The sequence below is a fragment of the Microtus pennsylvanicus genome, chromosome 9 (genome assembly GCF_037038515.1).
Source record: "Microtus pennsylvanicus isolate mMicPen1 chromosome 9, mMicPen1.hap1, whole genome shotgun sequence".
Lineage (NCBI taxonomy): Eukaryota > Metazoa > Chordata > Mammalia > Rodentia > Cricetidae > Microtus > Microtus pennsylvanicus.
This window is the reverse complement of record NC_134587.1, coordinates 44,845,997-44,986,576: the sequence shown is the minus strand read 5'-3', so window position 1 is coordinate 44,986,576 and position 140,580 is coordinate 44,845,997. Positions and strand designations below refer to the sequence as shown.

The 140,580-nt window shown below is 51.6% G+C and overlaps 5 protein-coding genes across 10 annotated transcripts; 2 read left to right on the top strand and 3 right to left on the bottom strand.

Annotated features, from left to right (window-relative positions):
* Window positions 1-21,490: 21,490 nt before the first annotated feature.
* On the top strand, window positions 21,491-24,163 carry Ier5l (immediate early response 5 like). The gene has a single exon (XM_075985718.1). The coding sequence runs from the start codon at window positions 21,681-21,683 to the stop codon at window positions 22,902-22,904; it is 1,224 nt and encodes a 407-aa protein (XP_075841833.1). The 5' UTR covers window positions 21,491-21,680; the 3' UTR covers window positions 22,905-24,163.
* Window positions 24,164-46,580: 22,417 nt separating this feature from the next.
* Ptpa (protein phosphatase 2 phosphatase activator) lies at window positions 46,581-78,640 on the bottom strand. Of its 2 annotated transcripts, XM_075985737.1 has the most exons (10): window positions 77,976-78,640; window positions 71,567-71,664; window positions 69,548-69,634; window positions 63,801-63,926; window positions 60,846-60,963; window positions 58,742-58,841; window positions 57,583-57,707; window positions 55,655-55,755; window positions 51,749-51,856; window positions 46,581-47,951 (listed from the first exon to the last, which is right to left on the bottom strand). In XM_075985737.1, the coding sequence occupies exons 1-10, from the start codon at window positions 78,004-78,006 to the stop codon at window positions 47,874-47,876; spliced, it is 972 nt and encodes a 323-aa protein (XP_075841852.1). In that variant the 5' UTR covers window positions 78,007-78,640; the 3' UTR covers window positions 46,581-47,873. The 2 variants fall into 2 exon arrangements, with proteins under 2 accessions (XP_075841852.1, XP_075841853.1); XM_075985738.1 differs by lacking the exon at window positions 55,655-55,755 and having other exon boundaries at window positions 77,976-78,178.
* Window positions 78,641-78,740: 100 nt separating this feature from the next.
* On the top strand, window positions 78,741-92,953 carry Crat (carnitine O-acetyltransferase). Of its 3 annotated transcripts, XM_075985728.1 has the most exons (15): window positions 78,748-78,955; window positions 80,352-80,489; window positions 81,146-81,409; window positions 84,661-84,779; window positions 85,804-85,857; window positions 86,339-86,504; window positions 86,650-86,824; window positions 87,332-87,510; window positions 87,914-88,014; window positions 89,289-89,408; window positions 89,501-89,623; window positions 89,719-89,854; window positions 90,227-90,289; window positions 91,336-91,473; window positions 92,189-92,953. In XM_075985728.1, exons 2-15 carry the CDS (start codon window positions 80,463-80,465, stop codon window positions 92,402-92,404), a joined length of 1,881 nt encoding a protein of 626 aa, XP_075841843.1. In that variant the 5' UTR covers window positions 78,748-78,955; window positions 80,352-80,462; the 3' UTR covers window positions 92,405-92,953. The 3 variants fall into 3 exon arrangements, with proteins under 3 accessions (XP_075841844.1, XP_075841842.1, XP_075841843.1); XM_075985729.1 differs by lacking the exon at window positions 80,352-80,489 and having other exon boundaries at window positions 78,741-78,955; window positions 81,206-81,409; XM_075985727.1 differs by lacking the exon at window positions 80,352-80,489 and having other exon boundaries at window positions 78,743-78,955.
* A 1,289-nt stretch (window positions 92,954-94,242) lies between these two features.
* On the bottom strand, window positions 94,243-102,249 carry Dolpp1 (dolichyldiphosphatase 1). The gene is made up of 8 exons (XM_075985739.1): window positions 101,916-102,249; window positions 98,721-98,821; window positions 98,450-98,534; window positions 98,254-98,353; window positions 98,058-98,156; window positions 97,508-97,636; window positions 97,064-97,153; window positions 94,243-95,647 (listed from the first exon to the last, which is right to left on the bottom strand). Exons 1-8 carry the CDS (start codon window positions 101,989-101,991, stop codon window positions 95,611-95,613), a joined length of 717 nt encoding a protein of 238 aa, XP_075841854.1. The 5' UTR covers window positions 101,992-102,249; the 3' UTR covers window positions 94,243-95,610.
* Window positions 102,250-110,649: 8,400 nt separating this feature from the next.
* Window positions 110,650-140,188, bottom strand: Miga2 (mitoguardin 2). Of its 3 annotated transcripts, none has more exons than XM_075985733.1 (16): window positions 140,020-140,139; window positions 135,887-136,119; window positions 134,629-134,839; window positions 132,190-132,302; window positions 131,359-131,476; window positions 131,026-131,162; window positions 122,382-122,495; window positions 121,052-121,152; window positions 120,286-120,401; window positions 118,462-118,534; window positions 118,262-118,348; window positions 114,994-115,092; window positions 114,650-114,784; window positions 113,100-113,153; window positions 112,424-112,540; window positions 110,650-112,202 (listed from the first exon to the last, which is right to left on the bottom strand). In XM_075985733.1, the coding sequence occupies exons 6-16, from the start codon at window positions 131,129-131,131 to the stop codon at window positions 111,996-111,998; spliced, it is 1,209 nt and encodes a 402-aa protein (XP_075841848.1). In that variant the 5' UTR covers window positions 131,132-131,162; window positions 131,359-131,476; window positions 132,190-132,302; window positions 134,629-134,839; window positions 135,887-136,119; window positions 140,020-140,139; the 3' UTR covers window positions 110,650-111,995. The 3 variants fall into 3 exon arrangements, with proteins under 3 accessions (XP_075841848.1, XP_075841846.1, XP_075841845.1); XM_075985731.1 differs by having other exon boundaries at window positions 110,652-112,252; window positions 122,382-122,499; window positions 140,020-140,188; XM_075985730.1 differs by having other exon boundaries at window positions 110,652-112,202; window positions 122,382-122,499; window positions 140,020-140,188.
* Window positions 140,189-140,580: the final 392 nt, after the last annotated feature.

Sequence of the window (140,580 nt, the reverse complement as noted above, 5' to 3'; positions counted from 1 at the left end):
GCCCACAAATATTCTTTTCTCCACAGCACTTCACAGATTGGACCCCTTGCCAGCAGCAGGGAGTTGACCTCAGGGGTCACTCTCCAAGGTGTTTTGAGTCACTGTGACAGAGCTGACCACAGAGAGTGTTGGCCAAGCTCTCTGTTTCACAGAAAAAGAAGCAAGGGGTCCAGACTGCTCTGACAGGGTCCCATGCCGGGACAGGCAGGCTTCAAGCACCAGAGGAATCAGGGACCTCGGGGGTCCAGGCAGTATCACAATGACTCAGGGCTGAGCCAGGCTGCAGTCTTCTGCCTGCTAAAGATGCCGTGTGCCACCCGACACTGGCTACCAACTCCTGCCCTCTCCCCAGCCAGTCTGCCTCTGTGTCTCTGAGTTCTCCAGGTTTCAACACGGCCATTAGCCCAGTGAGTGACTGACCACTAACCTGTAAAGGAAAAGCGGTATGCACTGGCCTGAGCAGTGGTCATTATTATGGAAATGGACGAGCAAAGGTTCAAGTCCCACATCTGCCACGTGAAATCTCTGGGTCCATGGGCAAATGATGCAGACTGTGTGCCTGTTGACTGTGGGTTGGACCAACTGTCCCTGGGGCTGCCATGCAGACTATGAGCAGCCAGGTCATGGACAGGATGCACAGGGCACTGGAGAGCAGCCAGGTCCTCAGCGAGGCGCAATCAGCATCTCTGCAGAGGCAACAAGGGACTGGGAATGCATGGAGGGACGAAGCCGTGTGCATCTATGAACCTCTGCAAGACAGAAAGAGGCTGGTAACCCCGAAGGAGGAACTAGTCGGCACGGTCACCCAAACCCAGCTACTGCTGAGAGTCCTGGGTAAGCCACCAGAAGTCCCATGGTTTCTGGTAAGTGCCTGGGAGATGCTAGGACTTGGAGACACCTCCCAAGTCCCCACAGATACTGAGCCCCCTGTGTATCCCAGGTGCTGTACGGTGTACAGACACTGACTCTAAGCCTTGGCAAACGGCACGGCACTGACCAGGGTCTTCCCACGTTATATCCCAGCTAGAAGACCCCAAGGCAGCCAGCCAAGGAAAATGACAGAGGTAGAAAACCCAGCCTGTCACTGGGTTGTCATTCCGTCCCCAACTCCCTTCCCCAGATAATGTGTCCAGATAAAAACATTCACCTCCCAGACTCCTTTGCAGCTAGTCAGACCTCCGGATGAAATTCTGACTATGAGATGAAATCACTGTTGTGAATGGCCAATCAAATGTCTTTCTGATTAAAAAAAAAAAAAGACTTGCCTCACTGGGTGGTGATGGTACATGCCTTTAATTCCTACACTTGGGAGACAAAGGCAGGTAGAACTCTATAAGATCAAGGCCAGCCTGGTCTACAGAGCAAGTTCCAGGACAGCCAGAGCTACATGGTGAAACCATGTCTTCAAAAACAAACAAAAAAAAAAAAAAAGACCAAAAAAACAACAAAAAATTAACTTGCCTAGAAAGCTGTGTCCCTCCCCCACCCCCCAGACACACACACAGTTTTTTTGGTCTGGTGGAGGTGAAGTAGCCAGCCACTTTGTGCCATAGAGTGAGAGCCACATACGTGCTAGAGAAGCCAGAAGGGCATCTTGAGAGGCCGCCCAGCTCCGCCGGCCTCCTGCGAGGCTTTGTGTCTCCTCTTTCAGCCATCATGCTTGGGTTTCTGCTGGTTTGCGACTTGCTGCCGATCCTGACTCATCACCAGGCCATCTTGGGGACCTTCAGAATGCTCAGCAGCACTTCAGCCAGGACAGCTGTCGTGGGCGAGAGAGAAAGAGCACAGCTGGATGAGTCAGTCCTGAGGCCCTGGGGCCTGAGCAGCAGACTGGCCCTGAAAGGGAAGTGCCGAACGCTTCTTTGGGGGCCTGGGGTCCCTGCAGGCCCACACTGTGTGGCCTCCAACAATTTCCTTTCCCTCTCTGGGCTTCAGTTTCCCTTACAGTGTGGACTTGGTGGCTTTGGTGGAGTCTGGTAGGAAATGGGTGTTCCTTTTGCCCTCATATTCAGTGAGGAAGTAGCTGTTTGGTGGGAAAGGGTCTAGGAAGGGCTGGCATTGGTTTAGCTTAGGTGCTAAGAGTCATTCGTCAGGAGGATGAAGAGATGGCTAGGGTCAAAGGCTGGCATTGGTTTAGCTTAGGTGCTAAGAGTCATTTGTCAGGAGGATGAAGAGATGGCTAGGGTCAAAGGCTGGCATTGGTTTAGCTTAGATGCTAAGAGTCATTCGTCAAGAGGATGAAGAGATGGCTAGGGTCAATGCACTTGCTGTGCAAGCCTGAAGCCTGGCATTCAGATCCTTCCTGTCCATGGAAATGCCAGGTGGGCGTGACAGAGACAAGGGTCCTTAGAGCAAGTTGGCTGCTAGATGAGCCAGTCCTGGGCACCGTGTTCACGTGAGACCCTTCTGAAATGAATAAGCTGGACAGTGCCCAAAGAAGACTTCTAATGTCAGCATTGAACCTCCACATGCACATGAACACATACGCACACACGTATGCAGCCACCCACATTCCAACATGGATACCCGTACCACACACACACACACACACACATACATACACACACGCACAGTGGGAAGGGCCAACAAGATGGTTTAGTGGATGAAGGCTTGCAACAGGAGCCTAACAATCTGAGTTCAGTCCCCAGAACCTACAGTGGCTGGAGAAGGCCAAATTCTGAATGTTGCTCTTGGCCCTTCACATCATGCATGTGCATCCAAATTCACGTTAACATACAATAACAGTCTATGAAATAAAATAGTAGTAGTAGTAGTCAACAAGGAAATGGTTTGTATAGGCTGAGCCCATGCAGAACTCTAGATCTGAGGTTCGGGAACAGGCTTCGCTGTCTTTCCAGTTATGGAGAGACCCACGTGAGGTGAAGCTGCTGCCCCCAAGTCCTAGGGAAAACACAAAAGCAGGTCCAGGCTAAGACTCAAGTCTTCCTACCAACAAAGTGGCACTCCAAAAACAACATTGCCCCATCACCGACCACTGAGGGGACAACGTCTGCAAGGGTGGACAGATGCCAGTGCGGAGCCAGCCCCGGGAGTGTTTAGAATGGCCACCAGAGCACAGCAGGACATGGTTCTAGTGGGGACGTTGGGGAGACTTCTTGGAGGAGGTGGCACTGGCAGAGGACATTAGGAAGAAGTGGGAACAGGGTGACTGGCTTCCTGACACATGGAGCCCTCAGGAAGGCTGCGTCCTCCTGGATGGGGATGACAAAGGCAGCTTGCTCTTAACTGCCTCCCCCACCAGACCGAGCACTCCCCTGAAGTCTTCTGTGCTTGGCAAATATAGAGGGGAGAGGGAGCTGGGGTACCCAGGACACACTAGCTGTGACTCTAGACGTCACATGGATGCTGAGAGGCCAAGAAACAGGAAGTGGCAGGCTGGGTGCTGGTGGTGGCGCACCTTTAATTCCATTACTCCGGAGGCAGAGGCAGGTGGAGCTCTGTGAGTTCCAGGTCAGTCTGGTCTACAAGAGCTAGTTCCAAGACAGACTCCAAAACTACAGAGTTTCAAAATAAAACCAAAAAAGAAAAAGAAAGAAAGAAAGGAAGGAAGGAAGGAAGGAAGGAAGGAAGGAAGGAAGGAAAGAAAAAGAAAGAAATGGGAGGTGACTAGGGCCAGAGACAAGGCAGACAGCTCCTCCCTCTCCCTTCTTCTTTCTCTAGTAGCCTGTATGGTCTCTCATGGTGGGTCCTTCCCAAAATTCCCCCCTTTCCCTCTCCTCTCTCTCTCTCTCTCTCTCTCTCTCTCTCTCTCTCTCTCTCTCTCTCTCTCACACACACACACACACACACACAAAACCTCTGTAATCTGAGTCATTTTGTAGAAAATGGGGGAGTGTAAGCTTCACCCCTAGATGTGGCTATGGACAGGGAAGGGGGACCTTCTTGTTCGTTCAGGTGTGGACTATCGAGTCCACCAATGCTGGCAGGGCTGGGATTCAATCAGGAGTCCTCAGTCGCCGAACTGTGACAGTGGATTTGATCTCCACAGAGACCAGGGAAAGATCTGGATGCATAGGAACCAGGGGATGGCTTTGTTCCTGAGCCATTCCTCCTGACCAAGAAGGTTCAGTATTCCCTAGATCGATTCTAAAATGCGAAATTTCAGGCTGAGAAGATGGCTCAGTGGCTAAGAACCCAGAGGACCTGAGTTCTATTCCCAGCTCCCACAACTATCTGAACTCTAGTCCCAAGGGATCTGATATCCTTTTCTGGTCTTTACGTGCATGTAAATGATGCACAGACAGACAGATATGCAAACAAAACATCTATAAACATAAGAAATAAATGTGCCAGGTGGTAGTGGCACATACCTTTAATCCCAGCACTTGGGAGGCAAAGACAGGCGGATCTCAGCAGTTCTAGGCCAGTCTCATCTACAAGGAGAGTCCCAGGGCAGCCAAGGCTACACAGAGAAACCCTGTCTCAAAATGAAAGAAAGGAAGGAAGGGAGGGAGGGAGGGAGGAAAAGAAAGAAAGGAAGGAAGAAAGAAGGAAGGAAGGAAGGAAGGAAGGAAGGAAGGAAGGAAGGAAGAAAGAAAAAAAGAAAGAAAGAAAAACATTTGCACATTTTCTCAACAAAGAAGAGAGGGCAAAAAGCAAATAAACTCCAAACTCGTCCTCATATACTCACCCCCAAAAAGGTTCAGCTGGGGTTTCCTTTCGGAGACTGTATACGGAATCTACTCATGTTAATTGTAACAGGGGCTTAGATCTTCACAAGAGCCCAAAGCCACCAGTGGAAACAGATTCAGGAAGAGTTAGACTTTTCTCTTCAAATAAATGCAGCCCGATTTTCAGCCCTTTGTATTATATGTGTTTTAGGGTTTCTATTGCTGTGAAGAGACACCATGGCCACAACAATTCTTATAAAGGAAAACATTTCAAGGCAGGAGACATGGCAGTGTGCAGGCAGACACGGTGCTGGAAAAGGAGCCAAGAGTTCCACATCTGGATCCACAGGCAGCAGGAAGAGACTGAGACACACTGGCCAGGCTTGAGCATCTGAGACCTCAGATCTCCCCCCAGTAACACACTGCCTCCAACAAGGCCACACCTCCTGATAGTGCTGCTCCCCACAGGCCTATGGGAGCCATTTTTATTCAAACCATCCCAGTATGTGATACAGTAACAGGGACCAGATTGGAGCAGCTCCACTGACTTTGAATGAAAGTGTTTACAGCTACTTGAAGGTGTCAAAATCTTGCCCAGCCTGGCAACATAGGCTTCTTCTAATCCCAACTACTCAGCCTGCCAAGGCAGAGGTTCAAGGTCAATACCCAAAGGTGTTAATGTAGGCTTCTGGGGGAGAAATGTCATCAGCAGTTTTAGCTTGACCTTGAACCCTGACAACCACAGCACCAACCTGTCAGGCAAGATGTGCCCCTTGGTTCAAAACTGGCATAACCGTTGTATCCACGAACTGCTTTCTGATAGGGATCTGAGGCCTACTACATAGGAGAGAACCCATGCCCAGTACTGTAAATATGGTCAAAAAGCCCACGACTGGGGCACGCAGAGGCCCTGGGGGAAACCTATGCCTGCTGTTTTGCTAAATGAACATAGTCTCAAGCCACCTTCTGAGTATTACTGCTTGCATCCATGTGTCTTTGCTGCCCTCGGCCTTGGATAGAGAAGCATCCGCTTGCAGAGGGTGGTGATTAAGGCAGAGGCTTGGAACTGGTCAAAATGCTGAGCATAAGTGATTTCAAGTACTCAGTTCTAAACAGGATGCCTAAATCACCCTCTCCAAGATTTAAGAAATGGGGCATCTATTTCATCCCTTCCAAGACTCAGGGAACGCTGTAGAAGAAAGAACGGCCCGATTGTCAAAGTCAGAGGGCAGGGAGGAGAGCTAGGAAATGCTCTCTTCTGGACATGGGTGTCGCCCCCATGAGCTCACAGCTGTGGTTGCCCAGCAGGAGCTGCACAAGGTGCCCCATGAAAACATGCATACAAGTCTGTGTGTGTGTGTGTGTGTGTGTGTGTGTGTGTGTGTGTGTGTGTGTGCACGTGCATGCGCACGCTTGTGTGGAAGTGCACAGACACACATGTGCGCACTAGGGCTGGAGGCAGAAGTCAATGTAAGGAATTTTACAGCCACTGTCCACTTTATATATCAAGATGATCTCTCCTTGAATCTGGAGCTCATCAATTAACCCTGCTGGCTGGGAACCCTAGGGGCCCACCTGTCTGTGCCCTTCCTCCACTGGGGTTACACGTCTGACTACACCTGCCCTTCCCATGGGTGCCAGGGTTCTGAATTGTACCAGGGCCATGATACTGGTGCAGCAATCACCTCACTGAAAGATCCATCTACCCAGTCACCAAAGTGTTTACAACAAGGATTATATCCCTTCCTAGCCCCATTCCCTGGTGTGTGCAAGGCTGGTACAGTGAGTTTGATCAGCTACCTTATGGGTTAGCTCTGTAAGCTTCAGAAGCTATCTGGCCCAGAATTCACAGGGGGAGTGTACTCAACCAGAACCCAAGGTGGCTGGTCTTGCAATAAGAGCCTCCATGCCAGTCCATCTGTGAGGCACCCGGACAGCCCTAGCCCTGGCACTTCCTGACAACATCAGAAACAGAACAGGGACGCTCTGTGCATTTCAGTCTTGTCTGAGAAACGAGCTAATGCCGCACCTGTTGGGGAGGCAGCATGGATTTGTGGGGTATGGACTATGGAGCAGGGTAACCCTGGTGATGGGGGAGAGTCTTCTGTTTTGTGTTAATGTCATTGGTTAAATAAAGAGACTGCCTTAGCCCTTTGATAGGACAGAAAATTAGGTAGGCAGAGTAAACAGAACAGAATGTTGGGAGAAAGAAGCCGAGTAGGCAGTCGCCATGATTCTCTTACCCAACACAGCCTCAGGTTAAGATCTTCCCTGGTAAGCCACCTTGTGGGCTACACAGATTATTAGAAATGGGTTAGATCAATATGTAAGAACTAGCCAATAAGAGGCTGGGACTAATGGGCCAGGCAGTGTTTAAAAGAATACAGTTTCTGTGTAATTATTTCGGGGCATAAGCTAGCCATGCAGGCAGCCGGGTGCCGGGTAAGCAGCCCCGCCGCTCCTATCTCAACACCCTGGTTTGGAATGCAAGCACCTCCCACGAGGGACTTATTGAAGGTTTTTCTCTTCGTCTTTAAAATGGATACGAATGATAATGATATCAATACTTGGTTTGAGAGTGAGCATGGGTGCCCCGCCGGGTAAATAATCAGATCTCAGCAAGATCTGCCCTTCCCTTCTGAGTGGGCTTCCTTAAGAGCCTGAAACGGAACTTGTTCCTAAAGGGGCAGTGACAGAGCCATGTCATAGGACGTGGACGTGGCTGCCTTGCTAATGCTAACCGTCCCAGGAGGGACATGTCAGCCTATCTCAAGTCCAAGGTGTCACTGATAGGAAAACACTTTGTTTTCAGATGCTAGACGTTAGGGACCTGCTGTCTTAGAATAAATGGCACTCTGTACACGGTGTCACAGGGCAGAAACCATGCTGGGCACACACAGCTGCCAACCCGGATTTTGGTGCCTTAGAAAAGCCTCAGCTGAGTCATAAGGCACCGTCCTTTCTCTTTCTTTTGTGTCCTGGGGATTCTGGAATAGAGGAGATAACTCAGCAAATACCTGACCAATGGCTCACCCATCCCTCCATTCACTGAAGAATCAATAAATAAATCAACCAAAGTGGTGCCTGTTGATAAAAACCATGTTCTAGGCCAGGAGAAGTGACATATGCCTTTAATCCCAGCACTCAGGAGGCAGAGGCAGGTGGATCTCTGAGTTCAAGGCCAGCCTGATTTACAGAGAGAGTCCCAAGATGGCCAAGGGTACACAGAGAAACCCTATCTCAAAAAACAAAAACAGAGAGAGAGAGAGAGAGAGAGAGAGAGAGAGAGAGAGAGAGAGAGAGAGAGAGAGAGAGAAAGCCAGCCAGGTATGGTAGTACATGCCTATAATTCCAACACTTGGAAGGCTGTGGCAAGAGGGTTACTGCATGCTGGAAACCAGCCTGAGCTACACATGGAAACCCTATTTGAACAAGCAAAATTATCCAGACATGGAGGCACAGCTATAATCCTAGAACTTGGGAGATAGAGACAGACAGATATCTGTGAGCTTGAACCAACCTATTCTACGCAGTGAGCTCTAGACCAATTAAGACTAAGACTACATAGCGAGATGCTGGTATGTGTGTGTGTGTGTGTAAAATGTTGGTCTAGCATGTGACGACCTGGGTTCCACCCCCAGACAAGCCATCTATAGTGACTCAATGCCTATAATACCCAGCAGTTGGAAGATGGAGGCCATCCTGGGAGAACTGTCTCAGAGAGCTAGAGGGGTGGTCAATAATGTGCTTGCCTTACAAACACAAAGCCCTGGTTTAACTCTAGGACTCGTGTTAAAATGGCAGTTATGGTTCTGTACTTACAATCCCAGCACCAGGGAGACAGAGACAGGAGGATCCTGGGGGCTCACTGGCCTGTCAGTCTAGAGAACTAATGATCTCCAGGCCAGAGACTCTGTCTCAAAGGGGGTAGACAGTGTTCCTGAGGATGACATCTGAGGCTGTTCTCTGACCTCTGCACCCAACACACACACATGGGCACACACACATGGGCATACACATGTGGGCACACACGTGGGCACACAAGCACATGGGCAAACATGTACATAGGCACACACACATTTTTAAGGTATTTAATTTAAGGTAATTAATTAAAGAGGAACTTCAATGCTCAACTAATGCTAAAATAAATTTTTGTACACATCTCATGTATGCAAAGCCAAAACAGTTGTTCATCCAAAACCTGTCACCCAGACAACTTTGTGGAGCAGGCGCTAATTGGCTATCTATTCTTTGTCATGGACTAAGGAAGCTGCAAGCACGGAGATTTATGGCCTTGACTTCAGAGAATGTCTAGGCTAGTAAAGAAAAAAACAGTAAAACAAAAACAAAATCCTACAGTCACATAGTAAATATCACACACACACACACACACACCCTCAGGAAACATTGCCAAAGAGAATGGAAGACCCAGAGGGTGGGGAGGTCTTCTGAACATGGCAGGGCGACTGCACTCAGGAACTCCCAATAGCTTTGGTTGTCTGAACAAGACCTGCACGAAAACCAAGCCCATTAGCATGGGGACACTCTCCACTGCACCTGCAGTTACCATGGAGACACTCTCCACTGCACCTGCAGTTACCATGGGGACACTCTCCACTGCACCTGCAGTTAGCATGGGGGGATATTCTCCACTGCACCTGCAGTTACCATGGGGACACTCTCCACTGCACCTGCAGTTAGCATGGGGACACTCTCCACTGCACCTGCAGTTAGCATGGGGACACTCTCCACTGCACCTGCAGTTACCATGGAGACACTCTCCACTGCACCTGCAGTTAGCATGGGGACACTCTCCACTGCACCTGCAGTTACCATGGGGGGATATTCTCCACTGCATCTGCAGTTACCATGGGGGGATATTCTCCACTGCACCTGCAGTTAGCATGGGGGGATATTCTCCACTGCACCTGCAGTTACCATGGGGGGATATTCTCCACTGCACCTGCAGTTAGCATGGGACACTCTCCACTGCACCTGCAGTTACCATGGGGGGATATTCTCCACTGCACCTGCAGTTACCATGGGGACACTCTCCACTGCCCCTGCAGTTACCATGGGGGGATATTCTCCACTGCACCTGCAGTTACCATGGGGACACTCTCCACTGCACCTGCAGTTAGCATGGGGACACTCTCCACTGCACCTGCAGTTACCATGGGGACACTCTCCACTGCACCTGCAGTTACCATGGGGACACTCTCCACTGCACCTGCAGTTAGCATGGGGATACTCTCCACTGCACCTGCAGTTAGCATGGGGACACTCTCCACTGCACCTGCAGTTACCATGGGGGGATATTCTCCACTGCACCTGCAGTTACCATGGAGACACTCTCCACTGCACCTGCAGTTAGCATGGGGACACTCTCCACTGCCCCTGCAGTTACCATGGGGACACTCTCCACTGCACCTGCAGTTAGCATGGGGACACTCTCCACTGCACCTGCAGTTACCATGGGGGGATATTCTCCACTGCACCTGCAGTTAGCATGGGGGGATATTCTCCACTGCACCTGCAGTTACCATGGGGGGATATTCTCCACTGCACCTGCAGTTAGCATGGGGACACTCTCCACTGCCCCTGCAGTTACCATGGGGACACTCTCCACTGCACCTGCAGTTACCATGGGGACACTCTCCACTGCACCTGCAGTTACCATGGGGACACTCTCCACTGCACCTGCGTTAGCATGGGGACACTCTCCACTGCACCTGCAGTTAGCATGGGGACACTCTCCACTGCACCTGCAGTTAGCATGGGGACACTCTCCACTGCACCTGCAGTTAGCATGGGGACACTCTCCACTGCACCTGCAGTTAGCATGGGGACACTCTCCACTGCATCTGCAGTTACCATGGGGGGATATTCTCCACTGCACCTGCAGTTAGCACGGAGACACTCTCCACTGCACCTGCAGTTAGCATGGGGACACTCTCCACTGCACCTGCAGTTACCATGGGACACTCTCCACTGCATCTGCAGTTACCATGGGGGGATATTCTCCACTGCACCTGCAGTTAGCATGGGGACACTCTCCACTGCACCTGCAGTTAGCATGGGGACACTCTCCACTGCACCTGCAGTTAGCATGGGGACACTCTCCACTGCATCTGCAGTTACCATGGGGGGATATTCTCCACTGCACCTGCAGTTACCATGGGGACATTCTCCACTGCACCTGCAGTTACCATGGGGACACTCTCCACTGCATATGCAGTTACCATGGGGGGATATTCTCCACTGCACCTGCAGTTACCATGGGGGGATATTCTCCACTGCACCTGCAGTTACCATGGGGACACTCTCCACTGCACCTGCAGTTAGCATGGGGACACTCTCCACTGCACCTGCAGTTACCATGGGGACACTCTCCACTGCACCTGCAGTTAGCATGGGGGGATACTCTCCACTGCACCTGCAGCAGAGGAGTTTTCTTTATGGGTGTGGCTTCTGGTCGTTCAGACACGCCCGTGGATGGTCCTACACCCATGCATATATGGACAGCACAAATTGGACTCAGTGGATTATATTTATTATTTTTTAGAAGCAGACATGAAGTTGGGGTAGTATGAATATGATAAAATATGAAAAAATGATAAAAATACATCATATACATGTATGAAATTCTCAGAGAATTAACAAAAATATATTTAAACAAACAACAATAACAAAGCAGTTGAAGAGATGGCTCAGGGAAAGGGCACTTGTTCCTCTTGCAGAAGACCCAAGTTCAGTTTTTAGCACCCATTCCGTTCTCAGCATTCACAACTGCCTGTAACTCCAGAGGATCCAACGCCCTCTACTGGCCTCTACAGAAACTTGAAGGCATGTGGCAGCTACTCACACAGACACATAATAAATGATAAAATAAAACTTAACAGAAAACTATCCTGACTCCATTATCTACCCACACACGTACACACACATGCACACACACACACATGCACGCACACACACACACACACATGCACACACACACTGCTCTACAGCTAAACCTTGGATGGTAGGATTGCTGGGCCTGAGGACGTCATGGCCTGGAGGACACTGATCTGGCCTACATTAGATGTGGCTGAAATAAAAACACATGTTTCAGAAGTCTCTGCCATCCAGGTCATTGTTGCTGCTGCAGAGCACAGCCTGAGTCACAAGTGCCCTTTTTAAAGTCATCCCCACCTTCCTACGAAGGAGGCAGGCTGGAAAGCTGGGAACTGAAGGAAGACCCTGCAAAGAAGCACAGGAGGGCCCAAGGCTCCAGGCTGGACCGTTGCAGCTGCCCCTAGAGGGACAGTCACAAGGCAGGGCACTGGATGCAATGGAATCAGGTTGAGGAGATGAAACAGAGCTGAGAGAGGGCCACCCTCATACCACACTCAAGCCCCAGCTCTCAGGGTCCCAGAGGCCACCTACACTCAGCAAGAGCCTCCCTAGGGTCAGGATTAAGAAGGGTCTCTTCTGGAGTCGTAGCCACCTTACCTGTGAAATGGGTATGACAGTGAAAATACTCAGCTAGGTCCCTGAGGGATTCCATGAACTACTCACAGGTAGAGCTCAGTGACGTGCAGGGATCCCTCCCTGAATAAGCTAAGAGGAGGACACTAGAGTCACCACAGCAGGCTCAAGGCTACACCCTGGTCAGGTCTAGGGAAAGAAGCCTTGGATTCTGCAGGCCCATCTATCCGTGTCTCCCTTTCTCTTCCCTGCTTCTCAGGCCCTCTGAGGTCACAGGTAAGTTCCCCTCTTTTACATTCTTCCTGGGGCAGAATTGCAGCTTTGAGAAGCACACCTGAGAGGAGGGACCAGGGACAGAAACTAGGAGACAACAGCAGAACCTGACTTCTCGCCTACTCCACCACTGGCTAGAGGGAGGGTGAACAGCCTAAACCAATTCCTGTCTCTGTGCCCCATCTGCACGGCAACGGTACTGAATCCCACAGAGCCAGGGAGCTCAATGAGGGCGTGGATTCGGGGCTCTTGGTTCCCTCTCCCAGTACCAGGACCAGAACTGAAAACAGAGGGTCCTCAGTTTTGGTTTCTTCATTTTGTTATGATTTTCTCTGTTTTATTTGTTTTGAGACAAGATCAGATAGCCCATGCTGGCTTGGTAATCAAAAGCGTTATGCAGCCAAGGCTGGCTTTGAACTCCAGATCCTCTTGTCTGCATCTCCTAAGTGCTAGGATTACAGGTGTGCGCCTGGGGCAAGCATTCTACCAACTGAGCCACACCCCCAGCTCCTTTCTGGTTTTGCTTTGTTCTGTTTTTTCAGCAGTGTGGATTGAATTTAGGGCTTGGCACACGCTAGACCAGCATTGTTATAGAGCTATATCCCCCCACCTTTTTTTTTTAAACAGGGTCTTACTAAGTTCCCCACACTTGCCTTAAATTCTCTGTGCAGCTCAGGCTGGCCTTGCACTTATGATCCTCCTGTCTCAGCTCTGGTGTAGCTGGGATCCCCCGCCTGCACCATCAGGTTTTGTTTTTGGTTTTTCACTGAGAATAGAAAGGAGTTTGGAAGATGAATTGAGGACAAAGGTGCTAGAAACACTGTCACCGTGCTCCCTCGCACACACTTTCCTCATACATGCAGAGGTGTGAGCACACACGTGTGCATGCGCACACACACATGCACACTTCCTCATACGTGCAGAGCTGTAAACACACACATGCACACATGCACACCTCATACATGCAGACACGCGCACACACGCGCACACTCACACACACACACGAGAAATGGGTTCTTAGGAAATGCTCTCAAAACAGAAACTCCTCTTTGTTTCATGGAACCAGCATAAAAATTCACCAGTCTGGGGGAGCAGAAGGGAGGGAGAGAGGAGCAGCCTCAGCTTCAGGCCCTGAAAAGTGAGAGGTAGGGTTACTACCCACCCATGAAGGAGACCTGCCCCTCTGCCTGGTGGCCTGGGAGGATGGGCACTGTGCTTCCCTCCTGCCCCCTTGCTCCCTGCATTCTTCAAGGCAGTCCTGCTCTAGCTGTGGAAGCCAAGCTGGCCTCCTGTGCCCCTCCCCGGCTCCCCAAGCCCAGTTCACAGGCACTGACCACCACACTCAGCGCCCTCCAGTTCATTTCTCTGTTCGCGGACTCCTCGTTTGTTTCATCTGAAATGTAAGGAAAGTTCCTGACAGCAGGAATCCTCTGGCTCTGGGAGCTGAGCAAGAGCCCAGTAAACAGCAGGCATTTAAAGTACAGGAAAGAACCAACCGGTGTAAGCCAGACCAAGGCGGAAGGGCGGCAGGTGAGGGGTGGGAGACGGCCACCTCTCCCCAGCTCAGGCAGAAGTTGGCTGGGCACATGTGCCACAGTGCACATGCGGAGGTCAGAGAACAGCTCTGTGCACTGTTCACTCCTTCGACCTGTATGTGAGCTCTGGATTGATCTCGGATCATCAAGTACCTTTACTCAAAAAGTCCTGTCAGGGTAGATGTCCACCCATCTATGTCCACCATCTGTGTCCACCATCTATGTCCACCAATCTATGTCCACCCATCTATGTCCACCCATCTATGTCCACCCATCTATGTCCACCCATCTATGTCCACTCATCTATGTCCACTCATCTATGTCCACTCATCTATGTCCACTCATCTATGTCCACCATCTATGTCCACCATCTATGTCCACTCATCTATGTCCACCATCTATGTCCACCCATCTATGTCCACCATCTATGTCCACTCATCTATGTCCACCATCTATGTCCACCCATCTATGTCCACCAATCTATGTCCACCATCTATGTCCACTCATCTATGCCCACTCATCTATGTCCACCATCTATGTCCACTCATCTATGTCCACCATCTATGTCCACTCATCTATGTCCACCCATCTATGTCCACCGTCTATGTCCACCGTCTATGTCCACCCATCTATTTCCACCATCTATGTCCACCCATCTATGTCCACCCATCTATGTCCACCATCTATGTCCACCGTCTATGTCCACCCATCTATTTCCACCATCTATGTCCACCCATCTATGTCCACCCATCTATGTCCACCCATCTATGTCCACCCATCTATGTCCACCCATCTATGTCCACTCATCTATGTCCACTCATCTATGTCCACTCATCTATGTCCACCATCTATGTCCACCATCTATGTCCACTCATCTATGTCCACCATCTATGTCCACCCATCTATGTCCACCAATCTATGTCCACCATCTATGTCCACTCATCTATGCCCACTCATCTATGTCCACCATCTATGTCCACTCATCTATGTCCACCATCTATGTCCACTCATCTATGTCCACCCATCTATGTCCACCATCTATGTCCACCGTCTATGTCCACCATCTATGTCCACTCATCTATGTCCACTCATCTATGTCCACCATCTATGTCCACTCATCTATGCCCACTCATCTACGTCCACCGTCTACGTCCACTCATCTACATCCACCCATCTATTTCCACCATCTATGTCCACCATCTACGTCCACCCATCTATTTCCACCATCTATGTCCACTCATCTATGTCCACCATCTATGTCCACCATCTATGTCCACCAATCTATGTCCACCGTCTATGTCCACCGTCTACGTCCACCATCTACGTCCACTCATCTACGTCCAATCATCTACGTCCACCATCTATGTCCACTCATCTATGTCCACCATCTATGTCCACCATCTATGTCCACTCACCTATGCCCACCATCTATGTCCACCATCTATGTCCACTCATCTATGTCCACTCACCTATGCCCACCATCTATGTCCACCATCTATGTCCACTCATCTATGTCCACCATCTATGTCCACCATCTATGTCCACTCATCTATGTCCACTCATCTATGTCCACTCATCTATGTCCACCATCTATGTCCACCATCTATGTCCACTCATCTATGTCCACCATCTATGTCCACCATCTATGTCCACCAATCTATGTCCACCGTCTATGTCCACTCATCTATGTCCACTCATCTATGTCCACCATCTATGTCCACCATCTATGTCCACCATCTATGTCCACCATCTATGTCCACCCATCTATGTCCACTCATCTATGTCCACCATCTATGTCCACCATCTATGTCCACCATCTATGTCCACTCATCTATGTCCACCATCTATGTCCACCCATCTATTTCCACCATCTATGTCCACCCATCTATGTCCACTCATCTATGTCCACCATCTATGTCCACCATCTATGTCCACTCATCTATGTCCACCATCTATGTCCACCATCTATGTCCACTCATCTATGTCCACTCATCTATGTCCACTCATCTATGTCCACCATCTATGTCCACTCATCTATGTCCACTCATCTATGTCCACTCATCTATGTCCACCATCTATGTCCACCATCATCTATTTACCCGGCCCCATTCCTGCTGGTTTGTTTTGCTTTTGGTTTTTTGTTTTGTTTTTTGAGACAGGGTTTCTCTGTGTAGCCTGGCTGTCCTAGAACTCACTCTGTAGACCAGGCTGGCCTCGAACTCACAGAGATCCGCCTGCCTCTGCCTCTGGAGTGCTGAGATTCAAGGTGTGCACCACATGCCACCACCTCCTGGCCCATTCCTGATTTTTGATCTAAGGCCCTGCTATGTCACCCCAGCTGACCTGGTACTCATTATGTAGCACAGGCTAGCCTCAAATTCAAGATCCTTCCTCTCAGCCTCCCGAGGCACCAGGATTTATAGCAGGAGCCACCCTGCCCAGTACCACTTTGGGTCTTTTTGTTTGATTTGGTTTTGTTTACGGATGCTGGCCTTGAAATCACCCTGCAGCCCAGACTGATCGTGAACTTCAGAATCCTCTTGTCTTCCCCTCTCAAGTGTTGGGGTGGCAGGCTTGTATCACCAGCTTGGGGCTCTGCTTCCCTGGGCCTCAATCTACTTGGCTCTCAAATGGACCTGCAGCAGCACTGCCCACTTCGTCCAATTGTCATGAGAATTACTGAAAAGTAGCTCCTGCCAAACATAACCCTGGCACAATAGGGTCTGGAGTCATTACTGAATTACTTCTGTGGGGGCAGACCCCCCCCACCCAAATACAAATAAAATTCCAGATTCTGTTCTAAGAGCTTAGAAACACCCAGCAGAGCTATGCAGGAAAAAGTCTGTACTGAGCTCTAAAAAAAAAAAACCTCCCAATCAGGAAGGTTTAGCAGCTGTCACTCACCCACCCAATCTTCCAGCCCAGGCAAACTAGGGTTAACCCTGGCCTACACGGAGCACAGTATCCAGCAGGACCCTGGGAAAGAAGAGAAGAAAAACTGGCAGCTCTGTCCTCCCCTCCCCCAGCTTCTCAAAGCACTTTCCTGCCATTTGATGCTGGACCCGCAACCCCCACCTCAATCTGTTGAAATACCCAAGTGTCCAAACTGCCTAGCACACTGGTCTTGAAGGCTCCAGCTGAGCCCTTGGCAGACATCACTAATCAAGTGAGGCATATACCAAATCCCTTCTCACCCAGAGCTCCAGGCAGACATTACCAATCAATCAGATGGCTGGGGGAGGGGGTGAAAAGGATACTTCAAATCGGCCTTCAGGCAGTGAGACCTGTTGTGTATTCTTCCTATAGCCTATTTGAGCCTGTACCATAACCCAGCCTGCAGCCTGAATGAATGAGTTAATGGATAAACAAGTGCACACCAGGCTCGCCCAAGGACTCAGAACCCAAGATACAACAGATAACATTCTGTCCACCTGGAGGACCATGGTGAGAGTGGGGGACTGTATCCCCTTCACCGCCCATAGAACGGTGCCCATCTCCTCCAGATCCCCACCACATCTCTTCCTGGCTGTATGACCTCGAGAAGGGCACCTGCTCTCTGTGCCCCTTGCCTCCTCCATAGGATGTGGAGTATAAGGGGCCCTGCCTTAAAGACCGGTGCTTGGTTCAGCCTTGACCTGGTGAATGAGAGAACAATTGTTCAAAACTGAAGAAACGCCAGTCTTTCTTACTACCTGGCAGGTCCGTGAAGTTCCTGAAGCTGAGCTCCGGGTCTTGCTAGGTGCTTTGCCCTTGGCTAGGACCATGTGAGGCAGCCAGACACTGCTGGGTGCAGTCCTTTAGGGTTGAGAATGGCGGCTGTCAGGGTTGCAGGACTCCAGCCTTGCTCCCCAGCACTTGAGGTTACACAGTAACCTTCCTGGAGTACAGCTCCGATCTCCTGCATCTGAGAATCACAAGCCTCTTGGATTCAGACAGGCCCCAGCCGTAACTCCTGCACTGCCTTGCCCTGCTGCCACATGAGGCCCAGGGTCTCTGACCCCCTGGAGAAGGCTGCATATCAAACTAGAGAAGGTTGCTGAGAAAAACATCTGCCTCCCTCCTCCCCGCGTTACCAGAGGCTGGAGCACAGGGAAAGAGGCTGGTGTCGAAGGGGTATCTGGGCCAATCCCCAGAATATACATCCCCGCTTCCTGGACCTCAGTTTACCCGTGTGGAAATGGGGAGAAGGGGTGTTTTGCCTTGGTCGTCATTCCTTCTGCACATCACATTCATTGATTTACTTAGCTTACAGATGTTTAGTGAGCACCAACTGTATACCAGGCCCTCACTGGACGCCCTTCCTAATCTATACCGGAAAGTCCCTCAACCTCTTTGGTCTAAGGTCTTAGTGTTAGCATGGGAGCTTCTGGGCCTCCCCTGTCTGCTCTGTGAGACACCATCTACTTTCTCTACCTGCAGGGCAAAGCTCTATCTTGTTCTTCTATAGACTTCCATGGCCTCCAGATCACAGTTCTGAAAACTGAGAGGCCAAACTGAAGAAGTCGAACTCTTCCTTCTGCCTCCTAGCATACTGTCTCTAAGGTGCCTTTGCCTGGGCACTCTTTCCTTCAACTACCCTAAGCGCCCCCAAGGGTGAGTCCCATCACTGGCCAGACACCCCTAAGTCTGGTGTATGCAGCTTCCCGTGTGCTTACAAGACGTAAGGGCTCTGATGCAGGACTGGTATCACCAGGTCCCCAGTGATCCGTGCCCTGTTCAGAGCCTCCATCCCAGCAGACACTTGGTAAATATTGAGGTATTAATTAACTTCCTCTAGGGATTGGTGACTCAGACCAGATGTAATCTCCCCAACTCAGGGAAGAAAAGCTCGTGCCCTAACCTCACTCAGGTGAACTCTAGAACCCTTACCTTGTGCACTGTTCCCCTCCACAAGGTGACTGCGAGGGCATGCACGGGCACACACTGTCTCTCACACACACTTGTGTGCCCATTGCGTGCCCAAGCCGAGGTCTGCATGCAACTCACCCACTCTGTCCACATTTAAAGTCCCCGCAGTGCGAGGCCACCAGTCACAGTCGCACCTGTCCCAGGACACACACACACACACCCGCACAGTTCAGCTGACCTTTCGCCTACTTCAGTAGGAGTTTTCTGATGACATTTGTGGCAATTCCCCTGCCCAGGGTCATCCCCCCCCCAAAAAAAATCAGGGAATTTTATGAAGTCAGACAACTGCTCAGCTTGCTGACCCCAGAGCCCACTCATCCACCCTTGAGAAGGAAGACTGAGGACGGGTGGCAGAAAGAAGTCCCCACACCCCCTAGAGACTTGGACCACACAGGAGGCACTGAAAAGAGCTTTACCTGTAGCAGTGGCTGGGAAAGGGGGAGGGACACCAAGCCCAAGAGAGGGGCCTGACTCCTTGCCCACCACCCCCTTCTGCTTCCACTATGATTCTCAAGCAGGTCCCTGGAGCTATCCTTTGTGTCGCGCTCTGAGAATGACTGAGTGTATGGAACTCAGAATGATCTTTGCCTTCCTAGGGGCTCTGAAGACTTCTGGTCTTGAGGAACTTGGCAAAAATATATATAAACTATAGATATATCTATAAATGTATCATTTATCAGGAGCTGGACCCAAAGAACTGGACTTGGCTCCACCGGCATTATTTCTAGGCACCCACAGAATGGGGTTCGAATCCTGCCATCATCCCTTTCTGACTCTGTGACCTCATGTCTCAAGTTTCCTCAGTAACTACTGGGAATGGATAGCGCACATTGTGGGCCACAGACTCCCTCGATCCAGCTCAGTCTCCCCAGCTGTGGGATGAGATAAAGCATTCCACCCCCTCCCCAGCCTGTATGCCTTTGAGGTAGGTATGGCTCTCTTCTTCCCAGGATTCACCAGGGCACATTGGGAAGCATGTTCCATTACCACATGGCCAATAGGATGCCAGTCAAGCATGCTTGTTCTGAGAACAACCCCCTCCTCAAATGCAGTCCTGGCTGCTTTGAGTCAATGGGAGAGGTGCGCTGACTACCCAGAGGCTGTGCCTGGAGTCCTGTGGTTCTGGACAAAGTCTCTTTATTGCTAGTGTCTAAACTTCCTCACACGGAAACCTGAGAAAACTGTTCCCAGCTCTTTTGATACTTGACCTTGAGAAAATGCAAAAACATGAAGAAACAGTTGCTGGGTCCTCTCCTAAAAAGTGGGCAGCAGGGTGGGGTGTCTGAACTCCAGTCAAGAGACAGAGGTACTGAAGGGTCTGAAGACAGGGAGCGTCAGAGAAGAGACTCCATGTCCCCAGCCCCACAAGGTCCCATCTGTCACCAGTCATCTCCATGGACGCTGCTTGTCCTTCAAGAGTCCAGCTCTGGATCCTTCCCCTCCCCACGGCAGCCCTCTTCCTCTGTAAGTTTCTCAGTACAGCCTCCCAGGAATCCTTATCCTATAGCCTGTCCCACTGGTCCGTGGATAACTCAGAATAAGGACATAAAAGGCGATGAGTCCTTGGCTTGGGTACTCCTGGGGCTCAGGGTTCTCACCAACCTTTGTTTGTTTTTCGAGATAGGGTTTCTCTAAAGCTTTGGACCAGGCTGGCCTCAAACTCACAGAGATCCGCCTGCCTCTGCCTCTGCCTCCTGAGTGCTGGGATTAAAGGCCAGCACCACCATCAAGGGCCACCACCACCGGGCTCTGACAAAATCTTAACAGGTTACCCCAAGGAAACTTAGAGAGGGGGAGGGATTCAGACCTTCTGCTCAGGGCCCCAAGCTAGGCACACAGTAAGTGCTTCTATTGTCATTGATATTAGTGAGGCAGCAAAGTAGAGGTTACCCAAAGGTGAGGAGGAAGCTGGGGAGGGTTCCTATCTCCCTATCTCCAACCTCCCACCCCTCCGGGCTGGCTCACAACGACAAAGTTTCTCTACTATAGATCAAAATTCACTGGGTTTTGCAGTCAAACAGAGGGGAGGCCCTTCCCCGACCAATCCCAGAGGCCCTTAGGCTAAAACATCAGGGAATCAAGCCCCAAACTCTATTTTCCATGAGGATACCCTAGTGCCCAGATGCGCCCCCGGACACACACACACCAGCTTTTCTCAAGAGAAGGCTCAGATTCCCCAGGTTACCCCCGGCCTTGGCAGGTGAGAAAGAAGAGGCACCGCGTGGCCCAGAGCGGGGAACCGCGCGCACCTGCTGCAGGTGAGGCCCAACTGTGCGGAAGGGGGCGGAGCCATCTCCACAGCTCTCAGGTGAGCCGACCCCCAACTCGTGGGAGCCAGGTCCAGGGTAGCCGCGGCCTTCAACATAGCTCCCGAGAGACGACCCACGCTACGGGCCGCTACCGAGGAGGCTCCGAGTCCCACGCAGTGCCGCGGTCCCAAGAGAACATTCGAGGCAGCGGCGGCGTTGGAGGCCCGGGGTCCGTTCGGTATTTGAATAGCACAAAGGAACCGCCTTGGTCTGATTGGTCAGTCAAGTGGCCCCGGGGCGGGAAGCGGCTGTCATTCGGGAGGCTCCGCACGATTCTATTGGGTAATCTGCAGTGGGGCGGGGCGCCGCTACCCGGCTAAATAGCTGGGGCCGGGGCCGGCCGAGGCTCATTGCTTTGGCGCCGTCTGGGGAGCGTGAGCCTGCGGGTGGCGCGGAGCGCATGGTGGCGGCTTCTCTCGGAGCGCCACAGACCCGCTGACCCGGGCTCGGTTCCCTGTGTCCGGTGCGCCCCAGCGACCTGCTGGAGATACACGCAACAGCAGCATTAGCAGCAGCAAAGGCGGCTGCTCCGCCGCCCGCATCTCCGCGGGAGCATGGAGTGCGCCCTGGACGCCCAGAGCCTGATCAGCATCTCCCTGCGCAAGATCCACAGCTCCCGGACCCAGCGCGGCGGCATCAAGCTGCACAAGAACCTCCTAGTGTCCTACGTGCTCCGCAACGCGCGCCAGCTCTACCTGAGCGAGCGTTACGCCGAGCTCTACCGGCGCCAACAGCAGCAGCAGCAACAGCAACAGCAGCCGCCCCACCACCAGCACCAGCACCTCGCGTACGCGGCGCCGGGGATGCCGGCCAACGCGGCGGACTTCGGCCCGCTCCAACTTGGCGGCGGCGGGGACGCGGAGGCGCGCGAGCCGGTCGCCCGGCACCAGCTGCACCAGCTCCACCAGCTCCACCAGCTGCACCTCCAGCAGCAGCTGCACCAGCACCAACACCCGGCGCCCAGGAGCTGCGCGGCGGCGGTGGCGGTGGCCGGGGCGCCCGCGGGCTGCGCGGGGGCGCTCTCAGAGCTGCCCGGGTGCGCCGCGCTCCAGCCGCCGCACGGCGCGCCCCACCGCGGGCAGCACTTGGAGCCGCTGCAGCCGGGTCCTGCGCCGCTGCCGCCGCCCGCGCCCGCCGCGCTCTGCCCGCGGGACCCTCGCGTCCCGGCCGCCTGCTCTGCGCCCTCGGCGCCCCCGGGGGCTACCCCACCGACCGTCGCCGCTTCCTCTCCGCCCGCCTCTCCAGCCCCTTCCTCGTCCCCTGGCTTCTACCGGGGCGCGTACCCGGCCCCCTCGGACTTCGGTGTGCACTGCAGCAGCCAGACCACCGTGCTGGACCTGGACACTCACGTGGTGACCACGGTGGAAAACGGCTACTTGCACCAGGACTGCTGCGCCTCCGCCCACTGCCCCTGCTGTGGACAGGGCGCTCCGGGACCCGGCCTGGCGTCCGCCGCTGGTTGCAAACGCAAGTATTACCCTGGCCAGGAGGAAGAGGACGACGACGAGGAGGACGCGGGTGACCTGGGAGCCGAGCCCCCCGGGGGCGCCCCGTTCGCCCCCTGTAAGCGCGCCCGCTTCGAGGACTTCTGCCCGGACTCGTCCCCGGACGCGTCCAACATCTCAAACTTGATCTCCATCTTTGGCTCGGGCTTCTCGGGGCTGGTGAGCCGACAGCCGGACTCCTCGGAGCAGCCGCCGCCGCTCAACGGGCAGCTGTGCGCCAAGCAGGCGCTCGCCAGCCTCGGCGCCTGGACTCGAGCCATTGTCGCCTTCTAGGGACCCCCGAGGACATGGGGACCCTGGGCCCCGCGGGGCTGGGGCCAGACAAAGACTCGGCCAAAGGACGATAGGGAGCGAGCGGGTCCTGGCCACTCGGTGCGAGCTGGGGGCAAGCAGAGGCTGATGTTTTATAAATTGTAAAATAAAAAAAAATCTAAAAAATCTTGGACTTTATTTTTGCAGAGAGAAAAAGCGCCTATTTAAGTATGCTTTGTGTTTCTCTTACTCTTTTTTTTTCTTTTTATTGTACTGATTGCAGTGGTTTAGCGAGGAGCCTGCCACGTGAGGCAGGCTGCTGCCCGGAGGAGGTGCCGGGCAGCCGGGGGCGAGGCTGGGTGCCGGGGCACGCCGGGGGCTCAACGCAGGAGGGCGCGAGCCCCGGGACGCCGACTCCAATCAGTTGTCTGAGCCTGGAAGCCCGACGTTCCGCTCTCCTGAGTTCCTCTCCGGGGTGAGGAATGGGTCTTATGAAATTCTGAGCAAAAAAACAAAAGCAAACTCTATCTCCAAAAGGGACGTTTCGGTCACATTTCCTCTCTGGGGGCGGCCTCCAAAGTTCTCAAAATGAGAAGGCAGAAATGAAAACACTTCAACTTTTTTTTTCTTTTCTTGCCGGGGCGGGCGTCTAGAACCCCTCCTCTCCCCGCCCCTCTGGCTCCGTCCTCCTCCCCTCCTCCACCCGCCTCCCGGACCAGGGGGAAGGTGGCGCCCGACACTCAGCACAGTTGGGGAAGGGGTGGGGGGCGAACAGGGCGAACTACATTTCCCATCATGCCCAGCACTGCGGTCCTCACTAAACAAAAAAGGAAGTCGATTCCTTCACCTGGATCCCCGGCGGCCCCGGGGGAGGGAGGGGCCCGGACCGCCGGCTGCGCAGGAGACTTTTCGCTTTGCTTCACTTAGCTCCTGGTCAGCTGTGGTGTTTGTGTGCGCACTTCTAAGTTACCTTGTCCTGCTTCAGTCTTCGGTTCCATCTCATGAAACCAGCATTGTTCCAGCCTGTGAGAACCCTGTCTGCGTCCTCAGCTCGATAGATTTTGTTTAATTTAAAAGCCTTTTGTTGTGAGAAGGTGAGGTTCGCCTAGACCCCCTCTGGATCTTTGCCATCACCATCCCAGGGACTCCAAAACAAGTTGCCAACCTTACCTTCCCGGCCCTTCTTCCTGTATTTTTGTGCATACTAAATTGAATCTCACCGGGTAAAACTGTTCAGATTATTTGTTTAAATTTATAATCTTAATAAAAAGTCGACTGTAGAGTGTATGGTAGTGCTTTGCTTTCACGTGGGCCTAGAGGTGGGAGAACCTGCACACACACACACACAGACACACACGCGCGCGCGCGCAAACCCCAGCTCTTCAGAGCTGCGGACGGGTGGGATCTGCCCACGTCGCAGGGTCAGGGTTGGGGAGTCCCGGGTGTGTGTGTGATATGGGTTCTAGGGATGGAGCCCTGTGCTACGCGTCTCCCAGTCTTCCCCGCCACTCCACACCCCTCTCCAGCGGGTCCTGGTCCCATGGGAACCGGTTGCCCCGGGGTCTCCAGCAGGAAGCTGAGCCAGCCTCCAACACATCTCTCTATGCAACCAGGATTGCAAGGGCCTACTTGGCTCCTAGTCTGAGCTCTCTGCAGCCTGGAGACTTCTGGGCCACCCACCCACACTCCCCGCCCTGCGCCTCTGACCGCACGTCCGCACGTCTCAGGCTGCAACTTGGGGAAGTTTTTTTCCTTTTCTTTTTCTTTTTTCTTTTTCTTTTTTTTTTTTTAAAGTTGAGTTTGTTATCACTGCTCAGTGCCACTTGGTGGTGTGCTGGCGGCGTCTCCCTCCCTCCTCGCGCCCCTCCCCTCTCCCTTTCTGCTCCCTCGCGCCCGCCTCTCCTTCCTCTCCAGTGGATGGAGGCGAGGCAGGAAGGCTCTAGGCGCGCGCTCCACTCTGACCACCTACGGAATGACCTCAGAGTGGGAGAATGTGCCAAGGCCCGGAGGAAGCTCGCGTTCTTCCCCACTGGAACCAAATTCACATCTGGAGCCGGGGTTCTGGCCCCAGGGCACACGGGTGGTTCCAGCCTTGCTAAAGGGATAGGAAAGAACAAACCCGGGTGGCATGGGGCGCGGGGGGGGGGGCCTAAAACGGCGGTCTCTTGTTGTTTGGGGGTGGTAGCCTCTCTCTGTCTCAGGCTGTCTCCCCAAAGATCTCCCGCTCTCATTGGCTCGCCCCCGCGCTCCCCTTCCCTGAGCAAAAAAGCTCCTAGCCACCCGCCGGACTGCTCACGCCGCCCCACCCAATACACCTCGTTGGGCGACAGGAGGCGCTGTCGCCCAGGGCCCCTAGCCCAGACTCCCAGAGGTGAAAGCTATCCATCCTCAGGGGGTTGCGTGGCTCTAGATACCGTTGTCGCGCGTGGCGAAGTTCTTGGGGACACTCTAAAACGCGGGGGGGGGGCTGCGAAGGTCAGCAATTTGGGTTGGGGAAAAGGGATGCTCTAGAGGTGTGAGTTACCGAGAGGAAAGACACCTTCATTCCACCCCCACCCCTGTGTCATCGGCCTCCCATGGGAAGCGCCTGGAGCTGCCTAAGGGGGGGTGCATCTTAACCCCCTCCCATTTCTCCTGCAAGTCGAAGGAAATAGCTGTTGGATGTACAGTTTTGTCAGTTCAAGTCAGTTGCCACGGCTCCCCCTAGCGCCAATTGAAGGGCGCTGCAACGTGTGCGGATGGGAGTGGGCGAGGCGCAGCCGGGGGCAGCCGGGCTTCTAGGACGGGCTCCACGCGCACCCGCGACCTAGCATCACATCCCCACCCAGCCCGGGCCTGAGCAGGGACCGTGAGCATAGAACTTCCCCACTCCAGGTCCGCGTGGAGGAGGGCACGTGGTTGGGCGCCTTTGTTGGGATTGTGGAGCTGGGTACAGCAAGACTCCCGCTGAGGAGCTTGGGATCTTTTCATCTGTCCTTGGGACCCGTGTGGTGAAGACGTGTGGGTGTTTGCGTGCAAAATAAAAGCCCTGAGGTTAGCAAAACCACAGACTAAGGGTCTCCCCTCCCCACCCGCGCAGGTTTTCTCAGCTCAGGAAATATTAGATACATTGGGATAGAGTGAAATTGGGAGTTGGGGGAAGAATTCAGGGAGCCACAACAGAGAGGACCCTCAGCCACACTTGTCTTTGCAGGGCCCAAGTACCTCGAACAATGACACAAAAGGTTAATGCCCTGCTCTACACATTTTCCCCCAGAAACAGCAGCCACAGTACCACACTGAGGGCCACGGCCGCCCTACAACTGCCTCCAACACGTGAATCTCCCAGCATCCTTCTCACCCCACTCAAAATCCCTGGAGACTTCTGCGCTGTGGCAGCCCAGAACTCCCCTGGAGAGACCGATGCACCACGGAAACACTGGAGGAAGGGGTGGGAGCTGCCAGGTTCATAGACCCTCTCCCTCCACCAAGACCAAGGTAGAAGGGCAATTGGAAGACTGAAGCTCCTCGTGGTGTCAAAAGACAGCGCCCAGAGAACGGAATTTCAGCCCCTGGTCGTCCCAGCTAATTGGCTCCCCCTAACATAAAACACATCCCAAGGCTGCCTCTGATGCTGAGGAAGGGCTGAGCCAGGGTCTATGTTTGGAGCTGGATGCCAGGAGAACAGCTGAGCCACCCTCCAGAGAAGTCTGGGGCTGGGGATGTTCGAAGCTCCCGGGAGAGCCACTGAGAAGGAGGGTGGACACCAAGCGCTGCTGCGTCTTACCGACTCTGTCCACAGGGGCACATCCACGAAGTGTGCGTGCGTTAGGTGCTTAGCCCCTGGAAAGCTCTCTCCACTCACCACCACCAAAGTCATAAATAGCCAGAACAGCAAGCGCCTCTGTGGATTACTAATTTCAAACTCCCAGCCATCCTCGGAGGTGGAAGCAGCCTTTCAGAAAGGAGAACGTACCTCCAAGGTCGCACCACTGGGTAGCCAGCCTCCACCTGTTGGAGCTCACGGTCTGGTAGGGAAAGGCTCTGGCAGTTGATCTGGACATGGCTTAAATGACCAGGTTGAGAATTCACAACTGAGTCTACTCTAGGCTACAGAAGCTAGTCATGGCTGAGCTGGCACATGTCCATCCTTCAGTGTGTCATTCTGCAGGGTCCAGGACGAAGGCAGAGGAGACACAGAAGAGGGTCTGTGTTCCACCTGCCCAGGACTGTCCTATTCTTTTAAGACTTTCAGTTGGGGCTGGAGTGATGGCTCAGAGGTTAAGACACTAACTGCTCTTCTGGAGGTCCTGAGTTCGGATCCTAACAACCACATGGTGACTCACAACCATCTGTAAATGAGATCTGGTGCCCTCTTCTACCATGCAGGCAGAACACTGTACACATAATAAATATTTTAAAAAAGAAAAAGACTTTTGGTAAGGCACAATGGAGTGATTTGGGCAAAAGGTGAGACTTCTGGAATCGCAGCACCAAACTGAGCAGCAGGCAGGGGTGCTACTGGCTTCAGGTACAGCTGGATACAGTCAGTGATTTCCAAAATGCTCTCCCAGTGTCTGGAGCTCCCCAGTTTCTTAGCGCAGAACTCTGGCCTCCCAGTTCACACCCAAAAAGGACCACCTTTTTTGCTAACCCGGAAAATTCAAGGGAAAGACTGGTGGGTTCCCAAAGCTGTGGCCAAGCCCGAGAACATGCTGGCTGTCACTGGAAGCTCAGGAGCAGAGAAGTCTTTTCTCAGAAAAGGGTGGTACCTGGTGAGTACTGTAGATATGGCCTCCAGAGACTGGGCGGGAGGAGGTGGAGGTGGGGGGGAAGAACTGAGGGGGGAGGGGGGAAGTGTGGGGGGTGGCTGCACTCTGGGCTGAAGAGAAATTTTCTGATTGGCTTGGGCAGGGCCACTTGGAGACCTGGGTGATGAGAAATACTCAGAGCAGCTCTGGAGAAGATGTCTGCTCTCCGTATGGGACATCTGGTACTTCCCTGATTTGCTACTCAGGGATGACCAAGAGCAGGGAAGATGCACACCCCAGGCAGAGGCTGGGTTCTCCCGATAGGCTCTGTGGACCACTCCCCGAGGACTGAGGACAAGGACATAACTTGCAAGAATTCCTTGTGTGGGTCCTCCTGGAATTTGGGTAGAACTGAAAAGGGTTTCAACAGGTAGCCAAGAGGGTCAGCCAGCAAGCCAAAAGGAAGAGGGACCACGTGAGGCCAACATGGTCACCTGGAGGAACCCGGGGACATCTGGGATAGAGGCAGCGTGATCTAGTCACCTGTTCAGATAAGCCGAATAGGCCCTTAAGGAGTTGAGGTGGTCACAGTAGGCAGGGAGCCACAGATGACCTTGATCCTACGCATCCTGAATTTCTACAACAAGCATGTTTTGTATTTAGAAGAAGAAAAAGATGAAGCCTGTGGGTAGCAGGCGTTGTCATTAATGTAAATGAGCTGCCCAGGAGAGAGGAGGCAGCCGGCACTTCCAGCCTCTCTGGGGCAAGCACCATCCAGAAACACCTGACCAAGCAGAGCTTGGACTCTGAGCATTAGCTGCTCTCGCAGGGGACCTGGGTTTGGGCTCCATCATGATGATTCACAACTGTCTTTAACTCCAGTTCCAGATCTGAGGCCCACTGTGGGTACCAGGCATGCACACAGTGCACATACATACATATATGATGTCACACAACCATACAAAAAATAAAAATAAACAAATTGAGTTGGGCCAAGTAACCTTTAATTCCAGCACTCAGGAGACTAAGGCAGGTTTTAGACAGCTTGGTCTACATAGCAAACTCCAGGCCAGCCCATCTGAGGCCCTATCCCAGGAGAAAAGAAAAACAAAACAACTTTTAAAAAGTTATTTATGGGGCTGGAGAGATGGCTCAGAGGTTAAGAGCACTGCCTGCTCTTCCAAAGGTCCTGAGTTCAATTCCCAGCAACCACATGGTGGCTCACAACCATCTGTAATGAGGTCTGGTGCCCTCTTCTGGCCTGCAGGCATACACGCAAAACAGAATATTGTATACTAAATAAATAAATAAATAAAAAGTTATTTATTTCTAGCCAGGCATAGAAACTTTTAATCCCAGGACTTGGGGGTCAGGGCCAGAAAGGCGGGATTTTTTTTTCTTTCTAGACAAGGTTTCTCTGTGTAGCTTTGGTGCCTGTCCTGGAACTAGCTCTGTAGACCCGGCTGGCCTTGAACTCACAGAGATCCTCCTGCCACTGCCTCCTAAGTGCTGGGATTAAAGGCATGTACCACTACTACCCAGCTGGCAGTAGGACCTTTGTGTATTTGAGGCCATCATGGTCTACCTAAAAAGTTCCCAGGCCAGCCAGGGTTGCACATGAGATCTTTTTTGGGGCTGGAGAAATGGCTCAGCAGTTAAGAGCACTTAGGGCTCTTGCAGAGAACCTGGGCTCAGTTCCCAGCACCCACATGGTGACTCACAACCCTCTGTAACTCCAGTTCCAGAGGACCTGATCTCCTGGCTTCCACTGGCACTGCACACTCACGGTACACACATACACTCAGATACACACATACACAAACCCATGAAATAAAACATTTTTGTGCACAGAAGTGCTTTGCCTGCATGTATATCTGTGTACCAAATATGTGGCTGATGCCCATGGAGGTCAGAAGGGGGCATTGTACAACTGCCCCCAATGAAGAAACAAGCCAGCCCACACACTTATCTTACAGGCCCACCTCTGTGTGTCTCTGGGTGGTATATGTGTGTGTACGCGTGCGTGTGCAGCTTGCCATGAGAAAGACACTAAGTGTCCTCATCCATTATTCTCCACCTTATCTCTGAAGACAGCGTATCCCTCACTGGAGCTGGCCTCACCCACTGATTTAGGCTGACTTGCTAGTGAGTTACAGAAATCCACCTGTCTACCCCATCCCACTCCCAGTGGTTGGGTGACAGGCTGAGCATCCAAAGTACTTATGGGTGCTGGGATCCATGGGTGTTCACAGCAGGCACCTCCCTAATGGAACCATCCCCCAAGCCCCATCTCTGACCCTACGCTAGTCCCAGCTGCCAATACTGTTACCTGGTGCAATGAGTCAGATGTTGGGGAGGGGCATTTTTTAGGAAGATGGCAGAAGCTACAGAGGAAACCACTAAGCTGAGTAAGAGGAGCAATGGACAAGGTGTCTAGAGACCTCGGGGCAGGTCTGGCAAAGTCACATCTATCTAGAATCTATCAACCTTGATGCTAGGAGGCACTTCCTTTTCCTAACAGGTCCACCATTGCCTCATCTGTAGAGCTCTGAAGAGAGGAGAAAGGTCCCAGCCAGCTTTGACTCGGATGCTCCAGACGTCAGAAAAATAACCACAGCGTCTAACTTTCCGATGACCTCAGGATCCGTGTTAGGATCGCACAGGCAGCGATAGTAAATCACAGTGACACATGGGGGCACGGTCACCTGACTGTCGCACTCACACATTTAATGAACATTCATGCATTCAAGTGTTTCTTGGGCACGACAGTAGGAACCCGGCATGAGGCAGGCAGTGGCGGGCTCTGCCTCAGAGAACCTGCAATCTAGTGGGGGGGGAGACCGAAGACAAGCAAACAAGGAAACGGTTAAGCACGCATTACAGGAAAGCGAAATCGGAGCTTTTGGCTGTTTGGGGGTGGGGGAGCACTTGAGGTCTGGCGACCTGAGATGGTGTTTGAAACCTGAGCAGACCAGCATTAGTCAGAATTGGACAGGCTATGCTGCCCTAACAAATGAGTCCCCAACCTGAGAGAGCTGACAAGATGACAAAGGGTTGTTTCTTAATCATTTTATTTATTTACGTGTTTGTGTACACATTGGTGCATATGCTGTGGCACACGTGCAGCAGTCAGAGGGCAACCTGAAAGAGTAGGTTCTCTCCTTCCACCACGCGCATCCTGGCATCCTGGAGATCGGCAGGGACAGGAGCCTTTACCCGATGAGTCGCTGCAACCGGACTAAGGTTTATTTGTTGACTGCAAAGTCCAGCTACATCAGACCACGTTTCATGGCTGCAGCTCTGTCTCAGCCCCGCTGCTGCCACAGAAACGGGCAGTGAGAGCTGGAGTCCTGTGAAGACCTTGTACACCTCCGCTGGACAGTGACCGACCTCGCCTACACTCCCAGCCACTGGTCAGCATTAAGCTCGTGTCTCTGCCTCACCCTGATAGGAATGGTCAGAGAGAGGCAGTCTGTGGTGAGCGCTGGCAATCTACCACACCAGCAGACAGTGAAGGACATGCAAGGCAGAAGGACGGATGGACAGCAAGGGAAAAGATGACCCTCAGAGCTGCACTGGCCCAGGTAGAGGGAGGAGATAGTGGCAGGTGGAAGGTGATGTCAGGGATGGGTCTAGCTGGAGGTGTCAACTATCAAACCGTGGAAGCCTAGCTGGGGGGTGGGGGAAGGACCAGTGCTCTGACACTGGTCTCTTTAGAGAGAATCAACTCACTGGAGGGACGACTCAGCAGAGCCTGGCGTCTAGCTAGCACTCAAAAACATCCACAATTCTTGGTGTTACAGGAGCCTCTTTCCTTCCCCTAGGCCAGTGGAAGGGAGGGGCTAGGGTTGGGTGAGGAGCCAGTAGTCTGGGCAGCTGCCCCAACCAGTTTTCCTGGTTGTACCTGGCAGGCTAAGGTTCCAGAGCAATCCTGTCTGTTGCCTTTCCTGTTGGACTGAGCCTAGACACCCCCATCCCAGGGATCCTTAACGCGCATGCGCACGGGGAGGTGGTGGGGGGAGGTTCTGGCTATGCGCTGCGTGACTGCTACAGAAAGCCACACTCAAGTATGTTCAATGGCAGACAGCTAACTGTGGATCACCAGCCCCACCCTCTGAAGTGTGGGCCCCAAATCCAGGCAGGTGGTTCCAGGTCAACCTTGAGCCACACTGGGTACCCGCCAGGCTCTGCAGCACATTAAGTGATCTCCCTTCCCAGACTCCAGTCCTTCAACCGCAAAATCGGGTTGTATGTGCAGGGCCTTACACATCGCTGGGTGACCAGTCAAGGAGACTACCATTTGGGTGGCCAGCTCTTCCCAGGCTGTAACTCTCCTGAAAAGCCAAGAGTTTCCCTTGAGGCTGCTCTGTTAAAAGCCTAAGTAAGAATCAGGAATCTTTTCTCCAGGCCCCAATCCTGCCCTCTCCCCCTGGATTGACACTAGACTGCCAGTCAGTTTTCACTGTCACAGTTTGACTGATTGGTTTTTTGTTTTTTTTCGAGACAGGGTTTCTCTGTGGTTTTAGAGCCTGTCCTGGAACTAGCTCTTGTAAACCAGGCTGGTCTTGAACTCACAGAGATCCGCCTGCCTCTGCCTCCCGAGTGCTGGGATTAAAGGCATGAACCACCACTGCCCGGTGGTTATTTGTAGTTTGCTTTGGGAGAGTTGTCACCATGTAACCCAGACTAGTCTCAAACCCATGATCTTTCTGCCTCCACCTCCAAGTCCTAGGATTGTAGGTATGCACCACCATATCTGGCCTGGGACTCATATTTAAAATAGGTTAAGGTTGGGGTGTTTGTTGTGCTTTCCTGTCACTTTAAGGGACAAGCCACGCCCACTCCATTACCTCTGACCTGCCCGCTGCCAGCTTGCCCCCTTCCCTTTCTGCTTCCTTGACGTGCGCACGCGTTCTCTCCATCTCTCTCTCTCTCCTTTTATCTCTTTCTCCTTTTCTCTCTCCTCCTCCCTCTCCCTCTCCCTCTCTGTAATAAATATTTTACCTTTATGCCTATTTTTGTGTCTGTTACCCGCCGCCACCGCCCGCGCGGTGCGGGCTCCGCCAGCCCACCTGGGGATCGTTTTAGGAATAAGAGTGTTCAAGTAAAAAACCCTGTGACTCCAACACCAAATAAAGTCATTTTCAGATTATAATTTAAAGATGAGAAGACTAACACCCAACAAGGGATCTAGGAGTTCTGGGAGCGTGTCCATACTAACAGTCAGCATTCATTGTCTCAGTGAGTGGAGATGTAGCTTAGTGGTTAGTGTGTTTGCTTAGCATGCACAAGACCCTAGGTTCGGATCCCCAGTACTGCACAAACTGGGTGTGGTGAGGCACACCTGTAATCCCAGAATTTGGGTGTTGGAGACAGAAGTGATGTGGAAGTCCCATCTGTATGCTGTGAATATCATTGGTTAATAAAGGAACTGCTTTGGGCCTATAGCAGAGTTATAGGGGAACAGAGCTGAGGGGACTAAACCCAATGCTGGGAGAAAGGAGGCAGAGTCAGAGAGAAGTCATGTAGCCCCACCTGAGACAGACGCCAGAACTTTGCAGGTAAGCCACAGCCATGTGGCAATATACAGTTTACTAGAAATGGGTTAAGATTAAACTAGCCAATAAGAAGGTAGAGCTAATGGGCCAAGCAGTGATTTAATTAATACAGTTTCTGTGTGATTATTTCGGAGTTGAGCAGCCAGGAATAAAGCAGCCTCCCTCCCCTTACACAGAAGGTTAGAAGTTCAAGGCCATCACCAGTTACACAGCAAGCCGAGTTGCTTTTGTTTTTGTTGGTTGTTTTGTTTTTGGAGACAGTGTTTCTCTGTGTAACTTTGGAGTCTGCCTTGGCTTTGAAGACCAGGTTCACCTCAAACTCACAGAGATCCACCTGCCTCTGCCTCCAGAGTGCTGGGATTAAAGGCCTGTGCCACCACCTCCTTTTTTTAAAGACAGAATTAATAACTAAAGAGATGATTCAGTGGTTAAGAGCACTGGCTGCTGCTCTTTCAGAGGACACAGATTCAATTTCCAGCATCCACATTGGGAGCTCACAACTGCCAGCTGGGGAGGGGGTTGACACACCCTCTTTTGGCCTCTGTGGGCACTGCACTTATGTGCAGGGCACCCCACCCCTAGTCCCCACCACCACCACCAAAAAGGAAAGAACTCAGCTTCTCAACTACCCCAGACTAGCTAGCTGGTCTCCATAGTGAATTCCAGGCCTGTCAGGGAGAGGTAGGTTGGATTTCAGGGTTTATGTGAAGGCCTAACAGTGCTTGACATCAACAGGATGACTTGAGTTCAATCCCCAGGTCCTAAAGAGTGAAGGGAGACCTGAGAATTTTTTCAGACTTCCATACAGGCCCTGAAAGGCATGTGCTCACAAGCACACACCAAATAAAAAATTCCATGTGTAAAAAGTTTAAAAGGGAGCTGGGCTTAAAGCATCTATAGTTCTCGCAAAGGACCTAAGTTTGGTTCTTAGCCCCAGTGCAGGGCATAGCATAAGGGCCTCTAACTTCAGATCCAGGGGACCCCAATGCCTCTGGCTTCCTCGGGTGCAAACATGTGCCGGCATGTGTATGCACATACAACACAAAACAAACTCTGTAGTATTTTTGTAGACCTTTTTGTCTCAAATTGCTTTGTTTAGGCATTTTTAATTTTTATTTTGTCTGATGGACTTTGTAGATTTTGATTTTTAGACGGTTTGTTGTTTTTCAAGACAGGGCTTCTCTGTATAAAAGCCCAGGCTATCCTGGAACTGACTCTGTAGACCAGGCTGGCCTCAAATTCAGAGATGCATCTGCCTCTGCCTCCCGAGTGTTGGGATTAAAGGCGTGTGCCACCACTGGCCAACCCTGATTTTTAGAAGTTTTGTGTATTTCTTGGTCGGTCGGTCTGTCTTCTCTCTCTCGTTTGGTTTTGGTTTTTTGAGACAGAGTTTCTCTACACAGCACTCAGAGGAAGAAGGATTTCTGTGAGCCCAAGACAGCCAAGGGCTCTGTAGAGAAACTCTGCTTTCTGTAGACAGAAAGATGCTCCCACTGTTCCCTATGCAAACCCTCCCACCCAAGGCCTGCCTTTCCTGGTGCTTGGCCTGGAGGCTGAGCTCAGCCTGAACATGATAGGCAACCATCTTACCTCTGGGCTTCTCCTTAGTCCTGCTGTTCTCAGTACTCTATAAATTTTTATTATGTGAATGCGTGTTTTGGCTACATATATGTCTGTGCAATGTGTGCATGCAGTGTGGGCTTCTGCCAGAAGTGGGTGTCAGATCCTCTGGAATTGGAGTTAATTTTGAACTGCCAGGCGAGTGCTGGGAATTGAACCTGGTCCTCTGGAAGAGCAGCCGGCACACTTGCCACCGAGCTGTCTCTCCAGCTCTCGAAGCGGTTTTCATATCCCAGGCTGACCTTGAATTCACAACACTCCTCCTGCCTCTGCCTCTCACATATCAAGGATTACAGCCCTGTGCTACAAGGATCACTATCTGATGTTTCTTGAATACTCCCTGCCTTGCTCCTGTCCTTTAGTCCTAAGTACCCTCCAGGGTCACACACAGGGACACACACAGATAGATGCACACATCCCTCCACCGACACATCAGACAGCCTGGGGAACGAGAGGGAAATGAGCTTTCCTTTGTTCTAGAAATAAACCTGGCCTAAGATAGATGATGCATGAGACCTGAGGACAGGCAGAGCTGTGGGAAGTGAACTCTCAGTGACCTCTGGCAGAGGTGATGGACGGCTCTAAGATTCCTTATGCCAAGAAAGGAACCCAGAGTCAGGTATATACACCCCAGCACTCAGGAGGCCAAGGCAGGAGGATCATGAGTTTCTGGCTGGCTTGAGAGGCTGAGTCAGGCTGGGTATCTCCTCTGTGGCCCATTTTGGTCTGGTGCTGGCCAGGGAGGAAAAATCAGCCTCATGGCAGGGAAATAAGGTCCACAGGTGTTTCAGCCGAGTGTAGCTGGGCACATGTGACCAAGCTCATGGCTCTCTTAGCATGTCAGTCTCTCTTCAGCCTTTTCTAAGTTTTCCCACCAGAGGCAATACAGTTGCACAGTCTACAGTCATCGAGCCAAGCTTTGAACTTGTATTTCGCTCATGAAGTCTAGGACGGGTTGGAGAAGTTGCTCAGCCAGTACAGTACTGGCCTAAAGTGCATGAAGCCCTGGGTCTCGTTCCCAGCACCACATAAAAAGAGGTTTGATGGGCATACCTGTGATCCCAGCACTCAGGAGGTGATGGCAGGAAGTCTTGGAAGTCTTGGAAGTCTTGGCTACATTGTGACTTTCAGGTCAGCCTGGGCTACATAAAACCCTATCTCAAGCCTGGTGGTGGCGGCAACACCTTTAATCCCAGTACTCAGAAGGCAGAGGCAGGTGGAACTCTGTGAGTTCGAAGCCAGCCTGGTCTACAGAGTGAGTTCCAGGACAGCTAGAGCTACAGAGAAACCCTGACTCGAAAAAAAACCCAAACAAACAAAAAGGGGGGCTATCTTTGACACTGGTCACTGCCCTGAGGTACCCACAGAGCCCATCTGGTAGCCAGTCAGGGCTCTGTCTAGATGTGAGATGAACCTTCCCACTCCCCTCCTGCTCCACCCTGGAGACTGAGGTCCTTGGTGGCAGCACTTCCCTGTGATAAGCTGGTAGAGTATATATAAGAAGAGATGCCAGGACTTAGAACATCAGCCTAGGGGTGCTCTTCTGTGACCTGGCTGGTGTTTTTGGTCAGCTGAAGGTGCCCTTTAGGGAAAGCCACAAAGAAAGAATGCACCATTTCTGTGTCTCCATGTGGACATTCATGTGGACTGGATACCTAATCTTTAGAGGTGAAGCTGGTCTGCACATAACAGGTAGTAAACTGCATAGTGCTTGCTCGAGATGTTCCTTTTTCCCTTATGTAAAGTGATATTGAATGAAACACCAAAGAATTTTTTGTCTTCCGGAATCACCCCTCTGCTTTGCAGAGGCTTTTTTCCTGTGTCTGCAGCATGTGTGTGTTTCCTTGTCCCCAGTAAATGCCTTCTTAACAAGAAAAGCGTCATTGCAAGTTTTGAAGGAAATCATGTGGCACTTTCCTGCTTCTGGAGCAATAGGCTTTTCATTTTCCTTTGCACTGGGCTCCACACATTATCCCCCTGCCCCTGGCATCCCCAATGGCACTCAGTGGTACAACCCAGGTCACATTCTTACCCTGCACCAAGCACAATAGGTGGGAAGGCCAGGTCCCGGAATGGTAGATCTGGACATATGACCAGCCTAATGCTAGGAGGCTGATGAGCCCATCTCAACCCCTTCTAATAGTTCTCTAGGAAAGGGGCTTCTGTGCTCAGAAAGAAGGGACTACAGAGTCACAAACCCAGTCTCCCCTCGACTCCGTCACACATTCAGCTGTAAACTGAAAAGAAACCTCTACGCTGGAGACTTAGGGGCCTAGGAGACCTTCCTTCCAGCAGCTCAGGGCAGGAAGACAGAACTGGATCGGGTTAGCAGAGTGGACAGGGTGCACAGCGAGTGGCAAGTGACAGCCGACAGTGTGGCTGGGCTGGCCACGGCGCAGGGAAGGGACAGGCAGACATTTCTGCTTTAAAATTTGGAGGGAGAGCAAGTCAGACCTGCTGGGGGCTACATTCCTGGGGTAGAAGGAATGGGGGGGTGATAACCTGGATTCAGTCTTGCTAACAGCCCCTCTACTGCAGAGAAGTCTCTCCTACTAGCAGGAACAGACCAGCCAGGCCTTACCCCAGCACGCCAGGAGCAGCTGGAGGCCCTGGACAGCCACTGAAATCCTCATCACCCCTAAAACAGACGTGGGGATCCATGAGGAGACAAAGCATACCTATCAGCCAGATTGGTCACAACATGGCCACGGTCTTGCCTCTGTTGTCTGTGCAGCTCAGCACCCTCCTCCTGGAGAGGCTCATCTCTTCCCTGGTGGCTCTCGACCAGGACCAGTCCTGTAAAGATGGTTGCTTCTGAAGTGGAGGAGAGGGAGGGGCTGTTGGCCAGGCAGGGAAGGCCAGCATTTAGTAGCTGGGTAACCCTGAGCCAGCTTTCTTTGTTTTCTTCTGAGACATGAAGACACACTGGCTAGAAGATGAGATGATACACTTTCGAGCACTCAGCCTCAGGAGACACCAGCAGAAGGACCCAGAGGTACTTGGTTCATGACTAAAATCACTATCAAGGCTGAGGAAGGAAGATTTCCCTAAGTTCTAGGTAGGGCTGGGCTACAGAGAACCTGTCTTCAAAATAACAAGACAAACAAAAGAAGAAGCCCCCCGAAACCAGAATGAGACAGCTTCTGGGACCAGTGCAAACACAGGCCAGGAGCTGCTTCAGACAAGGGCTTGTTCAGTTTGTTGATCATCACAGAGGGCCACCAACCAGTCTGGCCCAGAATGGATGGCAGGCCTGTAATTCAGTTAGTAAGAGCCTTTCCATAGGGTCCTCGTTGGGTACCTGTGCACAGAGAGCCTCCCACTCATGTGTCCACAGCTCTCAAACATCTTCACATGTCCACCAGAGCTTCACAGGACATGTCTACCTCAGGCCTGGGGGACATGGAATGAGACTGTACCTTCAATGGTTCATACAGACACCCACAGGTCATGCTTACCTACCCTCTTCTGTAAGAGGAAATCAAGGCTCTAAGGGGTTAATGATGGCTCTGGATCACACACTGGGAAATATAAGAACCAACTCCAGGCTCTGGAAGGGTTGGCACATCTTATAAGCCCAGTCAGAAGAGCCAGCCAGGGGCCCCACCTAAGAGAAAGACACACATACTCTGCCTTTTGGTTTGGGCAATTTTTGTTTGGTTTTTGGTTTTATGAGACAGGGTTTCTCTGTGTAGCTCTGGTTGTTCTGGAACTCACTTTGTAGATCAGGCTGCCCTCGAATTCACAGAGATCTGGCTGCCTCTGCCCCCCTGCCCCCAGCAAGTGCTGGGATTAAAGGGGCATACCACCACAGTACAGTGGGCATGGGCATGGGCATGGTTTGAGTGATTTTTATTTCAGTTCCCCCACACACACTTTTTTTTTCGGTCGGGGCAGCATTTTACAATGTAGCCCTGGCTAGCCTGAACTCTCTATGTAGACTGACTGGCATCAAACTCAGAGATAGGCCTGCCTCTGCTTCCCAAGTGTTGGGATTTTGGTGTCTCTTTTGAAAAACCACAACTTAAGTCTCAAGCAAATAACAGGATTTGTCTACACCCACCCAGTCCAAGAGAACTTTGTGGGATCAGCAAAGGTCCAGCTGGACAGGTTGCTACGGACAGAAGAGACAATACTGAAACCAGGATAGAGCTTGTCTTCGCTAGAACTGCAGCAGGTGTGGGTTGCCCAGGTCTGCACACGCATCAGGCCCTCCTTACCAAAGAGCTGCTGAGGGTTGTCCTGAGTAGATGTGTCTCTGGTGCAGAGATGTGGATAAGGCTGGACCCACCAGGGGCTCTCCCTCTTTGCTAGGGCCCCCAACACCCCACAGAATCACCATATCTTAGCCTATACCACACTTCCTCCACTCTAGGCCATTCTTACCCTCAAGACTGAACTTGTATCTAACTTATCAGAGGACTCAGGAGAGTCATGCCGGGCCAGGGAGGCTTCAGACACACAAGAGAGAGATATTTCCATCCTTGTCAAAGGCATGTCACTCCTCAGGTTCCAATCAGTTTCCATCTGTCTCAGTACTAAAGTAGTATATAGGCAACGTAGACAGAACTAAAAATTCAAAACCCAAAGTGTAAAGCAGCTCAGTACAGAAGCACAACTCTAATCCCAGCACGCAGAAGGCAGAAGCAGGGGACCACTGTGAATCTGAAGCCACATACAAAGTTCTGGGCCAGCCAGGGTACACAGTGAGATTTTTATCTCAAGTAAAACAAAAAGAAAGCCAATTCAAATGCCTGCAATTCCCTTTTTTCTTTGCTGGGTCAGTGGTGTTTCCCCTCTTCACAGCCAGACTTGACAGCAGGAAAAGCAATCGATTTCCCCAAACTCTCAGTCTCACTAGTGGAGTGCCACCTATGTCCATGTCCACCAGGACACAGACCTGCTTCTCTCCTTCACTGCTTGGACTACTTAGCAAGCCCTAAGCCTCTTACCACAGGGGACACAGAAGCACGTCATCTGACAGCCACTGTGACTGCTCTATCAGCCCCTAACAGTCCCCAACTGCTGACTGCTTGGGTATTCCCAGCCTTTTCTGAGTAGAGGGCAGGCCTTGTCTGCTTGCTTCACTGCAGCATCCCAGCCTCTGCAAAGAGCTGGGAGCAGGGGCTCCACCCACACTGAGGAAGGGAGGGAGCTCAGGCCTGGCCCACATCCTGTTAGTCACTGGCCTGCAGACACACAGGGTCCTGTTTCTCTCCAGCACACAGCACTTCCACTTCAGGACTCTTGAAACTCTGCTGTCCGAGGCCCCCCATCTCCAGCTCTGCCACTGGCTCAGCCTCCGTCTCCTGTATCTCTACCACCCCTGCACAGGAAGGTTCTGACTCTAATATGGCCATTCCCAAGTATAACCCAAGTGCCTGCAGCATAAAGCATACTGCTAGAGATAGGAGAAAACAGCAGGCCATCCCTGCTCCCAGGAGCAGCAACAGTGGTGCTGAGAATAGGGCATCCATCAGGCTCAGGAAAGCTGCATGTGCAGTGCCAAGCATCCTCCAGTCCAGGTCGAGCATATGGCTGCCTCTCCCTCTTGCTCAGAAAGCTGGTAGAGCTTCTGTTGGGACGGTTAAGCACAGCCTCCACAGCTCAGTGTGCCTGGTGCCTGGTTTACAAGGCCACATGAGGCCTGTAGATCAAGTAAGGTCTCACCTGAGCCCTAAAAAAACCAGGGGTCCCCAATGGGGTAAAATGGTCAAATTAATTAGTAGGCTAGAGTTTGAGGAACAGAGTGGCCAGTATAGCCAGAACTCAGAGGACAAGACGGAGGCCAAGGGGCCTGAGGCTCTGTGGCCTGGCTCTCCCTCCTTCCAGCAGGCTTCTCAAACTCAGCACCCATGGCTGAGCACAGCCTGTTGTTGGTGATGGGACCCAGGCTCAATTTCTCTCTTCTTCACCTCCTAATCTCCCCACCTCTTCCCAGCAGTCCAGGCCTCCCTGACCAAGGCACTAACTCATACCAGCTTCCAGGCCAGTACTTTCCCAGATGCCAGGGAGCTTCCCCACTCCCTACCCAGGTCCCTCATACATTCTTACAGACTCACAGAGGTGTCCCCCAGCTCTGCTGTCAACCACTGGTTTACACTGAGTGTAAACTCAGTGACTGCTGTGAGCTAGGCTCTGCTCAATACCCCACATCCTGCAGCTTGCCTACCAGAAACAGTAAGTACACGCATTGTGCAGAGAATGAAATGTACTTGTGTTGAGTCAAAGTGAATTACACAGTGCTATGGGTGTCCCCAAGCCTGACTCAAAGCTCCAGGAGGCACCACTACCACCACCTTCACTCGTCTCCTGCCGCCTCTGCTGTCACAGGCTCTACCTGATGCCCATGGTCTGTGGTCCTTGCTCAGGACTCAGCTCCTGGGCAGCTCTTCAGCCTTCTGAGGGAGCCCTGGTGCCCAGCTGCCTGTATACCTAGCCACCTTCTTCCATGGCTGACCCACGTGTTTCCCCCACTTGTAAGTTTCCCGAAAACAGGAAATATTCTCAGAATATCTTTATGAAAGTGCTTGATGTGAGGTGGATTCAAGAAAAACACATTGGTCACACCTTTAATCCCAGCACTCAAGAGGCAGAGGCAGGAGGATCTCTGTAAGTCTGAGGCCAGCCTGGTCTACACAGTGAGTTCTAGGACAGCAAAAGATACACAGAAAAACCCTGTATCAAACAAACAAACAAACAGGAAAGCAAACAAAGAGAAAAAAAAAGGAAAAAAAAGAAAGAAAACACACAACCTATGCTGGGGGTCCCCAATCCCCCAGCTTTGTGTCCCTCTCCTAGGAAAGGCTCTTTCCTCTTACCTCCACCGGGCTGACACACAGACCCTCAAACACAAGCTGGAAGGTCCGGCTTGTTCTCCAGGTCCACCCGGCTCAGGATAGCAGACAGAGACATGCACAACCACCCAGTTTCCCTAGACCCAGACGTCAGCGGAGCGGTCATCCTTCATGGACACAGCATGGACTGGCAGTGGGAAGCCTCTCACCCGTCTCTAAGGTGTACCTCCCACCTACCCGTGTCCTCAATGCTCCCACTGCCCCACAGACCCCTCCACTACTCTTAAGCCCCAGGGTAGCTAATGTTCCTGCCTCACTATTCCTTGCTCAGATAAACCTGGTACTGTAGGGCCCTGGTCTCCCTTATTCCTGTGGTGCATTTGTGACAGTTTATGATCTACTAACTAAGCTTCCTGTGTGTTTTTGTGCTATGTCTGCCCCGCCTGGTGGTTAGCTGTAGGGCATTCTCTCCATTGTTAATATGGTAATTTCCCACCTGCCTGGGCGGAGATCCTTGTGCTGCAGTCAGGTAGATAAGGACTCCCCCAATACTAAATAAAGTGACATTAGGCTGATCTCCTTTCGAATGACCCTGGTCTCTCTGTGTCTTCTTTTCAATCTCCAGGCCCTTGCCCGACTCGCGTTCGGTACAGTGGCGCGCGAACTGTACCGAGGGTGTAACACCAAATCGGGTGTTACATGGTACAATGCACTGGAAAGTGCCCTCTTGTAGGACAGGACAAGTACCCTCTGGCTGCCCAGGGAAGGCTGCACTTGGCTGACTCTTTCAGCTCTCCTCTGTTCTCTATCATCATCTATGTACCATCTCCTATGCTCTTTCCAGCCTGCAGAAAGCAGCATGGCCCACCTTCCAAAACCTTCCCACGACCTTCAGTCTCACCCACTCACAGGCAGGCAGGTTTTGGGGTTCAGAGTACATGGGATACACACTGCCCCACTGTGCATTCCCCCTTCCTCTGGAGGGGCTGGGCTAACCTGATTTGGGAAGACCTCAAACCACACTAGTAAACAGAGTTGTGAGGTAATGTCCAGAGCCAGGCAGCTCCTGTATGCACCACTTAGCTCCCTGCTTCTATTCCCCACGCTCCCACCCCAGTACTTCCCTTCGCTGCAGTGAAGCGAAGCAGTCCTAAGCAAGGGTGAAGGCCAGAGCTCCACCACCAGAGTCTCCTGCCCCTCCTCTCCTCAGGCACTCTTCATACTTGGCAAGGGTCTGCTGCCTATATCTTACTCTATGCCAACTGCTCCCTGACCACCTCAGCCAATACCAGACTGGGACACAGTACCTCCTCCCACTCTTAGGATTTCAGTACCCTGGAGCACTCTCCAGCAGCAGCAGCCAAGCTACGCTAGCCAAGAACTGTGAGTCTTTCTGCACACTTGGCCCCCTCTCCTCTGAGTGACATCTTCACACACCTGATTGGACTACATCTCACCAGTCCCTATCCTTGTGCCAAACATAGCTGCAGTCTCCAAAGCAAGCTGTCTACCCACTTAGCTCACCCCAGGATTCTCAGGCTCCAAACTAAAACCAAACCCCAAACTCCTCACCTTTCTAAAATGCCACCCACATCCCCTGCTGGGGTTCCTGGTGCCTGCAGCAACTCCAGGGTTACACCACCTCCCCTGGAGGTTCCCAGCCATTTCCTTCAAGGCATATTCAACTATAAACATACAAGTATGAGGCTTTTGACTGGTGATGTGGTGGCTCAGTTGGTAGAGAGCTTGCCTAGCATGCACAAAACCCTAGGTTTAATTTGCTGCACTTCCCAAACTGGGTATGGTGGTGCATGTCTCTAATGCTAGCACTGAGTGGGCAGACACAGGAGGATCAACAGTTCATCAAAGTTTTCTTCAGCCAATCATCAAATCCGAGGCAGCTTGGGATACATGAGACGTGTCTCAAAGAAAGGGAATTTTTTTTTCTCTAATGCAAGATTTTATTTTTTAATTTTTTCTTTTGTTTTTGTTATTCAATACAGGCTTTTGTTTTATTAAGTTTTTCCTCTGTGCAATCCTGGATGTTCTGGAACTTGAGATCAGGCTGTCAGAGATCTGCCTGCTTCCACTCCTGAGTGCTAGGATTAAAGGTGTGCACTACCACCACCCAGCTAAAAGATTTTATATTATTATTTTTTTTTTTTTTTGGTTTTTTCGAGACAGGGTTTCTCTGTGGCTTTGGAGCCTGTCCTGGAACTAGCTCTGTAGACCAGGCTGGTCTTGAACTCACAGAGATCCGCCTACCTCTGCCTCCCGAGTGCTGGGATTAAAGGCGTGCGCCACCATCGCTCAGCAATGCTTGAAAAGTCCTGAAGATCTTTTTTTTTTTTAATTATCTTTTTAAATATTTATTTATTTATTTATTTATTTAGTATGCCTGCAGGCCAGAAGAGGGCACCAGATCTCTTTACAGATGGTTGTGAGCCACCATGTGGTTGCTGGGAATTGAACTCAGGACCTTTGGAAGAGCAGTCAGTGCTCTTAACCGCTGAGCCATCTCTCCAGCCCCTATTATTATTATTATTATTATTATTATTATTATTATTATTATTATTATTATTATTATTATTATTATTATTATTATTATTATGGAGCTAAGGACAAAACCAAAGGCCTTGCACTTGTTAGGCAAGTGTTCTACCACTGAGCTAAATTCCCAACACCAAAATATTTTACTTTTAAGATCTGTTTTTATTAGCATGATGGGTGCACAGCTTTAATCCGGCACTCAGGAGGCAAGTAAATCTCAGTGAATTTGAGGACACCCTGGTCTATGTAGTGAGTTGGAGGCCAGCCAGGGCTATGTAAAAACCCTGTGTCCAAAAAAAAAAAAAAAAATGCTTTGTTTGCATGTATGCACACATGTGCAGTACCAATGGAGGCCAGAAGAGGGCACTGGATCCTCTGGAGCTTAAGCTATAGAAAGTTGTGAGCCACCATGTGGGTGCCAAGAACTGAATATGGGTCCTCTGCAAGATCAGCATGATCTTAAACACTAAGCCATCTCTCTGCTCTCTTACTTTTATTTAAAAAGATTTATTCTATATGTGTGAGTACTTTGCCTGCATGTATGTTTATGTGCCATGTGCATGCCATGCACACAGAGGCCAAAGAGGGCATCAGAGCCCCTGGAATTGGAGTTACAGATGGTTGTGAGCCCCAAAATCTGGAGCTTCTGGTCCTTAACCTGAGCCTTCTCCAGGCCTAACCCTTATATTTATTTATTTTTTTAATGTACATTAACATTTTGCCTGCATGTATGTTTGTATGACAGTGTTGAATCCCCTGGACCCCCAGTTACAGACAGTTGTGATCTGCCATGTGGTGCTGGGAATTGAACCTGGCTCCTCTGGAAGAGCAGTCAGTGTTCTCAACCACAGATCCACCTCTCCAGTTCCCAGTCCTTATTTTTTAATTACATGTATATGTATGCATCCGTGTGGCTATGTGTCCCTGTGCCCCCTAAGTACAGGTGCCCACAGATAGAGAGAAGATTGCTCCAGCCCAAGATATGTTTTTTTAAATGTGACTGCACAGCTTTCCAGTCATATATGACTGGATAACATATAAGCTTCCATATATGACAGATAATGTATGTCACAAAGTGGCGGTTTGCATGAAAATGGCCCCCATAGGCCCATAGGCAGTAGCACTATTAGGAGATGTAGGCTTGTTGGAGCTCTATGGCCTTCTTGGAGAAAGTGTGTCACTGTGGATGGGCTTTGAGGTTTCAGAAGCTAGTCAGGCCCAGTGTCTCTTCTCTTCCTGTTGCCTGCCAATCCAGCTGTAGAACTCTCGGCTCCTTCTCCAGCACCATGTCTGCCTGCACACCATCATGCTTCCTGCTACAATGATAATAAACTAAACCTCTGAACTGTAAGCCAGCCCCAATAAATGTTTCCCTTTCCAAGAGCTGTCGTGGTCATGGTGCCTTTTCACAAGAGAAACCCTAACCCAATGCACAGCTGGACATGCTTGTGTGTAACAAAAAGCATCATCATCCCCCATTAATTTCTTAATTACAATCTACTGACTAATGCTGTTCTTTTCTGGTATGCTGTGGTCACAAATACACAGCCATTGCCTGGGAAACAAATAAGCTATTAGACCAGTGGTTCTTAACCTGTGGGTCGCAACACCTTTGGGGCTGGATCACTTAAGACCATCAGAAAACACAGGTATTATATTATAATTCTAACAGTAAAATTAGTTATAATTTTATGGATAGGGTCACCACAACATGAACTCTATTAAAGGGCAACATCATTAGGAAGGTTGAGCACCACTGCTCTAGACTACGATGCATTATTATACCTGTTTTTTGGACCGAGAAACTGAAGTTCCGAGAGGTGAAGTCAAGCATCACGGATTTCCTCCACTGTAAACAGTTGGCCTTCAGTTTGAACTCCAGTGTGCTGGACTCCACAACAAGGCTTTGGGCAACCAAGGGTGTCCAGAGGAAGAGCAAAGGCACTGGGCTGAGGCTCTCTTCCTGCCTCTGTGCACAGCCTCCAGGGCCAGTAGAAAGGCTTATTCCCAGGACAGGCAATCTCAGGAGTCCACGTACAGCCATCCTCGGCCTTAGCACCAATGGATCAGAAGGTGAGCTCAGGAGAAAGGCTAACTAAGAACTACAGGTAGGGCTGACAGGAGTCCAGAGCAGCTGCAGGAGGCGCACGCTGCTACAATGACAGCACAGCATGTGTTGTGTGCCAGGCCACGTCTCAGGCTCATCAGAGCCACATGTGATTGCACCCATCTTCTAGATGAAGGGGTTGGGGTTCAGAGCAGCTCAGAGACCTACCTACAACCTTGTCATTGGGAGTGAGCAGAGGGATAGCTGGGATTTGAACCCCCTGTCTACTTGAATCTCTGTCACACATTCCATTCTCAGAAAGTCAGCCGATGGGGAGGAGACCTGCTAGGGAACAGTCAATCAGACATGTCAGGAAAAGATGTCTCACACGGGGGACAGGTGTAAAACAGAGGCTTTAATCCAAACAGCAAGGGAGGTGCAGGACTAGGGGAAGGAGCCAGGAAGGCGATGGCCTGGCCCTGGAAGGGAGGCTGGCACTGGGCCTTTCCTAGGACGCTGCCTGTGACACTGATGACTTGAGCCCCAGCTCTGTTCAGATCATCACTAAGCCCTGGCCAAGCCCCTGGGTTGTGCTCCTCAGTGTCCACTCCCCAAGGGGTCTATGGACACAGACACAGGCTGGGCAGTGCAGAACAGGGCGAGTATGGCAGGGAAGCCTACAGGTACCAGTTCAGTCACAATGCTAGGAGAAACTGGTGACTGTGACTAGGTCCCCTTCTGCAGTCCATATCCAGGGCACTGCTTGCCTCTTCTCATAAGGGGAGAGGGAGAAAGAGAGGGCTGCTGCCTCCCCTGACATCTCACACCAGCCACAGACCTACCCAAGCAAGCAAGGGCCTCAGGTGAAGCTCAAGATCAAAGCAGGAAGGAGGTAGCAGAACTGATCAGGCCTAAGAGTGACTGGAGGAGGCCAGATTCTCACAAACACAGCAGCCCTAGTCTCCCTGAGTCTCTACCATTCTCTCCCTGACAGAGACAGTTCTGGAAAGAGGTCTCACCCAATCAACAGGCTTTCCAAGGAGCCTGGAGCAGTTTCCATAGCTAAGCTACCCCCAGGAAGGGGAACGTTACTAATAGTCACAACACCCGGCAAATCCAAGGGCCAGGGAACAAAAGCCAGAATGAGGATGGGCACAGGTAACCTCAGGGCCTAGAAGGCTACCCTGAGAAAGCCATCCTCATCATCCATAGCCCCTCTACCCACCATCTCCCCAATCCCAAGCCTCCCCACAGCTGCTGACAGCCTCACCCTTCAGCCCCACAGCAGATACCCAGTGGAACACAGCTCGGGAAGCTGACCAGCCAGCCCCCGAAGGCGCCGTGTCCCCTCTCTCAACAAGGAGTCTTGTCATGGGAAGGGAAAGCAATGGGAAGAGCAGGATGCCCTTGTCTCCACATTGGACTGGGCGGAGAGAAAGGAAGCAGAAGGACAGGGGTGGGCAGGGGCCCCAGGACCAGGTCCCAGCCCCTCTCTTCTTGCTTGCCCACCAGACGAACAGTCAAAGACTGGCCACACTTTGGTCAATTCCTCCAACTCAGGCCCTGTTCAGCACCCATCTCAGTAAACAGCCTCTCATCAAACAGAATGAACAAAGGTGGGTGGGAGGGGTGCCGGGTCAGAGGGCACAGGAGAACTGGCCAGGGTGGCTCTGGTGGCTCAGCCTCTCCTAGCCTGATGTGACAGGATGGATGGGCAGCAGGCTCCCGAACTTGAAGTGTTGGATCACAGGGAACTTCTCCAGGCACTGAGAAAGGAGGGGGAGACCAGGAGGTGAGGCCTGGCTGGTCTCTTGCATCCCCAGGGACCAGACAAACATGAAGGCTCAAACTATGGGGTATCCATTAATGCTCAAGAAGCCACCCAGTCAGAGCAGCCCCTGGCCTATACACAGAAGGATGACACTTTTTCATCCTGTCCTTATTCTTCCCCTCCAAAGATACACACAGTAGAAGTCAAGACAGGCATCTGAGAGACATTACTTGACCCAGAGGGGAAGCTGGCCATAAGAAATAGAAAAGATCCTCCCACAACCCCCATCCCAGTCCTGGCCCTTAGAGGTGTGGAGTCATCTGAGCACAGCTGAGGAGGTTAGACCCTATTTTCTGTAGTCTTTGGGCGTCTGGCTTGAAAAGACATCTTCACTCTTAGAATGAGACCTGATACCTCTGTCCCACCTTGGCAGCAGCCTCTGTGGAGGTCAGGGCAAAGGCACTGAAGGTAGGCAAAGGGATGGGGACTCCCTGAGCCCAGTTCAGACTTGTGGTAAGAAGTGAAGACGCACAGGCAGCCTGACCCCAGGCTCATACCCCTACATACCTAGCCTGCCACAGGCTGTCACAGTAGCCCCAGCTATACCTACCAGGCTGGTAGGTCTACACTTTGACCCCAGAAACAACCCTCCGTGCGCTAGGGACCTCTAGGTTGTTGGAGAATAAGACTTAAAGACTCAGGAGGTAAGGGCTTCTGTCTGTGGTCAAAGGAGTACCCTGATTGGCTCACCTTCCCTTACCCCAGAAAGGAGCGCATATAGGACAAGTAGGACAGAGACTGAACTCCAACATGGAGTCAGGCCTGAGCCAAGACAGTGGGGAGAAGGGAAGTGCAGCCTGTCCCTGGGGGAGGAGCAACATGTCCAGGCCTGAGGCAAGGCAGCTGCCACAGTGCTTAAGTCATCAGGAAGTGGTGGGAGTTTAGAAGTCACCCCCCCACCTTCAGGGCCTGAAATTCCAGAAAGGGTCAAAGGTCAACCTGCCTCAAGCTCTCAAAGAAGAGAAGCCAGAAAGGCAAGTGGGGGAAGGGCAAAAATAGTAGCCTTCTGTCCAGAGGACTGTGGAACCTGAGCTGGAAAGAAGCTATAGGGCTAGAGGAAGGACAAGAAACCAGGGCAGGAGAAGCATCTAAAGAGGGCCTTTCTTCCAGCAATACTGGCCAACTACTGTGCCTGGGCTGTGAAGTCTACCACCTCCTGACCCCAGGAGTCCAGGCTGGGTGGTCTGTGATTCAAGAAGAGGTAGGACTCTCCAGGTACAGTGGCAGCCTTCAGGACAGAAAGACCACCAGCATACAAGGCCCAGAAAGCCCAATACCTCTCTTAAAAGAAAAAAGAAAAAGAAAATAACCACTCCAGGCAACTAACTGTCTAATGCCAGGTCTGAGCAGGCCTCTGTTGGCAGCTCAGGGCGCCACAGCCTTGTACTTCAAGTCTAGTGAGCCTCTGAAAAGTAGGTCCTTTCCTGGGCCCTCTGGGCAGCGGCTTACAGCCCCCATTCTCAGGGACCAGAGATAAAAGCACCAATAAGAACTGTTGGCGCGGGCTGGAGAGATGGCTCAGTGGTAAAGAGCACTGACTGCTCTTCCAGAGGACCCGGGTTCAATTCTCAGCACCCACATGGCAGCTCACAACTGTCTGAAGATCCAGTTGCAGGGGATCTGACACCTTCGCACCAATGCACAAAAAATAAAGTTAAATAAACCATAAATTATAAAAAAAAAAAAAAAAGAACTGGTGGCGCACACCTTTAATCCTATCCTAGAACTGGGGAGGCAGAGGCAGGCGGAACTCAATGAGTTCAAGGTCAGCCTGGTCTACAGAGCGAGTTCTAGGACAGTCGGAACTGTTACACAGAGAAACCCTGTCTCAGAAAAACAAAAAACAAAAACAAAAAAGAACTGGGTACTCTGGGGCAGTGGTGGCGTACACCTTTAATCCCAGAACTGGGAGGCAGAAGTAAGAGAATCTCTGAGGTCTAAAGAGCGTTTCCCAGGACACCCAGGGCTACACAGAGAAATCCTGTCTTAATCCCTGCTCCCCCCCCCAAAAAAAAATCACCAAAAAGAAGTGGGTCCTACAAAGCCTTGAGATCCTCATTGCTTCAGCAAGCTGTGACTTACACTACAAATCCAGTCTTGGCATAGGGGCCTGAGCCAGGGCAGGAGCCAGCTCCCACTTGCCGCGTACAGCAAGTGAAACGTCCAGTCTTCAGTCCCACTGACCTTTCATTAACAACTACAGACACCTAGCAGCCCCTTAGGACTTAAAGCTCGGGTCAAGGCCGCCAAGGCCTGTTGTCCTGCCCTCCTCTTGTTTCTCTTGGCTCCTCCCTCAGCTTGCAGATCTGCCTGGTTGCTGGCCCTCCCCTTGGGAGCTGAATTAACACAGGTCTGAAGACACACAAAGCCAGCATTTGGGATTCTAAGCAAGGAGGCAGCTGGAGTTCTATCTTTGATATGAGGGAAGCTATACACACCCTCCATGCTGACACTTCCCCAGCAGTGGAGTGACCAGCAGCAGGGCGGTCTTTTCTGTATTTCCTACAGGGACTCAGAGAAGTAAGGTTGTGGAGATAGGACAAAGGGTAGTGCCCAGTGCTGGAGCTGACATGCTGAACAGGAAGAAGTCTGGACAGCTCCAGGAATGATCTCCCAGATGAGAGGCAGGTGGGCTGAAGCCTAAACATAGGATGTGGCATCTAAAGAAAAAGGGTCAAAGAGGGAAGAACAGAAGAAAGCTGCCTAGACCCAGACCTGGTCAGACCATGTTCTAACCAGGTTCTAACACTCTTTTGTTGTTGTTGTTGTTTATTTTTTCGAGACAGGGTTTCTCTGTAGCTTTGGAGCCTGTCCTGGAACTAGCTCTGTAGACCAGGCTGGCCTCAAACTCACAGGGATCCGCCTGCCTCTGCCTCCGGAGTGCTGGGGTTAAAGGTGTGTACCACCACCACGGCCCAGATCAGACCATGTTCTATTAATCCCTTCAGGACCAATCCAAGGGTGTCAGGCCAGTGGGAAACATTTACACTACAAATCTGGCCTGGCTAGCCTCTAGACCCTTCCCCGTTGTCCTGTCTCTGATGGATGGGGTGAGCTCTGAGTTCAATGAGCTGAATTTACAGAAGAGAAGGGATGATGTCAAGAATCAGATGGGCAGCTGCAGGACAATTCCTGAGGCTGTTAGAGAGTGGGAGGGGGAGAAGGGGTTTCACAAGACAAGATTTCCAATGATTAGAATGCTTGAGCTGTGGGAGGAGCCACTGGAGACAGGTAGAAGGTGTCCTCTCTGCCTTTTTGTGGAGGAGAGTATGGGAGGCACTAGGAAGGGCAGGCACCTTTCAGCAGGGAAAGTATCCCAGCAGCAGATTTGTGAGCCGAGAGCAGAGGCAAACACCTATAATCTTCCCACTAAAGAATGCCAATGACTACCCGACTCTACCTCTTCCCAGTTACCTCCTATAGTAGGACAGCTTGCTTTGGGTAGCTCTAGGATCACACCCATCCTACGTCACTTTGGGAGAGATACTCAGGTTACCAGAGCTTTGAGGGGCTTCGGGCCATTTGACAAGTAGAAAGAGAGTCCCCAACTTCCCTAGCAGCAGGAGCCATTTCAATCCCTATCTATGCAAGGCTGAGGCAGGTTTCTGCTCAGTGCCTTGAGACTGCCCATTAGGTTCTGAGGTCCCCAAGTTCAGAGAGAACTAGCAGTCCTGAACTCACCCCAGGACTAAGGGACAGCAGGGGCAGGCGTGATGGCCAGACCCCACTCACCTCTGCCTTATACATGCGGATGAGACCCTGGTTCACTTTGGACCATGAGGGGACAGCACTGATATTCCACAGCTGGTTGGAGTGCTCTGCAAAGGGGCCGGTCTTCATCTGGAAAAGAAAGTCCAGGACTAGAGAAGCAGAAAGCAGAGGCTGCCCGGGGGTCTGCCCCTGCTCTCCTGCAGCAAGGACATACATAAGATGGGGGGGGGGGGAGGTACACTGATAAGGGAAGGGGGCTTGTCCTGTAACTGCTGAAAAAAATGGAACCTTTCTCGCCCACATCCTCCTCCACTTACCTTTCTTTCCCTCAGACTGTAAAACTGAGGCTCCATTCCCAATACCTATCAAGTTTTGCAACCCTAGGAAGACAAAATCTCCACCCTGAGAGAGTAAGATGTGTTTCCAATCAGACAGCAGCCAGGTTCCCTTCCCCACACTGTACAGTGCCAGGCAGGCCTCAAAGGGTGGGAAAAGGGCTGTGGAGGGCCTGCTGAGAGGCTCTACACAGTAGACAGGAAGGAGGCTACAGCTCCAGAGCAGCACAGGTCAAGAGGAGGGCAGACAGACGCAGAGCGACAGGTCAGCAGGAACACAGAGTCCATCTCTGCGGTCCTTCTTGTTCAAGAACCTGACCCCAGGAAGGCAGAGAAGCACTGCAGCCAGTCCAGAGCAGTTCCTGTGACATCAGATCCGCAGCACCAGGAAAGAAAAGCCTGTGTCCTGAGTGGAGTCTGCCACTGAGAGTGTAGCTTAGCACACCCTCCTCACTGCCTTCCCAGTTTACAGGCAGCATTTATGTTGGGAACAGGGCTCAGCATCCAGCCCCAGGCTACAGAGAAAGACTCTAAAAAGCGAAGTGACTAAGTTTGGCAAGAAGCAGAGACCTGGACTTTAGTGAGTAGAAGGTTCCAGAACCTTCATGGAAGGCTCCACATGGAAGGGGTGAGGTACAGGGTAGTCCAAGCAGAAAGGATAAACCCAAACATTCTTTGTAATGGGACATCACAGGCTACTTTAGTGCCAGTCCACTCCCCCAGGTCTCTACCCCAGTAAGAGCAACTTCTAGATTTAAATTAAAACATTGCCATTTTCCCCATTTCTCCGTCCCCTGGCAAAAGTCCCCAGTGAGAGTCTGTCTCAATGGTCCCTCCCCTGCGGTGAGGTCACCAGCCAGCCCTACTCTCTGCCAGGCATTTGTGGAGTCTCCTTGACCAGGAACAATGTTTACAGGGCCCTGAACTTCCTGAGATTTACCCCAACTCTCCAGCAAAGACTCCCGCTTCGGTCTCTCCAGTCCTCCACCCTCATCTTGCACACCTGCAAGCCAGAGACATCAGACTGGGGGGGCTGTGGACCAGGGTGCCAACTGCCAAGTCTCAAAGCAGGTGCTCAAGGCCTGCTCAGCCAGGGCTCTGGGGCAAGACAGACAGAGGGATACTGAGTCCTGCCTGGGGGACCAGCCTCGCTCACCAGCAAGGGACACTCAGAAAAGGATGTCTACCAGGCTGCAAGAGTTGTGAGGCGCAGCACATCTCTAGAGAGGCACCCCACCCCCAGGCATTCAATGAGAGCCTCAGGTCTCACAAGTCCTTCAGAAGGAGGCTCTGCAACTCAGAGAAAGAAAAAAACGGATGAGGGGGAAAAAGGAGTCGGGGGTGAGAAGACAAAAAAAAAAAAAATTAGCTCATTCTAGCCACAAAGGGAGAAGAGAAAGAGCGAGAACAAGCAAGCAACTGCAGTCCCGCAGTGACCCCCGGGGAATCGTGTGAGTCAGAGCAGCCATATTGAGCAGGAAATTACTCACAGACGCTGCGTTCCTGCCTCTCCACTCCCCAGAGAATCGGCCTTTTGTAAATGGTTCCTCTGTCAGTAACTGAGGGGGATGGGCGGGGTGGGGGGAGGCTCAGCACAGCGCCTTCCTGTCAGCTCCTTCCCTTCCAGCTGAAATCTGATCCCTCCCTTCCCAAAACTCCAAATTTAGAAGCCAGATTGAAACCGAAATTCTTTTCCTGCCTGCCCTGGACTCTTAAAGGCGCCAGGGCTTCATTTCCTGAAGCAGTATGAGCCCTGCAAGGTGGGCTTCCTCCGCCGTCATGCCCACAGCTATCAAAGCAGGCCCAACAAAGAGAAATGGTTTCCTTCCCAACTTCCTTACGTTTATTTGACCAGTAGATATTGCAGATCTACAAAGGCAACAGAGCCCTGAACACCTCCTAGACTTCCAGGATGCTGTACCCCAGGGTCTGGTGGTCCTAACCAAGCCACTCACTCACTCACTGATCACGCTGTGCACGGGGCAGGCGGGGGAATTATCTATGAAGAGCAGGGTGCTGTAACAGTAACCAGACAACCTAGCAAAGGCAAAAGGCCCTTGGCTACCACAGTGCCTAGCAACCAACCAGAGCCTGACCCAAGAGCCTCGAACCAAGAGAAAACCAAGCCTTGCAAAGAAGGTACACAACAGCCAAAGAGCTTCCCCTCCCACTTCCTACCTCTGTTCCTGAAGCCACCCGAGTTCAATGCACTTTTAGCGCCACCTCGTGGCCACTTTGGGCTACCTTCTACAGCGTCCTCTCTCCCAAACTTTGGGAAAGCTTTTGAGGTTTTATACCAGCAGAAACAAACAAACACACTAAGTCTTAGCATGGGATCGATTGCCAGTCCCCAACGCCCATTCGGGCTAGTCTCCTTGTTAGAATTATTGACAAGGACGCAAGGGGCTTGGCAGGCCGCCAAGGGAAGCAGAGCAGCTTAGGCTTTTGGACACAAGTAGCAAGCTCTGCAGAATGTGTGGTTTTTCCCCATCTAGTTCTTCCACCTCATCCTAGAGCTCCCAACCCTACACTTCACTCTTAAGGAGTCCTGCAAAGCTGGTTTTCAAGGCAGTGAGCTGTGCTGCCCCCAAGTCCTCCTGACCTTGAGCCTGCCACTCTGCTGAAGGCAGCACATCTCCAAGAACCAAGTAATGGCCATTCAGCTCCAGGCTCCATTTGCTGACTTGGAAAAAATGTGTCATTCCCCTCTGGCCCCTGGAGCTTGGCAGAAGCCTGAGGCAAATGCTGACCAGAAGAAACTTAAAGAGTTGAGACTGCTAATCAGGCTCTTCCCTACTCAGAAGCTAGGACCAGGAAGCCAAGAGTAGCATCCATGGGCAGGAGTTGTGTGTACTTCCACAGAGCAGACAGCAGGTGGCCATAGGAAGAGAAGGAAGACAGGACTTTGTAAATTTAGGATGAGAGTTTACAGGTATAGGTGGAAGAATGAAAAGTTCCAACAACTCTAAGAAGCAAGGCCCTGACACTGTGGGTACCTCGATGAGCCAGAAAGCTGGCATAGACCCAAGGCTGTGAATGTTCAAGGTCCCGGGGCCACCTTGGGTATGTTACAGCACCACACCATAGGGAATTCTGCCTTAGTGAAACAAGGGCTTCCTTCCAGTTACGGAATCTGCCAGGTGGTATGGGGCCCAGGGACTGTCATCACAGGCACACTGCTGAAGTACAGACAAACACAGCTAACTACTCCCATCACTCCAGCTCGTCTAGGGATTCCAGCCTGAGTCCACAGCACATGGCTCTACAGACTCGGTGGACTGATGGACGATGCCTGCCATCCTTTCAGGCCTGTTGCAGGTCATCAAGTCTAACTAATACCTACAACTTTAATCCATCAGTTCAAGAGCCCTGTGGGAACTGAGTGTGCTATTTATTTTGTAATCCTCAGCAGTCAGTAGGTTGAGGCAGGAAGATTGTTGTGAATTTTAAGACCAGCTTGGGGGCAGCAGAGTGCAGCTCTAACTCAAACCAAACAATAAAAGAGTCCTTCCGGGTCTGGGAGAAGGCTGGCAGCTGGGCAAGCAGGCCCTGGTAGCCAAGGCAGGCTAACAGAGGCTGCTGTGGCTCTCACCTCAGTGATGAACAGGATGCACTGGAGGAACATGTAGTCCTTGTGGTTCTCACTCACCGCCTTCTCATCCACAAAATGTCTGGGCTCCAGGTGGGGGTGGTCTGGGGAGAGCAGAGGCCTCTGATTGAGCCTGAGCACTAGGTGCCCACCACACACAGATCAACAACCCCTGTGATGGTGTGCTGGGGCAGAGCTGTGGTGGAGTGCTTGCCTAGTACATAAAGATCTTAACGTGAGCCCAGTGGTGGCACACACTTTTAATCCCAGCACTCTGGAGGCAGAGGCAGGCGGATCTCTGTGAGTTCGAGACCAGCCTGGTCTACAGAGCTAGTTCCAGGACAGGCTCCAAAGCCACAGAGAAACCCTGTCTCGAAAAACCAAAAAAATAAATAAATAAAATACCATCGTCTTTACCCATCATTCCACAGCACAGCCTCTCTGAAGAACAGCTTGCAAGAGCCCTCAAAGACCTGCTGATGGGCTTGGTCACCAGCCTGTGGGCTCTATTGGAAAGTGTGGTATATTTTTATTTTTGAAAATATTTTTTTAAGCCGGGCGGTGGTGGCGCACGCCTTTAATCCCAGCACTTGGGAGGCAGAGGCAGGCGGATCTCTGTGAGTTCGAGACCAGCCTGGTCTACAAGAGCTAGTTCCAGGACAGGCTCCAAAACCACAGAGAAACCCTGTCTCAAAAAACCAAAAAAAAAAAAAAAAAAAAAACAAAAACAAAACAAAAAACAAACAAACAAACAAAAGATCTTAATGGGACTCAGAAATCCCTACCACCTAGTGAGGTGCCCACTGCACACAGCCAGCCACCATGCACGTACCTGTGGTGACACTGGTGCACACAAACCTGCTGTGCTACCAATCAGCGGAGGCTGAGTGCTGTGTACCCACTTAACCATGACAACAATTCTGTTCCTAGTTTGTCAGTACAGGTCTCTGCTTTTTAAGCACCATTACCATGCACATCTCCCTTAAAAGTTACCTCAGCTGGGTATGGTAGTATACACCTTTAGTCCCAGCACTCAGAGACAGGTGAGTTCTTGGCTAGCCAGGAAAAAAAAAGTATCCACAGTGGAGTTAACAGTACATACTCACTGTGTCAAGAAGCACACACTACAGTACTCATGCAATGAAACCATGCAGCTACACCAGGTGATGCAGGAATGTATCCTAGCAAACCAAACTCAACTCAGCACATGGCAGCGAGACCTTAGATGGATGACTCCAGCCTTCTACATCTATATAACAAGACTAGAATAGCATGCCCCTCTACCCTGTCAGATGCTGAGGCCATACTAGGTATGGAGCCTGCTCTTAAATCTTCCTGGCGTCCCTGAGAAGACTGTGGTAGAGGTATCTAAAATGGCAAGTTCTCAGGCATTAGGCATTTCTGAGTATTAATTAGTGGCAACTCATTCTCCATAAAACTAAAGATGATCACTAACTCCACCCAATGGTGGATCCCAAGATGCTGACATGCCTGGATAATCATTTCAAAATGAGGAGCATGGCAGAGCAGACCTGGGAAGCACACAGGAAACAGCATTTGGCAGCAACTTCCCATATGCCCACTGCATAGAGTTCCATAACAACAGTGGATGAGATGGATGATTGCCAAATCAAAAGAGGCCCAAATTTTCAACTTAAACTCCACAGCTGTTGCAGGGAATGCATGCATTCACACCAGTCCATTATGCACCAGGCACGTGCCCTGCTTCAGTCTATGTCACTATCCATGATTCTGGTGGTACTCCACCTTCATATCCTCCAGCTGGTCACACTGGCTAAAAGCACTAAGTCAACAGCAATAGCAGATCTAATGTCCTGCTCTACAAGCTGCCATTATGTGCACTGGGCAGGAGGAAGGAAAAAGGAAGGACTTGGGGTTCAAGGTAGAGAGAGATGACCATCTACTAGTACCTATGAGCTGTGAGCTGCCCCATATGAAGGGCAGGAACTGGAAGTCATCCAGACCCCACACACCCTGGCTGCCTGCAGGTTCCATCCTGTACGTCTTCTGCAACTTCCGCATAACCTCGAGGTACCTGTGCCGGGGTGAGGGGGAGCAGGGAGAAAAGAGAGACAGGTAAAACATGGTGCACTTCAGCACAGGAAGGGTAGGGACAGTGGTGAGGCGGGAAGAGCCAACAGAGCTTTTTCTTTCCCCTCATACTTCTGTCAGGCAAAGACAAAAATCCCACACACCAGGCTTAGTGTCAACCCTGGAAACTTGCAAGACCTTAGGCAGAAGTCCTTTTCTCTAACCTCAGGCACCACTGGAAAGTAAGTGAAATCCAAGAAGTCAGGTATCAGAAACTGTGTTTCTAGGTAACTTGCACGGCTATACTTTGCCTCAACACCAGCACACCAGTATACCCCTGGGACCCCTGCAGCTCAGAACAGGTCTCTGTACTGTTGTGGAGTATTTGTTAGCTATGCAATGATGTACTGCATTTGTTTAACTATGTAAAGAGATGTTGCATTTGTTTGTGTTGTGCAATATTTGTTTAACAATGTAAAGAAGTGTTGTTGTTTTACCTTGCCTGCCTAAGGTACCTGGTTGGTCTAATAAAAAGCTGAATGGCCAATAGTGAGGAAGGAGATATAGGTGGGACTTTGGGGCAGGGAGAGTTATGTGGAAGGAGAAATTTAGGCTCAATAAGAAAGAAAAGGAGATGCCAGAGGCCAGCAAGACATGGAAGAAGCAGGAAAGTAGGACATACAGAATGAAAGAGAAAAGGCCCAAGGTAAAACATAGACGACTAGAAATAGGTTAAATTAAGTTAAAAGACCTAGTGGGACAAGCCTAGGTTAAGGACGAGCACTCATAATAAGCTAAGTCTCTGTGTCTGTATTTGGGAGCTGGTTGGTGACCTAGAGAAAATTCCAACTGCACTGCACACTTGTGCTGCCCAGAAGAATCTGCCTCCTACCTTTGGTGGACTGTGACCTCAGCAGAGACCTTCTGATTCCTCTTCTATGAGAGGGAGGCAGCTGCTACATCATAGGGAGCTGCCTCAGAACAGTGCTTCCGCATGGTATGGGGAACACTATCTCTTCCCGCCAAGTCAACTCTCACCTATCAAACACCTTGAAGACAATAGCCACTTGGTCGTCCACCCGGAGCACCCCGATCTTGCAGAGACAACAGAGGAAAGCAGCAAAGGCAGCCTCGTGCCCTGGGGAAGAAACACAGCTCAAGCTGATATCTTGCAGTAGAAGTCCCCATCATCCAGCTCAGTTGAGGAGGAAGGCCGCCCCCCTGTCCCAAAGCCCTGGGCCTTTCACCAGCCACAAGCACTGGCGCTTGTCCTGATGGGCCTCGGTGTCAATCCTGCACAGGTACTTGCATCTTACTTTATGGGTTTGACACCTTAGCAACCCACGCTTATTGAGCACCTACTATGTGGGCAGTCACTATCCATGCTGGGTGCCAGTGACAAAGGAGTCCTTGCCTCAAAGAGCTCATGGTCTGTCAGAAACCACAGACATTAAATATACAGTTACTATTGTGAGTCTAGCTATGCAGGAGTCAGGTGGGTACCTGAGGCACATCCCAGGGGAACCCTGATTTCAGAGTTCAAGGTTTTCCCCTAAGGAAATGTCTGGAATAAAAGAGGAATGGGTAACAAATAGCTGGGGAAAAGGCACAGTAGGAAACAGGCAGGAGCAACAGCACATGCAAAGGCCCAAGGCAAGTAAGCAGTGTGTCCTCAGCAGAGGACAGGGAAAGCCTCTCACCAGAATAGCCATGGTAAGAAGCTTGGACGGGGTCCCATGAGCACTGGGAACATGTGGACAGATTATAAGACTAAGGTACCCTCTTTTCTCTCCCTGTCACACCCACCAGCAACAGTAAGTTCTGTAAAAGGCACTGGCTGGAGCTTGGCCCCATTCTTATGTGGTAAGAATCTGGAAGGAGGTGAAGCCAGCTGTTTCAGGCTATTTCTATAGAGTCTGCCAGAATCTAGAAGCACATATACTCAATTACTTTCACCTACAAATTTCCAGATGAACCCACTGCCCTAGAAATCTTTTTCTAGCCAAGCACTGGTGGCACAAGCCTTCAGTCCCAGTACTTGGGAGGCGGAGTAAGGTGGATCTTTGAATTTGAGCTTAGCCTGGTCTATGAGTGAGGTGCAGGACAGCCAGGGCTATACAGAGAAACCCTGTAATGGGAATTTTTTTTTCCCTAGTTGGGTTTGTTTGCGGGGGGAGGGGTTGAAACAGGGTTTCTCTGTGTAGCCTTGGCTGTCCTGGAACTCACTCTGTAGACCAAGCTGGCCTCAAACTCAGAGATCCGCCTGCCTCCGCCTCCACCTCCTCCTACGTGGGTTTTAACTAAAACTGTCCACATCCAGGGTCTCAGAACTGCTCCCAGCAACAAGGTGAGCCAAGGACGAAGTTCTCCCAGGTTCAGGCTCCAGAGAAATGTTCTCCAGGGCCTGCTCTGGAATCAGGCTCCCTCTGGTACTCCCTTCCCAACCAAGTGGGAGGCAACATAGCTCTCACACGCCGGCTTTAGGGGAGAGAACAAAGGCAGCCTGTACCACAGCAGGGGTCATCCCTGACCTAGAGAACACTATCTAAAGCCGGGCAGTGGTGGCGCACGCCTTTAATCCCAGCATCTGTGAGTTCGAGACCAGCCTGGTCTACAAGAGCTAGTTCCAGGACAGGCTCCAAAACCACAGAGAAACCCTGTCTCGAAAAACAAAAAAAAAAGAGAGAGAGAGAGAAAGAGAGAACACTATCTAAGGTACCCACAACAGTCTGGCTGAAATGGATAACAGAACCAAAACCCGGCAGCACAAAGAAAAGGGCTAAGAGACAAGAGATGGCAGGGAGAGTGGACTTCTACAGGCAGCTACCTTGAGTACGTGCTCAATAAACCGCTACTAGAATGAAGAGCTTAATCAGATGCCAGCTCCACAAAGAAACCAAGTCTCAGTAGGTGCCATGCCTGTGGCAGTAGCGCCATCTGGTGGAATAAAATTGAGCACAGTGCCCGCCCACCCCCATCCCCTGGACAGACACAGACACATGGGGACACGGACACACGCGCGCACACACACACACACACACACACACACACACACACACACGTGGAACACGAAGAAAGCAGCCCAGGCAACATACAGAAAGCAGCAAGGCCCCAGTCACTCAAAGCCCTCAGCAGCAGATACCTGTGCCATAGTCAATGCGTGTGGAGTTCCCCACAGCCTCCTTCAAGTAAACTGCCACTTCAGGTACAGCAGCCGCCAGGTGGGTGGGGACCACTGAGGCCACCAAGTTCTCTGCTTCCTGATAATACAAGAGACATACAGTGGTGGCAGTAGATTAGGCATTATCTGAGGAGCAGGCACCCAGGGGCAGCATCTGCTAGCCTGGCCTTCTTCCCAGTTCTGACCAGCCAGAGAAATGGGGAGGGGACATAACAGAGAGACACCTGGAGTGACACTGGGAGCAAGACAAAAGATCAAGTCTCCTATGTGGTAGTTCACCAAAGGCCCAGAGAGATTATGGGCCATCAAGTCTTTGTGTCCCTAGTTGTTGGTTCTATTCCCAGCACAGTAAGACTGCCATGATAGACACATGAAATGTTCCTAACAGTATTGTTTATGGTAGCCAAAACATAAAAATGCCACTAGCAGTCAGGTGGGTGGTGGTGCACACCTTTAATCCCAGCACTCAGGAGGCAGAGGCAAGTGGATCACTGAGTTCGTGGCCAGGCTGGTCTACAGAGCCAGTTCTAGGACAGCCAGGGCTACACAGAAAAACCCTGTCTCAGAAAACAAAACAAAAGAAAACAAAAAATCAACTAGAATGTACCCAAATAGCAGAATGAGTAAACCTGTGCACACTTCTGCAGCAAACTACTGCACAACAAAGAAAAAGATAAGCCACAAGTGACAACGTGACAGATCTGACCTACATATAACATCATCAAGGAAAGGAGGCTACAAAAACATGAAATTCAAAAACATGCAAATAAAATCCATGTATGGGAGGCTGGGCGATGGTGGCGCACGCCTTTAATCCTAGCATCTCTGTGAGTTCGAGACCAGCCTGGTCTACAGAGCTAGTTCCAGGACAGGCTCCAAAGCCACAGAGAAACCCTGTCTCGAAAAACAAAAAAAACAACAACAAAAAAATCCATGTACGGGAGAGTTGGTGTACATCAACTCTCTCCAGTCTGAGGGGCCCTCCTGGAAAGCTGAAATGTTCTACAGCTTGACTGGGTGGAAGGTGCATTACAAAGATTTGCCAGGCAGTGGTGGCACACGCTTTTAATTCCAGCACTTGGGTGGCAGAGGCAGACAGATCTCTATGAGTTCGAGGCCAGCCTGGTCTACAAGAGCTAGTTCCAGGAAAGCAAAACCCTGTTTCAAAAAACAAAAACAAACAAAAAAAGTGAATGAATTCTGGCTTTAGATTCAAACAATATACACCATGAACAAAGTAACAGAACAAAAACTGGTACCAGGAGTGGGGTGTTGTATCAGTGGATCTGACCATGTTTTGTTGGAAGGTTGTGGTTTGGCACACACAGCTGGAAAAGATATCAAGACCTCAGAGCTTAATGGGCTGTTCTGTGGGAGCTTGGCAGAGTATTGAGAAAAATGCAGACAATGGAGGCCTGGCTTGCCAAGTTTCACAAAGAAGCAGATTCTACAGAGGCTGCTCATGTGATGGTTTCTGGTCAGCTGGTGCTGAGAAATCAGCTGCGATTAATACAAGATCAGCATCATTAAGGAGAAGTCTTCTGGGAAATATTTCACCAGATAACCTGTGTAGACAAGCTGCTCTGGGCAAGACTACATCTCCAGTTGGAAGCTAAACTGGGCAACATGTAAGAGTCTCCACGTGGTTTGATTTTGAAGGCATGAAGAGTCATGGAGGAGAGAAGCTGGGGCTTGACATCAAGTGGCAAGGTCAGAGTCCCTGAAGAGAGGCTGGGGTGTGGGGGCATTAGTGATGGTGCACTAATGACCCCACAGTTAGTGGGCAAGTGTGTGGCATTTTCTTGATTGATGATTGATAAAGGAGGGCCCAGCTTACTGTGGGCGGTGCTAATCCTGGACAGGTGGCCTGGGTTCTGTAAGAAACAGATGCCCCACAATTCCACTGCAATAGAAACTACAGGACACTGAAGGCACGAGGATCGTAGAAAGAGTGAAGTAGAACTGAGCCTACAAGACAAGCTATGTGTGCTGCAGATGACAGAGCAGGAGACACAGGCTGGCCAAGCCCTTTGGAGAGCCTAAAAGATCATGTGTGAATTCTACATGTGAGAAGCTGAGGGTTTTTTTTTTTTAAATACCATTGAATTCTGGTTCTGCTTTGATTTGATCATAACTATACCTTGATCATCCCCCCCCTTATTTTCTATTTTATAAGAGCCTAGTTAAGACTCAGATTTTAAAGAGAACTGGGACCTTTTAGGTGTGAAGAGTTTTTTTAAAGACTGGAGCTTGCCGGCGGTGGTGGCGCACGCCTTTAATCCCAGCACTCAGGCGGCAGAGGCAGGCGGATCTCTGGGAGTTCGAGGCCAGCCTGGTCTACAAGAGCTAGTTCCAGGACAGGAACCAAAGCTACAGAGAAACCCTGTCTCGAAAACAAAAAAAAAAAAAAAAAAAAAAAAAAAAGACTGGAGCTTTTTAAAAATCATATTGCTTGTTTTGTTTTTTAAGATAGGGTCTCATTATGTAGCCCTGCTGGCTTGAAACTTGTTATAGAGATCAGGCTGGCCTCAAACTCACAGGAATCCATTGACTTCTCCCACCCAAAAACTGGGATTCAGGGTGTGCACTCATGCCCGGGTTTTCCTTATTCTTTTTGGGGGGATTTTTTTTTCTGTCTGCCTGTCTCCCAGGAGCAGGGATTAAAAAGGCGTGTGCCACCACCTCCCAGCTTCCTATTCCTTTTCACAGCTGTATAGTACTTCACAGTACTATAGTTGACGTGTCATTTCCAATCTGAGGCTAATAAAATTATTTAATAAGCAGCCTCATACATGGGATAGCCATGCCTGCAGTTAGATAAATAAAACTGCCATTCTGACAAATTACCTTGCCCCATCTGGAGCCATAACAGTCCTCCCACTGGCCCGGCCCACCCTGTGCTCTGACAAGTCTTACCTGATCAAGTTTGGCATACCAGGTCCTGTAGGCCTTGTTTCCAAACCGGGAGGGCTGGTCCACCGGTGGGGTTTCATCAATCCACCTATCCAGCGTATCGAGAAGAGCCACCAGCTTCTCAATGGCCTGTGAAGGTGAAATAGAGGAACCACACCAGTGACTGGCAGCCCTGCTAGAGCCACAGAAGGAAGTCTCAATTGCTGTAGGAGGTGGCCCCTAGGCTGGCCTAGCTGTTATTCTCATTCTTAACTGTCCTGAATATGAAGGAGGGTCAGGGAGTAACCTTCCCTTCAGAGAGGAAATTACACTCGGCTGACAGACCAGTGTCATGGGTAGATAGGTACAAACCCCAGCCCCGACCTTTGTTAAAGCAGATGTGACTGAAGTCTTTCACTGAACAGCACGGATGTATGACAGAAGAGAAGAGAAATGCAGTGTGGTACGTCATCTCTGTGCTGGTTAGACAAAGTTAGCACCATTTGGGAAAAGGGAACCTTAGTTGAGGAAATGTTCCACTAGACTGGCCTATTGGGCAAGTGTGTGGCATTTTCTTGATTGATGATTGATAAAGGAGGGCCCAGCTTACTGTGGGCGGTGCTAATCCTGGACAGGTGGCCTGGGTTCTGTAAGAAACAGGCTGAAGCTGGGCAGCGGCGGTGCAATCCTTTAATCCTAGCGTTCGGGATGAGACAGAGGCAGTCGGATCTCTGAGTTCAAGGCCAGCCCGGCTGAGCAAGCCATGGAAGAATAAACCAGTAAGCGGTACATACTCCTCCAGGCCTCCACTCAAGCTCCTGCCCTGACTCCCCTCAGAGCTACACTGTGACGCAAGAGTAGTGTTGCAAGGGAAAATAAAACCTTTCCTCTCCAAAGCTGCTTTTGGTTAAGGTGCCCCCCCCCCTTTTAAAGGATTTTTCCAAGCTAGGGTTTTTTTGTGTAACAACCCTAGCTGTCCTGGAACTCACTGTGTAGACCAGGCTAGTCTCAAACTCACAGAGATCTGCCTGCCTCGGCCTCCTGAGTGCTGGGATTAAAAGTGTGCAACACCACACCCTGCTGGTTATGGTGCTTTATCACAGCCATAGAAACACTAAGACAATCTTATTGTCACCATGACCCATTCAGATCCCCTGTAGAAGCATCCTTCTGTGTATGTCTCTAGGGCATTTTCTAAATGCTTTAACTGAATGTGGGTAGCATCACTCTACAGGTGGGATCCCAGTCTGAATAATTAGGATAAGAAGAGAAATCCAGCCGAGCACCAGCCTTCATCTCTACTTCCTGACTGGGGATGCCATGCGAACAACCACCCCACATCCCTTCAGCTGGTTCTACCTTCCCTGCCATGATGAACTGGACCTCAACTGCAAGCCAGAATAACCCTCTCCCTTAAGCTGCTTCTTGTCGGGTACTGATCACAGCAATAGAAGTAACTAATACAGCCAGTAACCCTGACCTCCCCAAACCAACACCACCCACATCTGAACACCCTGGCTTGTTTTCTCTAGTGCTCCTCTGCTCAACACTCCGAGAACTAACTCCACAGGCAGACAGCCTGCCTCCAACACTACTAAAACAGCACTGAGCTACTTAGAGACCTAAGCTTGTCTTTTTCTTCCAAACATGAGGGAAAGAGCCTGCCACAAAGCAATGGGCTATACATAATGCCTGCAGACCCTGAAACTGGACAATGGACAAGTGCCTTAGCCTGTTCCTTTCCCCCGAACCTCATTTTACACCAGTGTATACACAGAATGCTGTAACCCCCTTAATGGTCCTTATTGTTAAATGTCTAGACTTTCTTCATATTTCATTACCAGACACAATACTGGTTCACAATTCTGAAGTGCTGTCTTGGTGCCAATCTGGGATTACTGTACAAAGCTTCGAGAGCTGGCAGCCTAAGAACCCATCTCTCCATGCCCCCCCCCAGACACACACACACACCCGCCCCAGCACCAGGAAGCAGAATCACAGGCGTGGGAGGCACCAGCATATCAAATGCTGTTTAAAGAGGAATCAGGTCAGGCGTCCATCCACGCGTTCCTTCAGGCACAGGTGTAGCTTGGAGAAACAAGCCAGGATTAAGGGCTGTAAGACTGTGTGGCAACTCAGGCCAGGAAGCCTTCGGAAGAGGGTCCCTGCTAGGAGGCAGATTCTGTCTGTGTCAATGGGAATGCTCAGCATAAAGGGAAATCTCCAGGAGATCCTGGAACTGGGTAGGGCCGAGGCTGTGCACCTGCAGTGAGGACTAGGGCTCCAGTGACCCCAGCTGCAAGGACTCTAGCCATACAGCGTCACACTGGCCCCGAAGGCTGCTCTTCCCACCTCCTCACCTATGGAGGAAGAAGTGACCTGTCGCTGAGGTGGTGGCTAGAGTGGCGTAAAAATGCCTTGCTGAACTGTAAGCGCAAGTGCTGCCAGAGCCAGGCTCTGTGAGAAGCAGGTCACAGGAACTGCTGCTGAGTACAAACCAAAGCAAGTGGGCCTTGCAGGAGGGTGGGGCATCTTAGCCCCAGGAAGCACCAGGCTCCCTGGAGATCAGCCCAGACAAGGCACTAAAGGGGACAGATAAAGAATGTGGCTCCTAAGGCCAGCAGGAGCCTGGACCCAGAAGCTAGCTCAGCTGGGTTAGTAAATAATTAAGAGACTCATAGCTCCTCCTTCTGTATCTACTGTCTGGCCTGCTGGGAGAGAAGGGCTGGAGAGAGAAGCAATCCTGGGCTGGAACCACCCCATCTCACCCCAAAGCACAAAGAATAACTTGTGCCCCTCCCATCCCTATAGCAGTGTCTCTTGACTATACTTGGCAACTTCTCATTCTGCCCTGGTGGTAGAGGCACTCTGAGTTCAAAGTCAGGACAGTCAGGGCTACAGAAAAGCCCTGACTCCCAGCCTCAAAACTCCCTGCTCCCCCCCCCCCACACACACACAAAAGAAACCCACAAAGGCAAAAGAAACAACACAATAAGGTGTGGTATCAAATGCCTTTCATTCCAGAACTCAGGAGGCAAAAGTAAGAGGATCTCTGTGAGTTCAAGTTCAGTCTGGTCTACACAGTAAGATCCAGGCCAGGTAAGGCTATATAGAGGGACCCTGTCTCAAAAACAAACAAAAGCTTTCCGACCCATCACCCTTTCTTTAAAAAAAAAAAAAAAAGCAAACAACAAACAATACAAAATAGAAACCCTCTCCAGTACTAGCATAGGTATAATCTAAAGAACAACTTGTTGTCATGGGTCTAGACAAACTCTCTACCTTGCTGTGGTTTTTACGCTGCTTCTGGTTGTATGGAAATCACTAGCCTAGGTCCCTCCACTCTCTCTTGAGAGCTATCTGTGTTGTACTTAAGAGGACATAGGAGCTCTGGGTGCTGTGCTGAGTGCGACAAGAAAAGCCTTATACACAGCCATGGCTACATGCTATGATTGGTACCTTCTGCTGCCCGACAACACAGGAGACTTCTGGGGACCAAATTGGCTATGGCTGTACACCCACTGAGGTAAGCACAGGGATGGATCCAGCTTAGGCAGTGCCCCAGCTAAAGCAAGAACATCTGGTGGAAAATTAGAGCTGAGGGAACTGGAGAGACAGATGGCTCAGACAGAGGTTAAGAGTACTGCCTGCTATTCTAGAGGTCCTAAGTTCAATTCCCAGCAACCGCATGGTGGCTCACAACCATCTGTAATGAGATCTGGCCTGCAGGTGTACATGCAGACAGAATACTGTATACATAGTGAATAAATAAATCTTTAAAAAAAAAAAAGAAAGTTAGAGCCGAGTGAGCCTGAGTGAACCTGCTGACACGGAGCTAAGAACAGCAGAGGCTTTCAGCACACGATAACCTCTGCACATGGGATCCTAGTGGCTCCCCACCTCATGTTCTACACCGAGGGCCAAGCCACTCTACAGAGGGCAAGAAAGGACAAGAAGGGGCTGGAGAGATGGCTCAGAGGTTAAGAGCATTGCTTGCTCTTCCAAAGGTCCTGAGTTCAATTCCCAGTAACCACATGGTGGCTCACAACCATCTGTAATGGGGTCTGGTGTTCCCTTCTGGCAGGCAGGCAGACACACAAACACAATATTGTATACATAATAAATAAATATTTTTTTTTAAAAAAAGAAAGGACAAGAAGGAAGGATTATAGGTGATGAAAACCTATAATCCTGGTACTTGGAAGGCAGAAGCAGGAAGATCACAAGTTTGAAGGCAGCCTAGGTTACCCAGTGAATTGGAGATAGAGACACGATTTAGTGTAGCGCTCTTGCCTAGTGTGTGCAGAGTGTTAGGTTCTGTCCCCAGGACTAACAAAAGCTGGGGTGGGGGGAGCAAAGCCACTCAGCTGGGAGGCGGTGTGCTGGCAAACCCTGAAACACAGTATGATACTGCCAAAAGAGCAGCCCTTCAGTCAAGGCAATACCTGATCAGTGAGGACTGCTCCCATAGAAACTCTGGAGCAACTGAGGACCCAAGGGGATTGGCAGCTCAGTCCTGGCTGGGGTAATTATGAATTCTCCTTTAATTAGCTCCCCTTGATGTTTCCAGCATACTGGGCACTGCTGAGCTCATCCTCCCTGTCAGTCTTTACCCAAAGTCACAGCCCAAAAAGAGCCAATTCAGGGAGTCACTTATGGGTTAGCTCTCAAGGGCCAGCTGTCTCTCCTCAGTGCAGTCCTAGCTCCTATCTAGTAGAAAGAGCAAGACTATAGCACCCAGCAGTTGACCTGGTACGAAGGCTAAAAGAGGGCAATGTTAGCCTAGGACATATGAAGAAACTAGGCCAGGACAAGGCCAGACCTTACTCAATAGGCTCCAGCTGTAACTAGAGGGCAGAGAGCCAAAGTGCTAAGAGGCTACTCAGCCACTGGTTGTCTGAGATAAGAGGCTCAGGGTGGCCCTGGGCCAACTGGGACATGAACCTAAGAGGCCACTGGAAACCTGGGACCTAGTTCTGGGAGATGGCGTTGCAACAGCATGTACAAGGAAGACTACACCCTCCAGTGGTAGAGGTGGCTGGCCATCTGTTCCCAGTCCATGCCTTTCCTGGAATCAAGTCTGTCTCTAAAAGAACCAGAGTAACTATTAGACAGGGAGATCCCAAAAGCCTGCCCGTGCTCTCTGCTCAGCTAGAATTTCGGCTAGGAATGAAGGTGAGGAAATGGCCCACAGATCTCCTTGTCAAATGCTCAGAGCAACAGTGCCCAGGGACACAGCTGCAGTCAGGACTGTTAAAACAAATGAGGGAACGTCTCAGCAGGGTGACCAGTTGTACCAACAGACAGGAGGAGTGCCTGTGCACTACCACCAGGGTTGTCATGGGAAGGTGTGGTGCTGGATCTACTATAGAACTAGAACTAACCCTATTTTGGTCTCCATTGATGCCATGCGTGCTTCCGCTAGAGATCTCTGCAGAGAACTCATCTACTACCTTAATTTTTTTTTCCAGCTCTAGGCGTGGAACCCAGAGCTGTGCGTATGCTAGGCAAGCACTTGGCCACATCTCCAGCCCCTTCTGTCATCTTTAATTTCAAGCTTAATAAAAAATACCTATTAGAAAAAATACAGACTATAAAATTGCATATTTACCTTGCTTTTAGTTATAATGTGATTTTATTCATAGATTTAAAACATTAGGAATATGGGCCACAAATCTTCCGGCACTGTGCTGGGCAAATCATCGTCTGCATCAGCCTGCCATGGATATTACCCTGTGTGGGCTATAGCAGGACTCCTTGCCTGTGCCTACCTCAGAGACTTTGTAGTCAAAGGTCAGCTTCTTCCCTTTCACACCTTCATTGAGGGTGAGGATAAAGCCGATATAGTCAGCATAAGCCTGCCAAATGGGAAGAGGAGGGAAGGAAGATGGTGTCAGAAGATGGTAGCTCCACCCAGATACCCCAGCTGCCCCAGCTCCCCCTCCCAACTCAGTACCAGAAGTAGACAGCACCAAATACACAGGCTGCTCCATCAATAAAGCCAGCCATTCAGTGATCACAACCACAGCTAATTCCTAGCCAAGGTCTACCGAGTGAGTGCTCACAATTGCTGTAGGTAGTTTCTTTAGACAGTCCAACAGGAAGACACTGTTGTCACCACCTTACTAACAAAGAAACAAGTTACTTTAAGAAGTAATTAGCCCATGGTTCTCCAGGACCAAGATTTCATTAGATACAGAGCTAGTATGCCAGCCTAACTCTACAGCTGAGTGACCACTAAATGTCTGACACTACCCTGTACCAGCAGACATTCAAACAACGCCCCAACACTCCCTTCCCCAGGTCATCTTCCAACTATCTCCCCAGGTCAGGGTGGCAGCTACAATGCAGAATCTCTGCCGCCAGCCGTTTCCTGCCCATGGTCTGCCGGCTGGCATACTAGCCCCACCATCAGCTGGACTTTCTTCCTACTTTGTTGCAGGTTAGGCTAGCACAGGAAGAAAAAATACTGAGATGTGGGCCCCTGGGGAACAGCTTCTGAGAGCAAGTGTCTCCATTCAATCTTGTTTCTTCTTTATCTTACTTTCTTCCTCTGGGACACCCATGATAAGACATTAGAACAAACATTTGGCATTTAGATTGGGTGAGTCTATACTAGAGGCCCCCCATAAGCCTGCAAGATGGCTTCCAGCAGACCAGGGGGATCACACACAGAAACTTTCCCCACACAGGACAAGACCAATCCCTTGTTCTAACCAGAGCTGGTGTTTGCCATGGACTGCAAAAGGTGGTGTCACAGACGTTCAGACAAATAGCTAGTTCCAGATAAGAACAGTCTCTCAACTGGGAGGGTATGGACAGCATCTGGTGACATTTAGCAGGTAGAGTCAGCGTTAGAGCCTGCCATTCAAGGACTGCCCCTACAAGACTCAACAGTGCTGAGCTGAGAAACTCAGCCACAGAGCAACTAGGATGATGAATGGGATCCATTCATGGCCTCTGAGCAGCCGAAGGGACTATGGTGCTTATCCTGGTGAAAACTCAGAAAAGAACATGATATCCATCTGCAACTGTCAGAGGACAGGCTTGTGAAAGAAGGGAAGGACAGGTTCCTGTGACCTTTCCTACCCAATGGAGCAAGGCATACGGCTGCTCATTGTAAGTCTGGCAGACTTGGCATGGACAATCTGTCCCACAAGCAAGGGCCCTTGCGCCTGCCGTCTATGTAAATGACACTCCATGGCTGCTACAGACCTGGCATTAGTGCTGACTGGAGCTGGGCCCAAGGCCCTCTCTAAGAATTCCAAGTGGTCTTTCTTTTCCTCAGCTCTGGACTGGAAGACTAAGAGGCACAATTAGCTTTCTTCTGCCCACCTCCTGGGCTATGCAGCAGAGAAAGCCAGCCTACTGCCAGGGAACTGGATCTCAATTCCCAGCTATTTTTAGGGCAGTCATGTTCCTAGCCGAGGTATAGTCTCTTCTCCTCCTTTGCACTGGCTCCTATGTGTGTAGTTCTTGCAAACAAGAATTCGGAGATTCGTGTTCATTCAGTATAACATTAAAGGAGCGATGAATGTGATTTAACCAGAGTGGGACGCTCCAGACTTACCAGGGCCTCAGCCAGGCCTTCCTGATAAAGCAACTCTGTGCACTGAGTGGGAGGGAGGGAGACAGCTACCTTCTCATTTCCCTCCTTAGAACTGACAGCTTGGGTGCCAAGAGCAGGAGTGTCAAGGGGCACATAACCCTGGGCTGTCTGGAAAGCTACCAATTAAAGAGCCTTAGATTCTCCCCCAGCTCCAACACTCAAGTGCGGGCGTCACTCGTACCTGAGACCGCTTCCATTTGCCCATATCTGGAACGGTGTGGATCTCCTTTTTTGGAATGATAAAGTTCTGAGTAGCTGGAGGGGTCTCCTCTGAAGAATCTGGACAAAGAAAATAGAAGGGGCAAAATGATCAATAGTTCCTCCTCCCTCCAATCCCTCCTTTCTTTTTGGAGGCAAGGTCTCTCTGTATAGCCCAGGCTAGCCTAGACCTCACTTTGTAGATCAGCCTGATCACAAACTCAGAGAGCTCTACCTGTCTTGTCTTTCAGGGCATGGATCAAGGAGTAGAACACCACACCTGGACCACTCCCTCCCTTTTTTCTTTCTTTTTTGTTTTATTGGGCTTTGCTTTGTTTTTTTGTTTAGATAGAGGGTTTCTCAGTGTAGCCCTGGCTGTCCTGGAACTCGACTTGTAGACCAGGTTAGCCTTAAGCTCACAGGGATCTGCAGCCTCTGCTTTCCAAGAGTAAAGATATGTGCCACCACCATCGATGGGCTTCTCCTTTTACTATTGTTTTTCCTTCTTCCCCCAAACCATTCTTCCAAACTAACTAATGCCAAATTGTTATTTTTTTGTTATGTTTTTAATGTTTTCAAGACAGGGTTTCTCTGTGTAGACCTGTCTGTCCTGGAACTCACTCTGTAGACCAGGCTGGTCTCAAACTCAGAGATCCGCCTGTCTCTGCCTCCTGACTGCTGTGATAAAGGCATGTGCCACCACTGCACACTTCTCTCTCGTTTTTAAAACAAGACTCCAGCCTTTGAGGCCAAGTCAAACCCACCAGCTTCCAGCCTTTCGTTTTATAAGGAGTGAAAACAGAGCAGGCCAATGCTGGGGAGGCATTCAGGGGGATCCATGGAACCCACTGGCCAGAGCCTAGCTTAATCCATAGTTCCTGGTTCAGTGAGATACCTGTCTCAAAAAAACATGAGGACAACTGTAGGGTTAAGCCCAGCCTTAGGGGGCGTGTTTGCCTCGGGCTAATGTTTACCTATAAATCTGCCGGGCATGCGCCCAGCCGCCCCTTCTGCTTTCCTGGTCTTCGCAGAAACAGTGGTTCTGTAAGTCTATTTCCCCATTAAAGCTGTATATATTTTTACAATCTGTCTGCATTCATTTACGCCGTTACATCTTGGCGCCCAACATGGGGCACGAACCCACGACCCTGAGATTAAGAGTCTCATGCTCTACCGGAGGTGTCTGCTGGATACTATGGGCCTGTAGGCCAAAGATGAATGCCCCAACAGTACAGAGGAACTTTGGGTGACTGTCCAGGCAGCGAGATGTCTCTGTCGTTTGTTTCTTATTTGCTTAGGTAATATTATATCCTTCTGGAGTCTTTGATGGAGTTGAAGAATGGACAGTTATAGTTTTCCTTAGTTATGATAAAAGATAAAATAGATATAAATATTGTAACTGTAATTCTTGCTTGATAACTGTTTTACTATATGTAATTTTACTATGTTAAAATGAAAGCCTTCTTTTTTGTTTAAACAGAAAAAGGGGAAATAATGTGGGAGCGATTTCTTTCTGATCTATTGCTTTCATTGGTTAATTAATAAAGAAACTGCCTAGGCCCATTTGATAGGCCAACCCTTAGGTGGGTGGAGTAAACAGAACAGAATGCTGGGAGAAAGAAGCTGAGTCAGGGAGTCGCCATGATTCTCCTACTCCAGACAGATGCAGGTTAAGATCTGCCCTGGTAAGCCACCTCGTGGGCTACACAGATTATTAGAAATGAGTTAGATCAATATGTAAGAGCTAGCCAATAAGAGGCTGGAACTAATGGGCCAAGCAGTGTTTAAATGAATACAGTTTCCGTGTAACTACTTCGGGGCATAAGCTAGCCATGTGGGTGGCCGGGCGCCAGGAACATAGCCCGCCGCTCCGCTCATATTTCAACAGACAACAACCCAAAAACAACCTCTAACTGGACAAGACACTTAAAACAATAAAAGCAAGCCAGGTGGTGGTGTATGTACCTGTAATCAATCACTGCACTTGTCTATAGTCTCAAGATATGGGAGGCTGAAGCAGGAGGATAATCATATACAGTAAATTCTCGGGCAGCCTGGGTCTGTCAAAAAAAAGAAAAAGAAAAGGAAATCAAGTTGACCTTGACCTTTATACTTGATAGAATTTTGTTTGGATGTTTTTGGTTTTGGCTTTTTTTTTTTAAGATTTATTTATTTATTATGTATCCAGTGTTCTGCCTGCATGTACTCCTGCAGGCCAGAAGAGGGCACCAGACCTCATTACAGATGGTAGTGAGCCACAATGGTTGCTGGGAATTGAACTCAGGACCTTTGGAAGAGCAGCCAGTGCTCTTAACCTGAGTCATCTTTCCGGCCCCCTGGTTTTTTTGGTTTTTGGGGGGGGTTTTTTTGGCTTTTTTTTTTTTTTTTTTTTTTTTTTTGGTTTTTTGAGACAGGGTTTCTCCGTAGCTTTTGGTTCCTGTCCTGGAACTAGTTCTTGTAGTCCAGGCTGGCCTCAAACTCACAGAGATCCACCTGCCTCTGCCTCCCGAGTGCTGGGATTAAAGGCGTGTGCCACCACCGCCCGGCTTTTTTTTTTTTTTTGGATTTTTGAGACAGGGTTTCTCTGTAGTTTTGGAGCCTGTCCTGGAACTAGCTTTTGTAGACCAGGCTGGCCTCGAACTCAGAGATCCGCCTGCCTCTGCCTCCCAAGTGCTAGGATTAAAAGCATGCGCCACCACCGCCCAGCTTTTGTTTTTGTTTTTGGAGACATGGTTTCTCTGTATAACAGTCATGGCTGTCCTGGAACTTTCTCTGTAGTCCAACTACAACTAGCCTCGACTCACAGAGATCCGCCTGCCTCTGTCTCCCAAGTACGCCACCACCACCCACGGCCTGCCTTCTTCATAGCTTTTAAAAGGAATAGATACCTGTATCACAGGCATAGGAACAAGTGAAGAACAGTCACAGTTTGTAGTATAATCTCATTCTTGTACAAACAGCTCACACTTTGCTGGGTTAAACAGCAAAGTTCCTGATGGTCATAAAAGAGTTATGCTTCCCAAAATCCCCAAAAGTCTAAAAAAAATCCTAAATTGTTGCTTTTTTCTTTTTTTTGCAAAATGTTTGTTTTTTTGAGATAGACTTTCTCTGTGTAGCCCTGGCTGTCTTGGAACTCGCTCTGTTGGTTTCAAACTCAGAGATCCACCTGCCTCTGCCTCCCAGTGCTGGAATTAATGGCATGTGCCATCATTGTTTGGTCCCAAAATAAGTCCATAGACTAATATGTAGACATTCATAGGCTTTGTGTCTCCTGCTTAGTGAAGGCATTTATATACTGTTGAAATATTTTTGCTTGGTTAGGACTGTACCTCTGTAAACACACCTGCCGCGGGTGGGTTTCAGAGTGTGAGCTCAAGCCCAAGTCTGCAATTGGAGACATGGTGGGTCAGTAAGCCGCAATTAATAATGCAGCTCTCAGGAAGGTGAACAAGGCTCCACATACAGACACCTGCCCTGCTGCCTTCCTCTAAAACCTGCAGGCAGTAAAAGTAGCTGCGGCAAGGACAGAGCCTTCCAGGAGATGCTGTGAGGAAACTAAAAGTACCAGAGGACTTGGAGGCCTAAGGGGAAAGTTAGAAAGTGAGATAAGAGCATGATAAACTTCCCAGACTGTAGAAGGTGAAGGAAGGGAAAAGGTCACGCAGGAAGTCCACAAGCTCCCCTCTGCCCCCTACTCCTCCCACCCCACACATATACTGTTCCCAGAGCCCCACCCCAGCCCTTCCTAATAGTAAATTGCTACTCCAAGTCAGATGCTTAATAAAAAGCTTTGAAGCCAATCTGGTGAGGAGCCAACCAGTTTATGGGGCACATTTTATGAGGAATGTCTTCCCACTGCAAATAAACAGCCTGCACATATCATCTTTGGGACCCAGGCCTCTTGAAAGAGACCTATCTATTCCCTGCAACAAACTGCCCTCCAGACACTATTTCACAGAGGAGAAGGCCTCCAGGCCTGGCTACAACCCCAAGAGCAGAGGCCATGTTATATGAAGCAGAACAATAAGTCCCTGAAGAAACACAGACAACAGAATACACATTTCCAAATCAAGCAAAAGCAAAGAAAAACTAATAAGGCTGTGGAAACAAGAGTACAAGAGAGAGCACACCCACAGCTTCTCCAGCCGCAGGTTGTCTCTGACAAAGGATTCAGAGACAATGGACAGTTTAAGATCAAAACTTAAAGAGTTTTACAGATGTTCCTTGAAAAACCCCAAAAGTAGCCCAGGTGCAGTAATACATCACTGAAGTTCCAACATTCAGTGGATGGAGGCAGGAGAACCCCCAATTCTAGCCAGCCTTGGCCACATAGTAAAACCCTGCCTCAAAAGCCTAAGAGCTGAGCACTGTGGCCCACACCTCTAACCCCAACTCTCGGAGGGGAAGAAAAGAGGATCAGGTACTCAAAGTCATTCTTGGCTGTAGGATAATTTCCAGGGCAGCCAGGGCCAGTGGCCTTGAATCAAAAGTGCGTGCTGAGTGAGTTCTGTTCCAGTCTGGTCTACACTGTGAGTTCTAGTCCTGAAAAAGTTCTATGTGTGTGGCATGTGCAGAGAACACAATCTTCCTGGAGAAATTTGGAGATACACAGTGATACCTGTATCAAAACAAACAAAAATACCCGCAATGCCCCCAAGAGTGTGCCTGGACTATCACCTCCCATTTGGATGTCACGTGTTTACCTCCACTATGTACCCGCCACACCCCATGCTGCTCACATCTAACTGCCCACATATTCCATGAGGAAAGTTGGATTACTTCCTTTAAAATTACATTTCTAGAGTGTGAGCGTGCGTGTGTGTGCATGTACGTGTGTGGATGTCAGAGGCGAACAAGCAAGAGTTAGTTCTATCCTTCTACCTTGTGGGTTCCAGGGATCGAATTCAGGTCGCCAGGCTTGGCAGCAAACACCTTTACTTGCTGGGCCAGATATCCTTATTCTCAGTCTACTAAAGAACACAGAGGTTGTGACTTGCTATTTTAGTCTGTGTAACTTCAAACTTTCCAGAATTTCTCACCAGTTAATAATGTAAAAACTCCTGTTTGGGCTACCGGAACTTTATGGCTGCCCTTCATAGGTACTCAAATCTAATTCTTTTTTTTTTTTTTTTTTTTGATTTTTCGAGACAGGGTTTCTCCATAGCTTTTGATTCCTGTCCTGGAACTAGCTCTTGTAGAACAGGCTGGCCTCGAACACAGAGATCCGCCTGCCTCTGCCTCCCGAGTGCTGGGATTAAAGGCATGCGCCACCACCGCCCGGCTCTATTTCATTTCTAAAACATAAGTTAAAACTGATAAAATTGATTTTAGAAATTAAATAACTCCTCTGGGCATGATGGCACACACTTTTAATCCCAGCACTCAGAGGCAGAAGTAGCAGATCCCTGTAAAAGTGATGCCAATCTGGTCTACAGCCAAGGCTACACATATAGAGTGAGACCCTGCCTTCAAATACATAAATACTATTTCAGACTTCAAAAGGGGCTGCTCCCAGAGACTGTGTCTTTCCAGAAGTCACAGATCTCCCCTCCAAGGCTTTCGTTTTGTTTCAGTGCACACGTTCCAGCGCTTCCCTGTCTTCGGGGACCCTCATTCCGTCATGAGTCCGCCAGCTTGTAGCTCCCAGCTCCTGCCGTCATCCCCCCAACTCATTAGGGCACATCCACAGAGGTTTGGGCATAAACGTCTGCTTTTGAGGTCCACTGTGCTCATCGCTTTCTCTCGACTGAGACTTTCTTTGGGACCACAAAATATGAAGCGTGGCCGAAGGATCATGAAACGCTTTCAAAACATGAGTTGTGTTTAGCCAAACTATTCATTCTCTAAGAATTTTCCGAGCCTTCTTAACTGCACAGGGTCTACAAACAGCTTTCTTCTCCTTGCGATAAACTACAATGAGGCACCGCGTAAATAAAAGTCACAGACGGTGATGACACCCACCGGCTCATCTTGCACAAACAGCCTTTTTAAATTAGTGGTTTAGACACCAAGGGTAGTTTCTCTCGACTCCGCAGATACTGAAACCCCGGGGAGGGAGGGACGGACGGTGATGCAGGGTGGGCAGGGCATGGACGAAGCTGCCGTCCGAGCGAGGCCCAGGCCCACTCGAGCAAAGTCTCATAAAGAGGGCAGCCTTCTAGACCCCGCCTCACCCCGGCCCCTGGCATCTTTCACCCCAGCACGCTCTGCCCTGCCCCGCCCTCGGGCAGCTCCGGGCTCTCCAAGTCCGGTCGCCCTCCCCGCCACCCGCCTCGGCCCCGGAGGCCGTCTGCTTCGCCTCTAACGCCTCTGCATCTCCTCACGCTCCTGAGAACACCCCCCCAGCCACACCCCTCTCCTACCCGCAGGCCGGGGCCCTCCAACCGCCCTACCTGGCGGCGGCTGCCGCTCGCCCTCAGCCATCTTCTCCGTTAGGAGCCGGCGCGGATGCTCGCAGTTCCCGCTCAGCGTTCACCCCGCACCTTTCCGCGGCTCCACTAAGCTTCTAGAAGGGAAATGAGCGCCGGCCGGCTACGACCGGAAGCCGAGAATTAGAGTCACTCTCGTGAAGGCGGCAGCCATGCCAGTGCGGGGCACTCAGGGAGCATGCTCAGCAACTGCCGTCTCGCGGCCGCCCCGCCGACAAGCGGCAGCGGCCATTTTAGTGCGGGGCGCCGGGAGCATGCGCACTAACGGCTGCCGCCCTCAGGCCAACTGCAGGTGCAGCCGCCATATTTGTGCGGGGCGTCCGGCTTCAGGGTAGGGTGGGTGGATGTGGCAGCCATATTTTTGCGGGGCAAGGCCACCTGTCATCTTTGTGAATGGCACTGAGCCTAGCCCAAAGAACCTGAGACCGTCCCCTGCCAACACAGTTATGTTCTCCTGCAACTCGAGGAGTGACGTTCAAGGACACCAGTCGGACTTGCTGGACATCCGCAACCGCCTCGACAGCCTAGGTGGCGTTCGGAGGCGGAGAGCGCGAGCTGGACTCTGGCCACCGTTGGGACCCGAGACGGCGGCCCGGGGTCTGGCTGCTAACGGCTGACCCGGAGACCCCGGCGCCGCAGGCCCCGCCTCCCGCGACCACGTCCAGGCTTGGCCCTGCCCCCTGCTCGCGGATAGCGGCCCGGGACCGCGACCCGCTGAGGCTCCGCCCCGTGAGTCGTGCTCCACCGGCCGCCCGCCCGGCCCGGTGGGCGCGGGGCCGCCTCTTCTGGCTGGCAGCGGTGACTCGGTGACCTTGAACCTAGAGCCCGAGAGGGGAACCCACTGACCCCATAGAGGCACAGACTTTGCCCAGCGCGAGGGGCGGAGCGGACCTCGTGTCCGCGCACAGGCTGGGACGATGTTGGCCTTTGCTGCAAGGACCGTGGTGAGTATGCCCGGGAAGGTTCGGGACAGGGGAAGGCGGGCGGGCCGCGGGCTGTAGGGAGATGACAGTCCAGAATCCCCACACCAGCTGATAGGGTGCCATCTGCAAGGTGGGCAGAGTAGAGCGACCAGGTGAGGGGCGGGATCGAACCCGAGACCTCTGGTGCTCATTGTCAACGACCCAAGAAAAGCCTAGGTTCAAATCTTTTGCATCTTTACACCCCATCCCGCTCCTCCTTCATGCTTTTGAGTATTCTGATTCAGACATCTGTCGGGAGCTCCTGGCTAGGACTCAGCCTCAGGCCCGGTTGCCCTTGCCCCCACCAGAGCCACTTTTCCAAGCCTACCCAGTTGGTCATTCTCCTTGAGTTCATCTGGTGCTCACCCTCCCCCACTGTATGTGACTAAGAGAACTAAGGTGGAGACTTGTACTGAAAGTCCCCGGAACAGACCGGCAAGGAGCTGGCAGGCAGCCCTTCGCCTTCCTTCCCCAATGCTCCTGTCCTGGTGTGAGCTCCTTTTCTCTCCGATTCAAACTATCTGTATGGCTGCAATCTGTGTCTCCATCTCAGACACTGGATTGGCAACTAAAGGTACCCATAACAGTTCAGACCAAGGCTCTTCTAGGAGTCCTAGTGGCACCTGAGAACTGCCTCGCCCTTTTCCAAAGCTGTACACCATCCCAACAGACTGCTTTTACATCATCCTCTGGGACCACCGTACTGGTACAATCATTTTAATGCTAGCGAAACTGTAGCAAGAAGACGACAATCACATCCCACGGCTCTGCTAATCAATTTAGCCCAATATCCAGAAGAGGGTCCTTTGGTTTATTATTCATACCAAAAGTACTCCAGCCCCCAACACACCCACACCCACACTTGTGATCGCAACCTGAATGATCTAGAGCTCAGAAAAACAAACAAATAAAAAACAGATTTTGGTAGAGGGTGGCCACCAAAAGCCCCTGGGCCTAGAAGGGAAACAGGTTTGTAGCAATCATTGTCCACTAGTCACCCTTTCCTGTCGTCTTCTGCCTTGCATAGTCCCAAACAGGACTGATTTCAGGGCCACGGGTTAGCAGCCAGGCTGTTTCCACCCTCCAGCCAAGTTTTCCCACATCAAAAAGATCTACGGAGATTTTGACAGGTGGATTTTTAATACCTTTTGGCTTGCCTCCCTGGCACTGGGCCCATCCAAAGAAGAAAGGAGAAAGTCCCAGGTTTCCTCCTACTCCAGTGCCTACTTCCAGCCCACTCACCAGCTACGGAGAAGTGAAGGAGTAGCTGCTGCGACCCTGTAGCCACCACGGCTGCAGCCTTAGATGCCACCACATCCCTGGCTGCTGCCTCACTGCTCCTCAGCCCTAAAGTGTGGATCTTGTCTTCTCTTTTCAGCCCGGGCAGGTGGCTACCTCTTGCTAATTTCTGCTCATCCAGTTGGTAGTGCAGTTAGGCTTAGAGATCCAGCCAAGGCAGACAGTCAGGGCCCACATCCTTAGTCCTGCCATGGAGGACGAGCAGCAGAGAGAGAAGGTATGGAATGGAGCTTCTGCCGCTTGCCTGCCACTGTGCCAGCAGCCTGGGACCTTCTGCCTCGCTTCCTGCCACCTCCGGAGGCTCCTGGACTCCCCCTTCTCTCTCTGCTACCTCTCACCCTCCATGCCAGGCTACTCCGCTCTCTTGCTGCCTCACCACCCCATGCCCCTTATCATCACCCCACAGTGAAGAGAAAGCCCAGAGCCTAAAGCTTCACCCAGAAGTGCTGTCACTGTCTGAGTCTCCTGTTTCCGATTCCTTCCTATTTCTCAAACTGGAAAGGGTGGGAGGGGGGAAAGTTGGGGACCTCTGCTTAGAGAGCCAGCGGCCACCTCTCAGCTGACTAACTTATCTGCCCAGGGTAGGAAGGATAATGGGTCTTGTGCATCCTGATAGGTGTGAGGCCCCCTTACCTCTGCCACCCCAACAATGTCATTCATCCCTGCCCCCGCCCCCGCCCTTTCCTAGCCTCCCTGTACCCCTAGGCTCCTGAGAGGTGGGACTCCTCTACCTGGAGGGATGGGCATCCAGGGAAGACACCACCCATTTAGCTGTCTTTGCCCCAGGGATGGCATATAAGCACCTAGGACTGTAGTTTCGGGAGAGCTGAGCTTCACTCTGAGAGAATGAATAAGCTGTTCTGGTTCCCTCAGGTGAAGCCCCTGGGCCTCCTCAAGCCCTTCTCCCTGATGAAGGTTTCTGGTCGCTTCAAGGCCTACCAGGATGCACTGCCAAGACTGCCCGTGCCCCCACTGCAGCAGTCTCTGGACCATTACCTCAAGGCACTGCAACCCATCGTGAGTGAGGAAGAGTGGGCCCACACCAAGCAACTGGTGGATGAATTTCAGACCTCAGGGGGTGTAGGAGAACGCCTGCAGAAGGGACTGGAGCGCAGGGCCAAGAAAATGGAGAACTGGGTAAGTGGCAATACTTCATAGTCTCCCAGGGGCCCTGGGTCCTCCAGAGCACCCCTCAGCTTGTTTGTTGCTGGCTGCATGCCCACAGTCTCCCCATACCAGTTGTTCTGGCATTTTTATTTGTTTGTTTGACAGAGTAATTACCATCAGCAAGTGCAGGGTGGGCAAGAAGGACCAGGCTGCAGCCTCAGAGCTGATGTTCAGTCATGGGGGAGGGGGAGAAGGGTAGAAACAGGATTGTAAATCAGTAGGTGACTTCATGGGTTGGTTTGGTTTTTTTGTTTGTTTTTTTTTTTGTTTGTTTGTTTTGTTTGTTTGTGGTTTTCAAGACAAGGTTTCTCTGTGTAGCTTTGGAACCTGTCCTAGAACTTGCTGTGTAGACCAGGCTGGCCTGAAACTCAAAGAAATCTGCCTGCCTTTGCCTCCCAAGTGCTGGGATTAAAGGCCTGCATCACCACCACCACCGCCGCCCGGTACATGGAGTTTAAAGGTCATGCTGGCTGGGGTTGCAGCTCTGTGGTATAGCACTTGCCTAGCATGTATGAGAGCCTGGGTTTCTGTCCCAGGGCTGAAGAGAGAAGAGCTAGAGATACGGAGAGCACTGTCTGTCAAGGGAGGAAAGGGGAGAGGGTGTTGGATTTGAGGGCATAGGTAGCAACAGTATGGCCTGCTTTGGGGTCAGAGCCTAGGCCAGAGTGTTCAGAGCAGGATGGACAGAAAGGGTGAAGGAATGTAGACTTGAGCTTGGTGGTACAGCCTGAGCAAGGGATTTGTGTCACCCTGAGGTTGCTGTACAAGCTCCTGGTTCTGTGTCTAGTCAGTCAGATTAGTTCAATTTCCAAAACACAGCTACACTGGTATATGGTATATATTTTTATAATCACATTGTAAAATACTGGCAAACCGAATCCAAGAACACATAAGAAAAATTATCCATTATGATCAAGTAGGCTTCATCCCAGAGATGCAGGGCTGGTTCAACATATGCAAATCTATCAATGTAATCCACCATATAAATAAACTGAAAGAAAAAAACCATATGATCATTTCATTAGATGCTGATAAAGCATTCGACAAAATTCAACACCCCTTTATGATAAAGGTCTTGGAGAGAATAGGGATACAAGGGTCCTACCTAAATATAATAAAAGCTATTTACAGCAAGCCAACAGCTAACATTAAATTAAACGGAGAAAAACTCAAAGCCATCCCACTATAATCACATTGTACACAAAAGTTAAAAAAAAAAAAGGTAGCTCCAGCTGCCAGGAAGAAAGCAAGAGCAGGAGCCAGAGGCAATGAAGAGGCCAACGTCTTCCCCTAGAGGAAGATGTTGATGGCCTGGCACACAGAGGTAGGGAGTCATGAGGCCCAGGACTCAACAGCATTTGCTGACGCAGTGGGACTGGTGGGTGGGAAGTTCCCTTTCAAAGCAACTGGGAGAAGAAGGTCCCAATATGAAGCCCAAGGAAGAAGCTGGCTATAGGGGAAGGACAGCCTGAGCTGGGTGGAAGTCACCCTCAGTATCCCTGGGGCATTGGTTCCATGGCTCTGCAGATAGCAAGATCTACAGATGTTCAAGTCCCTTGGGTCGTTCAGTGTTTCTGTGTCACTAAATAACTGCCCCCGTGAACCCTGAGTCATCCGGTGTATATCCAACATGCCACAAACGCTGCTAAATAAGTATGCATAGTTAAAGGATAATTGTCAAAAAATAAAGGCCTATGTGTTCAGTATAGATGCATTTTTTTATTTTTCAAATTCTCCACCTAGGCTGGATGGATCTGTAGATACAGAATATATGGAGGGAGAACCCCAGATCTGGGCTGACTGGGGTAGGAATTGGGAAGTACCTTGGATGGGTGGGCCTCAGCGGAGTCTGGAGCCCCGGGTAGGAAGTAGGAAGTAGGTGAAAGTTGGCAGGAGCAAGCACTTGCTGAACCTTAACAGGCCAGGGTCTTGGACTGTTGAAGTCAGGATGCTGGCCCCAAAAGGACCTTAGAGATTTGGGGTCTAGTGGCTTTCTGAGTTTGTTGAGCCACAGAATCTTTGCAACCAAAGACTCTGACTAGAGCTAGGCTTCCCACTCTCCACTCACAGCACCCTTGAAGATTGCTGCTACTGCCAAAGGGCACCTTCTTCCCAAGTTCTTTTTTTTTTTTTTTTTTTTTTGGTTTTTCGAGACAGGGTTTCTCTGTGGCTTTGGAGCCTGTCCTGGAACTAGCTCTTGTAGACCAGGCTGGTCTTGAACTCACAGAGATCCGCCTGCCTCTGCCTCCCGAGTGCTGGGATTAAAGGCGTGCGCCACCATCGCTCGGCTCTTCCCAAGTTCTAAACTGTAGCCAGGGCCTTGCAATCCCTGTGGTGTGAAGGCCCCTGGCCAAGAGGTAGCCCTTGTCTAACTCCTTCCTACAGATGAAGAAACTGTGACCTAGAGAGGTAGACCAGAGGCAGGTCCTCATAGCCGCTCCCAGGAAGACTCTGAGATGCACAGTCACGTTACCCAGCCTGTGGCAAGTCACCTTCCCTTCCCTCTTGCCAAGGGCCCAGGGCGAGTGGCCTGATGCCACAGGCTGGCCACTCCATAAAAATGGGCTGTGTACTGTGTAGACAGATCCTGCTGCTGTTTAGGATGGCAGGGAGCACACCGAGAGCACTCAGGAGGTTAGGAACCTGCAAGAGAGAGGTGTAGCATGGTGGCACATGCCTAGCACTGGGAGACAGGCCCAGATCAGCCTAATCTGCACCGCCCTAGGCCAGCCAGGGTACATGGTTAGATCCCTGTCTCAAAAAAATTAAAAAATGAAGGGAGGGTAGGTGGAAGTTGCTGGGGACAAAGGACAAACACCTACTGTAAGTTGTATCAGCGCGGAAATTTGTAAGATAAAGGAAGGTTATAGTTCAGTGACCAAACATGATTGCTAGCATGTACGTGAGGTCCTGGATTCAAGACTCACCAGCACACATACACACAGAAAGAAACAAGAGAAAACCTTCTCACTCATTTATTCCCTTGCCAGGTTTGCTTCCAGTCTTTTCTCCCAGGTCATTCTGTTTGCCAGTGCTGTTTGCTCAGGCTCAGGGGAAGATGATGGGTAGGAGGCAGGGAAGGGTACTGTGAATTTGAGCATTTGCTAGGAGACTTCCTGCAGAGAGGCCAAAGGACAGTAGGGCCAGCTAGGTCCCTAGACCTGGGGAAGAAGGGGAACCAGGTACCTGTGCTCTACTGATCAGCCCTGGTCCTTTTCCAGCTGTCTGAGTGGTGGCTCAAGACAGCCTATCTCCAGTACCGCCAGCCCGTGGTCATCTGCTCCAGCCCAGGAGTGATGCTGCCCAAGCAGGACTTCGTGGATCTGCAGGGGCAGCTCCGGTGAGTGTCAGACTGGCACAAGGGAACTGAAGCTCAGAACAATGAGGGGACCCTCTCCCATGGGCACAACTCAGTTAAGAGTTAAAGGCTTTGGAGCCATTCACCCTCCAACCTTGCCCTGAGTCCCTTCCAGTCTGCTCAGCTGACCACACCATGACCTTTATACACAGTCCCCTTTTCCACATTCAGCCATGTCACCTGCCCTGGCCCTTGTTCCAGTTCTACCCGAGATAAAAATATTAGCAGCAGGGATCTCCAGGAGCCTGCCACTCATTACTGCCACCAGCTTCTCTTAAAGAGACTGGGGCAAGAATAGAGAGAAGCCAGGAGGGAGAGGAAGAAAGAAGTGTGGCTCAGTGGTTGGGTGACTGCATGATGGCCTAGCATGCGTCAGGGCTTAGGTCCCATCCCTAGCAGTGCACACGCACAAATGACAAAGGGACCAGTGCCTACTGGTTATGGATGGGATTCAGCCCGGGAACTCCAGCCAGCTCATCGTGGAACCAGAGATGACCTCAGGCATTGGGGAATAGTTGGTATGAGCTCGAAGAGCCCTCTTCCTAAACCCAGATAATCCAAGGAGGAAGATGTTGACAGCAGTGACCTGGGAATATAGACTCAGAAAGAGAAAAGAGCTTAGCAGCAGGATACGTGGACTCTGGAGGGGGCCCTTCTCTATCTCACTAAGGTAGCAAATCCACATAATGACTACTTGAGACCGTGGTTCAGGTCCTTGGTGGATGTCATCACTGGCCCCTTATCTAGCCATAGTGTGTGCCACTGTTGATGAGCACCCAGGTCCCTCCAGGTCCTCTCCCAGGCAGATACAGCGCTGCCGCCTGAGATGATGAAAAGAAGCTCAGAAGGGCCTCCCACTGCAGTGGGCACCTTGAACTCCGCAGGCCTCAGTCCACTGAGGGGGTGGAGGAGTGACTCCGTAGGTCCCGCCCTTGGCTGATCCTCCTCCTACTCAGGTTCTCCACTGGATGGCCACACAGTTTCACATCTCCACTTCATCCCCTAGGTTCGCTGCCAAACTCATCGAGGGTGTGCTGGATTTCAAGTCCATGATTGACAAGTGAGCAGCCCCGCCCCCACCCTGACTACCTTGCCCACACCTGACTAATACCATAGCCGCCCCTGACTCGCTCTGGCTCTGGACTTCAGTGTGTCAGCCTGGGCACTGAGCTGGCACATGTCATTTTCATTTCCTATTGCCCAGCCTTGGAAAGGGTTGAAGACAGTGGTCAGTGTGAGGACATTTAAGTCTTCTGCTCTCGCTCCTGGGACTTCTGGTGACCTTGTCATCCCAGCCAAACTGATCACAGATGCCTATGATCTGAAGCTCAGAAGGGGGGGGGGGGTTGTGAGTGACTCATAAACAGGGCCCTAGTCCTTAGAAAGTTTAGGCCTCAAAACACCCTTATACCCTACTGGCTCCTGCTCATGCTAAAGAGAAGGCCCCTCACCCAGTTCCAAGTAGTACTAGCAGGTGTCTGTCTGTCCCAGCCTCTTCCCCATCCCCTTGCCCAGCGGCCCTTCCCTGTGTCCTCCCACAGCGAGACCCTGCCAGCTGAGTTCCTGGGGGGAAAGCCGCTGTGCATGAACCAGTACTATCAGATCCTGTCCTCCTGCCGTGTGCCGGGCCCCAAGCAGGACTCCGTGGTGAATTTCTTAAAGATGAAGAAGCCCCCCATGCACATAACCGTGGTGCACAACTACCAGGTGGGCACCACTGCCCTTCTGAGGGGCCACAGCTCCTCCCAGCCCAACTCCAGCTCCTCCGCTGCAGCCAAGGCCAGGAGAGGTTGGTGGGCATTCTCAGCCTGAGATTACCCAGGCCCCTTCTCCTCCACGTCTGGCTTCACAGTTCTTCGAGCTGGATGTGTACCACAGTGACGGGACGCCCCTCACCTCGGATCAGATCTTTGTGCAGCTGGAGAAAATTTGGAACTCATCACTGCAAACCAACAAAGAGCCTGTTGGCATCCTCACCTCTAACCACCGCAACACCTGGGCCAAGGCCTACAACACCCTCATCAAAGGTGCCTCCAGGGCAGGGGCTTCCTTATATGCCAAATAGATCCAATATGAGGCTGGGGTAGCCACTGTTTCATTGACCCTCTCAATTTGGAGCTAATATTACTGGCCCATTTTATAGATGAGAAAACCAAGGCTCAGGTTGGTGAGGCCAGTTTCTTCCCATGAAGTAGCAAGTTGGATTTAGACAAGTGTTGTGGCTGAGGTGCCCTTCTCCATACTCCCTCTACTCCCAGAACCACCCTCATCAAATCCCATACTGGTCATGGGCATAGGCTTCCATACCAGCTCTCCATGTGACCCTGGCTTCTGTGTCTTTAGTATGCCAGGAGCTGGGCCCTGCCCTTTGGGGTATGTGGGGATACTGGTAGGACTTTGTTGAGGGCAAAGCTCTGAGCATACATCCCAAACTCCAAGCATGCCCTAGTGGCCCCAAAGGTGGGGAACTCCCCATCCTGCTCAGGGCAGGAGACAGCAGGCTCTGAGGCTCTCTATGCTTACCCCAACTACAGACAAAGTAAACCGGGAGTCGGTAAACTCCATTCAGAAGAGCATCTTCACTGTGTGCCTGGACAAGCCAGTGCCCAGAGTCTCAGACGATGTCTACCGCAACCATGTAGCAGGCCAGATGCTGCACGGTGGTGGCAGCAAGCTCAACAGTGGCAACCGCTGGTTCGACAAGACACTGCAGGCAAGTGAGGACCTGGCGGGGCCACAACCCCAAAGCTTGGTTCAGTGAGGCTCTCGACTTTCGGTCCCCTCCTTAGGCCCTGCGTCCCCAGCCTCCTGCTTGTAAAGGAGGCCGGGGACGCTGCTGTAATTACCGGGCAACCAGCCTGTTATTACCTGGCCTGCATGCCACCGACACCCCCAGCGTAACCCTTCAGCATGTCAGAGACAGAGTGGTGCACTCTGGGGGTGCCTTCCTCATAGCGCAGGTGCAGCAGCGCTGCTGCGGTGGTGTGTTTCTGAGGACCTGCTGTCAGCGCAGGGACGGGAGATGGCTTCGGGGACCCTTCCTGTGAGACCCACCCAGAGAGCCACTCTCCAAAGGATCTGGTAGGGCTGATAGGATGGGCCCTTTCTCCCCACAGTTCATTGTGGCAGAAGATGGATCCTGTGGGATGGTTTATGAGCATGCAGCTGCAGAAGGGCCCCCCATTGTCGCTCTTGTGGACCACGTCATTGAGTACACGTGAGTCTGCTTACAGCGTCACTCCCCAGTTCCCGATGGCAGGCGGTGTGCAGGTGACAGACCTAGCCTGTGGAGATACTTCACTCTCATTTTCACCGAAGTCAGTCGCTCTCTGTCTCTCTTTCTTTTAGAAGATTTTGTTTTGTTTGTTTTTTGAGACAGGGTTTCTATGTAGCTTTGGGGCCTGCCCTAGAACTTGCTCTGTAGGCCGGGCTAGCCTCGACCTCACAGAGATTTGCCTGCCTCTGGAGTGCTGGGATTAAAGGTGTGTACCACCACCACCTAGTTTAGATGATTTTTTAAAAAATTTTGTTTATGTATTCCTTGTGGATGGGTGCTTTGTCTGCATGTGTGCCTGCACACCAGAAAAGGGCATTGGGTCCCACTATAGATGGCTGTGAGCCACCAGGTAACTGCTGTGAATTTAACTCAGGACCTCTGGAAGAGCAGAGCAAGCCAGGACATGGTGGCACGTGCCCTTAACTGCAGGTGGATCTCTGAGTTCTAGGCCATCCTGGTCTACAGAATGAGTTCCAGGACAGGACAGCCAGGGCTACAGAGAGAAACCTTGTCTCAAAAAACAAACTAACAAACAAACAAAAAGAGTAAAGATGAGAGCAGCCAGTAGCCTTAATCGCTGCTGCAGAGGCTGTAGTTTCTAGTCACACCTGGCTTTGAATTTACTTCTGGCTCTGTATATCCCAGCGTTGTAGCTTTAGACAGGGTTCTTGTTTTCCCCAGACCCATGGTCTCTATTTTGTTTTGAAACAGAGTCTCAGCCAGGCAATGGTGATGCACGCCTTTAATTCCAGCACTCGGGAGGCAGAGGCAGGTGGATCTCTGTGAGTTTAAGGCAGCCTGGTATACAGAGTGAATTCCAGGACAGCCAGAGCTTTACACAGAGAAAGCCTATCTCAAAAAACAAACCAAAAAAAAAAAAAAAAACAAAAACAAAACAAAACAGAAGAAGAAAGAAACGGGGTCTCACTATAGCCTGGTTGTCCTTGAACTCGTTAAGTGATCCAGGCTAACCTCAAACTCACAGAGATCCACCCACTTCTGCCCCTGAAGCCAGGACACTACATATGCTACCACACCTGGCTTCCACCAGGCATCTTGAAAGCTGGGGTGAAGTCAGTCTTCACAAGAGCTAACCCAGGATTTCTGAACCTCCTACCCCTAGCTTCAGGAACTCATCTTCCCCTCCTCAGTCCTAGGGGCACTGGGGCTTCAGTGACACTGGCATGAGCCTAAAGCCCCCCTGTCCCACGCAGAAAAAAGCCTGAGCTTGTGCGGTCTCCTATGGTGCCCTTGCCCATGCCCAAGAAGCTGCGGTTCAACATAACCCCTGAGATCAAGAACGACATCGAGAAAGCCAAACAGAATATCAGCATGTGAGTGCATGGCTGTGTCCTGTCGGGGAGGGCCAGCCACAAGGCTGCCAGGTGCCTGCTTCTCACCCATGCCTCCTGCACCTCCACCCCAGCATGATACAGGACCTGGACATCACCATACTGGTATTCCATCACTTTGGAAAGGACTTCCCCAAGTCAGAGAAGCTAAGCCCTGACGCCTTCATCCAGATAGCCCTGCAGCTGGCATACTACAGGTGCACCTGATCACCTGCCCCACGGAGGAGGAGGGGAGGGGAGTTTCAGGCAGCCATGTAGAGAGGGGCCATACTGAGCTCCACCTCCCATCCAGGATCTATGGACAGGCATGTGCCACATATGAAAGTGCCTCTCTGCGTATGTTCCACCTGGGCCGCACTGACACCATCCGCTCAGCCTCCACAGACTCACTGGCCTTTGTCAAAAGCATGGATGACAGCAATGTGCCGGTGAGCGGTCTGGGGCAGGGTGGGTAGGCCGTGCTGGTCATCCTTCCTTTTCTCTTCACCCTTTCTGTGCAAATGGATTGCGCCCCGATGGTATTCCAGCCCCAAGGTGGGCAAAGGGAACTTAACAGAAGATGGAGCCATGAATTTAGTTAGTTCTGAGCTTCCTGGCACCCAAGGCGAAAACCATCTCTCCATCTGTTCATAAGAGAAGCCGCCAGCCCTCTGTCCACTCACATCAGCAGCGAGTGCTGGGCTCTGGAGAATGAGGCCATGGTGGTTCAGTACTTGCTGTGGTGTTGGGTGCAGAGCGAGCTGCTAACAAGGGAGAGGAGGGACAGCACTTCAACTTCCTGTTTTCCACCCCACCCCCAGGAGCAACAGAAGGTGGAGCTGCTTCGGAAGGCCGTGCAGGCGCACCGAGCCTACACTGACCGAGTGAGTGAGCCCTGCTCTCCTTCCTTACTGTTCATTACCACCCCTGCTTGTCTGTCTGTTCTCTAGAGCCCCTGGGAATCTCACTATTTTAAATATCGCTGGGCTGGAGAGATGTCTTGGTGGTTAAGAGCACTGACTGCTCTTCCAGAGGACCTGTGTTCAATTCCCAGCACATGGCAGCTCACAACTGTCAGTAACCGGGATCCAACACCCGTCACACAGACATACATGCAGATAAAACACCAATGCATGCAAAATAAATTTAAAAAGTAATTAATATTACAATTTGAAAGTTGGTGAAACCAGGGTCAACCTAGCCACTGCCCTGTCCCAGTTCCATGATGGCATTGAGCACATGCCCTCCCCTCCGGTCTCGTGTTGTGCACGCTCCCTAATGGCCCAGCAAATGGCATCTCTCCTGCTCTCCAGCAGCTGAGGCCGCAGCTCGACAGGTGGTGGTCTGAGCATTAGTAGGTACAGTATGTCCATGCTACAAGCAAGGCACACATAGACACTGCCTGTCATACGAAGGGCACACTGCCCCGTCTTACTCCACATGCACAGACGCTGCCCTGTTAAACACAGTGCAGACCCCACCTGACCTTGTTCCATGGCATACACGGACACTGCTCATCTTACACGCAGACACTGAACCAACCGCTCATTAACAGAGCTCATGTTTGGTTTGGTTTGTTGTTTTCAAGACAGGGTTTCTCTGTGTAGCCCTGGCTGACCTGGAACTTGCTCTGGAAACCAGGCTGGCCTCAAACTGAGAAGATCCTCCTGCCTCTGTCTCCCAAGTGCTGGGATTAAAGGTGTGATCCACCACTACTTGGTAAAAGCTTATGTTTTAAGTCCTGCACTGTTCTGCCTCCCTGGCCAGTTGTCTATTCCTCTATGGTCCTAGTTTCTCCATCTAGGAGGTGAGGGCTCTTCTACCTGGACACCTTGACCTCATGTTTCTGAGAGACCAGTGCCACAGACTCCTGAGGAGAACAGGGATGTGACCCTGCAGCACCCGCCTCTTACAGTTCCCCCTCCCACAGGCAATCCGAGGGGAGGCCTTTGACCGGCACCTCCTGGGTCTGAAGCTGCAAGCCATTGAGGACCTTGTGAGCATGCCCGACATCTTCATGGATACCTCCTATGCCATTGCTATGCACTTCAACCTTTCTACCAGCCAGGTAGGCCACCGCCTTAGGTGCCCCCAGGGTAGGGTTAGTAGAACCCACTGGCAGGGGCTGGAGTGACGGCTAAGAGCACTTGCACTTCTTCCAGATGACCCAGGTTCAGTTCCCAGCACCCTCATCAGGTTATTTACAACCACCTATAACTTCAGTTCCGGGTTAGCTGATGTCTTCTGGCCTCTGTGGGCACACACATACATGTGGCACACATACCCACACTCAGGCATACACATATATAAAATACGAATAACCTTTAGAACCCACTGGCAGCTGGACCTTAGGAGTAATGTGGCCCACGCAGGTCACCATAGACTCATTGCCAAAGCAACTGAGTTCCCAAGCAGGAGCTCAGGGTGGGGACACTGCTGTGACAAGGATGGGAAGGCTTAGGCCTCTCAGAGAATCAGTTCCATTTGTAAATGACTCCCTGATCAATACCAACTAACACGTGCTGAGTGCTGGGACACAGCTGGGGACGAGCCATAGTCCCAGGAAACTCCCCAGATCTGTGGAGCACAAGCTGGGAGGCAGTGCTAGGGGCCAGAGGAGCACAGAGGGCACCATTGCTCTCTCTGGGAACGTGAAGGAAAGCTCACCCCATGGAGAAAAGGAAAGAGCTGGGGGGAGTGGATACAGAGGCAGACTGGTACACCAAGGGGCAGGAGGGCCACCGTAGGCCTGGCCATGAGAACCTTGAACCTGCTGTCCCCAGGTGCCTGCCAAGACAGACTGCGTCATGTTCTTCGGCCCTGTGGTCCCAGATGGATATGGCATCTGCTATAACCCCATGGAAGCCCATATAAACTTTTCCGTGTCAGCCTACAACAGCTGTGCTGAGACTAATGCTGCCCGCATGGCTCACTACTTGGAGAAAGCTCTGCTGGACATGCGTAGCCTACTACAGAACCACCCCAGGGCCAAGCTCTGAGCCCAGGCCAAGGCCTGCCAGTACTACAACCACGCCTTCTTTGGGATGGACACCTGCCATGGCTGTTCCTTGATTCCTGTGCCCTCCAATTTGACTGAGCCAGGGAAAACCTCTAGCAGGGCCCCAAGGTCCAAGCCAAGTGCCTTCCAGGTCCTGTTCTCAGCATCTGCCATAGTCCAAGTGCCAGGGTTGAGTTCAGCTCACCACCATGAGCCCCAGGGAACCAGGCTAGCCCATCTCTTAGAGCTGGGGCTGTGAAGAGCCCCTTTCCTCAGCCCTGGCCAGTCACTGCCGTCTCCACAGCCAAGCTGAAATGTGTCACCTATGAACGCCCAAGGACCAGGACTCAGAGAACTATCTCACGCTGAGGCTCTCGGCCCTCTGAGGCCTCGCCTCCATCACCCACCTCGAGGTGCCATCTTCCAGTTGCTGCGCTCTTTCTGGTGACTCCTGCCCCAGCCTTCTTGCTTCCATTCAGCTTGTCCAAAACTACATTCATGGTTCATATGTGAATATTCCAGGTGATCAATAAAGAGAAGTGCTGGTGAAGATGAGCTTCAGCTGGGGGGAAGTAGAGGCCAAAGACCTGGCCTTGCCACCCTAGGTGTCTCTGGTTCTGAGGGCTGCTGTCCAAATGGCCAGTGGGCCAGCACACTCCCAGGGAAACCAGGAGTCCTCACCAGGGGTGGTGCCAGACCCTAGTGGGTCTCTAGTGGGTCTATTTCTACAGCACCCTCCTCCTGGCTTCCCAAGTCCATAGCTAGTGGGGTGCTACAGACCTGAAAGCCGGTGCAACTCCTGCTCTGAACTCATCAGGAGGGGTAGTGAAGCAGGGCCCCCATCATTGGAGGCAAAAGCCTAGGGAGTCAGCCACCAGCTCAGAGCCATGGATTGTCCCCAGCCCTGATACCTGCTAGAGGGTACATATCCTACCCACGACCCTGGGTACACATGTGCTTGGAATGCAGGCCTGAGAGGCTGTCACATCTGTGAAGAAAGTGCTTCATGGCCTGACTGACCTGTGTGTCACCTGCCCTGTGGCATGGGCCAGTTTTCCCATGAAACCTGTTCAGAAGAGCTAATGTCACTGTGCCACTAAATGGCACTACTAAAGGTCTCAGCTCAGCGCAGTCTCACACCACACCCACGAGCTGTTCCAGGGCAGCAGGTGTGCAGAAAGGAGCTCTCAGGGTGTGGCCCCAGAGAAGAGCTGAAGCCCAGGCAAGGCTCACTGTAACTTAAAAGACTGTGACAACAATTTCAAGTCCAAGATACATCCTTTCTCCTGGGGTCACTACTAGTCAGAAGTCCTAATTGTTAAGATTCTACCCTCCTCCACCATGTGAGGACCATGGTGACCTCCCATACCCCGTCACCCAGAGGGTGAGGCTGTGCACCTTAGCATAACCTGCCAGGAAAGGAAACCACCTGCTTCAGGACAGCCTGTGCTCACTCGGTCCTGCAAGGCGTCTGGCCACCTGTACACACTGAAGCAGACAGCACAAGTGATGCTGACCATGGAACCACTGTGAAGGGCAGATACTCCCCAGTCCTCAAGACTGTTCTGTGGAGGAACCCTTGGCCAGGGCTAGCCTCTACCAGGCAGGGAGGGCGTCTGACGGGAGCACAGACATTATTCTGGGTGGCAGACTGTGGTGACATAGGCACCAGAGGCTGGCAAGCCCCTGTGGCAGATATTGAGGTCATTCAAACCCTCACTTTCAGGGCTAGAAGGGACTGAGTATCCTGGAAATGCTTATGGCTTCAGGGCCTTACCACATCCCTGTCCCAGAGGGCCACCCCCCCCCCATGAGCTCAGTTAATGTGTACTCAGTCTCCAGAGTTTCAGATTTTATTTTAAAACAATAGTAAACAATTTCATTTATTTTCTTAAACCACCTCACACTTGGCTTGTCTCAGGCAAAAAGTAAAAAATAAAAATCCTAGGGGAAGAAGAGGGAACATGACTGACCTACCTCCCTAGAAACCAGCCCTGGCCCTGGCATCTCGAGGGGCTTGGACACAGCCTTTAACAAACACGAAAGGAAAGCACCAAAAACTTGTGCTTCAGCAGCAGGTTAGGAACCTCCACAAAGAAAAGGGGGGGGGTGTCAAACACAGTCCCCAGGGGCTGCTTCAGTTCTGGAAGCATCTCCACAACCGTGGCAGGGCAACTCAGAGAGAGGCCCGAAGAGGGACCCCTTGCAGCTGGGCAGGTGGGGATCAGAGAGCCCACACCCAGGCAGCCTCCAGGGTCAACCCACACAGGTTTCTAGCCTCCAGGGCAGGCCAGAAGGACAGGGAGAAATCCAGAGCACACGGGGCAGCTGATGGGGGAGGGTGTCAGCACGGCCACACTGCCAGAATCCTAGCTCCTGGTTCCTGCTTTGTTCAAGTGGGAATGAAGACAGATGCTACTGGATGGCCAGACAAAAGGAGCTGTAAACGCTTGGGTGTGCTTACCCATATGTGCAGGCTCTTTTGTCGGGAAGGGATTACTGTCTTGGGGATAGAGGACCAGAGAAAGCCCTTATGATGTTGGGTTGATATAGGGAAGAACACAATGACAGCAGCCGACAGACGGGTGCTCACTCTGGGCCCTGCCCCCAGACAAGGAAACACTGACAAGGTTCTGGAATGGCAATGGTGGCAGGGAGAGCAGGGGATGCTCACTCATGGGCTCCAGGCCCCAGGGCCCCACTCAGGTCCAACAGGAGGCAGGCTGTCCAACCTGTGGCTCAAGGCACGGCCTGGGAGCTGACCTGGGCCCCTCTGTACACAGGGCAGCCACCGCAGAGCAGCCTCTTCAGCCCAGACTCCATAATCCCAAAAAATAAATAGTGTGCACTCGCCACCTGGAGTTCCTGGTCTCAAGACCAGAGGACCGAGTCCCCGTGCTCTATCCAACCCAGGGCCCATGCCAAGAGCACTTTCCACCCAGTCAGGAGCGGACAGCAGCAGAGCCAGGGTCTCTGGCCATGTGACCCACAGAGAGCAGGCCCTCCCAGGGTCCTCGCTGAGGGCCTGACTCAGCCCTTTGGTCCACCATGTCCATTAAAATTAAAGTAAGAAAGAAAAAGGCTCCACTTGGTGACTTGGGTCTGTAGAGGTCTCTGCTTCACCCCTCCGTCCATCATCATGTCCATCCATCATGCAAGGCATGGTACAGGCCAGATTTGGAGGCTTGACCCAGCAACACCCACCAGTCACTGCAATTTTGTTCCCAGCTTGCGTTGTCTGTTCCTACAAAATGGGACTGGCTTAGATGTGGGGATGCCTGTTATTGAGTAGCAAGCCCCACAGCTATTCTCCCTCCCTGCTCAGTCTCAACGAGACAGGTCAATGCCCAACCATACCCATCCTGGCCAAGGCCAGGGCAATCAGAGCTCCTGCCATGGGCTGGAACCTAAAGAGGGCCAGGATTAGGCTGGGCTGTATCATGATGGCCCAGGTTTGGAACTCAGGAATTGAGTAAGGGGATGGCAAGATAGGGCTGGGTCAAGACGAGAAAGGTCAGTGATACTTGTCTGGGTCTATTTGTGGGGAGTTCTGCTGCTACCCCCAAAGCAGCTACAAAAAGGTGGTATGCTCTTCTGGAGGTAGGTATGCAAGCAGAGGAAGGTATACTCAAGGGGGCTGCCTTGGAGGAAGCATCTACTTGGAGGGACACTGGAAGAATCACCGCTGTGCTCTGGAGGGGGCTAGCTGAGGTTCAGACGTAACAGTGCTCAGGTAAGGTACCTGCACAACTAGAAAGTTAACTGTGGCCCACAGGGCTCTGGTGTGATGTGGCCCCAGCCCTTCCATCCTCACAGATCCCTGCTGCTTTGACCACCAGGAGGGTGGGAACATGGCTGTCTCACTGTGCTCAGCCCCTGCACAGAGCCTGACACGGAGCAGGTGCCAGGGAGAGCAGAGGATGAAGGCAGGTGGCAGCTGGCAGGAAAGCAGGGCTGAGCAGGGCTGGCTACTCTGGAGCCAGGTGGGGAGCTGAGCCTGAGGCATCTGGGGCCTTTCTGTCACTAATGGGATTGCCCTGCCCTAACCCTCAAATCCCCTTTCCTCATGGATCCCAGGCTTTGCCCTCAAGCTCATTAGGATAATGCGGACCTTGATGTCCTAACACTTCTCCTAGCTGCCAGATACCCACACTGCCCACACTGCCCAGTGGCATCCTCTGGAGCCTGACCTGCCTCAGCTCTGCTCAGAGTTTAGGGAGTGGCTGGCCTCCACTTTTGAAGAACTCCACCCCAGACTGGGGAAGAGTTAAGTAGAAGAGTATGAGTCAGGAGCCACCGAAGTCCAGCTTTGCCCTGACTTGTGCTCAGCTTCGAGATGGCCCAGTGTACCCCAGCCTACCAGCTAACAGAGCTGAAGAGTTCTAGGACAGCCACACACGTGTGCCCTGAAAACCCGAGGCCCAGCTCTGTGTCTGTGCTGGGGAGGATGAACGCTCACATTGGGCCAGCGTAACCAGCTCCCCACCCACTCACAGACAGAGCCCAGGCAAGTGGCTCCCTCCTCTCTGGGCCTCACTTTTTCCATTTGAAAAAACTGGTGCATAGAGGAATTCTGGTCAGAATGGAAGCAAGTATCTAGCTTTGGAGGAACCTTCCAAATGGAGGACAGTGTGGAGTGACTGCTGTCCCCTGAACTCACCTGGCTTCTGCCCTGGTTACTGTGTACTCAAACCAGAGCACATTGGGAATGAGGCTCGTGTCCCGGATGAGTAAAAACTCGGAGATGGGCCTGGAGAGACAGATACCCAAAAGCCAGGGCCATGGTGAGGGCATGAGCCTACCACCAAGCCAGATATCCCAACAGTTCCTGGAGCCCTCCAGCCTCCTCCACTGCTCCATGAGACTCTTGCTGCCTCCTGAGTCTCTAAGTGCAGAAGCAAGGACAGATGATGGCACTCTGGCTGCTAAGCCTGAGAGGCCCAGAAGCCCCTGGGGGAGGCGACAGCAGGAGAGTGGGTGTTACAGCCTCATGCCACCAGAGGTCCAGGCACTGGGCCATCCCAGACACCAGGCTCTCCAAAGATGGTCACACCTGCAGGAGGGGCAGGGACAAGGTGCTGGGAAGGGATGGGGAATTGGTTACCAGGCTGCTATCCTGGGGAACAGTGGGGTGAGGACTTCTTGGGTGAAGATGAACCAAGCGATGGCCATGAGGCTTCCAGCAATACCCCCATAGAGTACCTGGCTCCAGGTGTGGTACAGCAGGTAGACCCTGTGATAAGGCCAGAAGGGAAATTCATGAGAACCAACCAGGGATGGGCTTGCACGATAGCCTTGCCCAAGGGCCAGTTCCTCGGCCCCTGGGTGTGCAGATGTGAAGACTCAAATGGAAGAGGCACTTTCAGAATTGCAGCAGGGACACAGGAGCAGCCCATGCATCTCCAGACCTGCCTCCTTCCTGGCAGTGCTTAAACTGGAGCCTGTCTTCAAGGGTGCACCCCTCCTACCCCCACCCCACCAGGAAGCTGGGGACAAATGGCTAATACAAGAAGCTGCTGTTGCAGCTTACCCTGCTGTTAGACAGGGCAGCTGGAGCCTCTGGGCCCAGGGGCCACAGAGACTATTCAAAAGAGACCAAGATCCTAGCAGGACCCCAGTGGGCAGGCTGCAGGATGGGGCTCCTCCCTTCATACCTGCTATAAGAGACGAGAAAGGCTGCAGTGAGGAGCCCCAGGGAGAGCAGGTGCCTCCACAACAAGTCCAAGAACCTGGCGTTATTTGTCTGGTGCATTCTGGAAAAAGAGGTACATCAGATGTCTCAGCCCACAGCCTGAACAAGGGCCTCCCAACAGCCCCCGGGCAGGGGTGGGAGTGGGGCAAAAATCTCACCTTAAATACAGGAACAGGAAGGAATAGACAGAGAAGAACCACATAAACTGGGAGTGGCTGGAGGGCATCCCGTACTTAGTGCCCACTGCCGTGTGTGGGCCTGGGGGAGAAGAAAAGAACAGGGCATCATGGGAGGACATGGGCTTCCTCATAATGTCCAACATGAAGCCCTGGGTCCTTGAACTCCCAGCCCTACCTCCACAGGGCCGAGGCTCCTGGATGACGTGTTTGATCAGCCAGTTGACACCTTCATTGAGTCCCAGGCCCCCGAGGAATGAAATCTGCTGGGAAAAATGGGCACTCAGTTGGGCCTCTGCATACCTTCTGGCTGCCACCCAATCCCCATGATCATGTCCTCTGATTGGACAGCTCAAACCATGAGTAAACAACTAGGAGACCCTATAACCTTGCAGACCAAAAGAGGGTTCTGGGCAAAAAGACTGAAAGAGGGTGGGGCCGGAACTCACCGTGTGTAGCTCCCGCTTGAATATGATGAGGGTCAAAAAACCAACAATAACAAAGATAGGGCTGAGGCTCAGGTAGGCAAGGATGTGGCCAAAGAGATCACCTGTAGGGACAGAGGAACAGGATGAGACAGAGCATGGATATCAGAAGAGTGGTCAGTTCTCTGAAAGTCAGCAGAGCCTAACAAAAGAGGCGGTCCCAGAGTGCAGGGCCACAGCCAGGGACCCTGGTTGATGGAAGGGGTGCATCACCAACCAGGAAAGACCACACGCCATGAGTTTTGAGAAGGTGCCTCTTTGCCCCCATCTTACAGAAGGAACTAAGTCTCAGCGTGGCTATGTGCCTTGCTCAAGCAGCATAACCTGAGAGAGGTGGAACCTGGATGAACCCCAGTCTCTGGCCTGGTCTAGAGACCATAAACATCGCTCTGTCAGAGGGGGAGTCTGAACCCCAAGGTCCAACATGCTGCACATGTCTGGGCTGCAGGTGGGGCTGGGTCTTCTGGAGAAGTCTGTGCTCTTCCAGACACCAGATACAGAGAGAGGCACTCAGGAGACTCCAGTGGAGCCAGCTCAAAGTGGCCACCCACAAAGTCAACAGATTCTCAGAGCATTGCCGCAGTAAGACATTGGTTTTTCCACTCCCGCTAAAGACTGATGGACCAGGTGAGGACCTCTGGCCTCTCTGAGGGTCAGAGGCTGATGCTAAGAGTACAGTCATGGTCCCTTGCTCACAGGCAAGGCTCCAAAGGCCACTCACCATGGAGACAAAGTGGCTGACTAAGGAACCATTGTTCACTTCCTGTAGCAGCCTGAGCTGCTTGCAGGAACTCAGGTAAGGACTTTACCTCCCTAGACCACCACAGTCTCTCCTGTGTGTGTGTGGAGGGGGGCATCTTCCCCACAGCTGAGAAGAAGCGGTGTAAAAATGCCTAGCATGGTCTCTGTCACACAGGGCACTCCCACAGTGGGGCTCACAGAGGCTGGGGGTACCCAGTATGGGAAAAGGCACATAGCAGCAGCCTGGCCTTATACAAGCAGGCAGGTTTCCACAGAGGGCAGAGAGAAGATTCCAGGCCTTAAGAGATAGATGCACATATTCCTTACCTGACTTAAGTTGGCCAGTAACCCAAGTTCAAAGGCTCATGTTGCCATGGTCCCACTAGGGAATACTGAGTGAGTGCCCACCCTTCTCTGAGCCCATGTCTCCCCAGGCCTGAGGTTCTGACACTCACAACTCAAATGGTAATGGCTGGGCCATGAGAACAGGGCATGGCAAGGGCCCCTGAACCTCTGACCAAATCTTCAGGCTCCCTGTACCCACTGCTAGGGACCCTGGCCACCCTTCCCCTGTCCTCGGGAAGCGTTTTCTTAGGCCCCACCTACCGGGCTCTGCACAGTCCTGGCCCACTTCCCCCCAGCCTCTGCTCCAGTTGCAGGACGGAACTCCAGGTCCCCGAGCACACTGTGCTGTCCTACTTCTGCACCCATGCACACGTGGGCTCCTCCACCTGGGCTGCGGCCTAGGGGAACTCAACAAACCAAGCGAAGACCCAGCACAGCCCCAGACCCCACAAAGCCCTCAGCCTGAGGCAGGCCTGCGACTGAGCCAAGGCTCACGAGCCACTAGTTAGATCGGTAGCTGGGGGTGGGTGCCTCTCTCTGCACGCTTACACTTCAGGTCTCATTAGGTAGTGACCATGTCTCTGCACCCCACTATCCTCTGAGTGGAGCAATGTATGACACCCCACAGGGATCAGACACCACGTCAAACAGGTAAAGGGAGCGTGTTCAGTATATAGAGGGGTGGGTAGGTAGAGCAGGGGTTCCCGGGGGTGCAGAGGGCTGGACTTCACCAGATGCGCCAGGCTCAACCACGGGCATCACACAAGGCCTGCACATGTCATGGTGTTCTCAGTGGCAGCTGCCTTCTCATCTGTAAGGTCTCGAGCCCTCCAAGAAGCTACTCTGAAGCCAGGGAGGAAAGTCAGGAAGGTGTGGAGGCCTCAACCAAGTCTCTCCCCTTCTCCAGGCCTGGTTTCCCTTCTCTGGAGCAGAGACTTTCCACAGAGCAAGAGTGCAAGGCCTTTGCCATTCCAAACCCAGAGCCGGCTCAAGACCTAGCCCTTGGGAGATGCGAGGCAATGCACAATGAATGAATGAGTGGATGGATGGATGGTGAACAGGCCTGACCCTGGGTGGAACTGCCACACCTTACGTATAGCCAGCACACCCAGAGCCAAAGTTCTCCCTGCCTGTGGCCCTGTGCTCTCCCTTCCCCGAGTCAGAGGTCAGCAAGAGGCCCTCAGCTGCTCAGCAACCAACATCTACCCAGGGACGGTGCTACCAAGCTAGATAGCAACTACAGGTAATTTACTGAATGCTCGCCACAGCGAACAGGCTAGGGGTCTGTGTTCATTGAGGCACACGGCATTACAGAAAGGAGACAATGTTCTTGAGCCACTTAGAAGATGAGGTGACGGGAGTGGTGGCGCCTCCGCCCCCCCCCCCCCGAGGGAAACGTCTCAGCCAAGGCCTAAGCTCCGTACCACTCTCTACGGAGCCGGAACTTCAGAACCGTGGCTAATGGACCTTCCCACCAGAGAGGCGGGCACTACCAGAGGCGTGTCGGATGGAAGCTCAGACAAGTCAAGCTCCGGGGGCTCTGTGGCCCCTGGGTGGCTAGCCTCTGCCCCGCTGCTCAGGGCGTGGCGCCAAAAACCCTCCCAAACCTGGCCTAGTTTTGTAGGCTCCCTGAAGCAGCGAGCTTTCTCCAGCAAGCAGCCCTCAGCACAGTGAAGGAAACTGGCAACTCCCTGCACGCCCGAGCAGAAGTGCGGCCTCTCTGGCTCAGGAGAGGGCGGGGCACAAGGGACAAGGTCCAGGACCAAACCCTTGCCCGCCCCACCCAGAGACCTCTGGCCCAGGACAGTCCACTAGCACCCCGGGACCCGGGAGAGCGACTTGGCCGCGCAGCCGCAGAGTGCACAAGCCAGGCGCTCACAATTTCGCCCAGCTCATCGCCGTTTCACTGCGCCTGCGCGGCGCGCGCGCCGGCCGAGCCCCTCCAAGGCTCGCTGTTTGACAGTTCCCATCGCGGTCCTCCTGCGCCCCCAGGCCGGCCCACGCGGCCCAGAGCGCCCCGGGCTGGGGTGCCGGCTCCCGGAGATCGTCCTCCAGCCCGGGGCCGCTTCTTACCTGCAGGGTATTCGACGTGGGTGAGGGTCACCGGCAGCCATGAAGCGGGGAGCGAGCACTGTCCGTCCGCTGCCATCTTACCCGGAGACCGGGCTTGGCCGAGCAACCAATGGGGAGCAAGGGGGGCGGTGGTCCTGACCTATCACGCCGGGGAGGCGCCACGCACCCAATCCGAGGCCGATTGCAGGTAGTGGCGCAGCCATTCAGGGTGCAGGCCGTGAGGCTGGGCCGCGCGGCGAATCAGAGAGCGGGGACCCTCGCAGCTTTGCCAGTGTCCAATCCTGGGCGAGCGCAGGTAGTTATCTAGCCAATCAGGAAAACGGAGGGCTCCATCGCAGGACAGAGTGCAGAACAGCCAATCAAAAGGTAAGCCTGGGTCGGAGTGTGCACAGGACTAGCCAATCAGGCGTTATCTCGAGGGGCGTGTTGTGCTTTGGTGGGAGCTTTGGTTCTGCTGGCACCTGCTCCCAGAGTAAAGGCTTCGCGCAACCCTGATCCCGGTGGAAAGGGAGCCTCAGCACCACCGGGTCTGAATCGACCCATTTTAAAAACAAAAGTGAGTGTGTCACTGTGAAGCCCAGGCTTCTCTTAGCATTGTTTTGCCTCACTATTCCAGCCCATAAACGTAAATTGAGGCAAAAGATCTAGAGCGAAATTTTTCTGCCTTTAACTGACATACAGGAGGCATAGGTCTGCAAAGGAGCCTTTTTGTTAACTCCTGGGACGGAGCACATACGAGGCATCTTAGATGGAATGCTACTGGTTCCATCAATTATGCTATGTAGTAAGTAAGGCCTCTTGGGAATATTTTTAGTAAGTCCAGATGTTCCATGTACCCGTCTCTGTTTTTCCAAAACATTCTTGAGGAAGCAGCCACACCTCCCACCCACAGTCTAGGCCAGTTATTCTGTCTCCAAGCCTTTACCTATGCCGTTCCTCTGCTTGGGGTGGGCACACACACTCCTGCCCCATTTCCTGGCTCAGTCTGGTTTGTCAGTTCATACTTACAGGTTCCCAAGGTTAAGAGAAGCCAGAAGATCTCTGTGAATTCGAGACCACTGTGGGCTGCCTCAAAAAACAAACAAACAAAAAACCAGAGGGGGTCTCCAGTGCTCTCCTACAGTTGAACCCGCTTTGCCTGCCTCGTCTCTGCTGCCTTACAAGACACGGTAACTATTTCCTTGTCTGTCTCTGCCAGAAGACAATGGTTCCCTGACCTGAGCATCGCAGCACATACAATAAAAAGGCAGGTTCCTGGATCTGTCTGGGGCCTGGGTCAACCCAGTAGATCTGATACAAGTGATTGTAACTCCACCTGAAAAAAAAATAGGCAACTTACATCCAAAACCTGGCCCAACCCAGACAGACCTGTCGCGTATTTGATAAATGTCATAGTACGAGTACCTGATAGATGACCTAGAAAACATTCAATGAATAAGATGGTACTTGGGAGGTGGAGTCGGAATACAGCAAAGCGGTCATCGCTAGAGTGGTGTAGTTTGGCAGACTGCAGAAGCCAGGCCCGAAGTTAGTCTGAGTAGGCTGGGGAGATCAGGAAACCCCTGCCCCCAGCTGTTTCAGCTTCCCCTCCACCTCCACAGCCCAGCCTGAACTTGTCTGGGTCAGCTGGCCTCACCTCTTTGTCACATGCCCTTAGCGCTCTCAGGCGCTGCCATTTTTAGCCTCTGAGAGAAAGGTGTGAAGAATGGCCGTGGGCTTCCTAGAATAGTTCTCTGAGACAGGGCGCTGTGGGCGGTCAGGCTGCCTAGCCCCTCCTCCACAGGCCCACAGAGGCAAAGTCCCTGACACACAGGGAGAGCGGTCCTGAGGAAGTGACGAGTGAGGAGCTGAAGAAGTGTGGGAGTTACGGGGTGAGTTTCTGGTGGAAGAGAGCACATATCACTGTCTTGTGGCCCAGCCTGGCTGTGCAGAGGAACCAGGATGCTGGGGGAGGTGAGCTGGACCACTGAGGCGCTGAGGGCTGGCATGGTGCTGAAGATAGGGAACTCTAGATAAGTTGCTTTGCTTTTTTTTTTCTTCCTTCCTTCCTTTTTAAAGGTCTATGTAATCTTGGCTGGCCTGGAACTTGAACTCATTATGTAGATGATATGTAGGCTGATCTTGAACTCAGAGACCTGCCTGCCTCTGCCTCCCAAGTGTTGAAGCTAAAGGTGTGTGCCACTACACCCAGCCTGCTTTTACTAATTTTTTTTTTTTGGTTTTTCGAGACAGGGTTTCTCTGTGGCTTTGGAGCCTGTCCTGGAACTAACTCTGTAGACCAGGCTGGTCTCGAACTCACAGAGATCTGCCTGCCTCTGCCTCCCAAGTGCTGGGATTAAAGGTGTGCGCCACCATCGCCCGGCTTTTGCTAATTTTTTAAAGGATTTATTTATATATTATGTATACAGTGTATTCCTGCACACCAGAAGAGGGCACCAGATCCCACTAGAGATGTTTGTGAGCCACCATGTGGTTACTGGGAACTCAGAACCTCTGGAAGAACAGCCAGTGCTCTTACCCTCTGAGCCATCTTTCCAGCCCCCACTTTTGCTAATTCTTTATGAAAGTATTTAACTGGTTGGCTTATCCTAAAAGTATAGTGCCTAAGAGGCAGAGGAAGGAGGATGGAATTCCAGGCCATGCTGCATAGAAAGGTCCAAAGACTTGATCTACAGAATGAGACTTTGTCTCAGAAAGGAAAGGATGGGTCAGATGGAGCATCCTGTAACCCCAGGAGGCAGGAGGACTGGGAGTTCAAGGTCATTCTCAGGCCACAGAGTGAGGTCTTGGGATGCATGAGAATCCGCCTCAAAAATAGAAGAAAAAAAATACAAACTGAAAGCCAACTTGTGTGTGAATGTGACTTTGACGCTAGTCCTGGTGGTATACACTCATAATCTCTTCACCTGGGAAGCTAAGGCAGGAGGAGTCGGAGTGCAAAATCAGCCATATATATGAGCATATATGACATTCTTACAGAAAGTTCCAGAAACCGGATGGATATGTCATTGTGTTTCAGAAGCTAAACATAATTGTGTAAGAGTCCCCCAGATAGTTTGGCAGTGGTGGTGCACACCTTTAATCCCAGCACTTAGGGGACAGAGGTAGGTGGATCTCTGGGATCTCTGTGAGTTCAAGGCTAGCCTGCTCTACAAAGCAAATTCCGGGACAGCCAAGGCTACACAGAGAAACCAAACCATATCTCAAAAAAAAAAAGTTTCCCCAGAGAGGGATGGCCTGTGCAGTCACTCTGGGTGGCATTTAATGCTACACATGGCATGCTTGGGTTTGCGCTGCTGTGAGCAAAACCATGCTTTGCACGTTCGGCTTCTCCCACTGGGCACTGCCTGGGAGTTGTTCATGCTATTACCTGGCCTTGCTGTGTGCTGTGTCTGGTGTGAACTACTAGTTTACTTCCCATTTGACTCCTGGAAGACGTGTGGGACCAGGGCAGCCATCTCAAGTGTGGGCTGAGCTAAAGTTCCCATATGGACTAGAGAGGTCGGTAAACCCATTGGTATCTTTGGTGTGCCTCAGTGTGTTGCTGAGACACTGCAGGGTCCCCTGACATGGCAGAGGTGACAATGTTAGACCCGCTATAGATGAGGGGCTCTGCCTCCCACTTCTCCCTCTGAGAGGAGAGTTAGACCAATGGCATCTGAAATCCTTCTGATTAACCCATAAGATGCTTCTCCTGGACTGGAGAGATGGCTCAATGGTTAAGAACACTGGCTGCTCTTCCAGAGGTCCTGAGTTCAGTTCCCAACAACCACATGGTGACTCACAGCCATCTATAATGAGATCTAGTGCCCTCTTCTGGTGTGCAGGCATTCATGCACTCAGAACACTGTATACATGATAAGTAGATTTAGAAAGAAAAAAAAGATACTCCTTCTTAGTCCCTTATTCCAGTCACAGCAGCCCTAAGAGACAATGCTTATTTTGCTCATTCTTATTTTATATGTATGGTGTGTGTCTATATACTGTGTGTGTCTATATATTATGTGCATGCAATGCCTGTGGAGACCAGAAGAGGGCATCAGATTTTCCCTGGAACTGTGGTTACAGATCCTTGTGAGTTGCCAGTGGATACTGGGAATCAAACCCAGGTCCTCTGGGAAAGCACCTCTCAACGACTGAACCATCCCTCCAGTTGTTTCCGTTTGTTGACTGGGTCTCATGTAGTCTGGGCTGGTCTTGAACTCACTGAACTCACCAGGTTGGCTTTGAAGTACTGAGCCTCCTCCACAGTGCTGGGATTATAGGCATGCTCCACCATGCTTGGCTTGCCAGGCAGATCTTCATGTGTCCAGTTTAGGGATGGAAACAGAAAGATTCAGTGCATCCTCCAGCCTTCTGCCACAGGCACAGGGCCACTATGTAGCAGTGTTGTTTTTATACAAAATCTCAAACCTTCAATTTTACCAATAAGGACTTGGAAGCCAGTGGCTAGGGTGAAATCCTGCTGGCTCAGAGAGGCAGAGAAAGCACCTAGCTGACCTTCCTCTTCCACGGACATCCCAGAAAAAGGGCCTTTCTCCTACACCATCTCAAGCAAAATTCCTCGAACTGAATGTCTCTAGCCGTCCTCCTGACTTCCTCTACTCCCTCTGCTTGCTCCGCCTCTAGACTTGTGGTTGACTTTATTTAATCCTGTTTACAATATTCAAACACAGAGCTCTTGGATTAAAGCTGTGTCCTAGGGCTGAGCCACACAACTAGAAACAGGTTTTCCCAATAAACAACACAATTTTGGGGTTCACAGTGTGATCAGATATCCTGCAACACAGCAGAGTGGGGACTGGTGCCCAGGGCTGCCTGAAAGGTTCAAGACCATCCTGCCTTTTTAGAACCAAAATGCTGCCTGCCTGCCCCAGAGCCCTTTCCAAGGCCAAGAGCCAGGCATCCCTGTAGCCACAGGTCTCAGGGCGGAAGCTGTCATCTCTAGCTCATCCTCTGGAGGCAGTAGCAGGGTGGTGACATTGAAATTAGAATGTACAAAGCCAGCTGAGAGCTAGCTGCCCTCAGGATTGGAGGTCATTTATTTTTGGAAATGCTTGAGCCCCTAACAGTGACAGGACATGAGCCACTCCCCAGTATAAATAAAGAATGCAGTCAGCTTGGGTGCTGCCCTGGCCCTCAAAGGAACTGAATTCCATGGAGGCTGTGGAGCCTCAAGATTGTGAAGTTAAAGACACCAGCTGGGTGTGGTTGGTGCACAGGGGACAAGAGGATGGATTTTAAAGTCTGTTTGCAGCACAGAGCAAGACCCTGCCTCAGAAAACCAAACCAGGGCCTGAAGAGATGGCCCATGGTTAAGGGTGTGTACTGGTCTTTTCAGAGTTTATTCCCACATCAAGCCGGTCACAACAGTCTAACTCCAGCTCTAGGGGCATCTGACTCTTCTTTCATCTGTGGGCACCTGAACTCTTGTGCGTGAGTCAGCACATGCACGCACACACACACACACACACACACACACACACACACACACACACACACACACCTTTGCTGGATAGTTTTATGTCAACTTGATGCAAGCTAAAGTCATCTGAGAGGGGGAACTTTGATTAAGAAAATGCCTCCAGCCTGGACCATGGTGGCACACACCTTTAATCCCAGCACTTAGGAGGCAGAGATAGGTAGATCTCTGTGAGTCTGAGGCCAGCCTGCTCTACAGAACAAGTTCCAGGACTGCCAGATCGGTTACAAAGAGAAACTGTCTCAAAAAGCGAAACTACACAACCCCCAAAAAGGCCTCCATAAGATAGGGTTGTAGGCAAACCTGTTGGACATCTTTTTAATTAATGATCAATGTGGGAGGGCCCAGCTCATTGTGCCTGTTGCCATCCCTAGGCTGGTGAACTTGGGTTCTTAAGAAAGCAGGTTAAGCAAGCCATGAGGAACAAGCCAGTAAGCGGCACCCTCCATGGCCTCTGCACCACCTCCCGCCTTCAGGTTCCTGCCCTGACTTCCTTCACTGATGGACTATGATGTGGAAGTGTTAGCCAAATAAACCTTTTCCTCCCCAAGTTGCTTTGGTCATGGTGCTTCACCATAGCATTAGAAGTGTGCGCATGCACACACACATGCACTTTAAAATAAATCTAGCAAACAACAAACCAGGGAAGTGGGCGTAGCTCCACTGGCACAGTAACTGCTCAGCATACATGAGGTCTGGATCTCCAGTACAAAATGACTCGCCGGGCGATGGTGGCACATGCCTTTAATCCCAGCACTTGGGAGGCATAGGCAGGCGGATCTCTGTGAGTTCGAGACCAGCCTGGTCTACAGAGCTAGTTCCAGGACAGGCTCCAAAGCCACAGAGAAACCCTGTCTCGCAAAAAAAAAAAAATGAATTACTCTGAAGAACATTATTCTACCAGAGGAATCACCAACTAAAAGACCACCTATGACAAGGTCCAATTCTCAGGAACGGTCCAGAAAAAGCAAGGAGTGGAGAGAGCTGGGGGCAGCCCAGAGAGCACACGACAGTGACAGAAATGTTTTGAAGTATATCATGGGAGTGGGTAATCCTTACTGAAACCCTCAAGGAAATGCATTTATGGGGGACCAAGTACACCCCAACAAGACTGCTTAAACCACTGGCCTTGTTTAAAACCCACTTACTTGCCAGCACTGGAGTGACATGTCACAGCTTACACTCTAGAGGGCCTGGAGGGGGCGCAAGCATGGACCCTTCCATTATTTGTTTGAGACGACTTTTTGGGCATCCCAGCTGGCCTTAAACTTGCTATGGCGCTGAGGACAACCTCCTGTTCCCATCTCCACAGATGTGTGCCACCATACCCAGCTTAGGTGGCTCTGCCGAGACTGAACCCAGGCTTCCTACGTGTTCGATTCCACCAGCTGAGCCACATCCCCTGCCCTGTTCTGCTTCTCCCTTTTGAGAGAGGGTCTCATGTAGAGCCAGATGAGCCTGCAATTCTGTAGCCCAGGGGTGGCCTTGGACTCCTGATTGTCCTCATCTCTACCTGAGTGCTAGGATTCTAAGTGTGTGCACACTTCACCTATCCCTTTTTGAGACAGGGTCTCTTGAAGCTCAGGCTGGCCTTGAACTCTGTGTAGCCAGAGATGGTTTTGCCCTTCTGATCTCCAAGACAAATCTCTCTCCTTTCCCCAGGATTGCAAACTGTGCGACCAGACCCACATCATTTTCAAATAAGGTTAGAGTCAAGCCATGCCAGGGCTCCAGCGCGGGCACAACAGAATTGCTGGGCTTTAGGGACAACAGTGACGCTAACACTCTTACCAGAACACTGCCTTAAAGATCTGCTGGCTGAAGTGCTTATCAAAGAAATTCATGCCTGAAGCTTGCTCTATGTACCCCGGAGAGGAAACAGAAAGCAAATGTGGAAGAATGTTCATGCCAACTAAAGGTGTTGGTTTTGCAGAGTACTTTGTTGGTTTTGAACAATACGCTGGTGCAGTGCTGGGGATTGAATTCAGGGTTCTGTGAATGCTGGCCAGGTGCTCTGCCACACACACCCCTTCAGATGCAGAGCCAAGCAGATCTCCCTGAGTTCAAGATCAACCTGGTCTACATAGCAAGGACTAGAACATTCAGGGCTACATAGATCATGTCTCAAAAAAAGAAAGAAAGGGAGGGAGGGAGGGAGGGAGGGAGGGAGGGAGGGAGGGAGGGAGGAAGGAAGGAAGGAAGGAAGGAAGGAAGGAAGGAAGGAAGGAAGGAAGGAAGGAAGGAAAAAATTCTGGCTACAGAGACCCTAAGTTCCCTGTGTGTATGTGCATATGTTGTACAGATGAGGCCAAAGGTCAATACCTAATGTCTTCCTTTATCATCAATCTTGACTTGTTTTAATGCAGGATTGCTCACTGAACCCAGATTTGTGATTCAGCTAAACTGGCTAGTCTTCAAGGCCCTAAGGATCCTCCCGTCTCTACCCCCGTCACGATTTTGCTGCCATGGTGCCTGCCTTTTCCGGGTGCTGGGGACTCAATGCCCACAGCTAGCACTTGACCTGCTTGAGACATCTAGTCCACGCCCAGTCCCCAGCCCTGGCTGGCCTGAACTTACCGTGTAGACCAGGCTGGCCTCACACCCATAGAGATCCTCCTGCGTCTGCCTGAGTGCTAGGATTAAAAGCATGAGCGATCATCTTTGATTGGCGGGTTTTGTCAACTTGACACAAGCTGGAGTCACCAGAGAGGAGGGAGCTCAACTGAGAAAAACGCCTCCATAAGACCGGGCTGTAGGTGAGCCGTTAGGGCATTTTCTTAGTGATTTATGGGCTTGAGGGCCCAGCCCATTGTTGGTGGGGCCATCCCCCGGCTGGTAGTTCTTAGTTCCATACAAAGGCAGGCTGAGCAAGCCGGTAAGGAACATCTAGAGTATCCACCAATGGCCCCTGCATCAGCTCCTGCCTCCAGGTTCCTGCCCTCAGGGCTTTTGGTCATGGTGCTTCCTCACAGCTACAGTCACCCTCAGACAGATGTCCATGAAGACATGTGAAGATCTGATGGGCTGTGGTCACCTGGGCCACCTCAGCCCCTGGCTGGGTGCAATGCAGAAGTGCAGGCCACCTACCTCGCATCTGTACCTTGCCATCTTGGGGACCTAGAGACCCTGTCATGCTGTCACATGGCTGCAAGAGTGTTCACAGCCCACATCACAATCACCACACCAAAGGGCAGCTCTCCAGTCACTGCTCCACCCCAGCCCGGCCCTACACCCAGGAAGACACAGGAGAGGCCGTTTCCGTCGTTTATCTGACGCACAGTCATTGCACACACTCTTCATGGGGCTTAGAAGTTGACAGATCGAGTGCTAGAGGGCAGTGCGGGACACGTGAACAAAGACAGATGAAAATGCCACCTGTGAGGTTCAGGGGCAATAAGCGTGGGCCTGGGCCAGGGCTCACTCACAGCTCAGTAAGTGCAAATGAAAGGAATGTCAGACTGAGTGCGGAGGGAGGGCTGCTCCTGAGCACAGGGCCTTGGTCACCCTCCCACCCTCTCCTCACTATGTCCTCCCGACCCTGGGAGGGACTGGGTCCCAGGAGCCCATGCTCAACCCCAGACCAGACAGGAGTCTCATCTCCTGTAGGTCTCACAACCTGAAAGGAGCAGAACACCCAAATAAAGTGTTAAGGCAATAAATAAAAACTTCCCAGCTCAGGATAAAGGAGAGGGCTCCCAGGACCCCTGCAGCTGCCATGACAATGCTTGCAGAGCTGTCTGCAGGGCCCTGGGTGGCAGCAGCCCTGAGGTGGGCGCTATGCTGCTGGGCAGCCCCAAAGTCCGTGTGCATGGAGTTAAAGGCAAAATGCTGAGTCCGCTTCTTGTTGGGGGGGGGGGGTCTGACCCTGCCCTCCCTGCCATGGTTCCCAGGCCTTCACTTCTAGAGCAGTAGATGGTAAGCCTTTGTGAGCTCTGCTTAGAGCCCTCAGCTGGAGCCTAGCACTGCCCAGGGAGTTCCAGGCTCACAGGGAAGTGGGATGTGCCCAGTCCTGCCTCCTCCATCTTTGGTGGTGGCAGAGGTGGGATAAAAACTGAGTCTTTGGCAGGGCATGGGAATGTGGAACAGGGTCCTGGGTTGGTGCCTGGGTTTCTGAAGGGAGCACGGGTGGGGCGAGCTCACCTCTGGATGGCCCAGATGGGGCTTTCCATACCGACCAGAAGCCTTGGTGCTGGCTCCTACTCCAGGACCCTGTGACTGTCACCATATAGCCCTCATGTCTTATCCCTTACCGACACCTCCTTGCCCTCTGTCTGCAGCCCAGAGGGGACTGGGGCTCTGTGGTCCATATCTCTACACCTTCTTCTCAGGTCTTCCCCTTGTCACACCTTGCTGCCCCTGCTGCCCAGGCAACCCCGAGGGCATCTGGATAGGCTCCTAGTGGTTCCTCTCCATGGAAATTTGTCCTCCAGGTGTTGGGATTCCCAGATGAGCAGGCATAGCAGGCTCAGGGACAATGGCCCTTGGCCACCCTGACCCTTGGATGCCAACCCGAAGGAAGGGAAGGGCAGCCTTTTCTCTCCCATCACCCTTGTGAATGAGGCTCAAGCAGCCACCTCTCCCCTCAGGCTGTGTCCCCATTACTGCAGCTCTTCCAGGGGCCCATTCTCTCGAGGTACTGGCCCGTTCAGCCCAGTGCTACTAGCCACTGGCGCCCCCAGGTAGCCCAACAGGATCTCGCTGCGGCGCCGGGATAACTGCAGGATGTCGTCTGCTAGGGCTGGCACCGATGTGTAGCGCACGTTGTCCAGGTCGAACATATCCCTCAGGTACTGCACAATCTGGTGCTGAGGTAGGAGACTGGTGTTGGGCCTGGTCCTGTGACATTTTCTATGTCCTACAAAGTCCTTTCTCAGTGACAAAGCCCCAGCCCACCCTCCCAGTCTCAGGCCCTGCCTTCCTGGGGCTCCTACATCCTCAACTAGAACAGCCCAGCGCCCCACCCCTCTTCTGGCAACGAGAGGGTGCCTGTATCAGGAACAGGGAAGCAGGGGTTGTTGTCACGTACCTTGAAGAAAGCACAGACTTCCGCGAGCTGGGGCTTGGGTCCGAGGAAGCCAAATGCCAGCACAGGACTGACATGCTCCGATACGGAGTAGAAATGGGAGATGAAGCCATCAGGCACCTATGGTGAGTGGCAGGGTTGGGGATCAAGGATCATTTAAAGGCCCTTGGTCCTGGCTAGCTGAAACTAGGTAAGCAGGGGGGTCCTGTACAGCCCTGGTTTTCAAATCTACAGAAAGGGCTAGCAGACATTTCTGAGAGCTTCCCCATGCAGGCTGTAATGGGCAAAGTCTCCCGAAAGAAAGCACTAGCCAAGGCAATTGGTGCTGACTGGGCAGTAGAACCTGGCAGCCACGGGGACCAATCAGCTACTCCATCCAGGGTGCAGATGCCATCTGCCTGCTCCCTGACTCCTGTGTGCACTGGCCACTCGTGTGCACCCCCCCACCCCCGCCAGTGTCCTTCTCCTCTGCTCAGTCCTGGGATATGACGGCTGCTCCCAAGGGAAGAGACAAGGTAGAGCTACATGCCCTCTGGGGCACCTGGCCAAGCGAGGTACAGTGGCAGGATGGGTGGTTGGTGAGGAGTGGGGGGCTCTGCTGCACCTATCCCTTCTAGTCGGGGAGTCCTGGCTGCTTAGGACTCAGTAGCGCTCCCAAGAGGTCTCACCAATCACTCACCATCAGGAGCCTCCTCTTGGCTTTCAGGACAGACCAGCACGCAGTGGCCAGGGCCTGGAACAGGTAAGAGCCCAGTCTAGAGTTAGAGCACTTTAACCCACAGCCTTGGACGAGTCCTTCCCACAACTTACCCACACTCATCCATGCCTGGACCTTGCTTTTCCTTTACCCTAAGTTTGACAACAGATGACTTATCACTTTATATGTGTGTGTTTATACCCTAAATTTGACAACATGCCTAGTTTTCACTCTGTGAGTGTGCCTGCACGAGTTTGTGCACTGTGTGTGTCCAGGAGCCTACAGAGTCCCCAGGCCAGGGGATGCTGGATCCCTCAGAACTGGAGTTACAGGTGGTTGTGAGTTACCATGTAAGCATCATGAAACAAACCTGGGTCCTTTTCAAGAGCAGCCAACACTCCTCCCACAGAGCCATCTCTTTAGCCCCATACACCTAGTTTTGAATCCAGGCTCCAACGCTTACTGCTTCGGAACTCCAGTTAGGTACTGATGCTTCCCAGGTATTTCCTCCTCTGTGAAATGCTCATGATGTGTACCCTGCCCACCTCACCTGCTGACTGTGGGGAGCCACCATGAGCATCTATGAAAGGCCTGCTTGGAGATCAGTCATGGGCAGCAGCACCACAATGTTACTAGAGTTCTCACTGGCAGCCTTGGGTTTTTTCTTTGTTTTTTTTTTCTTTTCTTAAAAACTTTGTTTATATTTTATGTATGAGTGCTCTGTCTGCATGTGTGCCTGCATCCTAGAAGAGGGCATCAGATCCTATTACAGGTGGCTGTGAGCCACCACATGGTTGCTGGGACTTCAACTCAGGACTTCTGGAAGAACAGTCAGTGCTCTTAACCTCTGAGTCATCTCTCCAGCCCTTTGTTTTGATTTTTTTTAAAGATTTATTTATTTATTATGTATACAGTACTCTCAGTACTCTGCCTGCAGGCCAGAAGAGGGCACCAGACCTCATTACAGATGGTTGGGAGCCACCATGTGGTTGCTGGGAATTGAACTCAGGACCTTTGGAAGAGCAGGCAGTGCTCTTAACCACTAAGCCATCTCTCCAGCCCCTGGTTTTGATTTTTCAAGCCAAGGTCTCACTACATAGCCTGGCTGTCCTGGAAATAGCTCTATAATCCAGGTTGGCCTCAGAGATATGCCTGCCTCCACCTCCCAAGTGCTGGAATTAAAGGTGTGCACCACCACTGCCTGGCTAGTTTGATTTTTGGTTGTTTGTTTGGGGGGGTAGAGGTGTTGGGGGGGATTACCTCTATTTTAAACTAAGGTGATGCATTAAAATGAATATAATTAGTGTCAACCCAGGGTAAGGGTCTGAACCACATTAAGTACAATGCAAAGGGAAATGTGCACTTCTGCCAGAACCAGGGCATCAGGAAACTCTGGAATGCCGAGTCTGTCACCCCAGATCTCAGTGAACAGGGACTGGCCCTGGAGTTGGAGGATAAATGAACTCGAGGGACAAGAGACTAGTGCCCAAGTTATGTACCATGAACACATACAGAAAGGGACAGTGGCCCACCGTTTCCTTGAAGCTGTCGGACAGCCAACGGTTCCGCAGGACAGCGAGCACCGAAGATGGGGGGTTCTCCAAGTCCTCGAAAGCATCCATGAGGATGAAGTCCAGCACAATGTCAAAGAAGCTCATGCATGCCACCTGCAAAAGGGGATGCTCGGTCTAGAGCTGCTGTGGCTGTGGGGGGCTGTGCAGCACGCATGAGGAAATGGCTGGAAGCCAGGCTCTGTGTGTGCAGTGATGAGCCACCTCAGCTGCTCAGCATACATACATGTAGAGCTGGGCACAAGCTCCCACCAAAAGGATCTCAGTTCTGTAGGACCCGAGGAACTCGACACGAGCCAACTCACCCCTCGGCCCTCCAGCTCCAGCCGGGTGGTGGCCCAGGTCTCAGGCCGCAGGGCGTAGCTCAGCATCTCCTCATAGCTCTCCAGGAAACCTTTGGGACTCTGTGAGAAGCACAGCCGGTTCTGGTTGGGGGAGAGGCCCTGAGACCCAGCAGGGTAAGATTCACAGGCAGGCTGGGCTGTGGATAGAATGTGCCAGCAGAGCTGGGCCTTACTCCAAGGAGGAGGTGTCTTTTGCCTGAACCTTCCGACAACCAGGGTGTGTCTGGGGCAGAATCCACACCAGAGCACCCAGCCATGTCTGTTTGGCTCATTACTAAACACCTGTGGCCTTCTGGGAGCCAGGCACAGCTCCATTACATGACCTGCCCTTGGAGGGGCCCGGGAGAAGGTGTGGTTTTCAGGGGTGGAGACCATCGGCCATCCCCTGGCACAGAAGCACTCCCTAAGCACTGGAGCGGACTCTTGCAGGGCCAGGGCATGTGGCTCAGTAGCACAGGCTTGCCTAGCATGGAGGGTGGCTGACACAGGACACATCCACTTATAAATGGAAAGAGAAAGACCCAAGTCTTGGCCAAAGGCGGCAAGGTTACAAAATGGCCCTGATGCTACAACTGCAGACAGGGCTCTGAGAGCGCCTGTGCTGGGGCGCAGGGCCTTTTCTAGTGGAAAACAAGCCGAAGACTGACTGGGGCAGAGGCAGCAGAGGCCTGCTCAGAACGGCCAGGCCCTAGGCCACTTGTTTTCTATTCCCCCTCCTATTCCTGGGAGGCCAAGGAGAGCCAACTAAGGCATAGGCTGGACCCGGCATTCGTGACTGCAGAGCTTGGCTCTACACTTCACTTGCTCAGTGGCCTGGGACACCTCCTCTCCCTCTCCAGCCTCAGTTTCCTCATCTGCTACACAAAGACTGTGACAGAGCTAACGGCTGCTAGAGAGACATGAAAGAGCAGCCTGGAGCTCACTTGGGGGCAGATTGCAGGCACTGGGGACAGTCTCCTGGCTATGGTAAACACAGCACCCATCAGGGCCTTCAATGTCAGGGGTTCAACTGCACACACACCCGTGCCAGGCTTACAATCCTGGCCCCTGGGGGCTTCACTGCATGGTGGGAAGGACAAGGGGCATCCTATGTAGGATGCAGGGTAAGAAGGCCAGAGTTGAGAACCCTCCGGGTTCGTTTTCTTTGCCATTATACATTACACACACTTCCCATACTCTCTTCTATATGGACTTCATAACTGTCTAAATAAAAAGTAATCAAGGAAGATGTGCTATGCAGAGGGCAGCACAGAGGAAGGTCCACAGCAGGCAGAGGTCCTGGTCTGCCCCCGAGGCCCAGTGCCCAAAGCTGCACAGGGCCAAGTAAGCCCAGCATAGCACACGTCAGCCTCAGGTCATGACCGAGGGCAGCTGGACCAGGGCATCTGAAGCGGTGGGAGACAAGTGTGGTCGCAGGGTCTAGATCAGGAGAGCGAGGACTAAGAGGACAGCCTATAGAACAGCTTCGCTCCAGCAGAGCCCCAGGACGCTGAGGCAGGAGCATTGGCATGAATGAGTAAGAGAGAGCCAGCATGATGCTGCAGTGGCAAAGGCACCTACCACGTGCTGACAACTGTAGTTCAGTCCTGAACCCATATAGAAGAAGAGAGCCAATTCCCACAAGCTGTCCACCGTCCTCCACATGCAACAGGTGCAGTGCACAGGCCCCCAGACTCATGTACACAAAACAAAAATTTAAAAAAAGCTGGGCATGGTTGTGCATGCTTGTGATCGTACTACTTGGGAGGCAGATGCAGGAGAATCAGGAGTTCAAGGTCATCCTCAGCCACAGAGCCAGCCTGTTACACAAGACCCTCTCTCTCAAGAGACTTGTTCCAATCCGTCGACAAAAGCACAAGCGGGTGATAAATATGGAGAGCCGTGCAATCTCTCCCGTAAGCAAAGAGCCGTGGAGCAGTGGACACAGTGGCAAAGGTTAAGGTTACAGAAGCCCAGTACCAGCCAAGACTGAGCACACAAACTCTTCTGCTGCCAACAGGGACCAATGAGAGCCTTTGAAAGTCCTGCCAGGGTCTGAGAGAGATCTCACAGGTGCCCATGGAGTCTGTGTGGGGATGAATGCAGCCATCAACGCCTGAACAACAGCAGATGCCACCAAGACGCCTGCCCACAAGCTGGAGGGCTTTGCAGGCAGTAATTCCCACACCAGCAAGTTACAGTGGAACAGGAAGAGATACCCTGTGGCGTCACTAAGTAAAAACTGCATGCTGCTGGCGGGGCACAGCTGGGGAGGTGGGCAATGGCACCCGCAGTCAGAACATCCACGGAGCAGATCTGGGACTTCAGCAAGGGTCACCTTGGACAGATGCGGGGACCTTCTGCAGTATGCATTTCTTTGGTTGGTCTTTTATTTTTATTATTTTTTTTGTTTTGTTTTGTTTTGTTTTTCAAGGCAGGGTTTGTCTGTAGCTTTGGAGCCGGTCCTGGAATTTACTCTGTGGACCAGGCTGGCCTCAAACTCACAAATTTCCGCCTGCCTCTGTTTCCCAAGTGCTGGGATTCAAGGTGTGCGCCATCCCCCCCACCCCCCATATTGTGGTTTACATTTTATAACTGGTCAGTTTTATAAAGCTGTACTGTTTGAATCACAAGTAAGAAAGAGTTCAAGTCTCTAGCCTTCTTAGTTGGAGCAGGGAGGGTTTCCGGGTTGGGAGGGACCAGCATCCTTTCCGGGCACCCCATGGCCATAAGAAGATGCCAGGACTCTACTTGATTTCAACATGTTTGTATGCATGTGCGGGCCACACAGGGGCTCAATGAGACTGACTGGCAGGAGCTCACAACACTAGGATTACAACACACTCTACCGCACGTGGCATTTAGCAGACGGGCTCTGAATTCAGGTCCTCATGCTCGCCTGGCCAGCACTTAACAACTGAGCCATCGGCTCAGCCCCCAGAACTGCTGCCTTAATTATTACTGTGTTCACAGGAGTGTAGACACACGCATACCACAGGCCTCATGAGGAGGTCAGAGGACAGCTTTTGGGACTTGGTCTCCCTTTTCATCATGGGTTTTGGGGATCTTCCTCAGGTCACCAGTCCTATAGGACACAGTTTTACCCACTGAGCCATCTCATAGGTCCCAGTTTGTTGTTTTTACAGAGCTAATCAACAGTCAGCAAAACAAAGCAAACACCAGTCAGAAATAAGGTCTCAGAGGGAAAGGTCATGGGCAAGAAAATCTGAAACAGTCCCACCCCGGCTACCTTCTCAGCTCTGGTCATCAGGCCTGTCACCATCTGCCGGCCGACCTCCCCAAAGAAGACCTGGTTGTCCCTTTCTTCCAGAAGCCCCTGAAGAAAGAAGGGGGTGAGCTGTTGGCCTCCCAGAGCCCATGGAGAGGGCAGAGTGACCCTGTGTGGGGCAGGCCCAGCACCCTCCCCAGTGACCCCCACACCACACCCACCTCAAAGGCCTGCCGTACACAATGCAACTTGGCCAGGAAGTCCTGGTCACTGTAGCAGCCCAGCAGCTCTGTCCTGAGGAGAGGGACAGATGGTGTCATGCCACCTGGTCCTGCCTAGCCAAGGTCCAATGGAGGTAGGGTGTACTCTGGGCAAGTAGGAGAGGGCAAGGGTCCAACCTGGCCAGCCTCAGCCTGGCAGTATGACCTCTTCTACGTCCAGTCTCGCTCCACTCAAAGGCACAGGCTGACTGGATGTTCTCTAGGCCCTCATCGGCCCCTCTAGCCCTGGGCACAAGTAGCAGTTATGGCTATGGTGTCTAGCCTGACCTTAGCCTCCTTTAGATTACAATCAGCCATCACTGCTCCCTGGAAAAGTACCAAAATGGCGTCTCTCTCAGTCACTAGAGCCCTCGACAGCTTTCTGCTATTTTCAGGCAGTGGACTTTTAAACCATGACAAGCCACGATGGGAAAACAAAGTGCAAGACCACGGGACAGCAGGTTCACTTCAGAGGGCAGAGTGCCACTCTCCCTGAAGATTACGATTTCTATGTGGTTAATGCCGATGGGAGAGAGAGACATTTTCTTGAGTAGTGCACCCTCTGACAAGGTGTCCATGCTCCTGAAACAACCCTCACCCATACTCCGTGCTGCTGGAGGCAGCCCTAAGGAAACACACCAGCTCACTGCTCTGTTCATGCTCTCTCTCTTACACACACACACACACACACACACCCTCGCTCTGTTCATGCTCTTTTACACACGCACACACACGATGACATAAAAACAGAAAGTAAAGATAGTTGGAAAGAAGGATTAGTGGGAAGGGGAGGAGGACAGGGCTTGAATATGATCAAAACACATTATGTTCATGCATTAAAATGTCACAATGAAACTATTATATATAATTAATATGTGCTAATAACATTTTCTTACTGGGTTGTGGTTGCACACACCTTTAATCCCAGCACTCAGGGAGGCAGAGGCAGATGGATCTCTGAGTCTGAGGCCAGCCTGGGCTACAGAGCGAGTTCCAGGACAGCCAGAGCTTCACAGAGAAACCCTATCTCAAAAAAACAAAACAAACTGGGTACCTCCAAGCACTTGGGGGTAGTAGCAGGAGGATCAGGAGTTCAAGGCCATTACACAGTAGTTCCAATTCAAGGCCAGCTTGGGATATACAAGATTGTCAAGTGCCCTACCTAAAAGAGAGGGTTAAGAGATCCACTGTAAGCTCAGGACAAGGAGGGCAAGAGACCAGAGGACTTCTGTCAAGGTCACAAACTACGTTTATTTTCAAAGTTTTCAGGAGAGGGTGTGTTAGGCCACCCGACCTTGAGCTCCAGCTTGCTGTTCGCCTGCGAATTTGTCTAGGACTTGGCAGGCTCCACAGACCTAGCTCTTTCTAAAAGTATGGCTGTCTTTCTCCAACTGTCTCAGGAACACAACTCAGGTCCTGTGTGAGCCGAGATGAGCATTCTACCATGGAGATACTTCCTTGGCTCTTAGTTTGTGGGTATTTTTATTTTGTTTTTCAACACAGGATTCTCTGTATAACAGCCCTGGCTGTCCTGGAACTCACTCTGTAGACCAGGCTGGCCTCAAACTCAAAGATCCACCTGCCTCTGCCTCCCGAGAGCTGGGACTAAAGATGTATACCAGCACAGCTGGCCTGCTGGGTTTGTTCTGGACCTCTGCTGCAGTGGGATGGCCCAGGCATGCGCAGTGTGAGGCATTCACTCAGCTGAGTCCTTGCCAGGCACCATGGGCCTCTGTGCCTCTTCCCCAGGGCTGGAGCCCACCCACAGCCCCCGCTTACTCTCACCTGAGTGTCCGGCAGGGCACTTTGCCCTCCTTCACCAGCTGCAGAGCTTCCTCGTAGGCAGCAGCAGGCCTGGAGAGAGGGAGCGGGTAATCTCCGACCTGCAGGGACTCAAAGAGCTGGAGAGGGGCCAAGGAGGCCAGTGAGCAGCACCCCACAGACGCCAGAGCTCTGGGCTACACCAATAGTGACCTCCCAAGGGGCCTGCCTATGGCCCATCATGGAGATGCCAAAGATACACTAGCCCCGGGAGACAGGAGGCCTAGTTTGTGTCCAGCCCTAGATCTCAGCACTCCTATGTCTAAGTTCTCTTCCCAAAGGAACCGTCTACTGGACACACACTCCCATCTTCCTGTCCCAAGCACAGACACCATGTCCCTTGTCCCAGTCTAGTGGCAAACTAATGCTAACCAAAGGACTGAATGGATTAGAGATGCTAGAGCTGGGTGTGGTTTAGAGTCCTGGGGTCGGGGGCACCCCTGCTCTGACCATGCTAATCTATATAGAGACGCTGGAGCTGGGTGTGGTTTAGAGTCCGGGGGACAGGGGGCACCCCTGCTCTGACCATGCTGATCTATATAGAGACGCTGGAGCTGGGTGTGGTTTAGAGTCCTGGGGACAGGGGGCACCCTTGCTCTGACCTGGCACTTCAGAGTCTCTAGGAGGCAGAGCTTGGTCCCCACCCAAGAAAATAACCTTACTTCCACACAACCTAGTGCTGGCCCAAAAGGCCTGGCCCGACCCAACTCAGTCCCCCCCAGGAAATCACCTCAGTGGCTGAGAAAAAGGAGTCTTCCGAGGTCAGGCTGTCCTCGTCATCGGCCCGTAGACGCAGTGAGCCCTCAGTCAGGGGAAGCATGAGGGTCCTCTCTGCAAGGGAGTGGAACTGGGCTGAGACCCATGCTGCTGCAGGAATCCCGGCCCACCCACAGCAGTGACCCCCAGACCTAGACCCGTCTGGGGCAGATGCTGGCAGAGGCCACAAAGCTGCCCTGAGCTGTGTGATAACGGGGTCATCTCAACACCCATTCTGTTGCTCTATGTCCCCGCGTAGTGAGCGCTTCCTTTTTTGGCTTTGATTTTTCAAAACAGGGTTTTCCTGCACATCCCTGGCTGTCCTAGAACTCACCCTGTAGTAGGCTGGTCTCAAACTCAGAGATCCTCCTGTCTCTGCCTCCCTGTGGAATTAGTAAACTGGGCACCACCACCAACCAATCTATTATTTCCCTTTCTAAAAGGCGGAAACTGCCTTAAGGGCACCCAGCATTCCCTAGTCTGCTTGCTCTGGAGTACTGGTCTGGACTTTCAAATAGAGGTTGCAGACTTGATGGTGCTTACCTTGAAGGCCCTATCAACTTCAGTTATATAGGAAGATCCATGGGAACAGGACTTTTCCAGTAGGCAAAGCCACTGAGGTCAATACCAAGAAGCCAGGGAAGATGTGGCGTGCAGAACTGGCTAGCCCTTTCTGGACCCCAGTTGTTCCCACAAGGCTCTCTGGGCAAGGCCAGACACATAACAGACATGGGGATATTGGACACTGGGCTGAGCAAGTTGGTTCCCTCCCTGTGGTTCACACCCTTTACCTCCCCGGCCTGCTTGGGCTAACTACCACATGAGTGCAGAGGCTTGAAGACCTGCCCAGAGATGTCACACAGCCCAAGGACACTCCCAAGAGGCCAGTGCACACCACCTATGGACTCCGTGAGCCTCGTCCTGCTTCAGTGTCTATCTACCATCTTTTTTTTTTAAAGATGTATTTATTTATTATGTATACAACTTTCTGCCTCCATGTATACCCACACGCCAGAGGAGGGCGCCAGATCTCATTACAGATGGTTTGGAGCCACCATGTGGTTGCTGGGAATTGAACTCAGGACCTCTAGAAGAGCAGACAGTGCTCTTAACCACTGAACCATCTCTCCAGCCCTCTACCTACCAACTTTAAGGGATACCTCAGTTTCCCTATTTGTTCAATGAGGTCCAGGGAACTGTGATTTGTTTGTGGCACTGGGGGACCAAGCTCTGGTTCTCTTGCTTTGTCCCCAACCTCTGTCCTGGCACCTCAGGCCTGCAGCAGCCTGCACGGTCCTGCTCACCGAGATCCAGCAGCATGCTGTCTGAGGGGAAGGTGGAACCAAATTCTTCCTGCAGGTGATAGGCCCGGTGCAACAGGGACTCCAGCTTCTCGGCAAACTCCCTCCGTTGCGACTCTGGCTATGACACAAACAATGACCTTCAACCTACAACTGCCAAGCTCCCCGTTCAGACAGGGCCCCAAGGAAATGAGCTGGCTCTGAGTCCAGGAGAACTCTAGAATCGTGCCGCCTGCCACTCCAGGAGGCACTCGCCACCAGGGTGTAAACACACACACTCTGATGCCAGAAAGACGGGCAAAGGATCTCAGCAGGAATGGCATCGTGGTGTACACCTGGAGTCCTGGAACCCTACAGGCAAACCAGGAAAATCTCAGGTTTGAGACCAGTGTGGGACATTAGTGAGTTCCAGGCAGCCAGGACTATACAGCAAGATCCTGTCTCAGAAAAGAAAAAGAAAAAAGAAAATCTTATCAACCAGGGTTGAGAGATGGTTCAGTGGTTCAGTTAGATAACATACTGGGCTTGCAGGCGACCCAAGTCTGCTCCCCAACACCTGGTTTTACATGGTGCTGGGGACCAAGTTCAGGCTTCAGAGGCTAGGTAAGCGCTCTGTCAGCTGAGCTGTACCCTCAGCTCCTCTTGCTTTCTTGTTGGTTGGCTGGTGGAACATATTTCCTAGAACACAGTGTTTCTAGGTGACCCAAGACTGTTGCTGGATTGAAGCCCCACCCTTCCCCCCGCCACCCACACTCAGAGTTCAGATCCTATATACCTGGGCAAGCCCTTCAAGGTGGCCTCCTCCAATACCTTCCCTACAGAAGGGACTGAAAAAAGGCTGGTTTGTGAAGAGGGTTCTGAGGACTCGAGAGACAGGTGCACAGAGTAGTAGTTGTTCCTGGGGTGTCACTAAGCAAGGGACATGTGAGCGTTATGGCCTGCAGGTGACAAGCTAAGCAGCAAAGGCCTGGCTGTCCAGGCAGGATGCAGGTGGCAGGAGAATGCTTCCAAGGAGGCACAAGCAGGGCCTAGGCCTAAGGCGGAGGGTAGGAGCTGGTGTGGGGACAGAGTTTGTGAGCTCTGTAGTGGGGTGCTGCTCCCTCTCACCCTCAGGCTTCTGGGCTTGGGTCCCAGGGTGAGACAAGAGTTAGCCTAACTACTCTCTCCATGGAGGTGGAGGCAACCAGAGTAGAGCCTGTTGCTACAGTAACCAGAGCCTAGGGAGGAGACAGATGAGGGCCAATCAGGCCTGAGCAAGGGCCAGAAGAGCTGTGAGGCTTAGCCTCACAGCATCTCTCTGGAGCAGGGATACTACAGAGAGAAGACTGAAGGTGGTTAAATGTCCCAGGGTGTTTACTAAAATACGGCAGGAGAGAGACCTGGACCAGACCTACAGGATTCTGGGCCACAGGCCACACTCTGCTGGATTCCTAGCATGGCCAGCAGAGCCTGCCAGGCAGCTCCCGAAGACGTCTGTCAGCTCTCCGGCAATAACTGTGGGTGGGTAAAAGCTGCACACACGACACAGAAGCTCAACCGACTTGAGAAAAGCAGACACCGTGAACTTCAGAATTAAAAAAAAAAAAAAAGCTTCTGTTTTGAGACAATGTCTCAGGTAGCCCAGGCTGAGCTCAAACTCACTATATAACCTTAAACTTCTGATCCTCGCCGGGCGGTGGTGGCACTCGGGAGGCAGAGGCAGGCGGATCTCTGTGAGTTTGAGACCAGCCTGGTCTACAAGAGCTAGTTCCAGGACAGGCTCCAAAGCCACAGAGAAACCCTGTCTCGAAAAACCAAAAAAAAAAAAAAAACCCTTCTAATCCTCCTGCCTCCACTTCCCAAGTGCTGGGATTGCTGGCCTATTCCTGGCCTATGTGGTGCTGGGGATGGAACCCAGGTCTTGTGTAGCGAGTCTTTCTCTGTCCCACTAGCCAGCTCCCAAATAATAACACAAAGACTTTTTATTAATTATGAAACCTTAGCCTATAGCTTAGGCTTGTTCCTAATTAGCTCTTATAATTTTACCCATTTATACTAGTCTGTGCTATCATGTGGCGTCACCTCTTCCATCTTGCACCTCCTCTTTCCTTCCGTGTCTCCTGGCATCTCTTGTGCACCCTGACTCCTCCCCTTCCTTTCTCTTCTTGGATATCCCACCTATACCTCCTGCCTAGCTACTGGCTGTTCAGCATTTTATTACACCAATCACAGAAAATACAACTTCACAAAGGGTATAAATATCCCACAACAGACTTGGTGCATGGTAAACAAGCACTCTACCAGCTAAGCTTCACCTCTAACACAGAAATTTAAAATTGTCTCGTGTGTTTCAATGGATGCCAACAACAATGTGAAAACTCTATGGGCAAGGTGGCACACACCTTTAATCCCAGGCACAGGCAGGGAAATCTCTGGGAGTTTGAGGCCAGAGTGAATTCAGGGATATGTGGAGAGACATGTCTCAAAGAAAACAAAGCAAAAAGGTGAAAACTCCCAGGACAGAAGACCCTGTAAGTCATAGAGTTGAAAAAAGAACTCAGCCTAGAGCATAACAGGGACGCTCAACAGCACCATCAAAAGATTAGAAACAACAGGTGTGCCCGTAGAATATACAAAGGGACATGCACATTCAGTGGCAGCATCGTAAGATTGAAAACAACCGATGTGTCGTAATCCCACACACAGGGACCAGAACAGACATTTCTCCAGACGAACACACAGATGAGAGCTAGCACCATGGCTCAGCAGATAAAGGTGCTTGCCAACAATCCTGAGCTCACGCCCCAGGACCCACGTGACATAGGTGGAGAATCAACGCCTACAAGTTGTCTGCTGACCTCCACGTGTGTACCATGCCTCCCCACAAAACAACCACAAAAGGAATCAAAGTTTTAGCACATATGCACAGATTACGGTAAGCAGCACGGGAAAAGCCAGGCAGCGTCGGCAAAGGAACGCCAGTCACGGCCAGAGAGCACAGGGCTGCGGGAGGAGGCGAGAAAATGTGGGGGTGAGTGTTAACATATGCAGGGACTTATGAGAAGACTGAGACTGATAGACACAACCCCCCAAAACACAGGAACACTGCCCAACACAGCTGTTAAAGATGCCAGCACAGGAGCTAGGGGTGGCGCACACCTCTAATCCTAGCACTCACCTAGCAGGCAGGGGCAGGCAGAGCTCTGTGGGCTCAAGGCCAGCCTGGTCTACAGACCAAGTTCCAGGACAGCTAGAAACCCAATCTCAAATAACAAAACAAACAAAAATGTTAACACGGGGTTGGAATGATGGCTTAGGAGCTGAGACCTCTGGCTGCTCTTATAGAGGACCCAGGCTCTATTTGTTCCCAGCACCACATGCTGGCTCACCACCATCTGGAACCTGTTCCAGGGGATCTGATCCCTTTCTGACCTTGGTTTATACCAGGCACACATGTGCTGAACATACATACACATAGACAAAATACTCTCACACGTTAAGAAAACTAAATAAATCTAAAATAACAACGAAGAAGATGGTGAGCCAGTGAGATACATCAGCTGGTCAAAGAGTTTGCTACCAAGGCTGACAATCTGAGTTCAACTCTCAGGTCTCCACAAGGTGAAAAAACAGAACTGATTCCTGTAAGTTGCCCTCTGACCTCCACAAGTCCACTGTGGGACATCATCCATGCATCTCTCTCTCTCTCTCTCTCTCTCTCTCTCTCTCTCTCTCTCTCTCTCTCTCTCTCTCTCTCTCTCTCACACACACACACACACACACACACACACAATGTAATTTAAGGTCTGGCAAACCGGGTGTGGTAGTGCACACCTTCAGCCTCACCACTTTGGAGGCAATGGCAGGCCTCTGTGAGTTCGAGGTCAGCCTGTTCTACACAGCCAGTTCCAGGCCACTCGGGGCTCCACAGTCAGACACTATCTGAGAAACAAAGGCTAGTGTACCGGCTGGTTCTGTTAGTCGGCCTGTCATAAGCTAGAGTCAGAGAGGAAGGAGCCTCAGCTGAGGAAAGGCCTCCATAAGATCCAAATTTACGGCAAAATTTCCTCAATTAGTGATCAATGGGGGAGGCCCATCCCATGGTGGGTGGGGCCATCCCTGGGCTGGTGGTCCTGGGTTCTATAAGAAAGCAGGCTGAGCAAGCCATGAAGAACAAGCCAGTAAGCAGCACCCTTCATGGCCCCTGCATCAGCTCCTGCCTCCAGGCTCCTGCCCTGTTTGAGTTCCTGTCCTCACTTCTTTCACTGATGAAAAGCAATATGGAAGTGTAAGTCAAGAAAACCCTTTCTCCTCACAGCAATAGAAACCCTAACTAAGACAGCTGGCAAGATGGCTCTGTGTCACATGTCACCATGCCTCGATGACCAAAGTTGGATTCCCAGGATCCACAAATTGGAAGGAGAAGCAACTCCCACATGATCTCTCCATGCACATCACAGTGTGCTGGCACACACACACACACACAAATAAATAATGAAAAAGTGTACATACACACACACACAAATAAATAATGAAAAAGTGTACATACACACACACACAAATAAATAATGAAAAAGTGTACATACACACACACACAAATAAATAATGAAAACGTATACATACACACACACACAAATAAATAATGAAAAAGTATACATACACACACACACACAAATAAATAATGAAAATGTATACATACATACATACACACACACACACACATTTGGGTATGGTGGCTCACATCTTTAATCCTAGTACTTGGGAGGCAGATGTAGATATACCTCTGTGAGTCTGAGGCCAGGCTGATCTACATTAAGAGTTCTAACCCAGCTAGGACTACACAGAGATGCCCTGTCTATGTACACACAGACATAAGCCAGCTAGGACTCACAGAGATGCCCTGTCTATGTACACACAGATATAAGCCAGCTAGGACTCACAGAGATGCCCTGTCTATGTACACACAGATATAACCCAGCTAGGACTCACAGAGATGCCTTGTCTATGTACACACAGATATAACCCAGCTAGGACTCACAGAGATGCCTTGTCTATGTACACACAGATATAACCCAGCTAGGACTCACAGAGATGCCCTGTCTATGTACACACAGATATAACCCAGCTAGGACTCACAGAGATGCCCTGTCTATGTACACACAGATATAACCCAGCTAGGACTACACAGAGATGCCCTGTCTATGTACACACAGATATAACCCAGCTAGGACTCACAGAGATGCCCTGTCTATGTACACACAGATATAACCCAGCTAGGACTACACAGAGATGCCCTGTCTATGTACACACAGATATAACCCAGCTAGGACTCACAGAGATGCCCTATGTACACACAGATATAACCCAGCTAGGACTACACAGAGATGTCCTGTCTATGTACACACAGATATAATCCAGCTAGGACTCACAGAGATGCCCTGTCTATGTACACACAGATATAACCCAGCTAGGACTCACAGAGATGCCCTGTCTATGTACACACAGATATAACCCAGCTAGGACTACACAGAGATGCCCTATGTACACACAGATATAACCCAGCTAGGACTACACGGAGATACCCTATGTACACACAGATATAACCCAGCTAGGACTACACAGAGATGCCCTGTCTATGTACACACAGATATAAGCCAGCTAGGACTCACAGAGATGCCCTATGTACACACAGATATAACCCAGCTAGGACTCACAGAGATGCCCTATGTACACACAGATATAACCCAGCTAGGACTACACAGAGATGCCCTGTCTATGTACACACAGATATAACCCAGCTAGGACTCACAGAGATGCCCTGTCTATGTACACACAGATATAACCCAGCTAGGACTACACAGAGATACCCTATGTACACACAGATATAACCCAGCTAGGACTACACAGAGATGCCCTGTCTATGTACACACAGATATAACCCAGCTAGGACTCACAGAGATGCCCTGTCTATGTACACACAGATATAACCCAGCTAGGACTACACAGAGATGCCCTATGTACACACAGATATAACCCAGCTAGGACTACACAGAGATGCCCTGTCTATGTACACACAGATATAACCCAGCTAGGACTCACAGAGATGCCCTGTCTATGTACACACAGATATAAGCCAGCTAGGACTCACAGAGATGCCCTGTCTATGTACACACAGATATAAGCCAGCTAGGACTACACAGAGATACCCTATGTACACACAGATATAACCCAGCTAGGACTCACAGAGATGCCCTATGTACACACAGATATAACCCAGCTAGGACTACACAGAGATGCCCTGTCTATGTACACACAGATAAAACCAGCATAGTAAATACAGTGGGGAACCAATGCCACGTACTTCAATGTTCCTCCTGGCCCACACACAAGCAGTGAAGGTCTATGGCATGTGGGGTTCTCATCTTTACACCCCACTATCTCCATGACTTCTGAGTGACAGGTTTCTGAGCTCAGCTTTCCACGTGGGCAACAGAAGTGCACCTTTACCTGTAACAGCCTGTGCCAGGCACCACCCAGCCCAGCCCTGAAGGCACCACCCATGCTTGCCCTGCACATTGTTTACCAGGCACCCAATCGATCTGGTCCCATTCTGTGGAGGTGCACACACAGGGCTGGAAGAGAGGAGACACAACCCTACTGGCCAGACTCACAAGTGGTCGTGGGGCCTGCGCTCGGTGATATCCCAATATCCCAGATATCTGAGCAGCCAAGTCCCTATGAAATTCCCCTGGGTTGGTTTATTTGGTTTGACACAGGTCTCATTCTGAAACCCAAGTTGACCTGGAACTCACTCTGTAGCCCAAGTGCCTGGAACTTTCTGTGACCTTCTCATTGCCTCCCCAGCATTGGGTGAGAGCTGCCACACCCAGGCTCCCCCAAATTTCTAATGTCTAAGGCTGCTGCCATTTCCTGGCTGGTTCCCAGACATCTTGCTGCTCCCCAAGAAGATTCCCTGTAGATACTTCATTTGTATTTTAATAAATAAAGCCTGCCTGAAGATCAGAGAGTAAAAGAGCTGCACTGGTCAGCCTTACAGGCCAGGCAGTGCTGACACACACCTTTAATCCCAGTAGTCACACTAGTTTGCTACAGAAATCGGGTGGTAGTGGTGCACGTCTTTAATCCCAGCCCTACAGAGGAGACAGCTCTTAGACACAGTCTCATTCTGAGATTCCTGGGGGCAAGATCGCCATTTTCAGACTGAGGTAGAAGAAAGAGCCAGTGGCCGGCTTCGCTTTGCTGGTCTTCAGGTTCAACCCTACTATCTGTCACTGGGTTTTTATTAATTGTGCTGTAGGTCCCCACAAGACCTTGCTCAGGCAGAGAACAGGAGCCGGGGCTCTGGGGCTGTGTAAAGGATAAAACAGCAATAGCCCACATGGTACGGACACCCACACAAGACAAGGCCAAGCACATGTGCTCAAAGCCATCAAACACAGGGCTAGGGTGGAGCCCTTCTGCAGTTGGCCCATGCAAGATTCTCAGTTTAATGCCACATTTTTTTGAGTTTTGTCTTTTTAAACAAACAGAAGAGAAGGGCACTAACAACGTAAGATGAGAACCTTTCACCTTCTCTCCAGAACACCCCACGGGTGACCGTCAGTCCAGTCTTGCTCCATCTGCCTGCACACTGTGTAGCCCACTGCCTACACACGATAAGGGACATATGCAGTAGATGGAGCACTGGCCACACAAGCATGAGGACCAGTGGTGAATCCCCAGAACTAATGTCAAGCTGGATGTGGTGTGTGCATCCGAGGGGCAGACAGGGAGAATCCCCTGAGGCTGCATGGAATACAGTGAACAAGACCCCCACTGTAGACAAGGCAGCAGGCAGGGGCCGGCACCTGCGCTGGACTCTGACCTCCACACATGCACCTGGGCATGCACATTCACATATGCAAACATGAATGAACGAATGAATGAGAGAATGCTGGAAGTAGTGGCGCACGCCTTTAATCCCAGCACTGAGGAGGCAGAGGCAGGAAAATCGCTGTGAGTTCGAGGCCAGCCTGGTCTACAGGGTGAGTTCCAGGACAGCCAGAGCAACATAGAAAGACCGTATATCAAAAATACCAGAAAAAAATGGGGGTGGGGGCTGGAGAGATGGCTCAGCAGTTAACAGCACTTACTGCTCTTCTAGAGGACCTGGGTTTGGTTCCCAGCACCATTTGGGTGGCTCACAACCCTAACTCCAGTTCCAAGGAATCCAATACCCTCTTCTGGACTCTAGGCACCAACATGGTACTAAGATACACATGCAGGGAAACATGCATTAAAAAAATAAAAATAAAATCTTACAAATAAATAAATTATAGAATTATAATAAACAACTTGAGTGGTGTTCCCAAAAGCCATAAACAAAACCCAAAGGCTGCAGAATCCAGTCTGCTATTAACAAGAGCCCCATTTCCTATGGTCTTGCACCAGCATATCCACCCTCTCCCAAACAGAGCTGAGAAGCATCTGATCATCATCAATGCGCGACTTGTCCACCAGGCTCCACTTAGCAGTTAGCATGCTATTTTAGGTGGGGCTTTCATGGACTGAGACTCGACAGAGTAAATGCCTGCGGAAGGGGTCACACAGGAGCCAGTCTGTCCACCCCGCCAACTTCCCCACACAGTGGCTGTGGAAGACCACCTACCTCTGACGGTGCCTCTGATGAGGTGTCTAGGTTCTGGAAGCTGTCCCCTGGTGTGGGGGTGCTGCCTCCATCCCCTCTCTGCCCCACACTCAGGGCCTGCTCCCATTTCTGCAGGGCCTCCTCAAAGAGCTCCATGCCTGAGAACAGGTGAGAGGAGAGAGGGTCAGCTCCCGGTCTCAGCCTACAGGGGCGCACCATGGCAGGGAGGCCAAGGCCAATGTAGGGTGGGGAAGTAACTGAAGAAGTGACTTGCTTTGTTCAGATTCTTAGGCCATTCCCCCCAGGCACACTGTTACCCTACCCGAGACCCTGGGCTCTCCCCCCAAGTCAAACCTTGTACATAGAGGCTCTCAGCACTGCCATCGGTGGTAGGCACAGACTCCTCCATCCCCCTGGTTTCCCATGAACCTGAGCACGCAGCTGTGGGGCTGGATGAATTGACCACTACCATCTGGGGACCAAGGATACAGATAAGAAGTGAGGCCCTTTGTGGGCCCCCTCTAAGCCCACCCACAGGCTGACCACAAGCCATACGCCCTCCTAGATATCTCCCGGGGCTCGGCCAGCACCCATAACCCCAGAACAGCTTGACGATGCACCACAGAAACTGCCAGTGTAAAGAAACACAGGCTGATACCAACAGCCATGTATGAAACCAGACTGGACCCCAGTCCCGGCTCTACCAGTCAGACAAGGAGGATGGACAGCTGCCATCTTGTTTCTGAGCCTCCCAACCACAAGAGTGGCCTCTACCTTACCACAGGAGACTTGAGGGCAAGGGCAGAGCCAGAGCCGGGCTTAGAGCTACAGCCGGGTCCTTGCTGAATGGACTCACAAAGCTGAGTTCTGGCGCAACAGTGCTCACCTTTGTATCCTTATCTCTAGACCCTCAGTGCCCGGCCCCATCCTGGACAGCTCCCAGGCACTTGCTCAGTGTCTGCGGCCCAAGCCTCCGGATAAGCTCCTGCTTGGCGCCTACACACTTATCTCAAACTGGTGCCTCCAACCGTCACCCCCAGCCTCTGAAGGCCGACTTCACGCATGAGGATGTGAAGAATGAAGGGGGCCTCTCTCTCATCTAACAGTCCAGAAGCTTGCTCAGGGCAGAGTCCAGGAGTGTCCTGGTGGTACCTGCCCCACACAGATCCCACCCTGGCTCCTCACCGAGGCCAGGCTGTGGGAGGAGCCTGAGTGTTTGCTGGGCTCGATGGAGGAGATGCCGCTCAGAGTGTCGTTGCTCTTGCTGCTGGGGCTCTGAACCCTCCGGCTGGAGTAGCCTGTAGGGAGAAGGGTGGACCCTGCACACATCCTCCACCCAGACCGTCCAGCCCATCCTCATCTTTCTGATGGCCTCACCTCCTAAGACAAAACACCAGCAGATGGCCCTGAGAGTATACTGTTGTAGGGAGAGGCAGAGGAAAGGGGCCCTTCCTGTAGCCTGCTGATTTAACACAGGGCCAGGCCCACTGGGACAAGCTGAGAGCAAGGCAGGGTCACTTCCCTACCTCTTGCTTGGTTTGCCTGTGTGCTTGATTGAGTGACTGATAAAGAATTCTCTTTTCCAGGTGGCTCAGCAGGTAAGGACACTTGCTGCCAGGCCGAACAACCTGGTTCAATCCTTGATGAAGGAAGAACCAACTCCTAAAAGTTGTCCTCTGACCTGCACACACACACCCCAGCACACACACACTCCACAGCACACACATTCACCCAGGCGCACATACACACCCCGGCACACACACCTACGCTGGCACACACGCACACACCCCAGCACACACACATCCACCCCAGCACACATACACATCCACCCCAGCACACACACACACTCACCCTACCCTGCAGGAATAGACAACATAAAAACATGAAAGGGCCAGGCTCTAGCTCAACTAGAGGAGCCCTGAGTTTGACCTCCAGCACTACGTAAACTGGGCACGGTGGGCACAGGCACTGTGATCCCCAACTCGGGGGGTGCAGGTGGGAGAATAAGAGCCTGGGAGATGGCTCAATGGGTAAAGCATTTGCCACACAAGCATGAGGAACTGAGTTCAAATCCCCAGACCCCATGTAAAGTCAGATGCAGTGGTCCATGTCTGTTATCCCAGCATTCCTAGAGAGAGATGGGAGGCAAAGACTAGAGACTCCCAGAAGCTAAAGGGCAGCTAGCCTGTGCATTCGGCTGTGGGAAACCAAGGACTACATCTCAGACAAGGTGCAAGGCGAAGGCAACGCCCAGGCCTCACTGGTGGCTCACACCATCCCTAACTCCAGTCACAGGTGGCTCAGTGCCCTCTTCCGCCCTCCACAGGCACACAGTGGATATACACACAGGCAGGCAAAGCACTCATACACACAAAATAAACACATAGATCTTAAACAACAGGATTGGGAAGAGGGCTCAGCAGGGAAGGGGCTTGCCACCAAGCCTGACGGCCTGACATTGATCCTTAGGACCCATGTGGTGGCAGAAGAGAACCAAGTCCCACAAGCCTCCTCTGATTTCATGTACTCCATGGTACATGCACAGTAAATAAATAAACACAAAATACACGAATAAAGCAATTTTGAAACCTCATTTTCCTTATCTTTCTTGACTTTTCATATAGATTTTGGTTGTTGAGACGAAGTTTCAGTCTGCAGCCCACGGCAGTCTTGAACTGTCCACCCTCGTGCTTTGGCCTCCAGAACTAGAATTGCAGGCACGCTATCACACCTGGCTTTAAAATCTACTTTGCAAGGTGAGAAACTGACTCTCCCAAGCTGAGAACCTACGGGAACACTCTGCCTTGGGAGGAGAACAAAAGGACAATGACATGTGGCAAGATTTCCAGGGGCTGCTAAGAGCCTTCTAGGGCCAGCAAGATGGTGCGATGGGCAGGGCATTTGCTGCTGAGCCTGATGACCTCAGCTTGACCCCAGAACCCACAAGATGGAAGGAGAAGTACTCTTCTAGCTGTCCTCTGACCTCCACAAGGACACCACAGTACACACCTAACACACGTGTACATATAAACACCAGAATAATTTTGTTTTGTTTTTCAAAATAAGGTTTCTCTGTGTATCCCTGGCTGTCCTAGAATTCACTCTGTAGACCAGGCTGGCCTTAAACTCACTGAGATCCACCTGCCTCTGCCTCCCAAGTGTTGGGATTAAAGGTGTGCGCCACCACTGCTTGGTGAAAATAAACTTAAAAAGAAAAAAAAAAAAGGTTTTTTCCCTGTAGTGGCTTATTTCTCTGACGGCCCTGTCTCCAGCTCAGAAGGATACACTAAAAGGGTTGCATTACTACATGCAAATCCCTTTTCACTTAAAAAGGGGAATACGAGAAATATGATTGGGCTCCTGAAGCCCATGGCTCCTCCTAGTTCTGAGCAGGAGGAAACTGGCACCCCTAGGCCCTGACCTGTGTCCTCTGAGGAAATGAAGACATCCAGGACCGACACCACCCACCAAGACTGAGCCTAGGGTCTTAAGGAATGATTCTAGCCCTCCTACTTCAGGGAGCATGGCTGTGAGGAGGGAAGGCACTAGCCCAAGACCCCACAGAGAAGAGCGCTGAACCGTGACAACTGTGATGATGTCAGGACTCCCCTACCACACACCTACCTTTCTTCACTGAAGGGACCTTGCGGGCCATGAGGATGGGCAGGGGTACTGCACCCAGCTGCTCACCTCCCAGCTCAGGACCCACTTGCTTCTTCTTCCGCCGGCGCCTCTTCAGCTGGTGGGCAGCCAGGGCCAAGGCCACAGTCCCAAGGGCTGTGGCAAAAAGAACCTTCCTCAGGCCTGGTGTCAACCGCAGCTGGGAGAATGCAGACTGGAGGAAAGAGACAGTGGCCTGGTTATGTCACTGAGGTGTGGGCACAGTGTTCCTCTGCCGATCACAAGACAAGGGACACTAAAAAGTAAATCAGGCCAGTTTTTCTCAAATGTGAACCAGAAATATAAAGACAGCATAGTACATTGCTGAGGAGATGAATCTAGGACCTGGGCCCTGGTGTGCCCTGCACACTGCTGGTCACAATTCCGTGCCTGCAGGGGCACAGCACCAGGCACTGCACCAGGGCCTGACCTGCACCATCTGTCAGTCTCTGCCACCTTCCAAATGACCAACACACAACTCAAACCCAGACCTGACAGCACCATTTCCCAATGATATCTGGAGCTAATGACACACTATTCCAGACCACTCCACTCACACAGGCTCATCCTGGCCACTCTCTGTTGCTGGCCCAGGTGGAACTCTGTCCCACAAAACAAAGTTTTAGGGGGCGTCAAGGAATTTAGTCAGCATGCCCATAGACAAACTGAAGTCAAGAAGTTACCTAGCCTTAGGGTGAAGGCTGAGCTGAAGGTCCTGACTCTGTCTTTGTTCTTTTAAACGTTTATTTATTATGTATACAATGTTCTGTGTGTATGCCTATATGCTAGAAGAGGGCGCCAGATCTCATTATAGATGGCTGTGAGCCACCATGTGGTTGCTGGGAACTGAACTCAGGACCTCTGGAAGAACAGCCAGTGCTCTTAACTTCTGAGCCATCTCTCCAGCACCAGGGACTCTCCATCCTAACTGTGGAGGGGACAACTACTGGGCAGGGCAAGGTCCCCTGTGGAAAGTGGAGAAAGGGGGCTAAGCACTGGTAAGCTTGCACCTGTCAGCCTGTTTGCTTCCTACTTCTGCTGCCAAGCCTCCCACACAATGGACTATAGCCCACTGGAACTGTGAGTCCAGATGCTCTCTTCCTCTGCTAAGGTATTTCATCACAGCAATGAGAAATTAACTAAAGACACACAGTATAGCCATGATACGGATTCAGCTCTCCCAGGTGCTGAGGACCCCTGGGTAGGACCATACCCATCTTACCTGACCAAATGTCGTGTACAGGAACACGGGTATCTCAGCCACAGTCATGGCTAGAGCCTGGATCATGGACATACCCTCAGTACGACGGAACGCCATGGCAGACCAAGCACCCAAGGCGGGAACTCTTGGGGTAAGAGCTTCCGAGGTCTTCAACTGGTCTCTGGCCGGGTCCTGGGCACCACCCACATGCCAGCAAGGCAGGGGCACACATAACAGAAGGTCCTTCCACAGAGCTGAGGGACAGACGACCGGATGAGACACAGGAAGGGGCAAACAGGGCTGGGGTTGAGTGGTGGAGGCTCCCTCCCCATGTTCAATACCCAATTGTGCCAAAAAGCTTCAGGTCAGTGAGATAGCCAAGCAGCTTAAAGAACTTGCTGAGCCAGCCTGACTACCGAATTCTCCAGAATGTTCTCCAGGTCCAATGAGCTGCTAGCTTGACAAAAACCTAAAGTTACTCAGGGTGCCAGCTTCTGAGCATATCCATGAGGGATTAACTATGCTAATTAAGGTGAAAGACCCATCCACAGCGTGGCACCACTCTCTGGGCTAGAGCCATGGACTGTGTTCTTTGCTCTCTGCCTCTTAACTGCGTATGTAATGCAAGCAGGTGTCATGAGATTCTGTCACTGTGACTTCCTCCCAGTGATGGACTGTCCCTGGAACAAGCCAAACAAACCCCTTCTGCCAGAGTTGCTTCTGCTAAGGTATTTTATGTGAGCAACAGAAATGAGCCTAGACACGAAGGAGAGACCTGACCCCGTAGCTGCTCTCCGACTTCCACGTGCGCCTCCGGCAGGTGCTCAACACTCAAATACACAATTTATTTTGTTTATGTGTGTGTAGATGCCACATGGGTTCAGATGCTTGCAGGTCAGAAGATAGCACCGGATACCTGGAGCTGGAATTATAGGCAGTTGTGAACCACCTGGTAAGTGCTGAGAAGTGAACTCAGGTCTTCTGGAAAAGAAGCAAGCATGCTTAACCACTGAGCCATCTTTCCAGCCCCAATAAAAAAATGTTTTAAACTGGGCATGGTGATCCATGCCTTTAATCCCAGCACTTTGGAGGCAGAGGTAGGAAGATCTTTGTGAGTTTGAGGCCAGCCTTGGTCTACAAAGCAAGTTCCAGGACAGTCAGGGCTACATAGAGTAACCCTGTCTCAAAAAACAAAAATAAAAACCCAACAAAAAAGCCTAGGGTTTAGAGGGTTGGCTCAGCAGTTGAAAGCATTGGGTATTCTTCCAGAAAGTTCATGTTCAATTGATTCCCAGCACCCACATGGTGACTCACAACTGTCTCTAACTCCAGCTCAAGGGGATCTGATGGCCTATTCTGCCCTCTGAAGGTACCAGGTACATGTATGGTGCACACACATACACATGCATGCACAAAACACGCCACACACATACATATTTAATTTTTTTTTAAAAAAGGTATACACATGAGCAAAAATAAAGAGATGTAAACATGTGTGTTCTCTGGCGGACGATGAAGGCTGATGAGAAGCCAAGAACAATGGCACTAGGTTTTGATCCTAATACATGAACTGGCTTTGTGGGAGCCTAGCCTGTTTGAATGCTCACCCTCCTGGACCTGGATAGAAGTGGGAGGACCTTGGACTTCCCGCAGGGCAGGGAATCTGAATTGCTCTTCATTCTCGAAAGGGAGGGGGAATGGAGTGGGGGGGAAGGGAGGGGGGAGTGGGGAGAGGGGACAATGTGTGGGAGGAGGGGGAGGGAAATGGGAAATGGGGAAGAGGCGGAAATTTTTTTTTTCAACAACTAAAAAAAAAAATAAAAAAAAAAAAACAAGCGTGTTCTCAGGGGTTGGGCACCTCACTACAGGCTTCTGATCCCAGCTGCTCAGGACGCTGAGGCAGGAGGATCAAAGTTCCAAAAATGACTGGGCAATTTAGGCCAACCCTGCCTCACTTTTTTTAAAAGCACTTGTCTAGCATGTAGCAGTTGGGGGGGGGCGGGCTGCCTTCATTGAGTGGGATGAACACCAAGGGTGCATCTAGAATCCCAGGCCCCACGCTGCCCCTGCAGGCAGGCAACAACCATATACAGACACATACCTGCCTGGGAGCAGAAGGCAGCGTCTGTGGCAGGCTGGTTGCAGAAAGAACCCAGAGACTGGGAGATAAATAGGTCACCCTCTAACTTCGGGCCTTCTGCACTTTCTCAGCCTTTTTAAACACACAGGTCATTTTCTAAATAAAGTTCTCTCGGGCTCCCGGCTGAGAAGCATGGCGTTCTTTTCACAAAGCTAGGAATGCTTCACTTCCTGCGGCCTAAAGGTCTGTGCTGATCTGGAGGTCGCGATGGGTTTTTGTTTGTTTTTATTCATATTTATTTTTGAAACAGTCTCAAACTGCAGCACAGCCTCGCCTTGAATTCAAGATACTTCTCTCCCTTTGGTCTCACGAGTGCTGAGTTTACTGTCAAGAGCCAACTATACAGGCAGATGTTTCTCCCTGCCTCTCCCACCTTCTGAGGAAGAAACTGAGTCTCCAGAGTCTAAGCCAGGAGTCCAAAGCGGAGAGAGGGTACTTCAAGGTCTAGATACCGCTAAACACAGCAGGGGCAGGCGGTGCAGCCCCAGCAGGGCCACAGAGGGCGAAGACAGCCTCCTCTGGGTCCCCAAAACCCACCTCAGGGACTCCCCCACCATCTTATCCCGAGGCCAGATCAGTGGTTTGATCACATATAACCGAGACCCCAAGACTCTACAGGGGGCACCCACTGCTACGGTCAAGTTCAAGGATGACTCCTGGGTTCTCTAGAGGAAGGAATGAACAGGCTAGGACAGACCCTGTCTTCCTGGGATGGTGGCCAGCATAAGAGATGAACAAGGAACAGCTTATCCTTGGTGAGTGGGGAAGGCACACAGCCCGATCAGGCTGGCCCTGAGGCTGAGGGGTAGAGTGGAGCAGAGGGCGGGCAAAAGTGAGTGTGGCTGAAGAAATTACCCCACGTCAAGGGCAAGATGTGCTGCCTGGAGGCTGTGAGGTGAGCTACAACCTTCACAGGTCCTCCTCCAAACTCCAGCCTGGCTTGGCCTTGGGTGGGAGTCAAGGGCATCTGATGACAGAAGATATTCTTGCCTGTGCTTTTCAACAGGCCAGTTCACTGTGACAACTCTGAGCAAGAGCGTGCAGTTGCTCTCAGGACCCTCGAGGTAGCCACCGTTTACCACAAAGATACACAAAGGGAGGCTTTGAGAGATGAGGTCCCAAGGCTGTAGGTGAGCATCCTAGTTCCTGTCTGCTGCTTGCCCACTCCAAACCTGAAGGGCTTCAGGGCCTTGAACTTCTGAGAAGGCCACATGGAATTTGAGGAAAGCCTGTGCTAGGGCTGAGGCAGGTGGAGGTAGGGAGAAAGGCCTGTCAGGTTTGCAGGAAAGTCCAGTTAGTGTTGGCTGTGCCCATCAAGAGAAAGGTCACTTCACAGAAAAGAAGGATCCAAGCTCAACACCACTGTATCCTGCCTGCCTCTCACTTCTAATGCCAGCCACCTCGTCTACTCCTCCACCATGGCACACTAGACCTGATATCCCGGGTTTCCATCCCAGGCCCTCCTCTCTTGGGCAAGACACCCCTACTAATGACTGGCCTGAAAATTCTCTCTCGCTCCACCTTGACCCAGCTATGGTCCCAGACCAGACGGTCCTAAGCCACCCTCTGCCTCATATCCTGTTTTTTCCATCCCGGGACATCTCTGTGGGATCTCTGTGGAGACTAGGCATCCCCAGAGTAGATATCGGCAATATCCCCAGCTTCAGCATCTGCTCCTTGCGAAGCCAGAGCAGGGACCTTTCTCTCTGGCCTCGACCTCCCTAGAACATCCTTGAGGTTCTGCCTACAGCCGGCACACCTGCTTCTTTCAGGCCGGCAAGTACCCACGGCGTTCCAGGCCAGGAGTCTCCTCTCTGACCCAGCTCCCTCCTCGTTCCACCCCCAGAGCCAGGCATCCTCTCGCGCGCCTGGTCCAGGGGGCCCACTCATCCCACCCTGGACACTTCAGAGGACAAGCTGGGCCGCGGACCCCTGCGTGAGCTGGGCTCCATGCTCTGCAAGCCTCACTCCTGACCCTGCTGCGCTGCTCGCCCGCGCAGTGGCCGCCACTCACCCAGGATCCCATCGCTGCGGAAGGGCAGCGTCTCCTTTCCCGGCGGCAACACAACCAAACCAGGCCCTGTCGGGGAGCGGGGGCGTGGCTTCAATGCAGCCCGACACTGCTAGGACCAACGAACGTCTCCAGATCGCTCGGCGCCGCCGTGGCCTTTGGCCAATGGGGCGGGCTACGTGCCCACGTCAACCCCGCCTCCCCCCCCGCTTTCCGCCACGCCCCCTAAGTGTGGTTGCGGTGTGGAATGGCCTGATCTCTTTTCCGATTGGCTACCAGGATTAGAGGGCCGCAGGAAAATGGGGCGGAGCTACTCAGAAGGGGGTGGAGCTAGTGGCTGCTTGCGGGGGGGGGGTGGGGGGGGGATGCCTGGAAGACTGCTGGTGTAGCCGTCGCGCCCAGCAACTAGTCCCTTCTGCAGTTGAGAGCGAGTTTTCAAGTGCCAGCGTTTCAGGCTTTCCTGACATTCCTCTTCATCCCTTGCCAGTCTCTGTCCTGTTCTGTACACTGCATCCCTAGCGTCGTTGTCTCTGGAATGGTCTCTGTTTACCAAACTCTCCGGAA

What these genes read in the sequence shown, in the direction of transcription:
- Ier5l (XM_075985718.1), top strand. Translation starts at nt 21,681, where the DNA reads ATGGAGTGCGCCCTGGACGCCCAGAGCCTGATCAGCATCTCCCTGCGC.
- Ptpa (XM_075985737.1), bottom strand. Translation starts at nt 78,006, where the DNA reads ATGGCTGAGGGCGAGCGGCAGCCGCCGCCAG. An exon ending in GGGCAGCTCACAGCTCATAG is followed by an intron (nt 55,756 to 57,582) that starts GTACTAGTAGAT and finishes TGCTCTCCCCAG; the next exon opens with ACCACCCCCACCTGGAGCCC. An exon ending in TCCGCATGTATAAGGCAGAG is followed by an intron (nt 47,952 to 51,748) that starts GTGAGTGGGGTC and finishes CTCCTTTCTCAG; the next exon opens with TGCCTGGAGAAGTTCCCTGT.
- Crat (XM_075985727.1), top strand. Translation starts at nt 78,929, where the DNA reads ATGTTGGCCTTTGCTGCAAGGACCGTG. An exon ending in GACCACGTCATTGAGTACAC is followed by an intron (nt 88,015 to 89,288) that starts GTGAGTCTGCTT and finishes TGTCCCACGCAG; the next exon opens with AAAAAAGCCTGAGCTTGTGC. An exon ending in ACCGAGCCTACACTGACCGA is followed by an intron (nt 90,290 to 91,335) that starts GTGAGTGAGCCC and finishes CCCCTCCCACAG; the next exon opens with GCAATCCGAGGGGAGGCCTT.
- Dolpp1 (XM_075985739.1), bottom strand. Translation starts at nt 101,991, where the DNA reads ATGGCAGCGGACGGACAGTGCTCGCTCCCCGCTTCATGGCTGCCGGTG. An exon ending in TCAAGCGGGAGCTACACACG is followed by an intron (nt 98,535 to 98,720) that starts GTGAGTTCCGGC and finishes TTTTCCCAGCAG; the next exon opens with ATTTCATTCCTCGGGGGCCT. An exon ending in TTCCTGTTCCTGTATTTAAG is followed by an intron (nt 98,157 to 98,253) that starts GTGAGATTTTTG and finishes CTCTTTTTCCAG; the next exon opens with AATGCACCAGACAAATAACG.
- Miga2 (XM_075985730.1), bottom strand. Translation starts at nt 135,982, where the DNA reads ATGGCGTTCCGTCGTACTGAGGGTATGTCCATGATCCAGGCTCTAGCC. An exon ending in CATCAGAGGCACCGTCAGAG is followed by an intron (nt 122,500 to 131,025) that starts GTAGGTGGTCTT and finishes TTTGTGTCATAG; the next exon opens with CCAGAGTCGCAACGGAGGGA. An exon ending in CAGCATGCTGCTGGATCTCG is followed by an intron (nt 121,153 to 122,381) that starts GTGAGCAGGACC and finishes ACTCCCTTGCAG; the next exon opens with AGAGGACCCTCATGCTTCCC.